The sequence below is a fragment of the Astyanax mexicanus genome, chromosome 20, assembly GCF_023375975.1.
Source record: "Astyanax mexicanus isolate ESR-SI-001 chromosome 20, AstMex3_surface, whole genome shotgun sequence".
Lineage (NCBI taxonomy): Eukaryota > Metazoa > Chordata > Actinopteri > Characiformes > Acestrorhamphidae > Astyanax > Astyanax mexicanus.
Genome location: NC_064427.1, coordinates 39,601,246 through 39,724,274, shown reverse-complemented (window position 1 = coordinate 39,724,274; position 123,029 = coordinate 39,601,246). Strand labels below are relative to the sequence as shown.

General features: G+C 38.5%; 5 protein-coding genes across 8 annotated transcripts; 3 read left to right on the top strand and 2 right to left on the bottom strand.

Moving 5' to 3' along the window:
• Positions 1-3,055: 3,055 nt before the first annotated feature.
• Positions 3,056-17,021, top strand: pom121 (POM121 transmembrane nucleoporin). The gene is made up of 13 exons (XM_022681491.2): positions 3,056-3,681; positions 4,859-5,068; positions 5,274-5,438; positions 6,013-6,093; positions 6,283-6,457; positions 7,386-7,477; positions 7,616-7,695; positions 8,094-8,215; positions 8,385-8,484; positions 9,407-9,790; positions 11,619-13,181; positions 13,504-13,596; positions 13,805-17,021. Exons 1-13 carry the CDS (start codon positions 3,125-3,127, stop codon positions 13,900-13,902), a joined length of 3,720 nt encoding a protein of 1,239 aa, XP_022537212.2. The 5' UTR covers positions 3,056-3,124; the 3' UTR covers positions 13,903-17,021.
• Positions 17,022-18,222: 1,201 nt separating this feature from the next.
• nsun5 (NOP2/Sun RNA methyltransferase 5) lies at positions 18,223-26,080 on the bottom strand. Of its 3 annotated transcripts, none has more exons than XM_049468612.1 (10): positions 25,846-26,080; positions 22,945-23,064; positions 22,652-22,823; positions 20,908-21,016; positions 20,649-20,787; positions 20,033-20,148; positions 19,715-19,914; positions 18,873-19,074; positions 18,574-18,732; positions 18,223-18,475 (listed from the first exon to the last, which is right to left on the bottom strand). In XM_049468612.1, the coding sequence occupies exons 1-10, from the start codon at positions 25,936-25,938 to the stop codon at positions 18,301-18,303; spliced, it is 1,485 nt and encodes a 494-aa protein (XP_049324569.1). In that variant the 5' UTR covers positions 25,939-26,080; the 3' UTR covers positions 18,223-18,300. The 3 variants fall into 3 exon arrangements, with proteins under 3 accessions (XP_049324569.1, XP_049324570.1, XP_049324571.1); XM_049468613.1 differs by having other exon boundaries at positions 19,715-19,893; XM_049468614.1 differs by lacking the exon at positions 25,846-26,080 and adding an exon at positions 24,171-24,262.
• Positions 24,758-54,308, top strand: ripk4 (receptor-interacting serine-threonine kinase 4). 2 transcript variants are annotated; one of them, XM_022681492.2, is made up of 10 exons: positions 24,758-25,266; positions 28,208-28,283; positions 30,445-30,673; positions 39,861-40,152; positions 42,849-42,997; positions 43,244-43,293; positions 45,645-45,803; positions 47,450-47,559; positions 50,047-50,290; positions 50,971-54,308. In XM_022681492.2, the coding sequence occupies exons 2-10, from the start codon at positions 28,268-28,270 to the stop codon at positions 52,227-52,229; spliced, it is 2,508 nt and encodes an 835-aa protein (XP_022537213.2). In that variant the 5' UTR covers positions 24,758-25,266; positions 28,208-28,267; the 3' UTR covers positions 52,230-54,308. The 2 variants fall into 2 exon arrangements, with proteins under 2 accessions (XP_022537213.2, XP_022537215.2); XM_022681494.2 differs by lacking the exon at positions 24,758-25,266 and having other exon boundaries at positions 30,164-30,673.
• A 1,601-nt stretch (positions 54,309-55,909) lies between these two features.
• LOC111195094 (uncharacterized) lies at positions 55,910-59,931 on the bottom strand. Its single transcript, XM_022681490.2, has 2 exons — positions 59,786-59,931; positions 55,910-58,253 (listed from the first exon to the last, which is right to left on the bottom strand). Exon 2 carries the CDS (start codon positions 58,244-58,246, stop codon positions 56,045-56,047), a length of 2,202 nt encoding a protein of 733 aa, XP_022537211.2. The 5' UTR covers positions 58,247-58,253; positions 59,786-59,931; the 3' UTR covers positions 55,910-56,044.
• A 10,678-nt stretch (positions 59,932-70,609) lies between these two features.
• c20h21orf91 (chromosome 20 C21orf91 homolog) lies at positions 70,610-122,523 on the top strand. The gene is made up of 5 exons (XM_022681489.2): positions 70,610-70,758; positions 74,078-74,209; positions 109,202-109,684; positions 113,960-114,022; positions 118,046-122,523. The coding sequence occupies exons 2-5, from the start codon at positions 74,083-74,085 to the stop codon at positions 118,210-118,212; spliced, it is 840 nt and encodes a 279-aa protein (XP_022537210.1). The 5' UTR covers positions 70,610-70,758; positions 74,078-74,082; the 3' UTR covers positions 118,213-122,523.
• The last annotated feature ends 506 nt before the right edge of the window (positions 122,524-123,029 follow it).

The following is a 123,029-nucleotide window of genomic DNA, read 5'->3' as shown; positions in this document are numbered from 1 at the left end:
AACCTCCACCGGACTGTTGTCAAAGGCTGGTTGGGTTCATAGGTTCATACCAGTAGCACCAGCATCCAACTCCACCAGTTTTGTAGTTCAGCAACTTTGCCATTACAGTTGCTGTTGGACAATATAGCCAAAATGTTAATCAAAATATATTTCTTAATTGGGAGTGACAATTTGCACCCGGGTACAAGTAGCATTTGCAACACAGGAAGGCTAAATTTTACCACTTAATTCAAAACTTTAAAGTACAGTATACCTTAATGACTGGGAACATCTTATATAGCTAAGTACTGAGTTAGAGCCCAGGATTTACACATTAATGCGGTAGCTAAGCAATGTCAAGCCTCTGTTATTCTGTGAACTTTAGAATAAAGATTTATCATATGGGAAAATAAGTTATTAGATTTTAAAATTGTCATTATCAAACAAATCTAATATTTAGATGTAAGTGTGTAAAAGAGAGATTCTAGTTGCTAAATTGTGAAAACAAAATTACAAAACATGGAACAACTGCTTTTTACATTGACTTCCATAGAAATATTTTAGTAATAGTACACACTTTTACTTAGACCTGGGTGCAATTAGTACACACTAAGATTCAGTGTGATCTCCTTAGAATATATATAAGATCACACTGAATCTCGATGTAGTAATGTACAATGACAATAAATTTGTTCACATATATTTGATTTGATATTGTAATATATCTGTACGTAACTCTGGTCTTCCGTTATTAATGTCAGAACACCAGCATTTAGATACCAGCATAACAGCCCTCGGGGGACCAGTTTTAGAAAAGTCTGTCCTACCTCAGATACAGCCTAGGGATGCACTGCAAAATATCTAATGTCACTTCTTAAAAGCCTCATATTTCAGAGAATTCATTTGAAGGAGAAAATGAGAGAAAACATCAGCTTTAAAGCATTTTGGTTGGCCGCATGCAAAAGTGTTTAAAAAAATGTTTTTCATTGAAAAAGACTTTGATACAGAATTCCTCATATGGACACGTAACTGATTAAAGATGTCCAACTGAAAAGGCCTGTGGCTTTAACAGGTCTATAACCTTCAAAACGTGACACATTGTGACACCATGGTGATTGATTATTCCAAAATCACCCATCACAGTAATTATTTCCTTGTCATTAATATTAAAGAAAAAAACATTGTATATATATATATATATATATATATATATATATATATATATATATATATATTGAATATATATGTACTGTGGAGTACAAAGTTTAGATTAAATATTTTTTTTGTTATAATCCATTGTGATTATGAGAACCTGAACCCCTGACTGAGAACCCCGCCAGCTCCGCCCCATCAAGCTGTCAGATTTTCATCAACAGGTCCTGCTTTATTGGAAACTCTTGTATAAACATAATTTCACACCACATAATTCTCCTGTCTGGAACAACAGATATATTTTGTTGAACAGAAAATCAGTTTTTTTATGAGAACCTGTTTTCGAAAGGAATTTGGGCCATATCACACTTTATGGATGACAATGGGGATATGTTATCCTTCAAAGACTTTTGTTTGAAATTTAATGTTGTTTTTGATGGGAAGAGTTACAACAAATTGATAAATGCTTTCCCAGCTGTTCTTAAATCTATGGTTAAAGAAGATGTGTGTCACTCCAAAACCTCTCCTGCTCTGAGTCAACTCTATATAGAAGATACAGACTTTAATAGTGAAAAGATGACTAACAGGTTCATTCGGAGAGTGTTACAGAAAGAGTTGTATCCTGGTCAGGTTAAGCGGCAATATATTGTTAATGACTATGGTCTTGATATAATCTATAAAATTAGAACTAAATATATTTCTTTTCCTCTTCCTCCTAAAGTAAAGGAAGTCCATTTTAAAATTCTAAATGACATTTATCCGACTAAGTATTTTATAAAGTCTAGATTTAAATTAGAGACTGATGGATGCATATTCTGCAGTGATGAAGAGGAGGATTTAGATCATCTTTTTTTTCAGTGTCACGTCATCCAAGATTTCTGGTGCAGTTTGTGGGATAGGCTCCACGATCAAGGATTTGATTTGCCAGCTTTGAATTAAAAAATAATCAAATTTGGAAGTTATTCTCAGAACCCCAAGACAGAATTTTTGATAAATAATTTAATTTTATTGGGAAAGTTTTTCATTCATAAATGTAGATTTTTTAAAACTAACCCTAATGTATACCATTTTAAAAATTACCTTAAGAATTTTTTGAAGTCTCTTAATTTAGTTAAAAACAAGTCTGCTGAAAAACTTTGTTTTTTAATTAAAAATGTGATCTGATGTAAATCTCTAAATATATATATATTTTTTATTTTATTTTTTATTTTATTTTATTTATTTATTTATTTATTTATTTTTGTACACGTTACTCAACTCGGTGATGCTGATGCCTTGTATTACTATTGGTGCCTTGTTTTTGTTTGTAAGTTGATATTGTAAAATAAAGGAAAAAAAAAAAAAAAAAAAAAAACCCCGCCAGCTCCGCTTCCACCATCACGACCGGCTCACGGTGCATGCTGGGGAATAAAGGCGACAATACTGATTCAGTTAATCGAATCGATTCTTTTGAACTATTCGTTTAAATAAAAAAAAGATTCAATGATTCATATATTAAATATATTCGTATATCTCTATTGTGTTCTTACTGTGTAGAAAAGAGAAAGTTAAAAATTAATAATAATAAAGTTATTCTTTTTCCATCATCAACACCAACATGTTATACAACCAAAACTACCATTGTACTAGTATCCAAGTCTTTTATACTAAGAACAAGACATTGGTCACCCTGTAACATGACTCAGATGTATCAGAGGTGTTATGTAGACGTTAAGTGTATAGCCAAATGTTGTGAAAGGTGTAAAAGTATTTAAAAACATGTGAGAATCTGTTGTATTGTTTTAAGGTTTATTTGTTTTATATTAAATGGGCTTCAGTCTGTAAACAAAACGTGTTATTTCTATTATTTACTGTCTGTCTAATGAAGAAACCTGAATCGGTTCTTTTCATCGATTCAGTAGAGCCGATTCACTCATAGGAACCCGTACGAGTCGGACTTCGCTACTGGAGAACGGAATTATGGGATACAATCCGTCAGCGGCGCGCTGCCGCCATGTCTCCTGAAGATAAGCGGCGGCTAGCTTTCACCTCAGCTGCGCTGCTCGCGGTCGCTCTGTTTCTCCTGGTCCTGAGCTACATACCGACATATCTGTATATACTGCTGTTTTTCGTTGGTTTTTGTGGTGTTGGATATTATAAAGCGGAGGAGTTCCGCCTCTTCGACAGACTGGGCCTCAATCCCCGCCGTGGCCTGAGTGTGCCGCCGGCTCTGCTGCGCTGCTTGCCCGGCGGGTCTCTGCGGGGAGCGCCGGCGAGCGTCCGGAACAAGAACCGCGCCAACAAAGGTGATGCGAGGAACTCGCTAGCGGCTTCTGTGGAGCGGCACTTCGTCGGGAGCTCAGTCCAGCGGAGAGAAGCGTTCAGTGACACCGCGTTCAGCCCGCGGGACTTACTCATGGGGAGCTACCTCGCTAAGCCAGAAAGTCCCCACGGCGCGGGGAGGCCTGTCGGACCCTCCGGGCTCCAGGCGCACCCCGGGGAGCAGCTCCGGGAGAGGCTGGTCCGGCCGAACCACGGAGTCCCCACTCCGAACCGGCGGCTCTCTTTCGGGTAACGTTAACTTTTCTAACTTACTGCCGCCCATGTGCTCTCTCTCTCCCTTAACTTAACACCCCGACCGCCTCCCAGAACTTTATACTGTTTGTTGTAATGAAGATGTATTTTGGGGTAAAAAAAACCAGGCGAGTCTGACTGTAGGGATTTAATTCTCAGTCTTTGAATGCGGAGAGTTTCCATGTGTTTTCCCTCCAAGATTTGAAAATGTGGGAGTTCCTTCTGGCAGACGGAGCAGCTTTCTGACACACAGCGCTAGCTAACGTTCACCACCAGCTGCTAACTTCTAACCTGGAGCTGCTTAAACCTTTAATAACCACTTAAAGTAGTTTTATACCACTATCACCATATTTCAGACATACTGTATTAGAATAATCACAGTTTGTAATTACAGTCAGAGACCTAGAGGACACACCTGGATACCCTGATTTTAATACACGTTCATTTATTGGTTGCATTATGTTACATCGTTTAAGGTTGATGATGGGGGGGGGGGGGGGGGGGGGTAAACTTTTAGGTAAACTTAAAACAACGTTTACCTAACGTTAAAATTCTAACATTGAATTAAGGTTCATTTTTAAATGCTTTGAGTCGATGAGAATGTTACAATTGCACTGCTTTAAGGCAAAAGGTGCTTACGAAAATCATAATTTATTATAATATTAAGTCATTATTATTTTTATAGTATTATTAGTATGTAACAAATGTTGTTGTTATGATTATTTTTTTATTGTCCCTTTTTACACTAAAAGATCACAGTTATAATACTATGCCAAGTTTAGTATAAAGAATGCACTAGAGATTTAAAGGTGAAGGTTGATTCAGCATACTTTTGCTATCTGAATTGCCTGTGAACTTCCTTGCTGTTTGATGACAGGGAAATTTACTGTAGGCGTAACTGAAGACCTTATACCACAAATCCCTGGTGAGCTGAAAATCTGTAGAAAGTGCTTTAAAGCGTCAAATTCAATTTTCTGATGTTTTTAAAAAGTAATTTTCTAAGCATTGGTACATCTAAGTCTGCTGTACATCTGTTTATCATTTTTTTTAGATTTATATTGGCTTGGCCTGACTAATAAAGAAAAAATCATGTTTTAAAATCTGCTTGCTTATGTCTGTGCAGCTTTTCAGTTTACTGTTTTTAATAATGTCTTTTGTCATGTTGTGCCATCAGAGACCCAGTAGGTACCACAGGGAGGTTTACTATCACCCCCCAGAGACATTACCCACTGCAGCAGACAGGGACATCTTCAGTAGGTGTGCTGCCTCCAGCGCAGTGGGATGGGTTCCGCAAGAAGAACGTCCTCACACAGCGCAACACTCCGACACACAGTCCGGTAACAGTGAAAATCGCCAGACCAGACAGTGCATCCCGGTCAACATTGTATGTACCAGTATTTCTTTACAATTCTTATTACTGTAAATAAATAATAACTTCAAATCAGTAAAGTTATTAGAGAGTTTTTCATTCATATCTTCTTCTTTTTTAGAATTGAATGTAAAGTGCATGTAAAAAAAAAAAGCCTGCTCCTGGCATCACCACTCAACTTTTTTTTCTGAACCTTGTGTAATATGTCTTGTGTCTATAGTTTTGACCAGCTAAATTCCCCTGGTGCACTAACGTCCCCTGGGTTCGGAGTTCAAGCTGACCCCTGCTCCAGAGAGACTGTGCTGAATGTGCTCAGAGAGAGCCGTAAACGTGATGTTGATGATGAAGACAAAAGCCATGCAACTGGGCAGAAGAGCAAAAGGAGGTATTAACCACCTTAATATTGCACATTGTCTCTCTTAGCAGGGACGGTCCCACTAACATTAAATAAGCTGGTTGGTTGACTTTGTTTAAAAACAGTGATTTGTATTTTAGTTCTGTTTGTCTTAGTGAAGTTAATTTAAAATTTTACTGTTTGAATATGAGTAATAATTAAAAGTTTGTTTCTCTTTAGAAGGGTTTAGGATAGTTTATTCCAGTAAATTTTCGTTACAGTATATTTATCAAAAATAGTTATTGTGACTGGTTTAAACTAGATAAAATAGATGATTTACCATTTTTGAAGAGCTTTATAGAGTTTATTAACATTCAAATAAGTATATCAACAACTGAGTCACGTACTAAGTGAAAATGTTAATTATAAAGCTTACAATAAAAGCTTGATTAAATACTTTAAATACCTGAAATTTTCATACAACCAAATTACTGTTCACTTACTGTGTCTTTGACAATGTAGTGATATATTGTTTTCTATTTTGTTTGTTTGTTTGTTTTTTCCTCGTAAATGACATCATGTACATATAAATGTTCTTAATGTTGGAAATATTTTTTCTTATCAGGCGTCATGACAGCAGTGGAAGTTCACAGTCAGCATTTGAGACGTTACTAGCAAACGGTGCACCATCACAGCTTGTGCCAAAGTAGGTTACATTTACTATGCACAGATATTTCCTTGTCAGCTGTTTTGTTATTCAAACTCGTTTGAAATTCACTGTTAAATGTAAACAGCCCTTAGACAGTGCAGAGTCTGTCATTATAGACTGAAGTGTAAAATATATGTATTGGCTTTTTATTACAACAAGTCTAAGCTTGTCTGCTCTCCTTCTTAGACCTGGCAGTTTAAAGAGAGGCATGAATACCTCTGTGTTGGAAGAGTCCACAATGAAGAGGTCACGTACATCCTCCATAAGCTCAGTGAGTGGTGCACCTACTTCTTTTGGCGTGCCAGGATCTGTCCGCAACCCCATTCGCAGTTCCTACAGCTCTTCTCAAGGCTACCCACAGGTAATTCTTCTCCTTGCTATACAGCATCTGTTCTGCATGGTTTGTGGTAATTACAACCTTTGCCTTTACTGTTCATTCAGTGAAGCATAGTGTAGCATGTGTGTACATAATGTTGTTTAATTAGCTAGTTATATACAGTGAAAAAAAGGTAAAATTTGAACCTTTGAATTTCATGGCTTTCTGAATAATCGACATGAAATGTGATCTGCTCTTCATTCAAGTGTATTCAAGGATATTGACCAATATAAAGTGCCTAAAATAATAACACCCAAATAATTAAGTTGTGTCTGCATTAAGAACAACTATAAACACCTCATAGTGCTGGGGGAAAAATTATCTGAACCCTTGTGTTAATGAGCTCAAAAAAGCTTATTAGTCAATTAATATACCTGGAGTCTTGCTAGTTTTGAAGTGTGTAATAGAGCTACTTTGACCGATAAAATCGACTCAAACTTTCTGAGTTTGCTTCACACAAGAATGTGACACACGTAAGTGAGCCATGCCAGGACATAAAAAGCTTTCAGAGGATCTGCGATATAAAAAATTGTTGATTTACATGTAGCTGAAAAGGATTAAAAATGACCCCAAGATTACAACGAAGTCTCATCAATGAGGTAAAGAAACAACCCTGAGAGAAAGACCATTTGAAGGTGTCTTGGGTATACAGGCTAATGTGTTCATGAGTCTGCAGTCTGTAAAGCTTTGAACAAGCAGTGCCTATAGCAGGACACCACAAAGGAAGTTACTTGCTAAAAAAGCATTGGTGCACACCAAGTTTGTGAAGGAGCACATCAACACTCCACAGTGGTACTGGCAGAATGTTTTGTGGATAGATAATAACAAGATTAATATACTGCTGCACTAAATCTTGCATAAAAGGCACCGCACATCACAATGAAAACACGATGAAAAATTTTGTTCTCTACAGCGGAGAGCAGCGTCTAGCTTGAGTTTGTCTCCTCTCACAAGCCCTGCATCATCACGGTGTCAGACTCCTGAGAGAGCAGCTAAGAAACCCAGGTTTGTTTGCACTGTGTTACACATTGTTAATAAAATGTCATCTTAAATGTGACCAAAAACACAGCACACATTAAATTTTCTCTCTTTATTTATACTTCAAATCTGCTTGTGAATATAATTGGTTCTTATGTTGTTTAGGGAAGAGGATATCACTTCCCCAAGTTCTGCTTCATCAATGAAGTCTGATAAAACAGCCACGGACATTGTTCCTGGCTCAGGTGAGGTTATACCGTGTAATAGTTATATATATGGTATGTTTTCTACTGGTGTAACATTTTGGAAATTGTTTAAATAGTTTAAAGCAAGGAACACTACAGACCAAATGATTTAACTTAGTATGGTGAGCCTTTGGTTTGTCAAATGGGCTTAATGATGTGAAGACATATATTTTTTTATTTTTTTTAAGTGTTCTTGGTGTTTTGAACATGCTGTTAGATGATGTTCAACATGATGTCTCATTGAATAATGAAGCTTGGTGTTGAGAATTTCTGTGTAATTTGGGAGTTTTAAAGCTTGTGCTCTCTAGCTAACATAGACACTAGCTATTTTATCAGTTACATAATAAGTGAGTCTGCTGATCAGAGTTGTAAAAATGCATTCGTCTTGCTATCATTAGGAAAACGCAGCCCTGCTCCTGAGGCCACTGTTTCAACAATATCAGATTCTGGAGGAAGCAGTGGCAAACGCAAGCGCAAAATCCAGCTGGTATCTACACGAAGGGGAGACCAGATCTCTATGGTAGGTGATGCATAAACTGAAAAAATAGCTCCTACAACTCAACATTTAACTATGAGTGTTTAAATCATGCTAATACTGGGTGAACATCTTTCCTTTCTGCTGCCTTTCCTTCTAATAAAAGTGTACGTTACTTCAAAGTAATACAATTAAATGTTCCCTTCCTCTCAAGCCCCCTCCCCCTGAGTTGGGCTACACAGTCACTGTGAAAGACCTGGACATGGAGAAGAAAGCTGCTCTCAGCCAGATCCAGAAAGTTCTTGAGGAACCTGGTGAGTGTATATATTTTAGAGTTGATTTTACTAAAAAGAAGATCGCAAGTGAACCAGAATTATGGAGTATTACATGTTAAATCATTTACAGGGGGTTCTGTGGTTGATTATTTATTCGCTGTCTTTGTTGTTAAGCTTGCTCATTAGGGGTGTGACGAGACACTAATATCACCAGACGAGACGAGACACGATACTGGGTTCACGAGAACGAGACGAGATTTAAAAAATAAGATTTTAAAGAAAACGTCAAAAATGAAAAATGAAGAAAACTAGAGTTTTATTTGACAAAATAATATAACGCAAACTTAACAGACTGGTTTCTCTCACACATTGATTCTATAAGTAATAGAAATAAGAATAAGTATAAAAAATAAAACTTTTCTAGGTCTTATATAGTGCAAACAATAAGTGCAAACCACAACCAGTCATATTAAGACTATGGTTTGTGTTTTTTTCTCCTAAATCTCTTGTAATTTAACTATGCAGAACCATAACCAGTCATATTAAGACTATGCTTGAAGTGAAACAGAGACAGAACATGTTTTTAAATACAGTACAGAGCTAAGGGATTAGTACAGCTGTCTATGAAACAGTCAGGTGTAGGATTTACTTACAGTATTTATATATGGTTTGTGTCTTGTTGGTCACTCTGTTACCGTTTATTGTTTCCACTGGAGCCAAAATGCAGCCAGATATACAACTTAAAAGTAGCAGAAGCATCTTCTATACAAATACCTGAATTTTCCTCCAGATCCCCCTTAAAAAGTCCACGCTAAACTGTTTTTTTCCCTGCGAGACAGATTTAAGCTTGACGAGAAATATCGTCACATTTTAATCTCGCGAGATCTCGTGCCACGAGGTCTCGTCACACCCCTATTGCTCATAATCGTTGTTTTTTTTTTCCCCTCCTCTCTCCCCTCAGAGCCAGAGAAACCTGCACCTGCCTCGGCTCCAGGCCCTGTTCCTACTCCCTCTATCAGCCTGTTCTCCCAGGTAGCTCCAGCCTCTTCAACTGCAGCCAATCCTGGTGTGAGTGCTCCCTCTGTGGCACCTCTCTCTGCTCCTGCAACCTCCACCACCATCTCTGCCCCAGCTCCAACTCCCACCATTGACCTCACTGTGGCTCCAGCCAGCACAGCCAGTCCTGCAGCAACTCTTATTTCTGCCGCCGCTGCTGCTGCCACCACCACCACCAGCAGCACCCTAGCAGCCCCAGCCATGAGCCAGGCTAACCCCCTACTGGAGTCCCTAAAGAACATGAGAAACAACTCCCAGCTCCCCTCTCCCCTGGCGGCTACACCTGCAGGTACGCTGGTACAACTTACCTAAGGTCGTAATGTTAAGAATATAAATGAGAACGTGCTGATCCACATAAAATGTTTTTGGGTGAATTAATTAAAATGTAACTAACTTTATTTGTGGACTGAAAGGCTTTTGGCTTAAAAGGTAAGTTAAGTTTACAGTTTGCATTTGTATTGTCAATGTTTGGACCATGTTAAGGATGCAAATGTGAGCAGGATGCATTGTTAATTGAATTACTGAAACTACGTACAATGGTCAAATATGCAAATTGTACAGATGTAACACAAGTGTTAAAAAGGCTCTACAAAGACTCCTCCCCAATAGCCGAATGTTCACAAATGGAACAGTGTAATGATGCCACCAGGAAAAGTCCAGTCTGAATTATAAATTTAAGGATGCTGAATCTTCTGGATTTGTTTACTGCCATTTATTTCCATTTTTTTGTTAATCGGATGCTAACATCTTTTTTTTTTTTTTTAGGTGGTTTGCAATGCAGTTGCAAATACACTTCAAACTTGTACAGTTTCTCAATGCTTACTTTTGGCATTCAAATTGTATTTAATAAACAAACCACCACATACAGATTAAGAGTGATAGACTTTTGAGAGGGGTATCCAGTTACTGATATTAATTCTAGAAATTAGTTTACATTAGTAGTAGGGGTGTAAAGGTACATGTATCCTTTGTGAACCATCTCGGTGTGGTACGTGCAAGCACACGCAGAATACACAGTACAAAGGTAGCATAGGAGACTTGTGGAACCAATTAACGTAACTTGGAAAGTGTAGCTGTAGCACTGTTGCTATTAGCAACTCGCTGCTGACTTATCCTGCACTGAGAAGTTAAGCTCTGACTGGAAGCTGGAGCACACAAGCAGAGAGCTTCTCTCTCTCTCTCGCTCTTTCTTTCGCTTGTGCACCCTGTCTGTCTCTCTCTCTCTCTTGTGTGGTGTATATTTCTCTTGCTGTGTATCTCGCTCTCTCTGTCTCACTCTCTTTCTCCATCCAAAAGATGGAGTCTCTCATAATGACAGTAGGAGAGAACCCTGGTTTCAAGCATTTAATAAAAGTGCTCGAGCTCTGTGTCAAGTCAAGTAGTTTTTACAACATTACATTCCAAAAAACTAAATATGTTTATAATTAAGTTCTATTGTTATAATTAAGTTAATAGGGCGCCAAGTGGTCCAGCGGTCTAAAGCGCTGCCACTATGAGCAGGAGGTCGCAGGTTCGAACCCCCACTCATGCAGCTTTACCATCAAGCTGCCGGCGCTCAGAGGGAGCAAAATTGGCCCTGCTCCCTCCGGGTGGGTAGATGGCGCTCTCTCCCCACATCACTCCTATGGTGATGTCTGCAGCACAGGGCGTCTGTGAGCTGATGTATCAGAACCGAGTCGCTGCGCTTTCCTCCGAGCGTTAGCGCTGTAATGCTGCTCGGTAATGCTGCATCAGCAGCAGCTCGAAAAGAAGCGGTGTCTGACTTCACATGTATCAGAGGAAGCATGTGTTAGTCTTCACCCTCCTGGTGTGTTGGGGCATCACTAGTGATAGGGGGAGTCCTGATGAGTGGGTTGGGTAATTGGCTGTGTAAATTGGGGAGAAAATGGGAAAAATTAGAAATAAAATTATTAAAATAATGAAGTTAAAAAAGGTGAGTCTATACAGAATGCCCAGTCTGTTTTCCACCAACCTTAGCGAAAATGTACCAAAAACAAACCGGTTGAATGAAGAAATGCAGGATAATGTAACCTCAATGCAAAATATTTTATTCTAGCAAAATTTTATATAGTTGACTGAAATACATAATCATTTCTTATTTGTCACTCTGTTCATAGCTCCAGCAACACCTGTGATGGCAAAGACTCCTGCCTCGCTTGCCCAGACTGGTCCAGGATCTGGAGTCTTGAAGTCAGAGCCTGCTCTTGCCCCTCCACAGCCCTCTGTCTCAACTTCTCTTGCGCCAGCTACCCACTCAGCAAGCTCCACACCCTCTGCCTTTGCCCAGATCCTGGCCCAGCCACTGCACCCCACATCTATCACCTTTACTCCTCCATCTGGGAGCACCCTCTTCAGCCTTAAGCCTCAGACAGCCCCTGCATCTGCTGCACCTACACCCACAGCATCAATTACACCTACAGTGGCTGTAAGCAGTGCAGCTAACCCTGCACCATCTGGGTTTAAGCCTATTTTTGGAGCCGCAACCACTGCGCCAGCCACAGCGGCAGAAGTCAAACCCACGCAACCTGTTTTTAAACCTATTTTTGGCAGTGCAACTGAAGGTGGTCTAAGTGCGTTTGGTCAGCCAACTACTACAACACTCTCCTCTGCACCTGCATCTCAGAGCTCCACATTACTTTTCGGGAGCTTGACCAACACCCAGCCGGCAGCTGCCTCAGTTGCCTCGTCCACACCCGCCACCCAGACTTCCAGCAATTCTCTGTTTGGAAGCTGGCCCTCTGCTTCTGCTGCTCCTGCTCCAGCTCCTGCTGTAAACAGCACCTTTCAGTTTGGAGCACAGGCAGCAGCAACACCTTCCTCAGGACTTGGTGCCGCCGCCACCACCACCAGTAGCAGCGGCAGCGCTAACACATTTCAGTTTGGTGCTGTAAAACCCACACAGACTGCTCCCGCAGCAGCTACTCAGAGCACATTCATGTTTGGTCAGACTCCTGCTGCCCAAAACTCCACCACAACCACATTTGGAGGGTTTGGCCTGACTAACAACACAGCCACAACAACAGCCAGTGCCCCTACGACCCAGGCCACTTTTGGTAGCTCCACGTTCAGCACATCCACATCCTTCCCCAACGCAACCACTCAGGCACCTGCTGCAGCAAAGCCTTTCACGTTCGGTGCTGGGAGTGGAGCAAGTGCGGCAGCAGCCCCATTCCCATTTGGAGCACCTGCTAGCACAGCAGCCCCTTCCTTTGGGCCTCAGAGTCAAACTACATTTGGCAGCACCACGGCAGCACCTACTTTTGGGACTCAGAGTCAGCCTACGTTTGGCGGCACCACAGCAGCTCCTAGTTTCGGGACTCAGAGTCAGCCTACATTTGGCAGCACCACAGCAGCTCCTAGTTTCGGGACTACAACTCAACCTACGTTTGGCAACGCCTCATCTGGCTTCTCTTTTGCAAACACCACCACCCCATCAGTGGCTCCAGCCTTTGGGGCCACCACACAGACTGCTGCCCCTGTTCCAGCTCCTACCTTTACATTCGGAGCAGCCTCAGCCACCCCACAGAACAATGCCCAAAGTGCTCCTGCCCCAGCAGCTTCTGGAGGGTTCAATTTTACCGCGTCGCTGTCCGGAGCACAGTTTGCAACACCTGCGCCCGCAGCTCAGACTCAAGGTTTCCCATTCGGGAATAACAATGCGGATAACAAGCTCACTTTTGGTAAGTACATGTAAACTCTTGACTCTGCATACGTCTGCGTGTGCGTGCACATGCATATAGTCACAGTTACTTTTGTATACGTTTTTAGTTTAGCAGTATTATCATTTGGGTCTAGTAGTTATTTACATTATTTCAAAGTTGAATCAATAGACATCAACTATAATGACATATATATATATATATGTATATTGACTTTGATATGAAGTTGCCCTTTTAAAGATGCAAGGTTGTTACTTGACAAAGTGAATTAATGGTAGTAGATGGTGGTGATGAATTTTCTCTTGCTCTTTTGATAACTAAATGATAAACACTCTTTGTACAGGAACATCCACCCCTGCATTTGGCAATTCAAGCACGCCTATCCCATTCGGCAGTCCGGGCACTCCTGTACCGGGATTTACTGCCTCGCCTTTTAGTAAGTATTGTAAAGCTGATTTTTCTTTATTATTATTTATTTAGTTGTTGTTTTTGTTTTAATTAGTGTGCTGTTTTTGATTTGTGCACTAGACCAAAACACAGAAATTCTGATCAATAAGTAGAAACAATATTTTTTATGTTTTGGTATGTCTACTGGGATATTTAAAAGTTCGTATTTTTTTAACAAGCTTGTTTGTCTTTTACAGACACTCCCTCTGCCACCTTCTCGATTGGTGCGGGCTCCAAGCCCAGTGGGTCACGGCAGAGGCTGCAGGCACGTAGGCAGCACGTGAGGAAGAAGTAACACTGACCAGAGGTCTGTCATTCAACCTCATAATGTTCATTAGGCCAAATGCAACGCTCCTCACGACTATCCCAGCTGCTGCTGCTGCTACGACCACCATTGCTGCCGCCAACGAGACGTTATCAGGCTTTCCACAGGACACATCTGACCAAACTCAACTGTAGAGTGCTGTAGTCAGTTAGGGCTGGTCAGATGTTAAAAGAGAACAACTGGCGATCCTATTCCTGGACCAGAGCAGGAGAGATTGAACTACCCAGATCTTCCTGTGTGGAGTCAGACAAATAAGTGACGTGAGGCGAGTTTGGACAAACGTTAAACGTACTTGACAAATTAAAAACCTAGACGTAAGCGTGAATGTGACGTCCAGGCCAAAAGAAACTGAATCTGGTTTTGACTCACATTTTTGTTTGTTTTCAGGGTTTTTGTGTTAGTTTGGGTTTTTTGTTTTAAAAAAGCTAGCTGGCCATTTAACCTACATTTTATGTGATCAGATCCATGTTACATTAAACGCAGTGAATCCTATTTTTTAACTTCTGCTATAAGTAATCCAACTTTCAGCAGTGCAACAGTACTTTTTATGTTTTTGATCTTTGACTGAAATGCTTGTTTGGGTTGTCTATGTTGAACTTCTACATGACGTTCTCGAAGGTAACCAACCTGCTGTTTATGTTGGAACGACTGAAAGATGTTCTTCTTTACCTGAATGCACTGAGTTGCAAAATAAAGTTTTCATTGCTTTATCTGACAAATCCCTTTAAACAAAAAAAAAACAACTGATTGGATTACTTATGTTATGCAGGGTAGATCCTGCTTGTGCTCACTTGTCATGTACATTAAAATTGATATGTTTAAACCAAAGCAGATGATTTAGTGAAAAAAAAAAACCCTCTTTGTTTATTGGCCATTTGACTACCTCTCCTGTTTTGAGCACCTAATTCCAGTAAATGTTACATACCTCTCCATTAAATCAAGCTTTGATTTGGGCTTAAAGATCCTGTGCTGTGTGATTGGAGGTTTTTAATTGTTTAGAATTAAATTAATTGTGTAAAATTTATATTCTGAAAGCATTGATAGATCAAGCCTTATTTGGGGTAAAAATGTCTTTCTTTGGACGTTATTATTATTATTTTTTTTTAAAGCTTCTTCTTCCTTTACGTTCAGTTCTAATACCTTACTTATAGTTCAGCTGTGGCCACAATAAACCTGATGGGCTGTTTTAGGAGCACAGGTTGATTACAATCTCTGATCTGTTTTATCTGTTCACTTCATTATTTCACAATCATGTCTGGATCAGGCATAATTCACTCAAAGCATTTCCTAAGGTGATCTGAGACTCACTTAAGCCCTGCTATTGCAGAGTAGATGCATTCATCTCTAAAAGCTGCATTCAGCAACTAAAACTCCTCCCAGTATATACAACTAAAACACCTGTAATGGGCTGGTTGCTGTTAAGTAAGATCAGGGGTTAACAGTGTCTTTATTCTGGCAATGCCATAATATTTATTGTGGCTGGCCATGGGCTACAGGTTCAGGGAATCTGACAAAAAAGGAAGCATAATTCAGCTGTTATTTAAATCAACAAGTGGTGATCTGTTAAGAGTATTGCTTTGAGCTCACTGTGGCTTTAGAAAGCCTTCTCCTGCTTTTTCAACTAGTATGGCCTTTAGATGCAGGTTCAACTCAGCACACTAGTTCATTGCATCCCTTTTGTTTTCTCATTTTTATTGTTTTATTTCTTGTGTGTGCCTTAGTGCATCTGAATGCAGATTGTGTGCTGTGAATGATGTCAGATCTGTTTAATCTGTAATGGGTGTACTTGAAAGTTAAACAAAAAAGGCTCAAATAGAAGATAATTGACAACAAGCAATATGAGGGCCTGTTTGCCAGACCATGAGTAAGCCTAAGCCTAGACTACATGGTAATTCATCATGAGCATTGCAGCATTGCAATTTATTCTAAGAGGAGATCAACTTGTATTCCATGTAGGGGGAATCTTGCCCATATAATATTCACTTCTGTTTGACTACTTCTGTTTGGCTAAATACTGATCTCAGGGGTTCGGTCCATTTTAATAATGGTCTCTGAATTTCTTCAGAGCTTGACTGAGTGAGTGACAGCAAAAATTTTATAACCACGTGGTTTGGAAGGTGTATGAAAATGGTAGACATGATGCCAAAAGTGCTACAGAAATTAAGTATATGAAACCACAAGGAGGGCTGCTTTCTCTATTTATTAATGACATACATTTTCTAATTTCAGTTAAATTCATGAGAAATGTTTTATTTGAAATCCAAATTTGAGAGCAGTATTTTGCTTTAGACTTTATTTTGCATGCACTCTCTATTTAAGACTTAGCTATGTACCTATGTATGCTGAAATATTATGTTCTGCTAATGTTATGGTATTCAATACTACTGTCATTCATTCCTTCAGGATGGTCAAAGTTCAGAGAGCTGAATTGATGTGAGCAGTCTTGAGTTGGCCACCTGAGCCCCTTACAAAAATAGTCCCACAGTCTTATCCAAGATACAACTCTCAGGTGTATTTTCAGTGTTTTAGTTTAGTTCCTTTGTTTTATATTCAGCTAAACCCATTTAGATTTTGCTTTTCCTCACAGAGCACATTTTAGGATGCACAGAATTGGAAGCACAAAACCCCCACCCCATACATTTCATCTTACCTAGGTAAAATCCCACGTTAACTTACTGTACCCATTGTGTTGTCCCATGAGTGTGGTCCCCTTAGTGTGGTATTTTTTTTTTGTGTGAGTCTTAACTTGCTGCAGTTTGTAAATAAGATAAGTGAAGTTTCTGTGTGATTGGTATAGCAGCAGGGGACCAGGCTTTTCATTGTTATGGAGCCCTACCAAATAAACTGAACGTATTGGACACATAGACTGTTGAATAAATATGATGTATGTTGAGAGCTGGATTTCTCAAGCTGTGAGTGTCTGGGAGCTGTTTTGTGCATTATGATTGTTTTTTTTTTCTGGATGTTTTGCTGTAAGTGTTTTCTGATGGCAAGTTTGCTGGAGTGTGTATTAAGACTGTTTTTATGAAAGAGTACGAGTGTGTATGGCCGGAGCAGCGTATTAGAATAAACCCTGTGTCTGCTCAGTGTTCTGGTGGTATGTGCTGATTTATAATTTTTAAAAAGTGGAGTTTAATGTTAATTTGCTGAACTGAGTAAGAGAGCTGTGTATAGTTAATAGTGCTGAATATTATATATATATATATATATATATATATATATATATATATATATAACAGTATGTTAACCAAAGGCACCCCTGGTCAAAATGTGCTACTGTAAATAGCCAAGTAAGTAAAAGACAACTTAAATTACATGTCTTTTACAGTTATATAACAAGGAAAAAGCCACACAAATGTCTAGGCACCCTGCACAATCAGTACATAATTCTACTTTTTTTTTTTAAGTATTATAGCTTTTAAGATATTTTTCCAGCCAGTTAAGAGTCATTCTGTTTTAGCCCATTCTTCTTTGTTGAAGTTTTCCAGTTCTAAAAATGCATGGCCTCATATTGAGTTCAGCCAACTCTGAGGGCCATGACAAATTTTGATTTGGAGGGGGTTTGATTTTGTTTGTGTTTTTATAGTCCTAAAATATGCTAATGAAATAAAATGCCTACCTTTTAGAAGATGCATCATAAATCTATGCAGAGTGCTGGATAAGGACATTTTGTCTACCCTTTTCTTAAAGGTATTAAGGAGAAAATGTACAGTTCAGATGATGCACATGTACTAATGCCTTCATACAGAAATTTACAACTTTGCTTGTTCCAACAGTATCAATGTATTTTCAAAGTTTATTCTGTCATTTGTTAGAGTAACTGTCAATGGATGGGTTTCTACTACATTAAGTATTGGTGTTAGGATTTAATTGAATTCCGTGACGAGAGCATTAGTGAGGTCAGGATGTTGGATTATCACCACACCACCTCATCCCAAACTCAAACCTTAATGCTGGGGTGCTTTATAACCTTTAAGCCCATTGTCTGTTCTTGCATGCTGCATGGTTCCAGCAGATCCATGTTTATCTGCTCAGTAGAGTCCTATTCTAGTCTATTAGCAGTGCTGTGCAAGTGTGCATTTGCACATGTGTATCAGCAATGGGTGCAATTTAAAATAGCTGAATGCATTCTTTAGAAGGGGTGTCCATTATGTGCATTAACAATTGTAGATTTAGTCTACATGAAGACACTAAATCTGATCCTCTAAAATGAAAGCAACATTCCCTTTTTTTTTTGCTCCGTCTGTACGCTGGTAGATGGCAGCTAAACACAAACTTAAAGGAAACATGCATTGTCCAACATGGCTTTATGTGACTTAAAACACATCATACTGCACAATAATCTGTATTTCAAAAATTCCAAGAATTTTAATTTTCTTGTTTTTTGTGTTTCTTTCTGTTTCTCTTCTTTTTCTTTGTTGTAGATTGCTGTGGTTGTTCCTCAGGTATCTCACTGCTGTCTTGCTGTGCTTGATCCTCCACATCCTCCACCTCCTCATCACCACCACCAGGTTCACCCATGTCCAAATCCATGGATGATGTCCTGTGACAAAACTTCATATTAATCAAACAGATAATTTAAACAAAGAAAACACCAAAAGTACAGGCCACCGCTTCATTGCATATGTTTGTGTGACTTACATGGAGACGTGGATGCTTTCACCACTGCATGGAGTGGTCTGCCTTTCCAGCATTGCTACAAAGAACCCGTGAGTGAGGGTTTCTTTAGTGCTGGCTCGCAGACACTGGGTCAGAGGACCGTGACCCCTCTCAGGCCACTCAGGAAACAGATGCACTAATCTGCAGGAGAAGACGTGACAAAGTTGGAGTGATGTACAAGATTATGAAGGTGAAGATGAGGTTTATACTAAAACTATTATATCAGCAGGATATTACACATTTGTGTAAAATGGTTTAGTAAGAGGATTTGAGATCTTTACCTGAAACCAGGGTTTTTCTGAAGGCATGCAGACACGACCTCCTCGTTCTCTGTGGAGTGTATAGAGCAGGTAGAGTAGACAACACGCTGGAGCTGAGGAAACTGCAGAGCATGGTCTAGACAGCGCAGCTGAAATGCGGCCAACGCCTGAAGACGTTCACTATCCTGCTCCTCTGAGCTTCCATCAGGCAGACACACCATTCCTTTGGGGATCATGGATGTATTAGTACTAGGGGTGTGCCATATCGCATCATAAGCAATAATATCGCCAACATTTTTGAATATCGTGAACGATATTATACCTTAAAAATATTGTGCCATATCACCCACCCCTAATTATCACAGGGTACTACTTTTTTTACTGTTTTTTTTTTTTGCGCAAAGGAAAAAATTATACTGTTCTCATTTCCCATTATATATCTACTAGAGACTAGAGATTATATCTGTCCAGTATCATTTATTTTACTTTAATCCTGGATACATGGAGATATATGGAATGCATTATTATTAGTATGAGTATCATGACATTCTGGATCATTGACTCCTGTTACAAATCTGATAAAATTCTTGTATTTTTTAATATCTCAGGTAGGGGTGTGACATAAATCGTATGCAATAATAAAATAAACTTTTAATTTTGTTGCAGTATTGTATTCTTGAAAAAAAAAAAACGTCAATTTATATCGCCAAGAGTATCGTTATCGCGAAAATACTATGAAATATTGTGATATTATTTTAGGGCTGTATTGCCCACCCCTAATTAGTACATGAATTATTACCCAACAACAGAAACAATATTCTGTACTAATTATCAATAATTATTATAAATGTCTGAACCATTACCTGATCCGCTGCATGACGGATCGAGAAGAACATGCTTCACCTCCTTGTACTCTGGGGAAAGTGGATCAACCTTGAGGAAATCCTGATTGGCCAGCTTGTGACATGTGACTCCAGCACGCAGGAGAAGTGTGCTCATGGTGGACAGACGCTTGACGTCAAGGTCGAAGGCAAACAGCTTTCTGAATAGATACAGTAAAAAGCTTTATTGATCATGAATATGAATATATATATATATATATATATATATATATATATATATATATATATATATCAGAATTGTACCAAAATAGCATATGTACAGAGACCACACAGCTGTACCCTTTGTTTTTCATGATGGCTGCCAGGTGGCTGGTTTTGTTTCCAGGAGCAGCACAAGCATCAATTACATTGCCTCCGACTGGGGGATCCAGGAGATATGCAGGTAGACAGCTGGCCTACACAAATAAAACAAAAAAAGGGCCTCTCAAAATTTAAGTCCAGTCTTCCAACTCAAAAAGAGACTTCAGTCTGTGAAACTGAACACAAATATTACTGATGTCTGGCGTTATATAATTTAAACAAACAAGAAACCCAGTAGTTAGGTTTTTATTTATATTGCAATTAGCGATGTTAACGTTAAAGCGTGAACGCACGTGATTAAATGCAATTAATTTTGCTGCTCCATGCTGTTTACACGTGCAGTATGTGCAGCGTTCACTGTTCACATATGCACTGCATGTTCCATTAAAAAAACACTGTTCTGTGTTAATAATGCTAGTGCTATATTTACTTAACTTAACCACATAATATTGTTGCGATTAATTAAATAATTTTTTAATCGACTGTAAGTACTAATTATTATTAATTTCAGAAATGAGATTAAAACTATATGAAGGACAATCCTTTCCCACTTGATGTCCACATCATAAAGAGATTGCATGTGAAAGTCTCTCACTTTGTCCTGTAGAATAATGTGGCCTGCTTTATACAGGTAATGATCATGGAAATCCATTTTTGCAGGAAATACCAGAAGCTCTCTGAGGTGCACATCACCCATGAACGCCTTCCCAGACAGATGACATAAATCCTCAATCCTGAAGGAATACAAGAGCAATGGTCAAAATTACAGTGAAAAGACTATTCATTCTGTATTTAGCTCAATACTAAAGTAATAGTTTTGTCATAAGAAATATGTGAAGAACGCCTGGACTAACCGGCTTGCTCTGCCTTGATATGAAAACCCCTCTCTCTTCAGGTAGTCAATGACATCCTCCACAGTAGTTTTCAGCATATTTACACGAACATAACGTGGAATTCCCCGGGCTGTGGAAGAACAGCATGCACTCATTTTTCAGCATTCAGTATGTGAAGATCAAGTCATGGTAGCAATACAAAACTCCAACTAAAGACGGAGCAGTGTTCCTTTTTACAAAAAAATCGAAACACTTATCAGTGCCAGAGCTATTTTCCTTACCCTGGCCATAAAGGTTTTTTTTTTTTTTATTAACCTCAAAATATGATCCTCAATTGCAACATCAATAAAACATGAACATGTGCCATATCTGATATTTACCACACATGAATCATAAAACGATTGCACAGAATCAGACTAGATGTGGGGGCAACTACACTGAACAAAATATAAATGCAACGCTTGTTTTTGCTCCCATGTATGCTGAGGTTCTTTGTAATCTTCTATTATTAGTAGTAGTAGTATTGTAGGTATTGTTAGTAGTAGGTCTGTTCATGTACATATTCAGCAGAAACACATTAAATGGATTGAACTAATATATACACACACTGAACAAAAATAGAAACGCAAAACGTTTGGTTTTGCTTCCATTTTTAGTGAGCTAAACTCAAAGATCTAAGGCAATTCCTATGTATACAAAAGGCTTTTCTCGAAATTGTTCTTCACAATTGGGTCTAAATTTGTGTTAGTGAGCCCTACTTCTTTGTTGAAATAATCCATCCACCAGTCACATGTGTGGTACATCAAAATGCTAATTAGACAGTGATTATTACACAGGTGTGCCTTGTTAGACTGGTTACAACAACTTGAGTGGCAAATGCTCACTTTTAATGACGTCTGGCACAATAGAGAGGTGATCTCTTTAGGGATTAATCCTGTTTTTCACTGTACAGGGCAGATGGCAGACTGCATGTATAGTGTCCTCCGGGTGAGTGGTTTTGCTGATGTGAGTCGAGTGGCCCATGGTGGCGGTGGGGTTATGGTATGGACAAAGAACACAGCGCACAGCATACTCACCGGCCATGTCACCCATTGAGCATGTTTGGGATGCTCTGGGTCGGCATATATGACAGCAGGTTCCAGTTCCTGACATTATCCAGCAATTTTGCACAGCCATTAAAAAGGCGTGGACCAATATTCCAAAGGACACAATCAACAACCTGATAAACTCTATGTGAAGGAGATGTGTTGCACAGCAAGAGGCAAATAGTGGTCACACCAGATACTGACTGGCTTCTGAACCACACCAGATTCTCACAGTACTGTAAAACTGCACATTTTAGAGTGACCTTTTATTGTGATCAGTCCAAGGCACACCTGTGTAATAATCACTGTGTCTAATCAGCATCTTGATGCATCACTCCTGTGACCAGTGGATGGTTCATCTAGGCAAAGGAGAAGGGTTCACTAACACAGATTTACACCCAATCCTGACCAAAATTTGAGAGAAAAAGGCCTTTTGTTTACATAGGAAAAGTCTTAATCTTTGAGTTTAGCTCATGAAAAATGGGACAAAACCAAAACCTCAGCAACAGTCATAAAAGACCCCCTCCCATCAACGACCAGTTCAATCAACTAATGTGATTAGTGTGCATGTCTACACCAATGTATGTCTACACTGTCTGTAGAATGAGGGCCACAAATAAATTCCAAGTTTATGCCGTGTCAATGATCAAATAAAGACTGCTGAATTCAAGATGACGAACCCTTGGCATCTTGCACACCGGGAGGAAGCAGGTCTTCATTTCTGCTCACTTTCTGCTTAACCTTCATTCGAGCCAAAGCTGCCTGAAGTCTGGAGCGATGCTTCATCATCATGGCCTTCCAAGCCCCTCCACATTTAACCCCTTGACCGAAAAGCAAATCATAGACCATCACCTAAAAGCGTGAGCAAGAGGTCAGAAATAGAATGATTTTGAACAGTGGAAGAAATGTAAAAATGTCTATACCTTACAGGCAAGTTTAAGAACTCTACCTGAGGAGGGTGTTGAGAGCTTACCTTTGCTAAATTGAGTTTGAGTTTGGTCTCCTTCAGAAATTTGGTACTCTCAATAATTTCTTGAAGCACAGATGAATACTTCTGAGTCTCGCACACCAGAGCAAAAAGCTGTTTAATATTCTGAAAGAGAACCAACATTAATGAAGAAAAGCATTTTCCTGCTTCAGTAATACTACACTAGGGTATTTAAACACATCAAGCAATTAGATTAGCCACTAGCTGCAATAAATATGCTGATGTACATTTTCCATTTGTACATTTTAAAACCACAGCATGGCATGATGACCGAACAACTGTAAAGTTCTTCTTGAGTAAAGAAAAGAGGTTCTGTTTTTGTAGATGGAAGTATGCTTTCTTACACATTACTAAAGTAAAAAAAAAAGTGCTTGGATGAGATAAACAGATAGATTGGTGCATTTTGGCCTCTTTGAGTTGCAGTAGTATTAATATGATAAGCATTGCTTGACAAATAACTTATGAACATCAGCATTTCTTACATAACATCTGATCTGAGGAGACTCGAAATGCAGGTTCTCACTTGTCACCTTGGTACACATTTCACCTAATAGAATTCTGAGTTCAGAGGTGATTTATAAGTCCCGTTTTATTTAATTTTTTTTTTTGTTAATTTTGTGGTGGTCTCCAGTATTAATAAAGACCCTGTGAGCCAGTTTTTGTTAAATAATAAAAAAAAAAGTAAGCAATTACTCCGGTGCTCCCGTTTCAGGCTGTTTTAGTTTGGTGGAAGAGTGGGTGGGGAAGAAGGACAGGATTTCGGCTCCTACTCATGAATATTCATGACATGCAAACACTCGCCTCTGATTGGCTAACAGCACTCGTTTTTCTGTCTTTTTTCTTTGATTGGCTAATGCTGGCAATGGGGTAGAAGAACATTTTCAAGTGCAGCATGCATATTAAACTCTGAGTGCTAATGTATTTTAATGTATGTATTTTAAAAAGAGTAAGCACTAACCAAACAGTTTACACCTTTAATAAATACAAATTTAATTAGATACTATACAGTTACAAATATGCCTTAACTAAATTAGTTAAACAACGTTAACGTTAAATAGTTACTGGTTAACTAGCTATTTACTGGTTAACTAGCTATTTACTGGTTAGTTACTACTGATGTGAAACTTTAAAAAATACTGAAGAGACATAAACTATTGTAGCTAAAGTAAAAAAAACATATAGATAACGTTACATATAGCAAGTTAGCTTACCTAGCGTTATCAGTTTACCTCAGGACGCTGGTCGCGTGAACCTGACCCTAACTAGCTCGGGTAACGTTCGTTAAATTTAGCTAGTTAGCAGCTAATAGGTTAGCTAACTTACGAAGTTTAAACACTGTAAAAGTTCATTAAAAATGTGTTAATTTGCCATAAATTAATGTCAGGATAGGTAGCTATATTGGCTTTGTAACAACTTAAAAATTAACTTTGTATATAAGGAATTGCAATAAGGTGAATTCTCTCATATAAACTTATGGACAATTTTGAAGGCTGTTGGTTTTGGTAACGTTACAGAGGGGAGATTAGGTTCCGCTATATTAGTATAGTAACAGTTATTTGTATAATATTTGGTCGATGACTGCATTAGGACTGCATTAGGGGAAGGCTCGGCTGCTGCTGCAGAGAGCAAGACCGTTAGTAACCACTAAAACTGAGCTAAAATAACCTAAACTAACAGATAACGGCTAACATTGGAAATTTAGCCTTGTAATCTTATTACAATTCCTTATATACAAAGTTAATTTTTAAGTTGTTACAGAACCAATATAGCTACATATCATGCCTGAATTTATGGCAAATTAACACATTTTAATGACCTTTAACCGTGTTTAAACTTCGTAAGTTAGCTAACCTATTAGCTGCTAACTAGCTAAATTTAACTAACGTTACCCGAGCTAGTTAGGGTCAAGTTCACGGGACTAGCGTCCTGAGGTAAACTGATAACGCTAGGTAAACTAACTTGCTATATGTAAGTTAACCTTATCTATACTTTTTTTTTTTACTTTAGCTACAATAGTTAATGTCTCTTGAATATTTTTTTTTTTTAAGTTTCACATCAATAGTAACTAATTAACTGAAAATTAGCAGTGAACCAGTAACGTTAGCTAGTTAACCAGTAACGTTACCTACTTAACGTTAACGTTGGTTAACTAATTTAGTTAACTAAAGCTAGTTTTGTAAATTTTAGCTAGTAAGTTACATTTTATAAATCAGTTCCAGATGGATTTCACACTTTTATTTCGGAGGTCTTGCACATTTGAGGATGAAGAAAGAAGCTGGAGAAGACTAAAGGGGCATGTCTGATCAGGTAACTAACGTTAAGCCACTGTATCCTGGGTTAGTTAGTTAGTTAAGATAGCTAGTTAGGTGAGTTTTAGGTGGGCATGGGATTTGAGTGGGTTGGTAGCTGTGTTTATACTGGGACCCAGTTGGGCTTCCTAAATATTTCCTGGTCCTATCACTGACATTAGCTAGCTTTGCTGTCTGGGTATCTACTGTCTGTAGCTGTGCACATGTAGGATTAAAGTCACTGCTTGACTTAAGTAACATTAACTGTTGTTATTGTGTTGAAAGTTGGTGGATGTCATATTAGACATGTAACTTAACTCATATTAATAACAAATATGTACCATCTTCATGTGCCAGCTTCACCAAATAACGTTATAGACATTTTAACTTATTTGCGTATTTTGATGGTTTAAAAATATGATTTAACCTGTAAACTTCATAGTTAGCTAGTAAACACTCGGGCCGTTTATTATTAGTCGATTCTTAGAGCAGCTCTTGTGAGAGAGACTATTCATGTGCTATTTTGGTTCCGACTCGCTCTAAAGTTCAAACAGTTTAAAGTTTTTTTTTACGTGTGTGTGCGTGTGTGGATCACTACCTGGAATTTACTGTCGTAAACCAACGTTTTCACAGCTCCCTTCTTCTGTTCCACTTTATCCAGGATCTCCGCAGCCTTTGTATAAAGAGCCATGCTGTCCTACTGTCCGCTTCACGTCAATTTCAGTACAACCGCTGATAATATTCTTAAGTTATAAACACAGATCACACCCGCTCGGTTCCCTCATGAGCGCGCCATGCTGCCCTCACTGCAGCCAGTCATTTTTCAGCATCGTCACCGCCACGCTTTACGGCAAAGCAATTCCACAGACTCGCCTGTAGAGGGCGACACGCACACACACACACACGCATTCGTCTTTTTGTGATTTTCCCATTTTCAGCATCACTGTAGCTAATTAGTGCTAACAGTGGGCACCCCATAGACACCATATACACCCCATTAAAACAAAACGGCATAAAACAGCAGCACACATTTCACTCTTTTTGCAATAAAACATTTGTTATTTTTTATACACACCTTTCAAACACAATTTATATTCTGTCATTATGCTATATTATGTCAATCCTAGCATTAATTCCTGGTGTTCTGTCGAATTGTCCTACCTTGTCGAACCGTGCTGCCCTAATGTAACCTTATATTTAACTGTAAAAATACAAAAGAAACGCTATTTTAGGGCATGTACCCAGTGAAATTCCAGTAGATGTACGTTATTAAATTTGGATTGCGTAAATCATTGTATCATGGCAAAGTTATGGTAAATATAGCTCATTACAAACTGATTTTGTATTTATTTATAATAATAATTGTAATTATTAGTTTCCATTTATAGTTTTGTGCAATGACAGTGCGTCCAGGTTGTTTAATGCAAATAAACCCCCCTAAAACAGATACATTTTAAGTAAAAAACACAAGAAATAATTAAATTGTGTAGGTCAGCGCATGCGCAGTACCTTTGGGAAGCATGTATCGATGGGTAGGACAATTTGACAGAACACCGGTGTGACGATAACGATGTAAACAATATAAAAGCCACATAAAACTGCCAGGAACGCCCACACCAGAACTATGGGTCTAAGAACTTCTAAATAATGTATTACAGACTCATGTAATGTAAGGTTTTCTTCCTTTTTATGATTTCTTACATTGTACATTTATTTTTGAAGACATTAAAGATATACTGGTGTTTTAATCTCAGTATCTTTATGAGGGAGTGTCACCTGGAATAGTTTTCTCAAAGAGTCTTAAAGGAAGGAGTTCCTGGAGGTGCTGAACAATAGTTGCTGCTTTTTCTTCATGCTGTGAATCTCCAGCTCATTCCAAATCGCCACTCTCAGTTGGTCAGGTTTAGATCAGAGGATTGTAGAGGACAAACACATTTTAATTTACTACATAATTACATGTGTTTCTTAATTGTTTTCATGTCCTGAATATTAATCTACAGTGTAGAAAATAAAATAAATAGAGGGGAAAAAATCTGAATAAGAAGGTGTGTCCAAACTTTTGACTGGTACTGTTTGTTACTATAGAATTATTGTCCAGCCATCTCTGAGGAACTGTTTTTCTTTGTTTGGTTCCTACAATATACTAAATACATTATTTAAACGAAACATAACAGCTGTTTGGACAAAAAGTGATAATAAATGACAAAAATTTAATAATTAACCATTTGCAGAAAACCTGTATTATTGAATTTAACTGATTCTAGATATTAACTAATTGTTACAAATGAATGTTTTAGTTGCATTTTCAACAAAATCACAACAAATATACACTGGATATAAAAGTTAATGAAAGTGAATTATTAGCCATGTATGTTTATTTTGTGGTATAAAAAGGAATAGGCATATAAATTCATTTTGCATGTGCAGTTTGAATAAATATGAAAGAAAAAATGACAGTTGTTTTGCTGTTTCACAGACTGCCCACATACTTCATAAATATATCAGAGCAAATCAATTATTGTTTGTCTTCATAATATTTCTAACACTTAAAGGACGACATTAAATTGTGGAGAGGGCATTAAACTTAACTCTATCTAAAATGAGAAACCTGGCAGTATTAACCTGTAACCACACACTATGCTATAAGATAAATACAGATTGTTTTTTATACAGTCTGTTCTCTCTCTGCTGATGTACTCAAAAAGAAGCTGAGCTGAGACGCATCACAGATACCAGTTCTGTTCAAATGTCTGACCATTTGCAGTGTGGATGCCCTTTTTCTCATCATTTACACATGAAAGCAAAGCTGTCAGCTTCTGATGTAGGCTTATCTTTGCCAGTAAATGTTTTAAATCATTCGCACTTCATCTTAGCAATGGTGAAAACTAGCACTTCAGATGGACTTGCAAACGACCAGGTCCACGCCCTTTAAGTCTTTTTTATTTGTGTTTCTGGACAAGGTGATGTTACATTGGGTGGATGGTCTATTGGTGCCATTTGATTTCTACTGAAAACAACTGATGTGGATACTACCAGGTAACTTGATGCTCTTGGCTAGTGCCTTATACATAAAACTGACCTACTAGCATTAACCAAAATGTTTATTTTAGACTATATTGTTTGTCGATTTTTAGTTTACTACATAATTTAAACGGACAAACTCTACTTTACACTGTGCCAAAATTTCTTGATGAACGGACCAATAGAAACTCTTCAAAATGACCTGAAATTAACTCTTTTTACATTGACTTTCATTGAAAGTTTAGAAGGTTTTTTCTCTCTCCTGTAAAGTTGCTGTTTTGGAGATAAGTGTTTTCCATTGGACAGTGATGATATCCATATGATTTGGAATATATGTCATGTTTATTGACTGAGATACCTGGCACACCTTTGGCCAGATAGGAAGGGTATATTGATTCTAGAGAACCCCTGCTGTGTGACATACTTATCTTGATGTTTTATTTTAAATCTAATCATTTTTCATCTTAGAGTCTTAGAGTTAAAAATAACAAACATATCTTGCTGCAGATCATGAGAAATTATGTTTGGAAATGAATACCAAAAACTTACAAAGAAGCATCAGGACTATACATGCAGTATTGATGGAAGCTAACTTGTGAGTTACTGTGTGTCATCAAGAAAAATTGATCTTTCCTTTGACAAGGTTGTACAAAAATGTCTGTAGCATAATTTAAAAGGCCCATAAAGATGTTATAAAGATGGCCCAGTTGCTGCTGAAACTTCCTTATTAGGACCCTTATTGCAATTACCCCACAGTGTCTGCAGAGTGTTAAAACATCTTTAAAGGTCTCAAATTGGTTTAGCTAATAAAAAGGCTTTAATTTGTCTCAAATGTCTTAAATCCATTTCCTAAAAGTCTTACCAGTTCCCCTGATAATAAATAAAATTTTGTTTTTATAGTCACACAAAGAATATCGCGATTTACTGATTTAACAACAGACTGAAATAAATGGAACTAACTGCATTACTTATGGCTCAGAGTGGTAGTATTTTAAATTATGTTAATTTCTTGCATATAGCTAATGGAGAGGTTACTGTTGGAAAACTCACATTTTGTACTAAACATTATTTTTAGGTACAAACACTTATATTTTAGGTTAATTTATGTTTGTTTGAAATACTGATTTGTCAGACAAAATTGCAAATCACAAGCATACTCTGAAATCAGTACATTATTATTGGTATTGTGTTTCCTTTTTTAAATTTAATTATATATAAAACAACATGTTATTTTATATATTAAAACTCTGGCTACTCAGTAATGCTACATTCGCAGCAGAAAAGAGGCGGTGGCTCTCTGACTTCACATGTATCGGAGGAGGCATGTGCTAGTCTTTACCCTCCTGGTGTTGGGGCATCACTAGAGATAGGGGAGTGCAGCTAAGTGGGTGGGGTAATCAGCTTAGCAGAATTAGATAAAAAAGGCTTACAATTATTTTTTATATACCAGTACAGTGCCCCAGAAGGTATAGCACTGTCTTCCTCAAATTTCACACTTAGAGTTCTCACCTACAACATTAGGACATTCCTGAAAAGCATTCAGAACAGTTAACCTGAGCCAGTTCTTTATATTTCTGCAGACCAGAGTTACCTCACACTACAGGTAATGAGCAGGGACTGGTGTAAACTCAGGCATGAATGGGTTAGTGTGTCTCTGAGATGAATCCACACATTCCACACTGGGGTCATTTTGCCTGGATCACATAACAAGACATTGTTGGGTAATGTTGGCAAACATTCCCCAGCTGCCCCCTCCGGGACGCAGAGATATATGCACCAGTGTAATAACCACTTCTTATAAAGGTGCTGGGCTATTAGGTGTACTCCGTTAAGCTTGGATGACAGTTTGTAACACATAATACATATTGTATTATGCTTTTTGTTGTTTTTTGCAGAAATCAAAGAGCCATGCTTTAGGCACTGGATAAACGTTAGCAGGGAAATGGTCACAGTAAACACAGATCAGCCAGCGTGTAGTCTTCTCACAGCCTTTCCCAGTCTTACTTCACTCACACTGGCAGGCCCAGGAAGTGATGTCATGGGCTAAAGCCCCACCCTCCCTCTACCTGAACAGAGGGAAGGGCCAGACACACACAAGCTGTCTGAACAGAAAGGAAAAAACAAGGAAGAGCACAGGTGTGTGACTTTCTTTTTTGCCTTTATGTGAATCGCAAAGGACGAAGAAGGAGCCCAAACAGGAGTCTTTATCTGGCAGCTTTTAAGATGGATGTTCAAGAGAGCTCCCCAGGGGTCATGGGGTCGCTGAGAACGTTTGACTCTTCTGAGTTCGGGAGCTGGGAGAAGATTGGATCTGGCGGATTCGGACAAGTGTACAAAGTACGGCATATGCAGTGGAAAACATGGCTGGCCATAAAGTGTCCTCCCAGCCTTCATGTGGACGACAAGTGAGTGGCTCTTTCTAATGGCTTTTAGAACTGAGTTTAAGCTCTTTTTTGTATGGACTGAGTGTATTTTGATTTTGTGTGGATGTGTTTGTGTAACAAAGAAAGCAGAAAGCAGGGAGGGCTGACGTGTGTAATAACCTCAGCTTTCTGAAGGGCAAGTGGAGTTTGCTTTATTGATATGGAGGCCATATGTGGGTCTGGTTCTTACGTTCTTACGTTCTCAAGGGCACAGACTGGTGTTTTGTTGAGTGTTTATTGATTTTGATTCTCAAATTGATGAGTTAGTTTGATGAATTAGAGTGTGTGTAGCTACATGAGAGACTGAGACAACTTTATAACTTAAAAAATTCAGTAGTAACTTATAATAAAGTTTACATTTATATATATTGCAATAATTCAAAAGTAAGTAACAGGCAACTAACTGCAAAATGTTTCATAACTAAATACCCCCAACTTTAAATGTTGGAAACGCTAACTTATGTAAGTGACTGTTACATACAAAACAACAAAAAATGGCACCTTTTTCAGACATTTGCTCAGCAGTTGGGAAATTACTTCCCAACCCCCTTTTCATGTAGTAGATTCAATGATATTGTATTGCCTAGAGGCATGATTATGCACCCCCACCTTACAAACACACACACACACACACACACACACACACACAAAAGCATACACATCCACAACCCCTTTATTTCAGTGCTGCTGTTTTTTCCACCTCAGTAATCTTACACTGTTCTTACACAGCACATAGGAATGTATCCAGCTTGTATATTTACCAGTTATGCATGTCATGGTTGTTTTGCATTAAGGCCAAGTTTAAATATTTAACTGAAAAAGTTAAATAATAAATTTTTAATGTGGCCATTTTCTGCCACATACTACAATATAATTTTAAAGAGCGTGAGACTGTGTGTGTTTCTGTGTGCTCAGCTGTGTCGGAAGTCTGATCTGAGTCTTATTCATCCAGGTCTTGTTAATTCATGTAATTTGTTTGCGTCTGTGTCTGTGCCTTCGTCTCCTCTTCACTGTGTCCCCAGGTCTGTGGTGTTTTGATAATAGGGTTTAAAAAAACTATACTAACTTTACTAACTAAACTAGACAAGAATTTAATTTGTTTTTTGGCACATTCTTGTCATTATACATTGTCTGTGAAACGTTTCTGACACCAAATATCGCAACAGTGGAGAAGGTCATGATAATATTCTTATTAAAGGAAGACGAAAGAGCCAGTTGTGTAAACGGCTGTAAGTGGCTTAAATTATGTAAGAAGTTATATTGCGATTTTCTTTGTCTGTCAGTTGTTGTGTTTCCTGTGAACTGTTATCTGCTCTGCTCTATGATTTCCAGTGGTACTGCTTCATTCCATCCGTTTCCATAAGCTTTAAAAAAACATACACATATGTGAATTAAATAAATGTAGAGTATGAATAGAAGTCTCCATCCCTATCTTTATCTGTACTCATATTAAAAGAGCATAAATGATCCATAAGGTACTCTTTGAGGCATTTTGGTTTAAATTTAAATATTTGTCACTATAAGCATAAATCTCTCATTGTTATAATTCAGTTTGTTTTAGATGTTTTAACTCTTTGCATCACATAATTTGATTTTACTTTTTTGATATGATTTACCTTTTTTATAATAATGCAACTATTTATATGCTAGTGAAATATACATAGTAAAAACAATAGAGCATTATTTTGGCTTGAAAATGGGTTATCATAAATGTCACTAAAATCTTTCTTTAAATACCAGGATAAAAAAGTCTAAAATACATGTATTTTTTCACTCCCAGATCTAGTTTCAGCAGAGTGCTGTATGTCAGTCTTGATCCAACATAGCAGTAAGTGTTAGCGTAAATAATCCAAACAAAGACTTGCTCAAGTTGCCTGTAGATATGACGTCATTTAATTACTTAGCACTATTTCATCAAATACCGTCACTTGCAGTAATTTTATATAGCCCATGATTACAAATTAAGGTGAATGTGAAGTTCTCATGACCGTTTTATGGTAGAAAAGAATAGGGCCCTTTTCTGCAACGCCTAGCTTCAGTGTATGCTGCTGTGATTTTACTTTTATTTTATTTTTTTGTTGGGGGGTGGTTTGTGGTGGTTATTGTCTTATTCATTACTTTCATATGTGAAACTGTGTGGGATAACATGTAAAACACACAGACCCATACCTAGCATCTTATTATTAGAAGAATATCCAAATATTAGCAATGTTATTTGCTCATGAATGGGCCAGACCAGAGACACAAATGGAAGTCTTCGTCATGCTCATTATGATATCTGCAGCAAACACAACAGTATTGGGGGAAAGCCCTCTAACAATAGCCAAAAAAAAAAAAAAAAACTGGCAGAATCCTGTTTAAAAAAAAAATCAACAAAAATAAGTAGCCTAATAAATAACATGAAATCAAATAAATATCTACTCCACATGTAAGAAGAATAAGATAAGCAATTTCAATAAATATTTTCCAAAACTGGAGCAAAAGTGGCTGATTCATGTATTGGGCATTTCTAATTGCGCTTCCATAGGCCTCAGAATAATTGGGTATATTGATAACTATCAGGTAGATGTGTGTGTCACAGTTTTACGGTCAAGAGGTGTGCTTTATTTTATCTGCAGCTACATAAACTGAGAGGGTTAAACATCTTATCAAGCCCAGGCTGACTACACGTCTCAGAACTTAGTAGTAAAGAGTACTAAAGAGATTCATTGTCTGCGTGAGATACAGATCAGGAGGGCTGCATGTCTGACATTAGTTGTCCTGAAGACGTGCTGCCATCGTCTTGTCACACGCAGTAAAAAAACATAAGCGGCACAAAGATGTCTACATAGGTCTACATGGAGGAATGTCAGCCCTGCAATGAAAGTCTGTTAACAGTATAGGCCTAAACAGGCCATCAATTGATGACCTCTGCATGCTGCTCTAATCAGTCCCCTCTCCATATAAACAAGCTGTAAACTCAAAAGCGGGCTTTGTCCTCCGTGGCTCTACCTGTTTGGGGTTTGTGCAGACAATGTCGAGTCGAGGAACCGGTTGCACCAGACCAGGGCTCTTTTTTTCCTCTTTAAGGGAATCTTTTGTCTGTCTGTAATGGATTGTAGAAAGAGATTAACAAGTGCAGTACACCTTTCCCTTTCCTATTCACTCTGTCCCCATTTTTTGTCTCCTTCACTCCCTATTTGTCAGCTCTAAAAGATTCACGCTGCCATATCAGGTATCCTTTGTAAATGATTTAAGTAGGGGGTTTAAGGTGCATTTAGGATCCAGGGGTGAATAGTGTGAACACAGATCTACAGTACTGGAGAATGTATTAGACTAGGAGTTTTTAACATCACCAATAAAGTGCTGATACATTTCTCCCCAAAATATTCAATTTTCTATTTAAATAAAATTGTATTTGTTTAAATTGTTAGTTGTATATGATGTGTTTATACACTGTATGGACAATAATAGTATTGGGGTGAAACTCTTAATTGTTAAAATCAGCCTTTAGGTTTAAGTACGTTGAAAGTGACCCTTATTGTCAATGTAGCAAAGATTTATAATAATAATAATAATAATAAAAAACAAAAACGATGCATTTACCCGTATTTATTTAATTCGAAAAAAAAAATAATAGAGAAACATATGCAAGTTAAAAACCGTTTCAAAGAAAGCAAAATTAAGAGTAACTAATATAAGATGATTAAAGTAATAATGGAAAAAAGTCAAATAAGAAGTAAAATAAAAAATATGCCTAAAACGTTTTAAATAAAGTTATAAATGTAAAAAAAAAACAATGAATGTAAGATCAGACAAGAATATAAAAGCTAAACTATTGACTAAAATAATATGATTCTAATCAAAATAATAAGAGTTAATAATAATAAGTGTTGATTTAATAATACAAAAATAAACAAGCAAAAAAGTTTTAAAAGCAATGAAACAAAAACTGAAAATAAGTTTGTCTCTCTTTTCAGTTAAAAATAAACGTAGCTCACAAAACTCAAACTGCTGCTAATGTTAATAGGATAGAACTCACAATAAGTCTGTTGAAGAAATCTGTTGAAGTAAGTGTTTAGGAACCACAGCAAGACTCACCTAAACACTGAGATAAACCGGATCAATAGAAATGCTTCAAGATTACTTGACACAGGGGTGAAAAATAAGAAAGTAAAAGTACTGCATTACTGTACTGAAACACATAAAAATGTCTGTATTGTCTGTATGTAGTTCTAAATGTCGAAAATATTTAAGTTTATGTAAAAGACAAACAGTGCTCAGTTTCAGTAGTGTAATCTAATTGAAATGTAAGTCATTACTAATCATATTCACTAATCGTAAATCTGATTACTTATATGAAAACCTTTCAAGCCTCTTTATTCAGTGGGATGAATTGCATTACATTACATTACATTACATTACATTTGGCAGACGCTTTTGTCCAAAGTGACTTACAATAGTCAAGTACAAAAATAATAGAAGTTAAAGGTAAAACATAGAGGAGTGAAGGAGGGGAAGAAGGAAATGAGGTTAGAAGTAGTTAGTTAGTTAGAGGTGTTAGGAGAGTAAGTGCTCTTTGAAGAGCTCTGTCTTCAGGAGTTTATTAAAGATAGTGAGAGATTCTCCTGATCTGGTAGTGGAAGGTAGTTAGTTAGAGGTGTTAGGAGAGTAAGAGCTCTTTGAAGAGCTCTGTCTTCAGGAGTTTATTAAAGATAGTGAGAGATTCTCCTGATCTGGTAGTAGAAGGTAGTTAGTTAGAGGTGTTAGGAGAGTAAGAGCTCTTTGAAGAGCACAGTCTTCAGGAGTTTATTAAAGATAGCAAGAGATTCTCCTGATCTGGTAGTAGAAGGTAGTTAGTTAGAGGTGTTAGGAGAGTAAGTGCTCTTTGAAGAGCTCTGTCTTCAGGAGTTTATTAAAGATAGTGAGAGATTCTCCTGATCTGGTAGTGGAAGGTAGTTTGTTAGAGGTGTTAGGAGAGTAAGTGCTCTTTGAAGAGCTCTGTCTTCAGGAGTTTATTAAAGATAGTGAGAGATTCTCCTGATCTGGTAGTAGAAGGTAGTTTGTTCCACCATTTGCACTGGAATTGCACTGGCTCACTTGTTTAAAAAAGTAGAGTATTACTTTCCCCATCTGTTGTTAAATCTAGCCGAGGGTGTGCTGCCAGACCACCAAGGAGCTGTATCAAACAATATTTAATACTAAAGAGCTGTTGTTGAGCTGATACATAGGCCTGATAAAATCACGGTCCACTGTTATCCTTAAAGTATTTTAAGTACTGAGCATTTACACTTGCATACTAAAAGTGATGAGATAGCAGAATTTAAATTGATTGTGTTGATTAAGTGTTATAAAATGTCTGAAAACTAATGACTAGAACTAAAGAAGTGACAAGGGACTCCACACCCACATTCAGTGCATTAGACCCCACATATATATCCCACAGGTCAGTGCAGCATTTTTAGCATTTTTTTTTCATGGAATCATGGAACATCATGGAACATGATGTCCGTCATGTGTCCCATGACGTTTGTATCAGAGCTGAAAATAAGAAAAGCAATCCACCATTATAATACTATTTCAACCAGTAGTTAAAATCTGTTGAGTACCATTTAAACAATTGGTTCTTTTGAGCTGAATATAAAAATTGCAGGATTTTCTTACTTTTTGTGGTGCTTGCAATCCATAAATAATTAAATACATTTTGTATGACATTCGCAGTACCGTTATTTGCTCTTGGTGTTGTTGTGTACATTGTTCAGTCAATAAAATCTTCCCATTACAAAATTTACTTGTAAGAATTACTTTTACTTTTTTTTTTTTAACTTTAAGTACATTTAAAGTGTGTACTTTCATACTTTTCTATGAGTAAAGAAAGTAAAACATACTTCATACAAAACTTTCTAGAGTATTTTCCTTCTCCTATAAATAAAAAAAACATCATATTACTTTTTTCCAAGTAGCAATGATATACGTCTTTATTGGTGAATTCACAGAACAGTCAGTTCTCGAACTTGATGCATTAAAAACATAAAATGGCAAATATTAGCCACTTTGACAAGGGCTGTACTGTGAAGGCTAGATAAATGGGACAGAATCTCATCTCATTTAAAACATCAGGCAGTTCTTATTGTTTTTTTTTTTCTGGAATGCAGTGGTCAGTACCTACCAAAAGTGGTCCAGGAAAGGACAACAAGTGAACCGACAACAAGGTTGTAGGAATCTAAGGCTCATAAAGACAATCATTGCAACTTACAGGCCTTGAAGTATCTGCTTCTAACGGCTGTTTTGTCAGAGGTTTTGTAAAGTTCATGACTTCAATGCAATCAAAACAGTTGTGCAGGGACAAGTGGGACCTACTCCGTATTAGGCTGCTGCTAATGGTAATAGCTAGAACTCGCAATAAGTCAGTTAAAGAACTGACCACTTATACTAAAATGTTACAGCAGCATTATATAGAATTTCCCCTTAAATAGCAGATCAATTTGATGCTGCACTTACCTGTAATGAGAGGATATTCTCAATATTGTTGGCTGACACGCTTTTAACTGCACTACGTAACTTTGGTGAACCATGCAGGACACTGTTAATCTGCATCTCTCACCTTGTAAAAATTTCACATGTTCCCTGATGGGGCTGTCACAAGCAAAAAATGACCAATTCTTGCATTATATGTTGTTTGAAGTATAGAGTTAATGTTATGAAAGCTTTTCACTTTTAAAAACCTATAACACTCAAGCTACCAAACTAAAGGGTATAGCACTTAAACTACTTAAACTTTCTTTTAACCCACAGAAAGAAAGCTAACAGCTTTGGTATGAATAATTTAAGCACTGTAAATACATGTAAGCGCACATAGAAAAAGAAAAAAAAGAAACGCCCAAATAAACCCGATTGTGATTTGGCTCATTATAATGGTGACTCACAATTTCCGTAACAGGAAGCGGTGTACTCTGAATTTGTTTGTTTTTCTTTGTAATGTCACATGTCTGTACCTGGTCCAGAAGCCATATCTGTATGTGATCTGTGTGTTATTATTTTCTAAAATGGCCGCAGTAGAATATGAATGTGTGCTGTGTACACGAGCAGTAGCCTGATGGATATGTGGGAAAAGGTTCCTGATTGGACAGACTGTGTAAAGACTGTGTAAAGATCACTGAAGTCCTCATTTGTAATTGACTTTGTTATCAGTGTGAAATTCAGTGCACTGAGCAGAGACTTATTATTGTGGGCTTTTTTTTCCCAAATTAAATTTTTGTGTTAAAATGTGCTTCTGTTTTGAGACGCCTCTCTTCAGCTCATGATTCAACGTTTGAGCATTTTCATGAACATAACACTGATAAAGGCCATCATGCAAAGTGTACTGCAGGTGGACTGGGAAACAAAATACCCATTCATGCCGCTTTGCTCAGAGCTATATTTAAGTCCTGCCCTGGAATGCTATTAAAAACTGGGTTATAATGTCAACCATGAGAGTATTTGTATTTAATGTGCATGAATTTTTGTGCTGTTGTTTACTGATTTACCACCTTTAGCTCTGGCATGTCTGGTATTCTAATTATGTGTTTTTTTTCCCATGTATGGTTTATGGGTTAGCTGTATGGTATGTTTCCCATGTTAAGTTACTTTCCACTGTCAAGTCAAACTACTCATGTTTTTGTGCAGCACAAAATAATATAAGTTTAACTTTAAATGAAATCACAGGGTACACTCAATTATTGAATACCGCAATTGTCTTCAACTTTTTATGTTTACAGTCCTGATAGCAAACAATTAGTTTGTTGAGCGATCACATTTCCATTTGAATGATGAGGAGTATTGCATCATGTTTTGCAATAGTAATGTAAGCATTTGGCCATTCTTATCAAATAGTGCAGTACATCAAAAACAGTGCAAACAATCAACACCCAGTTAGCGATAATGGTTTTGTAAAAAGCCAGATTTAATAATGATTTTTCTTTTTGTAATTTGAAAAATCGAAAGTGGAACATGGAAGAAAAACGCATTTAACCGTAAGTTTTATTAAACTATCAAAATAGCTATAAAAGCTGAACAAATCTTAAGATAAATACACAGAAATGCATGCCAAAATTGATAGGACATGGGATTGTGAGGTGTTATCTTGTGAATGAGGTTGAAGACTGGCCAGCATGCTCATGGTACGTCAACATTAATTATCAGAATTAAAGTGAGGCTTAATAGTGGGGGCAGATGGACAAGACTGTCAGTTTCTGAAATTGTGTGGGCATGTATTAAGTGGAATGGCCATATTTTGAGTTTCAAAAAAGCATTGGCAGTGTCTGTAAAAAAGGAAATAAGGTAGTTAAATATCTCTGAAAGTGCGTAACTATATTAATGAACATTTAATAAATCAACATTTATAAGTAAAAAAGTAAAAAAGCAAAAAATCATTTTAATATCTTCTTTTACATAACATATTTAATGTCATGCCAAAGTGAAACAACTTTTAAAATGTAAAATGTAGACCAATAGTGGCAGTGGGAAGGAACAATGGAAAATGTTTAAAGCTGTATAAACTGTTTACACAATTTTTCGTAAAGTAAGAACAAACCAGACATTTTAGACAATTTATAAATCCTGGCTGGACACAAGTGGGGGGCTGGGGGGGCAACTGCCCATTTGGTACCTCCATGTTTGAAAAAGCGTCACTAGTTCCCTCTAAAGTGGCAAAAAAGATACAAAGTGCACTTTTGGCTGCCCTTCTTGTTTGGGTATTAAGATTGAATGTCTAATAGTGCCCATCCTACTAGTAAATTATGGTATGCTGCCTAGATTGAGACATTTGATAATGTGACTTAATAAGTGCTCACCTGTGAGCCTTCCAGTAGAAAAGGCTGCTGTTATGAAAAGTTTATTTTTACACCCCCACCCTTTAAACAGCTTGGGTTTGCCCTGGAAAAAGAGGATATGTGTGGGAAGATGAGGGCATATGATCACCCTATGTTAAAGATAATAAGTGGAATCTGTCTTTGCACAAATAAAATTAAACATTACATTGGCAGTTTAATTTCCCGCTGAGTAAGTATAAGTAAAAATCATCCAAAATAATGTGCACAAAAAGGTAAAAATAACAGTCTAGATATGTGGTAAAATGTATCTTGTGGTTTAACACACACTTATTCTAGAATTTAAAACACACGTTTTAAGTTTTTCTGTTTCCTGTTCTCAGAGAGCGTGCTGAGCTCCTGGAGGAGGCCAATAAGATGGAGGCAGCAAAGTTCCGCTACATCCTTCCTGTGTACGGCATCTGCAGCGACCCGCAGGGCCTGGTGATGGAGTACATGGAGACAGGGTCTCTGGAGGCTCTGCTGGCTGCTGAGCCACTGCCGTGGGAATTACGCTTCCGCATCATCCATGAAACTGCAGTGGGCATGAACTTCCTGCACTGCATGAACCCACCTCTGCTGCACCTGGACCTGAAACCTGCCAATATTCTGCTGGATGCCCACTATCATGTCAAGGTGTGTGTGGTACATCATATCTTCCATATCTAGATAAATCTAGAGCTTATCTTTTAAGATTTTATAGAATTCTGTGAAGTATTTCAGAAATAAATCTTCTGAATAGTGTCCACAAAAGCGAGGTGAGATTTCTTCAAATTCTTCAAATCTTCTAGTATTTCAATGCCTTTAGTATTTTAACAGCAATGTGTTGCTGTTTGGTTGTACACACCACTTGTGGGTGGGGGGTGATTTAAGCTTTTCCCATGAAAAAATTTGCAAGACCATTCCATCCTGGAAAAACGTTGGAGTTCAAGCCACGGGGGAATGAAAATGCCGTCTTTTTTCTACAGGCCTTACCTTTTCCATGAAGTCCCCTGGGGGCAGAAATGCTTTCCCAGACTTTATCCCGCCCGTGCCCGTCCTTCTCTGCGGATGAGTAAGCGTGGGATGGGAGGATGGGTGGGAAAGCATTTCCCTGGATTGAAAAGGTTGGATGTAAATACGTGGCGCGGGCCTGTCTCAACAGGCTGGTGCTAAGCAGCCTTAATGCATGGCAGGCACACACCTGCACACGTCCTCACACACTCAGACACAGGGCCTTCCCTACGCATGGGGGAGGCCTGAGGGCATGGCAGCATACAACCCGCCCTCTTAGGAACGGTGGCATGCCTTAAGCCCAGTATACAAAATAACGCCTCTCACTTTAGTGACATTGCGCTGGAGGATTAATGAGGCTCTAGTGGGCTTTTTGGGTGGAGGTGAAGATTAGGGGAAGGGGGAACGAAAAGGTTACAGTTTGTTTTGGTCATAAATGCACCTTGCAATGAGGCCTGTAATGGTAAGATGTATGGTGTAAGTTTAACATATATGCAGGTATAGTTACAGGTCTGTACCATGGTCTTTAGACTATATCTCTGTTATCTTTAATGCCGTTCTAGAACAGATCTTAATTTGTATTTAAACATTTATATCCTATTTACTAGGGGTGTGACGAGACACTAATATTACCAGACGAGACGAGACATGATACTGGGTTCACGAGAACGAGACGAGACGAGACGAGATTTAAAAATAAAATTTTAAAGAAAACGTCAAAAATGAAAAATGAGTTTTATTTGACAAAATCATATAACGCAAACTTAACAGACTGGTTTCACTCACACATTGATTTTTATAAGAAATAGAAATAAGAATAAAAAATAAAAATAAAACTTTTCTTGGTCTTCTATAGTGCAAACAATAAGTGCAAACCACAACCAGTCACAGGCGAGGATGTTCTATTGATGAACCATATTCTAGGCCATTAAAAAGAACATTTACTAACACCTATATTTTCAGTAACAGCACTCATTTTAGTAACTTTGTATCAGAGGATTAATGAGGCTGTAGTGTTTGGGTGGAGGTGGAGATTAAGGGCAGAGGGAAGGGAGAGGCCCAAATGGATTCTGGTCACGAAAGTGCCTTACAAAATATATGTGTCAGTCTATGGGCTAAGGTCACGCACAAGGAACTTTGGTAACACTTTACTTGGATGGTCCATTGTATGGCCTTGTTGATGCTCAACTGACATTCAACTAACACTGAATTGAATGTCCATTCAATTTAACATAACCCTATTTTGAATGTAAATGATTCAAAATAGAACCTAACCCTACACCTAACTCTAACCTTAATCCTTAATCAACCCTTAAATCTAACCCTACACCTAACCCTAACCTTAACCCTTAATCAACCCTAAAATCTAACCCTACACCTAACCCTAACCTTAACCCTTAATCAACCCTAAAATCTAACCCTACACCTAACCCTACCCTTAACCCTTAATCAACCCTAAAATCTAACCCTACACCTAAGCCTTACCCTAACCTTAATCCTTAATCAACCCTTAAATCTAACCCTACACCTAACCCTAACCTTAACCCTTAATCAACCCTAAAATCTAACCCTACACCTAACCCTAACCTTAACCCTTAATCAACCCTTAAATCTAACCCTACACCTAACCCTAACCTTAACCCTTAATCAACCCTTAAATCTAACCCTACACCTAACCCTAACCTTAACCCTTAATCAACCCTTAAATCTAACCCTACACCTAACCCTAACCTTAACCCTTAATCAACCCTTAAATCTAACCCTACACCTAACCCTAACCTTAACCCTTAATCAACCCTTAAATCTAACCCTACACCTAACCCTAACCTTAACCCTTAATCAGCCATAAAATCTAACCCTACACCTAACCCTAACCTTAACCCTTAATCAACCATAAAATCTAACCTTACACCTAAGCCTTACCCTAACCTTAACCCTTAATCAACCCTAAAATCAAACCCTATACCTAACCTTAACCCTTAATCAACCCTAAAATCTAACCCTACACCTAACCCTAACCTTAACCCTTAATCAACCCTAAAATCTAACCCTACACCTAACCCTAACCCTAACCTAAACTTAAAATCTAACCCTAAACCCAATCCTAAAATATTAAGATAAGAGTTTGGATGAGAGTTGAATGTAGGGTTATATTCAATAGAGAATCATTTACTCTCACCTTTTAGTTTATTTGCATTTAAAAGACATGCAGTTAAATGTCAGTTGAATGTTAGTTGAATGTCAGTTGAGCATCAAAGAGGCCATCAAATGGACCATCCAAGTAAAGTGTTACCGGAACTTTAAACTCACATCCTTTTATTGTCTGTTTTTCTTTTTAGATCTCAGACTTCGGCCTGGCCAGGTGGAACGGCTTTGCTCGAAATGATGACATCAGCCGCGACGGGTTCTGCGGCACTATCGCCTACCTCCCTCCTGAGAGGATCATTGAGAAGGACCGAGTCTCTGACACCAAGCACGACGTGTACAGGTCAGCCAGTATTGCTAAGTCATAGTTTGCTTTAATCTTAGCCTTAGTTGCCTTAGTCAGCTTGTGTATAATATAGTTGTGATTATACCTAGCAGACTGTGTAGACATTACGATTTTGATCACAACCGGCATGTGCTTCCTCTACAGTCCACTTCTAATCAAACATAAGTGTAAGATAATCCTGCTCTTATTAGATTCAGTAATGTCATATTAACCTTTGGCCTGTCTTTGTTTGTTTTTATGAAGCTTTTCGATCGTTATCTGGGGAATTCTCACACAGAAGAAGCCGTATCAAGGTAAGATTCCGTGCAGTCATTCTGTTCCTCAGATGTCACATCCTTGTGCTCCATGTACTGGAGATGAACTGATTATCATGTTCATCTTTGCATCTAAGAGATATTTACAAGAGCATGTTCACACCAGTCACATTTCAAATGTAGTTTTTAATCTTAAAGGATAAAAAATTACCCACTACTTTAGCAACCCCTAAATGACCTCTAGATGATTAGTTATTTTTTCTTTTTGATTTTTTTTAAACATTGCATTTTTTCATTCAGTACTTCCATTGATTATAATAGATTAGTATATTTTTGGGCCATATGACAAGGGGAGGAGTATTCTTAACAGTACAGTATCAATCTGGACTCAAGAAAACTACATTTAAAACTGGGTTTACTGGCCTAAAAGCAGACAAGATTTAAGATTAAAGATTTTTATGGTCACGTCACAGAGTACAGGTGTATATGTGAGTGAAAAACTTGGGTGCAGATTCCCACCAATGTGCAGAGAATAATATTTACAAGAAGAATAATAAAATAAAATATAATATAAAATAAGAGCTTTACAGTGTAAACACTATACACAGTACACTTACACTATAGATGCTATGTAGATATGCAGACACTTGAGACAAGTGAACCGAGCAAATGTAATACTAATTTGAGGTTGTATTGCCCAGAGCTGCCATACCTTTGTTTCTCCTATTTAACATTGACACCCTTACTGTAAAAAGTAAAACACAAATAGTATAATATTGTTGCCTAATTGATGTCTCTATTATGTTACATATATTTACAAATTTCAGCTTTTATTTAGTAATATAAGTTTAGTATTTGACTAAGCCTAAAAATCTTGTCAAATTTACAGTGAAAAACTGGCAGCTGTGGTTGCCATTTCTTCACCGTAAAAAATACAGTGATCTTGTATATGGCTTCACGGTAAGGTATATTAACACTTGTAAAACAACAGTTTGAAAATGTACTAATAAAGAGGAGTTACTGTTAAAATAACGGTGAAAGTGTATATAGGCTCATGGTATAGCTGTATAATTCACAATGTAGCCCTGTTGCTTTTTAAGTGAAAAATGATCCATTCCACAGCATTTATTGTCCAATTTTATGGCAAATTTTTGTGGTTGTCCAATAACTTTGAGTCACGCTGTAAACAACATACAGTTTTAAACAGCATTATCTTTTTCAAAAGCGCTTCATTAACTGCTCACTTACAGCACAGAGATGAGCTTGGAGAGTGAAATCACTTATATACACATAATGTAAAACCCAGGCAGGTGGATAAAACCGCTATGAAACTACATCATGGTGATGTCTCTGAACTAAACATCTAATTAACATAGCCACGCCCCATAGACAGCTGCGTTACATCCCATTCAGGCCCTGCTTTTCACAATGTAATATACTTTTTTCACAAGAATATACTGTAAACAAAACGGTTTATCAATATGAAATTTACTGTTGACAAGAATTAAACTGTAATATCTTATACATTTGCAACTGTTTATTTTACTGTGAAATACTGGCAGCATTTTCTTTCACATGTTAAAACAATTAAAATTAACAATTTTCACAGTTTTTTAATCTATGGTAATTCAATGTTTATTCTACAACAATAAGCTTCTTCTTGCTTTACGGTTTATTTCTGTTGCCATTTCACAGTTTTTCACTGTAATTTTCACGGACATTTTTTACAGTGTACGTCATAACTGTATTTAAAAGTTAGAAAAAATAATGTGTGGCTGGTTGTTTGGTTCACAGTTTCCAGGGTGGTTCTCACACTTGAGATATAGCACTAACAGTTAAGGTACTTCATTAGAACAGAATGGAAAGTCTCCTTACAAAAAAGAACATGCAACTGAAGCTTTCTGAAGATTGACCATTGTGACTAGAACCAATAAACAAGCAGGTTGTCTGTTTATAGTAAATCAAATATACACACTGGCCTTTGTAACAGTGCATGCTGAAATAGCTGCAGTTGAAAAACAGCGGTCTGTGTTTGTTCTGTGCTGCTGGTTGGCACAGGAGAGTTGTGTGAGAACAAAAGTCTCCTGGAGAGAAAGTGATCATTTTTTCCAGTGTTGATGCAAGGACTTAAAGAACATAGTAACATAAAGAACATTTCTAACCCTCCAGAAATCTTCCTTTTCATAGCTTCCTTTGTTCACTTTTTTCTGTGACTAGCTTCATCACATGTATGAACTTTCTCCCCACGCAGGGCAGATCAACTGTCTTGTAAACTGAAACCCTTGCAACTTTCCCATCACCAACACTTCTCTGCTAGCACTTTGTTTTAAAGCAAGTCCCAGCAGTGATCTAAAAGCTCTCTCCCTTGTTTACTGTGCTGTGCTCCATAGGGGAGAACAACATTCTGCACATCATGGTGAAGGTGGTTAAGGGAGTGCGTCCGGAGCTGAGCACCGTGCCCCGCAGTCGACCTCAGGCATGCTCTGGTTTCATGGCCCTCATGCAGAAGTGCTGGAGTGCCTCTCCAGATGAGCGGCCCAGCTTTCAGGGTGAATATATCTCACATCAGTCACACTAATCTTACTGCATGCTGTACGTTTCACAAGGGAGGAGTTTGCATTGCCAAAACGATTCAGAACTTCAGATTCAAACACGGGTTTTATTTGTTTAGCCAAAAATTAAATGTACAAGATCTTCTTCTTACCCAAAGTCTAAGCCCAATCAAAACATGTTGGATGTTTGCAGTTTGACCCTTTTTTAGTTAAAAGCTAGAGTAAAACGTTGGTAACAAGCACGGACCGTTTTCATGTTTTCATTGATATATGCAATTTTTCATTAAAACTATTAGTAAGAACAAAAAAGTACGTTTTTTGGGGGGAAAAAGTAAACAGCCCCGTAAGACGGCACAAAAGCTCTATTGGAACATAACCAGTCATCAAGTTATGCCACTGAACAGTTTGTAAATGGGGAAAATAATGCATGATGTAAATCTGAAACCATTTTGTAGCCATGCACTCTGGAGTCCTGTAGAATCAAAGGAAAAGGGAAACAGAAAATGTTTTAACTGTATTTCTTTGCTCTGTTATCACAAATAAATTAATTAAGTAGTATAATACAGGACAAATCCTGCATCTAACAACTGGGGTTATACATAGGGCTCAGCCAGGATCTACTACTCACTCAACTAACAACAATAGCAAAACCACCACAATCTGATACTGGCTCGACAAGGATCCAGAAGCACAGCCTAACACTATGTTCATGGAAACAGAATCCCTCCTTAATCTAAGCTCACTTCCTTTAACTATGGCAGCAACACACTAACCACAGCACCCTACCTAAGAACAATCAGACACAATAAATGACATCATAAGTTGCGTGAGCAGAACACAGCAACCACAACCATCTGATACCGGCTCGACAAGAATCCAGAAGCATAGCGAACTATGTTCATGGTCCGTACCTCAACTGCCAAGTACTCAGACGTCTACAAAAACTCATGAGACAAATTATTACAAGAACAACAGCACCACACCAATCCCCTTCATCCAAACTCTAAACACCAACTCTCAGGGGTCATCAGGTAGGCACCTTCCTTCGTCAGTGTTTCGCTCAATTAGGCCCACGACACCTCCAGAAGGCTCAACAGTGAAGTCTGGCGTCCCAGACCCACCCCCCTCCAAGCCTGCTGTTGAAGCACAAACTCATTCCCTTCCCCACGTAGCCTCAGCCCTTCTGAACCACAACCACTGACTAGATCTTTCAGCTACATCTGACAACTCCTTCACTACTGTCCTACTGTGAAAAGTTGAGAAACATTGACATTGAAGTTGACACGCCGGCATGTTAATTTAACACAGATGGTTAAAGTAAAAAAAAAATACAAAATGTGTTTTTTATATACACAATTAATATAAAAAGAAAAAATGTCTGTATTTAGACATTGATACTATACTAATTGGCACCTATTGATACTGAATCGATTATTCATTCTAACAAGTAATGAAAGCTTGTACAAACCACTTAGCACCAGTCTAACATATCAGTCTACATATTAAGTTGTTATTCCACTGCTGTGTTAACATAATTTTTGGAAAGAGTGTGTTTATTTTCTGTGAACTTCCTTTAACACAGATTGAGATTCTGATTGCTGTTTTTATGAAGTATGTGAAACATTTCTTCCTGTTTCCCACAGAGATCACATCCGAGGCTGAGGAGCTGTGCTCTAAACCCCACGATGAGTCCAGAGTGTCAGTGTCTGAACCAGATTGTTCTCCCTGCACGGCTCCACCAGCCTCTGAACAGGTAATGCTGATACACTGGGACACAAGATCCACTCCACTGTCTGTTAGAAGCCTGAGACACTAGAAGCTACAATCCTTCTCCTATTTCTGAACCATCCATTTTTTGTCGTTTTTGTTCTTTGACAGTTCCCCGTCCTCGTTTTTTATTTATTTAGCCATGTCTCGTTCATTCGTCTCATATTTCCTCCCTTTCGCACATTCCTGTCGTCCATATCTTGCTAACCTTGAGCACATAAGGTACTTTGAAACTAGCAGAGGTGGAAAGTAACGAATTACATTTACTCAAGTTACTGTAATTAAGTAGATTTTATGAGTAATTTGTCATTTTTAAGGTAGTTTTTAAAATAGGTAATGTTACTTTTACTCAAGTACATTTTGATACAAGTAATTAACTTTGCTACATTGGAAAACTCATACTTACTGAGTAAAAAATAAAATGCTGGAAAAAAAAACAATTGTCTGAATAAAAAAACTATAAAACTATAAAACTACAGTTTATAGTCACCTATATAACCATAACTTTTTAACAGTAAAGAAAAAAATGGATGATAGAAACCGATACCACTTGTTCTTGAAAATGTTTTATGGGGGGTCTGAACAAATACTGCCTGAAAGATCCAAATTATTATGTGGAATAATAGTTCATTAAAAACAATTTAATTTATGATTTGTTTTTACTTTTTTACATCAAATAATTAAAAGTAACTATGTAACTTTTACTCAAAGTACATTTTAAATTGAGTACTTTTTTACTTTTACTCGAGTAGATTTTTAGATGGGTATTTTTACTTTTACTTGAGTAGAATTTTAGCAAAGTAAAGATACTTTTACTTGAGTAGAATTTTTCAGTAATTTTTTTCACGTCTGGAAACTAGCTTCCATTGTGCAATACTATGTAAACCTTAGAACCTGCATAATTATTTAGACATGACTGATTGATTGTTTGTCACAATGGAGCTCAGTTATTGGGTAACTGTATGGCATTAGTTGTGCTCTTGAAACACGAACCACAAATGTTCAGTCCAGGTGATGACATCCTGTTAGGGTTAGGGAATGCAACTGTGCAAGATTGTTTGTGCAGATATTTCCTGTATGAGGAGAATGCATTGTGTTAAGAGTGCAGGCTTCACTAGCTGTTGACTAACTATACAAAATAAACATTCCTGGAATACATAGAAAAACACAAGCAAAATATTATCAAATGTTCTGTATAGGGGTGGGCGATATGGCTCTAAAATAATATCACGATATTTCAGGGTATTTTTGCGATAACGATATACTTGGCGATATAGGAAAACTAAAATAATTCATTCATTTCAGGAGTATAGTATAATAGTATAATAGTATAATCATAATGTGGCAAAATAAATAATATAGCATAAAATAATATAATGCAGCAAATAATATTGCAGAATATTTAGTGCATGCATATAAACTGCAAACTAAAACAATTATACAATAAATACACCTAAAGCTTCACAGTAAATAATAGACTACTTTTAAGACAGAACAGCCCTATTATCACGATATGGATTTTTAATATCATGATATTTCTGTGTCACGATATATTGTATACGATATAATATTGCCCACCCCTAGTTCTGTACAACATCTCAACTCCAAACGTTCAAATAACTGGAAACATATACTTCTGGCAAAGATCTTAATTGAAATAGATTCCCCCAGAAAAACAACCACTACATAATCTTTTATTAGACACCAGTGCTCTGCAGACATCCTGGCAATAATAAAGCTGACAGTGTCTTAAAAGCAAAACTGCCATAAACAAACTCTGAGCAAACAGTATATGTATATATATTATAGATACAAAACAGGTTGAAAGAAGAATGAAATATAACCAAGACAACAATAAACTTTATGGAATCAACTGTGCTATTGGGGGGGGGGGGGGGGGGGGTCGTTGAATGGTGGAACTGGAACACAAAAGACTGTATGGTTCTGGAAAAATAATGGGACATCAACTTGGAAAAGAAAGGAAAAATAATACTGTTAGTCGCATCAACCCTAAAAAATATATATTTTAAATGCTGTTACTAGAATGGTTATTTAAGAGTTTTCGAATTAAATGAAATTGAAACTTTAAGTACATTGTCACATAGATTAGTAATTCACTGTAAATAAAAATATTAAACAAATGAATAAATAAATAATGGAATGAATGTTAATAGTTTTCCCCCACCATCAAAGATACATCTGAAGAAAGTGGATTTCCTGAACTTAAACTCAGAAAGTCTCTTTGTAGAGACTGTTGTGGCATGACTGTATGAACAGAATAGGCATATTTACTACAGTTATAGCAATGGTTTAGCCTTACTTGTTTCATAAAGCAGAATGTGATTTGGGAGAATCATGTGACCATGCCAACTGCTCTGACAGTGCCTGTAGATAAGCACCATTTTTTTACCTTCATTGTAGTTGATGAAACCTAAATGCATCCTAACAATGTGTTTTCCTTTATGCTTCTCAGCCTAAGGAGCAGAAGCCTGTAAGGCCGAAGTCAGCCATGTTGCCAGAGAAAGACTGCAGCCTCTCTGAGCTGCTGAGCCAGATCGACTCCGGCATCTCCCGCAGCTTTGACCAGGTTAAGGAGGACTGTCTGGAGAGCAAGGACAACACCAGCAAGAGACTGTCGGGTATTTCCTCTGTGGACTCTGCCTTCTCCTCCCAGGGCTCCATCACACTCTCCTTTGAGAGAGAAAACTCTAGTAATGGTAAGACAGGATCCAGTCTCAGACTCATTTTAACTGCACTAGAGCCACAAAATCTAGGTTAAAGTAAGAGTTTAGAAAAGTAATTTAATGAATCATATGCAGTTGTGGTCTGGTGGACTTTAGTTCAGTATTGATTCAAACCAAACTAGTCTTAAATAAAAATGAATATGAAAGGTCGCCGAGTGGTCCAGAGGTATAAAGCGCTGCCACTATGAGCGGGAGGTCGCAGGTTCGAATCCCCACTCATGCAGCTTTATCATCAAGCTGCCGGCGCTCAGAGGGAGCACAATTGGCCCTGCTCCCTCCGGGTGGGTACAGTAGATGGCGCTCTCTCCCCACATCACTCCTAGGGTGATGTCTGCAGCACAGGGCATCTGTGAGCTGATGTACCGGAACCGAGCATCAGCAGCAGCTCGAAAAGAAGCGGTGGCTGTCTTCACATGTATCAGAGGAAGCATGTGTTAGTCTTCGCCCTCCTGGTGTGTTGGGACATCACTAGTCCTGATGAGTGGGTTGGGTAATTGGCAGTGTAAATTGGGGAGAAAATGAAAAAAATGAATATGAAATATTTGGTGGCCTAAAAGGACATACGTTCCTGTGTATATTTATGTATTCTTGAGGTACTGCCTTTTGTTTTTTCCAGACTAATTTTTGTGGGTGTTTTTTTTTTTTCTGCACAGAATCAAGTGAACTGCAGAAGAAAAAGCTATGTGATGCCATCCGGACAGAGGACACTGCCAAACTGATGAAGATCCTTCAGCCACAGGACGTCGACCTGCTCCTAGATGGGGGTGGCAGCCTGCTCCACTATGCTGTGAGCCTGGCCAATGAGGAAGCAGTGAAGTTCCTGCTGCTGAACAACTGCAGTGCAAATCTTCCCGATTCTCGTGGATCCACACCCCTCCACTTGGCTGTTGAGAAGCGTCTGAAAAGTGTGGCTGAGATCCTTCTGGGACGCAAGAGCACAAATGTGAACGCTAAGGACGAGGACCAGTACACGCCTCTGCACTTTGCTGCACAGAACGGGGACGAGGCGCTTACTCGGCTCCTCCTCGACCGTGCCGCCACCATGAACGAAGCGGATGCCCAGGGGCGCACACCCATTCACGTGGCTTGCCACCACGGTCGGGAGAACGTGGTGCGTGTTCTGCTGAGTCGTGGTGCTGATGCGCATGCCAGAGGCAAAGACGAGTGGACAGCTCTACATCTAGCTGCATGGCAGGGACACCTTGGCATTGTTAAGCTGCTGGTTAAGCAGGCTGGCGTCAACGTGGATGGGCAAACAGTGGACGGGCGAGCTCCTCTGCACCTCGCCTCGCAGAGGGGACAGTACAGGGTGGCACGTGTTCTAGTGGATCTGGGGGCAGACGTGAGCATTACGTCCGCTTGCCTGAGCACACCGCTTCATGTGGCCGCTGAGACCGGTCACACCAGCACATCCAGATTGCTTCTCAAACACGGCGCTGATATCCAGTCCCGCACGGCCCAGGGCCTCACGCCTCTGCACCTAGCTGCCTGGAAGGGTCACCAGGCCACCGTTAGGATGCTTCTAGAGGAGGGCGCAAACCCACACGACACTGAGCACCTCCTACGCACACCTTGCCACCTTGCTGCAGAGGGAGGACACTGCCAGGTCATGGAGGAGCTTCTGCAGAGATGGCCAGAGGCAGTGGCCACGCCGGATGAAAGCGGATTAACACCGCTGCACCTAGCCGTTCGTGGTGGATACAGGGATGCCATCTGCCTCCTGCTGAGCCACGGTGCTGACAGCGCTCTACCAACGCCCAGAGGCTCTGTGTCTGAGCCACCCACACCCACAGAGAACCTTACCACTCAGATATCTGGTACTCTACGCAGGAAAGTGGTCATCCTGAAACTCGCTGAGCAGGAGCCAAGCCAGGACTCCACAGAATCAATGTGTGCAGTTGCTCACTGCTGAGATAAAATGGGACAGCAACCTAATAGACTGTAGAGTGATTTCCCTCTTGAGGACTTTCTTTTTTAACCTTTGACACTTTATCAAAGAGCAGCATTTTTAAACCTAAATGATGTTAACAGTACATAAGCCTTACATGAACATAAATGCATGATGTCAGTTCACCTCAACAAGTGTTTTGACAACTTGGAATAGCTGAAATAGCTCTGTTGTCATGAAAGGCTTATGTAGACGTCACATGTAAAGGGAAGTATAGCAACAGACAAGTTGTCTTGTACTCCTGATGTGCCTTTTTAAAGTCAACTGTCATGGCGGTAACTCTTATCCTCTTTACTGATTCTCGCTGTGGTTTATCCTCTATTGCCGTAAGCTGGGCTGTGCATTTACAGGGAGTTGGCCAGGCATTGCATTTGCATCCTTGTGTTCTGAATGTTTCTGGCCCCAGTCACTGTCATAAGAAAACCTCCTATCTATGAAGTGACAACTTTTTGACAAGAAGTAAATCTGAGTATTCCAGTCGTTTTGACCTTTTTTCATCAATTGTAGGACCAGCCCATTGACTTAAAGGGGTCTTTCTGTTCTTTCTATTAACCACTTAGAAAAAAGGCAATTCAGATCATTTCTGTTGGTCTATTCATCGCGAAATGAAAATATACAACTACAAATATATATATAACAACTGATGGTTTCTAAATATTGTACAGATTTTCTTGTGATATATGATGTATTATGTCATTATTGCTCATTATAGACTAAAAGAAAGAAGAGGGATTTCATGCTGTTTCTGATGTCTGTATATAATGTAATTAATAATATATGGTTGCGGTCATTACAATGTAGTTACCTCTCAGATTTCCATGGACTTTGAGCTCTGAAAGACTATTCCAGCAGTAATGAACGTATTTCTGAATGGGAAAGGGCCATGTATATAACTGTACATAGAAACATTAGAAAATACACTTATTATTGCTTTAACTTCCTCATTCATTATTTTGCTTCTTTTTACATGTATATGTTTGTCCTTTTTTATTTTTATTTTTTTTGCCATATGTCATTTATTTTCCTATTTGTGGCTTATCTCTGTTGTTGCTTACCAGATCAGACCTGTAATTCATGTAGCCTCCAGGCAAACTTCTCCTACGTTTTTCTACTTTATGCTTGAGTGCATTTTTATAGGAACAAGCAGACTGTGCATTGCACAAAAAAAATGCAATCTTAAAATCCTAAACGTGTTTGCTCCATTGTGTTAGCTCCTACACCATTACCCCTATACTTTATATTCTTATATCTTTGCAGTATTTCCAGGCTTTTCCAAATCCTAAGGCTAATTATACTATTTAAAGAAGCTTTGGTGTGTTATGACAGACAGGAGCGTGTGTAGAACCACTTGGCTCACACCATGGGAACAGGGCCTGGGGGGGATCACAGGTGCTGTATGGATAGGGAGTAAAGGGGGGTGGGGGGCATGGGGGCGGAGGGGCGGTGACTGTACACTGTGAATACCCTCATGTCAGGGCTGTTGGCCAATTCCTGTGACCACCTTATCTTTTCATCACTCTGTAAAACCACAGAGCCGTGCCTTACTGACGCCACATGAAGCACAGCTTTCACAACCCCCCAATTTGAGACGCTTGGAATGGAACTGCCAGCTCCTTAATTGCTAGGTATTTACATTCCCTGTTTGCGGAGAACCACTGAATTGACTGGTAAGCTCTGTGTGATGAGAGGCTTAGTGTAAATGTGTAGTGTATGATTGTGTGTGTGTGTGTGTGTGTGTGTGTGTGTGTATGATTCAGTGAGAGTGTATCGAGGTAAAGACATCTCTGCATATGTGTTTTTTGTAGCGCTGGTTAATTCTCTGCTACATGATCCAGCTCTGTACTCGTAGTTCTCAAGTAGCATTAAGCACATCGTAGTCCTTGTGTTTGACCCTCCTGCAGCATTGCTTTTACATTCATTTGCTATTAGGTCATCTTGTTTTTTTTTTTGTATGCAGAGTTCTTTCTATGTACCTATAGTGTTTGCACAGTTTCACTTTTGTATTTGATGGAAAATTAAAGTTCATCATGTGCCTTAAATGAATAGCTGTCTATGTTTTTCTTTCACAAATTAAACTATGGAAATGGGAAAAAATGAATAAAATAAAAAGTTACATTAATATATCCATAAAAGGTCATAATTTGATTTAAAATGTCTAAACGCATCTCCCAAAAAATTCCATAGACAGTTAATATCATTTTGGTTTTATTTTCATGCATTGCATTTCACAATTCCCAAGTTTGATATGCAAGTTAGCATACTGATATAACATTGGCATCATTTATGGCTCCATTCTTGAGCTAAAGGAACATTTTCAGGAACATTCATTCCTCTTTTTAGCTAATAGAAATTTTGCATTGGACCCTATTTTTAGCATACAAACCATTTAATTTTAGTTTGTGCAAAACTGTTGAGACCTGACCCACACTACAGGATAATCAGGCTGATTTTAAGGCTGATTTGCTTTTTTTGACAATTGTCTCCCAATCTCAGGGGGATTGTAATCAATAATCTTCCCAGATTATTCTATTTATAGTGTGTGGTGTCTATAACCCAGTCTCTAGTACTCAGATCTTCTCCCAGAACATTTAGGTCTCCCCGATAGTGAATTGTAAATATTAAATTATTTATATATATATATATATATATATATATATATATATATATATATATATATATATATATATATATATATAATATATATATATATTCAGTATCCTGTAGTGTAGTCGCACCTGGTATTTAAAATAAGTGATTTATAAGTGAATAGTGTATATACATAGATGTGTATATAACAATAGGTTCATGACTTCAACTTATGTGAGAAATCTGTGAAAATGTCTTTATATGTGGTTCTTCCATGTTTTTAATGTTGGATAAGATTTAAAACATCCTGTACTGATGGCCAGGCATAATTTATGTTTGTTTAAAATATTGGTTTGTCAGAAAATACAGGAATCACACGCTTACCATACGCTTACATGTCTTTAACCTTAATATTTCTTTTTTGTGCTTTTTGTCATTTTGTTCTTGCAAAAGTGCTCTTAAAGCCATGGGAATACATTTTATATATATTTTTTTTTAAATACTAAACTGACATGTAGGTGTTATGTGAAATAGGGTAAAACATTCCACAAAAATGATTAAAATGCAATATTCTGATCTCTCTGTGAACTGTACAGGCGTTATCATACTATTCTAATAAACATCTTTTTACTTAGAATTTTGACATCATTTCAATCGACTAAATAATTAAATCAATATTTGGAAAGCATGCTAATTAACTCACTAAGATGTTTGCTTAGCATTAGCTCACCAGCTGTCCGGTTCCAGTTGCTCAGACTCGAAGAAAGGGCGGAGCTAGTCTTGTGAATAGTTAAAGTGTTTTACTGACGTCAGCCTGACACGTTTAAGACCCGCCCATTCTACATATAGGCGAGAGATACTGGTGAAATACAGCAGATATTTAACCTTGGAAAATATTCATAAGAAATACTTCGTACATTGACACAGAGGGACCAGAGGATTAAGATAAACCCAAATTAGAGTGAAAACTCAGCAAAAATTAATGTCCCCTTACTCTGTATATCATATTATCTCCACTGGCTGAACAAAATTACATTAATTATCACATCAATAACCTGTGAACATGAACTTGACTTTATTTCGATATCAAATATATAATGCAATATGATAAACAGCTATCACAGAAATGTACGGCTATCACAGAACTATTTACAGGTCTATAAATCTTTAGTCTCAGGGGGATAATCTCTCCCTTATATCTGCATTGGCTCAGATTCTTCTACAGGAGGCTGGGAAATCTTACATAAGCTCATGGTGTCTTTTAGGGGTGTGACCTCAGGATGCTTTAGGTCCTTTAGTGTGCCTGACTCATTGTTATGGTTCTGAAGGTCTGGGTTAGTAGTTTTAGCTGCTTCTGTTGTAGGAACAATACCATCGCAGAACTCTGCTCGCTCCTGGAGCTGCTCAGTACAGTCTGCATGGTCTGAGAAGTGATCTTGAGTCATTGTGTGGTGAACTGTCATTGACCCTGTTTCAGCACAGGCTTCTCCAAACTCTGGCTTTACAGAAAGCTGAGAAATGTCTGATGTTTCAGCCTCAGGCTCACACTGAAAGAGCTCTGTGGTATCATCCAGGGCTGTGACCTCAGGACATGTTGGTTCCAGTGAGTCTGACCAAATGTTAAGGTCCTTAAAGTCAGTTTGAGCATGGCACGGTTGATCATACTGAGTAGTAATTGCTTCTGTTGTAGAAACAGGGCCATCGCAGAACTCTGCTCGCTCCTGGAAGTGCTCAGTACCATCCACCAGGTCTGCATGGTCTGAGAAGTGATCTTGAGTCATTGTTTGGTGAACTCTCATTGACTCTGTGTCAGCACAGGCTTCTCCAAGTTCTACTTCTACAGGTGGCTGAGAAATCATTGATATTTCAGTCTCAGGCTCACATTTAAAGAACTCTGTGGTATCTTCCAGTGAGTCTGACCAAAGGTTAAGGTCCTTAAAGTCAGTTGTAGCAAGGCATGGTTGATTATAATGAGTAGAATCTGCTTCTGTTGTAGAAATAAGACCATCGCAGAACTGTGCTCTCTCTGGAAAGTGCTCTTTATAGTCCATCGAGTCCTCAAATCCCATTGATCCTGGTTCTGGACAGGCTTCTGCAAACTCTGCCTTTGCAGGAGGCAGATAAGTCTCTAATATTTCAGCCTCAGGATCACATTGCAAGAACATCATGGAATTCCCTAGGGATGTAACCTCAGGAAACATTGGGTCCACTGAGATCGACCAATTGTTAAGGTCCTCAAAGTCTGTGTTAGTAGGACACAGTGGATCATAATGATTAGAAGCTGCTTCTGTTGTTAAAACAAGACCATCACTGCACTCGACTCGACTGGCCACTCTGTCTACACTGTCTGAGTGATGATCTTGAGTTGCCCAGGGGTGAAATCCCATTGATCGTAAGTCCACACTGGCTTCTTCAAACTCTGCTTCTACAGGAGGCTGATAAGTCTCATTCTCACACTGGAAGAAACTTGTATTGTCTTCCAGGGATGCGACCTCAGGAAATGTTGGGTACGCTGAGCCTGACCAATTGTTAAAAGTTAAATTGTTGTGAAAGTCAGGGTTAGCTTGGCACATAGAATTGAGTAAATTCATGGTTGGTGGTGCTTCAGATGCAGCAGAAACAGGGCCATCACAGAACTCTGCTCTCTCTGGGAAGTGCTCAGTACAGGCCTCCGGGTATACGTGCTGTGAGGAGTGATTTTCTATGTCCAGGGGGTGAAACCTGTGAAATCTCATTGACCCTGTGTCTGCACAGGCATCTCCAAACTCTACAGGTTCTACAGGACGCTGATGAATCTCTGATATGTCCTCAGGGGATGTGACCTCAGGCAATGAGGGATGTGGGACAGGGAAAACTAATCTTCTATCACCAAACCTCTGAAGATCATGGTAAGTAAGGTGAGCAGGAACCTGTGCCCTGGTGGAAAGGTTGTATGCGAGATCCAGTCCACCGGTGTGAATTACAGCAAGATGTGGTACCTCTACAAACGATGGAACCATAGAGACATCATCGTTAATTCCCTGGTCTGAGGCAAAGTTCGGCTGATGTAATGTCTGATAATGAAAGCTGGTTGCATCAACAACTTCATGGCTTGTTTCCAGTGATGTCTGGTATCCATAGTAAGGGTATGCAGGGTGATATACCATTCCCTGGGAATTGTAGAACCACTGTGACATGAACTGACCATAATGATGAAGGCCCCCAAATGGCAACCAGCTAGGGGCACTGTGGAGATAGTCAGTGCAGCATATCTGGTAGGGCATCTGGTGAGCATGAGGCTCCACCATAAACGTGTTGGAATATTGAGCAGCACTGTAATGCCATCCTCCCTGTAGCTGTTCTTCTACATTCAGCCTCTGAGTCAGAAAGTTGTCTGGCATGTTTGTGGAATTCATCTTTCATCTAGCGAGAGAACAGCAGAAGGCAGAATAGAAAAGAAAAGAAGAGAAAGTTTGAAGTGAAGTTTGATTGTAGGTTTACTATCGAGTTTGAAATGAAAGAAAATCGAAAATTAGAGAATATAAGATATATATAATTAATATAAGATGTCTTTTGTATTGTATTGTTTTGTTTTGTTTTGTTTTTTCATACAAACACTGTGTAACAATATTTGTTTATTTTTAAAAAATGTACTCCAAATATACACATTATTACAAATATAGACAAAATGTATCCTTCATTTTAAAGAGGTTTTTATAAATGTAATACAGATTTATTTACAGTGTGGGTATATTTAAGCATTTCAATAATTCATTTAGGTATTTTCATAAAAAAAACAATCAAGCTATTTATGCTATTTAAATATGTAAAAAAAAAAGGTCCCTGTTCAACTTGTCATCTTGGGATAACCTTTAACATCACAACTTCCATACTGTTTCTTTTTCAAAGGACTAAAGACAAATAATTACTGCATGTTCAGTAATTACTATTAGTATTAATTGTACCTAATATTTCTCATAGTAAATCTATATGAAGAGTCAATTTACAAAAACAGATACAAGTAATTAAGCTGAAAAATCGTATAAATAATAAATAATAAAAAAAATCACAGGACAAAGGTATTCTGGTAATGTCTCAGTCCTGTCACAGGAGCATTTTTTAAATGTATATTGTCACTGTCCAATGAAAAACAAGTATCTCCAAAACAGCAACTTTACAGGAGAGAGAAAAATACCTTCTAAACTTTCAGTGAAAGTCAATGTAAAAAGAGTTAATTTCAGGTCATTTTGAAGGTCATTTTTTATTTCTATTGGTCCGTTCATCAATAAATTTTGAGACTGTAAGCAACAGTTTGTCTGTTCAAATTATGTGGTAAAAATCAAACATTAAGATACTTGTTTTTCATTGGACAGCGACCATATGTTGTTTCTGAAATACATGAACTTACAACACGAAAAATACTATTATTATAATGTTAAGACCACAATATGCCACAATGATGCCATGCTATCACAATAAAATAATGAGTTCTTATGGCCTTTGATGTTTCTTTAAAAAGCCATGAACTTTTGATAATTAGGAAATGATAAATATAAATATCATTAAAAAATAAAATAATCTCAACATACTATCCCCCTCACACTAACAGACTAACCTTACAAGCTAATTGAACACTATGGACTATTTGTAAGTGAGCAATGTCCATATAGTCGCTATGCAAAAAAAACATATATCTCTATTTTGACTGATTAATTTCACTACATCATTTGAAATTATAAGCAGTCCTGCACATTATGTGAAAATTCGTAATGACTCGGCCAATAGAAATGCTCCAACATGACCTGGATTAAATCTTTTAAGATACATTTACTTCCACAAAAAGCTAAGAAAGCTTTTCCTTGTCCTGTGAGCTTATTATTATTTTAGAGATTTTCTCAGGAGAGCCATGATTCATTGTGTGATAAATCAATAACAGAATTTTATTACTGGCCTACCTGATCCGTTAGCTGTTAACAGCACATCCTCTTCAGAAAGATAGTTGTCTGGAAGGAGCGATGCAGCGAACAGGCCTTTCTCCAGGTGTGAACAATAAGCATCGGATTTAAATCACAACACCTGTAAACATCCGTTATCATGGAAACCATACCCTCTCCTGACTACACACAATTCCTTATGATAAGATACTCAGCAGATACTCTGCATCAGTATCTGTCTGATACTGGCCAAAATCAATAGATTAAATATCAGAAAAAAAAAGTATAATCTGATATGATCCAGTCACTTCATTATTTAATTATATTTACACTTCATATCATTATATAAATCATTTTTTTAATCCTTTTTTCCCACATTTTATTACTTTCTCTGCTCTCAACACACCTGATTCAACTAATCATCTCCTATAAAGCCCTGTTAGAGGTGCAGGGGGTGTTTTAAAGCAGGTAGGCCATTAAAAATGCAGTACAGGGTGCCTCCATAACAAGGTTTAAGAATCAAGGACGCAAATACTGAACCCCAGAACTCCAGCCTGCATGTGTTCAGGCCTACATGTCAGTATCTGATACCAATATACTCATATATTTACAGTTGCTGTATGTTAGTTGCTCTATGTTAGTATTAGACGTTGTAGGCTATTGTGTTAAATCTTCGCAGCAAATTAGCCAGTGTTAAATCAACATTGTTAGTGTTAAATTAACACACTCACACATTAATTCTATTATGTCAAATTACTGTTCCTGGGACAATATTATTATTACATGTCTTTTGTGTTCGCAGCATAGCTGTTTAAATTAATGTGAATTAACACATTATTACAAATACAGAGGAATGTTAGCCATCAGTGTAAAGTTGTTTTTGTACATTTTATACAGTTTTCTTTGATGTGGGGGTGGATTTTTGCCATTCTTGCAGTGCTGCCTAGTTAAGCTGAATGATTATTTTTGTCATGCCTGGCGCTAAAATCGTTCCTACCTCTCACACACTCAGCTCTGCCTGCGATCTGCAGCCTCCGGACTACATTGCCCAGAATGCACCACACACTGACATTACAGCCAATCCCGATCGCATGGCACTTCCAGGAAGCAGATCACCTGAGTCTTATACTTTAAAAAAGGGCTAATTTGCTCTTAGTCTTTCCTGGGTATTGATGGTTTATCCTCATACAAGACGTTTTTCCATCTCTCGTTTTGTTCTTGCTTAGTATTACCGCCCTTGATTTTTACCTGCCTTCTGATATTGCCTTGCCTTGTGTTTGACCTCTGGACTGTTTATCAACCCTGGTATGTTTTCTCTTTCTTGCTGCTGTTTATGTCCAAGAGCTGCTCCATCATGACACTTTTAAATGGTTGAATAAAACACTTCAAAATATATTTTTAGAAGATTTGCAAATGTTATTTAATCATTTTAGCATTTCAATTATTAAATTTGCTGTTTTCATAAAAATATCAAGCTATTTTTACATATTATTTCCTGTTCACCCTGTTATTTTGGGATAAGTTAGGAAAGTTAACTTTCAGTAACACCACAACACAGAGAATATGATGAAGTCTCATAAATATGATGAGTAGTCAAAATAAACTTTGGAAAGTTTTCAGAGTCAAAAATTGACAGTATTCCTATAATAATAATAATAAGTATTCTGTCCCTCGCTGAGATCATTCAAGAACATTCATTTCCACTCTCAATACCAGTTTGAGGACTAAAACAGAAAGCAGAAATAAAAAAATAAGTTTCCATAAAAAAAGGTGATGCAGTGAGTTAATTAGCAAACATCTCAACTGATGTAATACTGATTAAGCTTGTTTGTACTGTACATTCTCTGTTACCAATCTAGGGTGACAATGCAGGTCTATTTTTTAACTTCCTTCCTGATACACACTGTTCACACACCCTGCACTTCTTCAGGTGTGTGTGTGTGTGTGTGTGTTCATCTATGACTCACTCAGACTTACTGAACTACACTAACAGAGCCGGTGAGTTGTCTGTTTGAAGTGATGCATGCGGCTCCAGTGTCATCTCTATCACCCCTTCCGAATTGCGACATCTGTGTGCTGTGTAGATCTCTATCATACTCCAAGAGCCGCCTTGGGGGAGGACTATTTAAGATTGAGCACTTAGTGCTGGCTGAATCATCTCCTTATTTTAAAAAAATAAGCTTTCAATCAGCACTAAGTGCTCAAACTTAAATAATAAAAAAATATTTACAGTGGCCTGTATGTAAAGAGTTTGATTAGAATTAATTAACATTTTATTTCTATTAGTGGGCGGTGTGGTGTAACGTATAACACCACTACCTGCCAGTGAATAACCACACAGTGGGTTCAGTTTCCAATCAGGGTGACAGGCCATGGCCAATAAGAGTCCTTGGGAGTCCTTGACTCCAAACAATACCCTGGGCCACCTTTGTAACCCAAGAAAACCTTTTAATTTGATCTGGATAAAAGAATAAAATAAATTCCATAAATGTAAATGTTTTTTTTAATGCATGCATTTCTTATAAATAGAATTGGGTGGATTTTAAATGGTCTCAATTAAGTAAGACTTTAAATGAAAAGAGCTTCAACAAATCTCTTTTTATTCATTAAGAAGATATGCAAACTCTATAAAGGTTTCTAAACATACCACACTTTACCCTTCATATGTTATATATATGGTATATATATACATATATATATATACATATATATGTATATATATATGACCCCAATGACCCCACCCATCCCTCACACGAACTGTTCTCCCTCCTGCCTTCGGGAAGAAGGTACCGCAGCATCCGGTCCAGCACGACCAGATTCTGCAACAGCTTCTACCCCCAAGCCATCAGACTCCTTAACTGCAGAGACTGAACTGATGGTTTTTCTGTACATGCACACACACTCTTACCCCACTTACCCCAGAAAATGGAAAGCACTAAAAACCCTACTACCTCACTGGACTCTATTGCACACTGTGTAATAGAGTAATTACTACCTCACTGGTCTTTTTTGCACACTGCATAATTTGCACACTGTCTTGTTATTTATTATTCTTTGTCTGTATTGTGTTGTATTGTCTGTCTGCACTTTTGTACTGTTGCACTATTGTTCTGTCTACACTGTGTTTATGTGCACCATGGTCCCTGGAGGAACGTTGTTTCGTTTCACTGTGTACTCTGTATATAGCTGAAATGACAACAAAAACCACTTTGACTTTGACTTTGACTAGTGAAGTTATAAGGGGTGTTCAGCTCCGTTTTTTTTTTTTTTTACAACAGGGCATTCAATAATACTTATTTAAGTAATAATCAATAATACCAAGAATCAAAAACTCAGATTATGTACAATTTAAAGCTTTTTAATACACTGAATCCTTAAACCTTTCAATGGGCTCCTCTAAGCAGCGGACTGGAAATAATACTTACAAGGCAAACACTATAAGAAGATCCAAAAACCTTTTCAAACAGCCGCTCATATAATTTCTCTAATGGATAATTCGAAAGGAAAAAGTCAATAGACCTTGTAATGCATGTCTAACACTGTATTCACACTCAGTTTCAAATGCTTCAATGTGGTTTAGAGAAAAAAGGACGCAAAATGTAGTGAAAAAACACCTCTCTAACTGTGGTGGATCATTCACATCTTGCAGACAGTGGCAGAGAGAACATTTCACTGGTAGGGAAGAATGGGTTTAGTTAAATACTGTATATTTTGAAAGCAAACATTAGACCTTCTTAGAAAATGCAGGATACAAGATTAATAGGAATTAATAGGTGACATACTGTGAAATAATGATCCTAAACACATCTTATATTCAACATTCTACTACTACAACACTAGACAAGTGCTGAAAGCTGAAGGTGAGCCATGGCCTTCATAGTTCCCCATCCTAAACATCATTATAAATCTATAAATAGACCTCAGAAGAGCAGTGTGCGCACTGAGCATTTATGAAACTGTAAAATATGAAAAACATATTTATTAAGATTTAAAGGAAATATGTCCTATTTACATTCATACTTTTTGGAAATCATGCTTTTACTTAGCATCACACGGACAGCTGTGAAAATACATGAATATGAATTAATTTTTTGGTACATAAACCAGTACAAACATCAGACAAGGATAAAAAAAAAAAAACACGATACAACAAAACAAACAGGTAATATCCTATACTCGTAATATTGAGAGACACAGCAGCGCAGGAGATAATGCGAGTGCTGTGATCCTCGCTCTGAACACACAGCACGTGACCTCAGACAATGCTTCAGTGTTTGTAAGTGTGTGTCACTGGCTCCATCATATCAGCTTTACAAGACAAAGACAAACCAAAGACCTGGAGTCTGTTCATCTGTTCTTTAAAACCGGCAGAACATGTCTTACAGCCTGTGAGATGCTGTCTTAGTGCACAGAAACAGGCCAAGACACGTGCACACACACACGCACACACACACACACACACACACATCACTTAACAGTAGATGAGACTGTGCTTAAGGTGTGATGTGAGTGTCTGTGATTTATGACCAGTTAGGAAGAACACACACACACACACACACACACACACACACACACACATGAATGTGTTCTGTTGACCTCATGGAAAGTTAATCATTGACAGACTCTACAAACAGTAAGATGTGGACAAGCTGCCCTTGCCCTTGCTACCTATTTCCTACCTCAGTCTATGAAACACTCTATAGTATTTATAACCTCCTGAGACCCGGACTTTAGCTTGGTGTGCATTTTTAATTTCTTCAATCTATTCAGGAGTACTTAACAAGTATAAAACATATAGAAACTTAAATTTCTCTTTGTATAGAAAGCATTTTTGCAAAAAAAAAAACCAAAAACTGTCATTTGGGATCAGAAGGACCCAATTAGTCTACAGAAAGTTAATAACCTAGTTTCAAACCTAAAAATCTATGATATTTTTTACCTGGCTGTAGAAACTTTTGCCTGGGATTCTCGCCATCTTGTTTTTAATCGGTAAAGCAGTAAAATGTTACATGTGACCACTAAATAGTACTGGCAGTGTCTCCATATAAGGCTAAAGGGGCAACGTTTAAAAAACAAATTAAGAATAATGGTGCAGAGAAGCAGAAATGGAATGTCCTCATATGAGGACGCTGGGTCTCAAGAGTATATATATATATATATAGTCTATAGCCTGATGCAATTAAACTTGTTGGGCCTCTTCCCTGAGCAAAAATGAAACATAGACTTTGACTAAATGACAAAGTTCATGGTGACGCACTCCTGGTCTTGGAATTTGTATGATTCAGGAATGACAAACCAACAAGTATATCAGTAAAACACTTACAATTTGGGTCAAGAACACTTCGATTAATAAGAATTTGTCACTTAGGCCTCATGGACACTCGTAGCACACAGCTCCACTATACATTCCTGTAACTGTAAGCCTGTGGGTGTGATAGACTGCCAGGCTCTAGTACATGCAGGTGTTTTGTCCAAGCAGTTTTGCCGTGTGAAAGAGGAAACATGATCAGACTTGAAGAACATTCCTTCAGTTCTGATGAATAAGTCATTAGGTAGTAAACCTTTTTCTGGCGCCATCCTGTGGAGAGTTGCTGCAGTGTACATTAAGCGTTTAAGGGCCATTTCACCGAAATTTCACAGAAAATTACAAGTATAAATGTGCACACTAAATAACTTTAAAATATAATTCATTATTAGGCATTGTGTCTTTTACATTGACCTAAGATATGTAATAAAAAAACTACTTAGAAGACTAAATAAATAGCATTTGATACCTGTCTCCACTCTCTAACTATAAACTTAAGCATGAAATATAATTATTAAAATCTTTCAGAGACGTCCAAATAATATATAATATTATTTATTTACTTAAAAATATTTTTTCATAATAAATCCATAATATTTAAGTTAAAATACACATTTTAGTTGTGTCCCTGCGTTTCACATTCCTGTTACCGTAACACATTACCCCAGACATTCTACAAGTCACACCTACAACAGGAAGTGACATCAGTTGGTTCTTCTGAAGACCATGGGATGACCAGAATTAAATTCCCTCATTTGTTTTTCTGTATATTTGATCTTATTGTAACGATGACTGAGGAGCTTCATCTTAATGCCCTGTCCTGTTACCCAAATTAATTCTTAGATCTTATTTATTTTCTTTATTAAAATGAATTTTAGGAAAATCACTAGAATGTGCACAGTGTCCTCATGCTATTAGCATAACTGCCATTTAGCTATTTTTCATGTTTTTGGTAATTATATGCTAAAAATATATATATATATATGTTACTCAAAACTTAAAAAGAAACAGGAACGAGTGCCAGTAACAGGAGTGATTTTTTTTGTCATTAATATCAGTTATTTGAACATGCAGTCAACCATTTCTTTGTGACATAAACTTTTTTGAGAGAAAATCTAAAGTTGAATTGCTTTTAAACATGCTTTTTAAATGTCACATGAGTTTTGTAACCATATTAGGCTTAGAAACCTTGTAAAAAATAAAGCCTGTTAAGTAAAGTTTGACAAGTACATGTTTTAAATAGTTAAATTCATGTGTAATTAAAGAGTTCAGAGTTGAAAATAATAGATCAAGTTTAAGTTGGAAGAGGCTTGTTACAACAAGCAAATGGCACCCATTTAGTGGAATGGCCCTTATATGTTTAAAAAAGACTAACATCTAACTTTTACATACTCAGAATCTCTATCCTTCACAGTTTTCAATTACAACAGCAAGGAAAAAGAAAACAGTGCCGCAAATAAATTAGGGGAAGATGAGTTTGTTTAAAAATGTCAGTTCTAAAATTCTAAATTATTTATTATTTGAAGAAATGAAAAAAGAACACGTGATGTCTCACACACCAATTAACACATACCTAGGGGAAATTTACATAAGCCCGTTTATCTGTGTATTTTGGGAGGTGGGAGGAGACATACAGCATATTAACTGTTGTCAGATATCAAAGCATATTAAATTCTGAACTAATAAACTAAATTAACCCAACTACTTCTGAGTATACGACTTTTTTCAACCAGTTATTATGGACAATATGAACATTTTAAGCTCTTGAGACCCAGCATCCTCATATGTGGACATTCCATTTCTGCTTCTCTGCACCGTTATTGTTAATTTTTATTTTTAACGTTGACCCTTTAGCCCTATATGGAGACACTGCCAGTACTATTTAGTGGTCACATGAAAACATTATACTACTTAACTGACTAAAAACAGGATGGCGAGTGTTACGGAGGGAGATGTTTATATTTTTCTTTGTTGCCTTCCCTTTTCTAAGCTACCTCACTCTTGCGCTCTGCAGTTCTGCAGGTTACCTGTGAGAGGGAGGAGCTGATTAATTGATCCTGGTCCTGCGTCACAATAAAGCGCTGGCCGATGTGGAGTGCAGCGCGACACCCGACCCATTCAACCACCACGCCGCCCAGACCAAACCACCTGTCGTACTATTCTGATTGTTTGTGCTGTCGTGAGTCAAAACGGAGCTGTTTAGATAACTAAAATATGTAACTTAACTTTGTTATACTACTTCTGTAAATACACTTCAAATAATACTAAAAGCCAAGGTAGCACTGTAGGGGATAAGGCCTGTTTCTTTGGGAGGGGGTTTCTTTTCTCCTGTGTTTTGTTAGTTAGGGAGGGAGGGAAGATTTATGTATTTTTATTTCCTTTCTTTTTTTTGTTAGGTAAGTGAGCTCTAAATTTCTAAGTTAGTTTTGTTTGTTTGTTATTTTAGGCATTTCTTATCCCTGACGTAAATGCTACTGAGTATTATAAATAAATCATTTTGGCTTGTATCTTTGTGGTTGGTATCATCTTTGGTCTGGGCTAAAAATGCGTGAGCGGGTGTCGTCCTAGCATATGTTACTGGTCTGGCTTTCCAGGCCGTAACAGCGAGAATCCCAGGCAAAAGGTTATTTAGCCAGGTAAAAAATATCATAGATTTTTAAGTTTGAAACTAGGTTATTTACTTTCTGTAGAATGAAAAAACGTATTTTTTTTTAGACTAATTGGGTCCTTCTGATCCCAAATGGCAAGTTTTTTTTTTTTTTTTTTTTTTTTTTTTTTTTGCAAAAATGCTTCCTATACAAAGAGAAAGTTAAGTTTCTATATATTTTTTTACATTTGTTAGTTACTCCTGAATAGATAGAAGAAATTAAAAATGCACACCAAGCTAAAGTCTCAGGGTCTCAGGAGGTTAAACAGACATGATTTCACTAAAGAGCAGTTACACTGTCTCTCCAGAAGGTGGCGCTTCAGCTCTATTAATCCTGTATTTAACTGATTATAATGCGGTCAGACCTCAGTTTTCCTGGTTTGGGCAATTTTTAAAGAAATTTGTTTACTGTGAGAGTGAATTAACCATTACATTTCAGCTGATTAGATTGAGTATGTTATTTTTGAATATGTATTATAATAATAATTAAAATATAATATAAAATAAACAGACTAAGTGCACTTCAGTTTCCTGGTGGTAAAGTTAGCTGTAGCTGCTAGTGATACTCCAAATCAGGTGAAAAGTCCTTAGAGAGAGGAAGAAAAGAAAATGAGGGTGTCTTACTGCCGGGAGGACCTCTACCACGAAAACTGGCACAAGATTAAAGCTGCTGTATATAAATAACTGTGATAAAGGCAGATATTAGACTCTCCACATACAAAATAACACCTAATATGAAAATAATAAAAATAAAAAAAATTGATGATTGACATTTTTCTTATTTATATATTATTGCATTTTATTATTTATTTTATTATTATTTCATTTATTGGGTTTATAATAATAATTATTATTATAATTATAATAATAATAATTATTATTATTATTATTATTATTATTATTGTAAGATATTATACCTTTATTGTCGCACAGTGTACAACAAAATTTAGCAGCAATCCTTAAGGTACTTAAACATACAATAAATAACATGAACAACATGAACAAAAAACTACATACACATATTTAAGAGGCAGTGGGATGTGTATATATGTTGTACTTTAAGTTTAACAAAGATTATTACACAAGTTGAATATCTTCAGAGATTTACTAAAATAAATATGTAAAAAAAATGTAAAAAGTGGGCATTGTGCTGAAAGTCTCAGGGATTTGTGTAGTTCACTTATGAAAAAAAAACAAAACACTGATAACCAGACAGAACAATGCACACTTTTACATTCTCACTTTTGCACTATTAGTCTATTTGTACATATTTAAAATGATAAAAAAAACAGGTGGAGGTGTGAAGAAAAGGCTCTCATACACCTTGTACAATCACATGTACTATTAAGTTTAATATATAAAGAGGAAACCATGCTCCTCTAATCAGACAACTTAATTGTATGGATGGTTTTTGTGTTTAGGTGAATCAGCCTGTCTGTGGAAAGGTAATGACGCAATGGGTTCTCTGGAGAAGTTCCCCACTGGAATTCCCCAATCAGGAAAACTCATGCCCTGTCATGTAAACAGGATAATACTGTTTTTATATTCATCACTGAGGGACATATATATATATAATGTGATTAACATTATTAACAGTATATGCGAGGAATATGAAATATTGGACCTGTTATTCTGGCAAAAGCAATGTGATAAACTACCCTCACGTTTAAGAGCACTGGACTGGTGTGGACTGTACCATGTGACTGAAACTAAAACATGCGCAAGAAATGCATTCTAACACAACGTTAAATTACGTTATATTTTCATTTAACATAACTTAATAATAATATAAGCGTTTATAAAACTGAAAACTGACAGAAACATGGATTGGGTCATCAAGTTTCTATTATTATTATGTTTTATACTATTATTAAATATCACACACGTGTATTTATTTCTCAATGTTTTTGTTATATAGATACATGTTTTAATATGTGTATCTCTCTGAATATAATATAACTAATAAAATATATAATAAACAATATAATATAATATAATGTAATAATAAAAATATATACTTTTATAAAATAAAGTACAGCGTGTGCTGGTGTTTTTGGTCTATAAATGCCTTAATGGTGCAGGACCAGCATATTTATCTGATGTTCTTCAGCAGTATGAGCCGAGCAGAACTCTCAGATCATCAGGAACTGTTTTTTATTTCCAATTGTTTGTTGTTCTATTACATATTTTTTATTTTACTTATCTTTGTTTTAAGATAAGATAAGATAAGGTAAGATCAGATAAGATAATCCTTTATTAATCCCAAACTGGGGAAATTTACAATACAGCAGTACAGAGGAAAGGACAGAGAAACAGGTCAGGAAAAAAATATAAAAGGAAGGAAATATATAAAAGATACGTAAATAATTATATATAGTAAAGAAAAAAAAAAAAAAATATATATATATATATATATATATATATATATATATATATATATATATATATATATATATATATATATATACATCTAGTGCATAGAGATATGATTATGGTAGGGTGTGTGACCAGTATTATTGCACAAATAGTAGTAGTGAATAAAAAAATATATAAAATAAATAGTAGAGAAAAAAGTGAGAAAATGGTGATAAGGGGATCACACTACATGTAGTGAGATTGTGAGAATATTGCACACGGTAGGCATTACAGCTATGTTGAGTAGTATGTAAGTTAGTATGAAGTACTGAGATAATGCTTTATTCTTATTTTAGTTTTTATTTCCATTTTTACTGTTATTCTTTTACATGTTTTTTTATTTGACTTCTCTGTGTATTTTCTAATTTGTAAATCACTTTAAAATGGAAGGTGCTTTATAAATAAACTTGCCTTGTCTTTTGTTGGTGGTTCGCTCCCCCCCCCCGCGTCAGTGTGAGAATGGTTCGCTCCGAGAGGAAGACTTGTAGCTGCTGCTGCTTCTCAATAACAATACTGTCGCCCGACCAGAAGCGCAGGAGCGGGGCTTCACTGAGAGCGTGGTCCCGAAAACACACTCACCGCTTCTCTAATCCTGCATCCTGAACTGCGCTGACAGCGGAGAAGAAGGTAATGGTCGTTTATCGTGATTTCCCCCGCGGTGTGTTTGGGGGATAGTGGTGTTTTGGACGTGTTTTTGACGCTAAGCTAACGTTACAGAGATAACGGTCACGAACCAGAAACTCTCCCCGTGTGGGTGAGTGAGAGGCGCTCTCTGCTAACGAGCAGATGATATAAGAACACCAGCTTTTAACCATTTAACCCAGGTATTATTATCAGTTTAAATATAGTGTACAGATAATAATGATTCAGGTTTATATCGCCTGGTGGTCAGTTGCGGCTGTTTGTTAGTTGGAGGGCTACATTTCCAGTTACAGGTCATAAAAGGATCGTTTCGTGTTAGCTAACGAACTAGTTGTAGCTAGCATTGTCCTTCAGAGGTAAGTTAGGTAAGGTTAGCCTGTGCTAAATAAACCTAAATACACACCAGAGATAACTACCATTAATACTTCAGAAAATTGTAGCAGTAAACACTAAATTACAGACCCATACAGTGCTGTTTTTACTAGTGTCTCATTTCAGATATCAGCTGTGCTATTTAACTATTAATATCAGATCTAAGTTAACTGTTATACAGCTCTGGAAAAAAATAAGAGACCATTTTTAGTTTCGGAATCAGTTTCTCTGATTTTATAGCTATTTATAGGTTTATGTTTGAATAAAATGAACGTTGTTGTTTTATTCTATAAACTACAAACAACATTTCTCCCAAATTTCTAATAAAAATATTCTCATTTAGAGCATTTATTTGCAGAAAATTGCTTATTTGTAGAAATGGCTGAATGGACAAAAAGAAAGTTGCAGAGCGTTCAGACCTTAAATCATGTAAAGAAAAATAACAAAAACAAGTTCATGTTTATAAAGTTGTAAGAAAACAGAAATCAATATTTGGTGGAATAACCCTGGTTGGTTTTAATCACAGTTTTTTTTTCATGCATCTTGGCATCATGTTCTCCTCCACCAGTCTTAGACACTGCTTTTGGATAACTTTATGCTGCTTTACTCCTGGTGTAAAAATTCAAGCAGCTCCGTTTGGTGGTTTGATGGTTTGTGATCATCCGTCTTCCTCTTGATTATATTCCAGAGGTTTTTAATTTAGTAAAATCAAAGAAACTCATCATTTTTTAGCTGTCTGTGGTCTCCTTTTTTCAGAGCTGTATCTTTAATGTAAGTTTGACTGGTTATACTGTATGATAGCATTAATTTACTAGTGTACACTACATTACAAATATCTTAGATTAGACATTGTAGATGTAGCAATGATCAGTATCTGAAACTGTGTTTTTTTTTTGCTGGTAAATTGTAATTCTAGATAAGAGTGAACATCCATTTAAATCAAGTGTATCATATGACTAATGTGTTAAAGTTAATGTCTAGATCTGTAGATCTTAAACTATTACTAGTAAACATTTTATATCTGATGGCTGAAATGAGAGCTGCTAGTAAAAAACTTAGAACTGAAATGTCTCGGCATGTATACTCTACCATGTACTTGTCAGGGTAAGTTAATAATGGCTGTCTCTAAGTGGGGACTAGGGGTGGGCGATATGGCTCTAAAATAATATCACGATATTTCAGGGTATTTTTTGTGATAACGATATACTTGGCGAAATATAGGAAAACTAAAATAATTCATTCATTTCAGGAATATAGTATAATAGTATAACAGTATAATCATAATGTTGCAAAATAAATAATATAACATAAAATAATATAATGCAGCAAAAAATATTGCAGAATATTTAGTGCATGCATATAAACTAAATCAATTATACAATAAATACACCTAAAGCTTCACAGTAAATAATAGACTACTTTTAAGACAGAACAGCCCTATTATCACAATATGGATTTTTAATATCATGATATTTCTGTCACGATATAATATTGCCCACCCCTAGTGGGGACTTAAGTAAAGGTTCAAACAGAGTGCTTCTTAGAGCTTCTTAGTCTTTCTTGTTTGAGTCATGTCTGTTTTAAACCCATCAGCTATATATTTGTAATCGTATAAGATAAAAAGTTGAAACTTAATTTTTATTAATGGTTATTTATACATTTCTTCACATTGACGATAAGAGGATATTAATTATAAGGGAATATTGTTTTTGTTCATGCCAAAGAGCCGGAACACTTCCTTATCGTTGTTATCTCTTTGGGGTTGAGATTTTGTTGTGTGCCAAAGTTGAAGACCGCAGTACTGCTAAACCAAAATGGTTTTAACACTTCTCATCTAATCTGAGGTTTAAACAGGCCTTCAGTAGTCTCTAGCCAGTGCTATAGAATATGCTTTTATGTAGGCACTATTTGTGTTCAGTATTGTACTGTATTCTAGCAATATGTGATTTTGATTGTGCTATAACAACCTTTGTGTGTTTGGTTGTTTGTATATTTAAATCCAGAGCTAATCAGACATCCCCTGAATCCCTGACAGGATTTTTTTATGCATGTTGTGCATGAGTGTAAGTAATTTGTCTTTAAAAACAAAAAGACCTTGCCAGCTATGTCAGGGTTCTGAGAGTTCTTTACAAAAGGGCTTTTGTTAAAGTGAAAGTAAACAGCATGTCCTGTTGTGCTGTGGAAATGTTCTCTCTTGTATCTTGATAACCTCAGTAATAATATACTGGAGAGGAGTAAATGTGGTGGTGATTTATAGCAGTAGACAAAACCTTCTCTGCAGGGTAGGATTTTGTTTTTTTCTGCAGTTTTATATTTAAGTTGTGCTCAAACTCCTACAAAAAGAGTAGGTTTAGCAAGATTCTAATTAGGGGTGGGCGATATGGCTCTAAAATAATATCACGATATTTCATGGTATTTTCACGATAACGATACTTTTGGCGATATGACAAAACACTGAAGTAGAAAAATTATTTAGAATTTTATTATTGCATGCAATATGATAGGGCTAATTGAGATATTTAAAATAATACTTTTATCAGATTTGTAACAGAAGTCAATGATCCAGAATGTCATGATACTAATAATGCACTCAAAATATCTCCATATATCCAGGATTAAAGTAAAATAAATGATACTAAACAGATATAATCTGTCTCTAGTAGATATATAATGGGAAATGAGAAATGAGTGTGAATTTTTATTTTGCTAAAAATGGCTAAAAAGTAGTACTTTGATGTGCTAATAAGGGGTGGGTGATATGGCACGATATTTCAGGGTATGATATCGTTTACGATATTCAAAATTTTTGGCGATATTATCACATACGATACGATATGGCACACCTCTGATTCTAATGTATTTCAGACACAAGAACAACAGTATATGAATAAAGCAAACTAAGAAGAGTTTTTTTTTTGTTTGTTTTGTACAGGTGCAATGGATGAAGAGGAGCATTTTGTTAACATAGACCTGAATGATGACAACATCTGCAGCATCTGTAAGCTGGAGACAGACACTGGAACATTATCTTTCTGTCATGTCTGTTTCGAGCTGAGCATAGAGGGTGAGTTACTGCTTTTGGCATTGAAACTAAACAGTTGAGACCTGGGAGAAGCGGGAAAATGGTTCTTTTTGATGTAGCCGTCATATACCTTAGCTCAGATAATTGCACCCTTTATTGATGGTTCCAAAAAAAGCCCTCTGCTTTTTTCAATCCCCTCTTTTCATTGATCACTGAGCCTGCTTTTCCCTGCAGTACGTGCCACTCGACAAGCAGCGCAGGTCTCTCAAGTGCCACTTCTGCATTTAATGAATTACTGGCTTATTAGAATAACAGATGCATTGAACACCGGATTTGGGACACAGTTTTCTCTTTGTCTCTCCTTTATGAGCACTTTTGTGGCATGGTGTAGTTGGACAGGAAATTGATCCCATTTGATACATTATGTTTCTGTTTAAGGACTAGTGCTTAATTTAGCAGATTTATTTAACAGGCAATGGATGGGTTTGTGGATTGGAAAACTGTATTTCAACTGATATAGTTGAATAATGAGGGTTTGTATGTAAATATCATAATGTAAAAACATTGCCAATTGTAGTATTAATGCACTGCCCAGTTTCAGAGAATTTGGCACTTTAATATTACTATTGTATTTAGTTATTTTTTCTGTGGCTGTTCCAGTATGCCAGGAATACTGAGCATGCCTATTATAGCATTGAGTCTGTTAAATATGGTAAAATGTGTGACTCCAAGTTTCTACATGAGACAGACCTTGTATTAAAGTGTGTGTGTGTGTGTGTGTGTGTGTGTGTGTACCAGTGTCTGCGCAGGAAAAACTTAAAAGCGGTGTTAAAAATATCAAAACCAGTAAGTGGACATGTGTGTTAGGTTAACTCTAACCCTAGGAGACTGGCTTTAGAGTATCTTCGGCTAGCTCCACACACACACACACACACACACACACACACACACACAGAAAGGACGATGCTCTTAATACTGTGCTAAAAACAGTTATGCTATGCTTTGCTATACCTCATGGCTTTGGTGAGCCATCGTGGTTGTTATAATCAGCCAATCAGAGCAGAGCTCCTCAGATTATTTATGAGCCCACCATAAAAAAGTGAGTGTTTTGTTTTAGTCAAAATCACAGTCTTGTAAATGGTAGTGTAAAACCAAATCTGAGCATTTTTCACTCCAACCAAAGTCACCTGCCTTCTATATGGAGAACAGTTATAAATAGTGAGTATATACTTTGTATGTCTTTTCAGCTGATAAAATTAGTATTTACTTTGAGTTTAATTTATTGTTTGCTCAAAGGTTCTGTATATGTAACTTTTACATGTTGTATTCGGTTGATTGTTCATCAGGTTTTGGGTAACATTGTCCTGTATTCTTTCATTTGTTGTTTTTTTCATGCTTAAGCAACAGTCCATAATATTTAGGTGAGAATGTGTAATTGAACCAAGCATGCAAAAAAAAAAGTACTTTTAAACATACTTTGAGGTACGGTCTCCTTTCAGAGTGGATTAATCTGGTGATTTTAAGGACTCTGTCCTGCTTTTCTTAGTATTAATTCTGTCTTTCTTTGGTCTAATGATGCATGAATGAGCAGATTAAGAATGATTTTACTGTTCTGATATCTCTGTTAGCCCTAACTTTTGTATCAGTTCCATTAGCAGTGCCACAATTTCTCAGGTAAGCAGTTAAAAAAAGAAAACAACATGTGAAAACTTACCAAACACACTGTTTTTAGAATGCATATATTTGGCTTTGTGAAATGGATTTAAGAACTGCTACCTTAACTTGCCATTTAGAATAAAATCAGGAAATGAAAATGGATTGAATCACTTAAACTTTACAGAACTAGATTTATAAAGGTGATCTTTTAAAATAAAATCCTGGTGGCTGAACAATGCATGGCTTGAATGCAGGAGTCTACTTAAATCAGTAATCACATCTCATCAAAGGATAATTATAACATGAAATTGTGGAACTAGGCATATGGTAATGATGACAGATGACTTTTAGTCTATTGGTCATTTCACAATTTTTAACCTTTCACTGTATTTGTTCTGTCACTACGTTCTCACAGTGCAGTCACAAGTGCAGTCATTAAATGACACAAACCCACAAAGAGAAGTTGCTCAATACTTAGAATTTTGTTTCACAAAAGTTATTTTTTAAAGCGTGACGTAGAGAGTTTTTTCTTTTTGTACAGAGCTGCTGGAAATATAACCTAATTTGGTCATGTTTTTGGTCATTATCTTTACTTGCCTTTTATTTGACAGCTTCAACCTAGAAAAGCCTTGGTCCAAGTCTGTAAGAACGAATGATGGTTGGGATTTAGCTTTTTCCTTTTACAAATCACTGAATATGACTACAAGGACAGCTGAGGCTTTATCTTAGATCCACATTTTTACTCCGTGGCGCTTTGTGATTATTAGCCTTGGCTGCTGTTAGAAATGAAAGAAACATGGGAGATTTTCTGAACAGATCAAAGGAAAGTCACAGTTTAATTTTGATTGATATTTTTCATTATGAAATGGAGACAACAGTTGTTTTATCATAATCATCATTAGTTTAATTATATAGGGCTTTTCCTATACTCAAGGACACTTTTTAAACCTAGAACATAAACATAAAACCTAAGGCAACACATTTCAAAACAAAGGCTGTCATTGTGAGACGCGGGCAGACAGAGACACTCGAGTGCAGACAGTTTGAAGCAAGTCTAAGAATGACTGTGTTGTCTGATATTCTGCTTTAACAAATGGTTCTTAGTTTAGATCAGGGATGTCCAAACTTTTTTTGTTGGGGACCAGAAGGAGAAATATATTTGAAATCACGGGCCACAGACTCTGTAATAAAACAAATAATGAAATATACCACTTTAAATAATACATTTTCAACTGCGCACCCTTTCCGTTTTTAGAATCTTTGGCCCGTTTTTCTGCGCTACATCTGAGCACTCTCTCCGTTTTTAGAATCTTTGGCCCGTTTTTCTGTGCTACAACTGAGCACTCTGTCCGCTTTTAGACTCTTTGGCCCGTTTTTCTGCGCTATAACTGAGCACTCTCTCCGCTTTTAGACTCTTTGGCGCGTTTTTCTGCGCTATAACTGCGCACTCTCTCCACTTTTAGACTCTTTAGCCCGTTTTTCTGCACTACAACTGCGCATTCTCTCCGCTTTTCGACTCTTTGGTCCTTATCTGAAACCTAGCGTTCAAACTTTGAATCTCACATTATAAAAACTTGCTTAACAGCGGGCCAACTTTCATTCCATTTCTAAAATACCTTCTGGGCCGCTTCAAAAAAGGAAACGGGTCACAGTTTGGACACCTCTGGCTTAGATTCTGGACCCCACACTGAGTATGTTGTGTTTTTCCTCATCTCACACACCTTTTGTTAAGTATTGTCACACCAAGGCAGAGAGAACTGAAGGCTGAGCAAACGCCGGTCACAAAGCGAGGGTCGTAAAGTCATGGTTGGGTGAGTTTGGTGTAAAAGAATTTGGCAGGTCTTCACTGAGCCCTGACCTCCACCCTAAACGACTTCTTAGAATCGAACTAGAATAGACATCGTGAGCTAAACCCACTCATCTAACATCAGTGTGTGGCCTCACAAATACTCCCATAGACACTTACCAAAATGGTTTAAAAGCCTTAGTAGTAGAGTGGCAGCTTAAAAGAGTAAGAATAACATTTTTACTTGGTAGTATATGGTCCCAAAAGTGATTGCAATAAATTGTATTATTGTCATTGTAAGACAATTAGACCAATGATATAAGGAGTATATAATGGAATAATAAAGCAATTACAACATTTTAAGAGCAATGCACTTTTAATAATGAAAAATGTGCGAGTTCTTAAATATCCTTAATAAATAAAACATAAAAAAATAATACCACCTTTTATAGTATCAGCTTTAAGCTTTATCAGCATTAATTCACACCTGTATATGTATATATATATATATATATATATATATATATATATATAAAACCTAATTCTAATGAATGCTTGCATGTTTGTGTGTCTCAACTTTTGTCCATATAGTGTATTTAGCTCACAAATTATAATTGCAAGCGGTTCACTAGGTACAAAAAACATGTAAAAATCAGCTCATTCTCTCTTTTCAATTGTTAAAAATTTGATCAAAAATTACACCAGTATTTAACAATTTTAAGATTTTACGTATATAATAATAATAATATACATTAGTTCTTACAGATATTCTTATTAGTTCTTAGTTGGAATAGCCTCATACATTATTCTAATGCATATTACCAGTGAAAAAAAATCTATCTTTTTTTATGTGAATAAGATCACAATTTTAGGACTGTCAAAATGAAGCAAAACAATGGAAAATACATGTTGCTTTTTATGAGTGTAAACCCTCAAGATGGCAAAATCTGATCTGAGCAAAACATCTGCTTTAATGAATGAACAAGGTGTGTAGTGTGAACATATCATTAGTTATCAAGCCCCTCATTTACCGGGTCAGCTGTGCTTAAGTAGAAAGAAGACAAATGTGTACTGGGACTGGGAGCCACTGGGGCACATGCCCAGAGTCCAGAGCTGTAGCCTGTAAGCAGCCCACATGAACTGGCATAACCAATTCCAGTTAACTGCCTCTGCAGTATAGCTGTGGTATTTAGGTGACGGGATTTTATTCAAACTAGTGTTTACTATTTAATTCCTGATCTAGATCCATGAACTAGCTTCCCTTGTGTTTTAGAGCAAGTTTTATAAAGCTGCACTCTGCATAATCAGCATCCCTATTAGGGTTTCCTAGCATTTGATCAATAATGCAGGATATCTGGGTCAGACTGTTATTGTCAGCACACGCTTTGTGGGTTTGGTTACGGATTGTGAGCCTGTCAGTTTTCTTTCTACTGAGCTTGAAGAAGCCTCTGTGGATATGTGTGACTCTCTTGTAGGGGTGTCACGATCTCGATATTTTATCGAAATCGAATCGAAATGAGGTCACGATCTCGAGTATCGAAGTCAAAAAGAGGATCGACGATCCCTCCCGCGCGCGCTGCGCAAATAGCGCAGCGCGCTACGCAAATGGCGCGGCACCAACACAGCGCATCCTATTCATTTAAATAGAGATAGCCACTGCATGAGCGCAGTCGGCGGGAGTGTGATCACTGTTTTTATCTGTCCAACGGGGGAGGGGGGGCGGGGGTTGGGCGCGCAGGTTTTGTATCTGTATCTAACGGAGGGGTGGGTGCGCGCAGGTGAGAGCGTGTGAACTCGCTGAAATGCGTGTGTCAGTGTGACTTGAGAACACTGACTATAGATCACAGTGAGGTGGATTAAAAATCTTAAACTTATAATTGACTACACCTGTTGCTTTCCATTGAATTAAAAAAACATCTTTCTCTCAGATAAAGTAAACACAAGCGTGTTTCTGACTAAAATAAAAGCTTTTCAGGAGAGATATAAGTTATGTGTAAATATTTATAAGACAATACCCACATCACTTATCTAACCAGCCTGTACTGATTTCTGCCCCCCAATAATGCTTTCAATAACCTCTTGTAACCCCTGGGAGCCAGGGGTTACACTCTAATAGCCTTTAATAGTCTTCAGTAGCCTTTAAAAGACTTACCTGGCGGCCGTGGTGTGTCCACTAAACTCCGTAGTTATAAACATCCTGAGGTTAGCAGCGCGCTAACTGACGTGTTTATAATGTAATCCGAGCAGTGCCTCCGTGTCGGCTGTTCTAACCTGCTGCTGTTAGCTGCTTGGGCTGAAAGATGAACTGTAGTGAGCTGTATTATCCGGTTAGTGGGGTTAAAACCTTTATTTGTTTACAGAAACAGTAAAAACGGACTGGCTGAGCTCTGTAGCCCGTGGCTGGGCTGTACTGAAGTAGTGACTGAGTGAAGAGAGCGGGGCTTGTGCTGCTGCTGCTAGTGGTTGGATGAAGAACTGCAGCTTCATGTAATGAGCAGTTTCACCAGCCATCCACACACAGCTCTGATAAACTGCTTGTTTTAATAGTGCACACTGTTGCTACCAAAAAAAGTCACTAGATGGCATTACCATATATATCTTAATAAATAATAATAATAATATTTATAATATTTATAATAATAATAATAATAATAATAAATATATTATTTAAATTTTATGAGGCATAAAATAATAACAAGAAAAAAAAACAAGAAAATCGAGAATCGAATCGAATCGTGACCCTCAAATCGAAAATGAAATCGAATCGAGGATTTAGAGAATCGTGACACCCCTACTCTCTTGGTGTGTGTAGTCTTATGTAATAGAGTGTGACTGATTAGACACGGTCAGGGGAACTTGTGTCTCAGCAGCTGTAATGAAGAAAAGCGTTTCTTGTTTGTCTGGATATTCTGATCTGTAATAAACTGTTTTACAGGCATGTAATATGTTGCTGCAGAGGTCTGTGCTTTATTGTGTTCTGCCTAATTATAGTAAAAAAAGATGTGATTGAATGATATTTTTATCAGTGCATCTTTTTTTTCCTTTTTTGTCATGCACCCATAAGGTTTTATTAATTGCATTCTTCAGTTTAGCTGCTTCAGTAACAGCAAAAGACGGACTAAAGCCCCTTCGGACGAGATTAGTTGTACATGAGAAGGTGGAGTAAAGCAATTATTACTAGGGGTGGGTATCATCACTGATTTCCCAGTTCGATTCGATTCCGATTCACAAGGTCTCGATTCGATTTTCAAATCGATTTTCGATTCGATTCGATTCTCGATTCAACATCGATTAATTTAGGGAAATTTCAGTTACCATAAAAATTGTAGTTTGAATATGAAATGTAATTATACAAGGAACACTCAAATTTCATTATTAAAATATTAGTTTATATTATGAACACTCAACACAAGTTACATTCTTTTTTAAATATAATTTAATGTATCCATCACATTATAACAATAAACATGTAATGTAAACATATATTTGGCTGTGCATAGCTGCAATATCAGAAAAGGCCTTGAAAGATTTTAATGGCCTGTTAAAGTGCAAATTACCGTTTTTTGTAACAAAACATTAAACATGCACATTATGTTTACAGTATTCATTACTGCTCATTACTGCTCTCTTACATCTTAGAGATTTTTCTGCAGCTCCTTGTTGCACAGTTTACACACAGCTTTGCTTTTATCCAGCTCTTCCCTACCGCCATAGCTTCTGAATCCAAAATGCAACCACACGTCTGCCTTCAGGTTCTTGGGCGCCTGCACTCCTGCTTCAGCCATGCTTAACTGATCACCCCAGCCAGAGCGCGCTGCTCGGAAAAAAAGGATGGTCTCGCGAGATCTACGCGAGACGTTAAAGCTACGCATACACGGGGAAAAGGGGCTAGTTATAAAGATCGATCTCGGGTTTATATAAATCGATATCGGATCATTCAAATGAGGATCGATTTAAATCGAATAATCGATTTTTTTAACACACCCCTAATTATTACCATGTCAGTTATTTTTACAATCTGTGCCCCGCCTAATCAGTAAAGATTGCACTGCTCCAGGTTATATTTTTCCTGTGTGAATCCATATCTATATGTAGGTAAATAAAGATTTTTTTTTTTTTTGCATTTATTTTTTTTGCATTTTTTTCTTGCGAATATGAGGGACCTTTAGTTTTGTCTTGCATGGTATGGGTTGTTCAAATTTTAGTTTTTTCTTTTTTGTGATGCTGAGATTTTTCCAATTATCAAAAAACTTTAATATCAGACAAAGATAACCTGAGTAACTATAAACACTTTTTAACTTTTTAATTTATTAAAGGAAAAAAAAAACTATTTAAAACCAACCTAGCCCTAAACCTAGTAACTTGGTTGCAATCAAGCTTTACAGATTACTACCAGTGAGTCTTTCACATCCCTGTGGAGGAATTTTGGCCCACTCTTTTTTACAAAATTGTTTTAATTCAGCACACTGGAGGGTTTTCGGCCATAAACGGCCCATTTAAATCATGCCACAGCATCTCAAAAAGACTAGGCCACTCCAAAACCTTCATTTTGTTTTTAAGCCATTTAGAGGTGGACTTGATTGTGTACTTTGGATCATTGTTCTGCTGCAGAACCCAATGATACCTGAGCTTGAGGTCACAAACAGATGGCTGGACGTTGTTCTTCGGGATTGTCTGGTAAACAGTAGAATTCCTGGTTCTATAAATTACAGCAAGTTGTTCAGGTCCTGAAACAGCAAAGCAGCTCCAGACCATCACACTACCCCCACTATGTCTTTTTTGCCTTGGAATTCTCCCATGAATGCCATTTTTGCCAAGTCTCTTTCTTACTATTGATTCATTAACGCTGACCTTAACTGAGGCGAGTTCAGTTCTTTAAATCTTGTTCTGGGTTTTTTTGTGACCTCATGGATGAGTTGTCCATGCCCTTTTGCAATAATTTCGGTTGGCCAGCCACTCCTGGGAAGGTTCACCAGTGTTCCATGTTTTCTCTATTTGTGAATAATAGCTCTCACTGTGGTCTGCTGGAGTCCCAAAGCCTTAGAAATGACTGATAGATGTCGATGACTTTTTGTTTTCTCATCTGTTTTTAATTTCGTCAGCATGCAGCATAATGTTGCTTTATGTTTTTAGACCTTTCCAAAAATCTGAAAGAGTTTATAGAGCCATATATGACACATGTATTTTTTGGAGGTAAAGGAACTATGAAAGTAGAGTAGCCACTCTGTTCTCCACCATTTAAACTGATGCTGTGCAAATCATATGTTACAGGCATCCTGTAGTTAAATTACACTACTCCACCTCCCAGTGTAAAATAGTGCTTAATTCCTTTCTTTGTTCACGTCTATTAGGTTGAAAATTGCTTACACAACAAATGAAAACAAAGTAACCCCGTGCTTTACATCCACTGATTACTCAGTCCTTATTAATAGAGCTCTTTAATGAAGTCTCTGCGCCAGACTTTATGAAGAACAATGGGGGATGTGAGCGTGTCTGATTGTGCCCAGGATGGCGAGCAGCACTGGGCAGGACGGACAAATTAGTAACCGTGAATATTCATGCCCACCATGTGCTGCAGCCACTGCATATTTAACTAGAAAAGAGAGACGGAAGCGAGGCGGTGAATGAGAGTCTGGACCGAGAGAGAAAGCGAGAAAAACAAAGAGCAGACGAGAAGAGAAGGGAGGAGGTACTGAGTGAAGTGATGAAAAGAACGATGAAAGAAAAATGCTGTGGTCTGACCTACAAGAAGCCTTAGCGAGTAAACACAGCCTCTCAGACCACAGGCTTTGTGCTGTGTACATGTGCAAACGGCCACACGTCTCGACACAAGAGCCATTCGCCACCATTGGCCTGAGGAGAGGACAGAACATGTCAGACCTTATGCTTCTTACCAGCATTACATCACACTGTACCATTCACAGCAACAGGGTTCAGCTGGAAGCCACAGCCCTCCCTCCCCCTCGGCAGAACTTGTTCCTTATTCACTTTAGTCTGCTGCAGAACAATTCCACCAGTACCTTTTAATACTTTGCAGTAGCGTCAGTATAGCAGTAGCTTTCATCATCTTAATAATTACTAGGGGTGTCACGATTTCGATATTTCATCTAAATCGATGGAAATTATGTCATGGTCTGGAGCCTCGAAGTCAAAAAGAGGATGGACGATCCCTCCCTCTAAACTACACAAACGGTGCAGCACACTGTAGCGACGCCGCGGACATTGTGACTGCTCAAAGAGCAGCTCTTTCTCCAGAGAATGTGGACATTCTCATCTTCTTAAAGAAAAACTTAAAGAAAATATAAAAATAACAGTTGTTTTGTCTAGCCTCAAATATGTTAATAGTTTTGGTACGTTAAGGAGCATCTTTCTCTCAGATAAAGTTAATAATATATCTTTATTAAAGAAAAAAACTTCTCATTCTCAGGGACCGAAAAAGTCTTAAAGTCTTATTTTTCATGTTTAACTGTTATAGTAGGATAGAGTTCAGTTTGTTAAGGCTCTAATTGTTCTATTATTTTGTACATGACTGTTCCTGTATTTTTGTATTATTTATTTTGTTATGTTGCACATTGCTGTTTTAATAGTGCACACTGCTGCTACCAAAAAAAGCCACTAGGTGGCATTACATATATATCTTAATTAAATTATTTAAATTTGATCATTAGTGCCTAATGTGGTCTATTACAGATCACTTGTATCACTTTGCATCACTTATATCAAGCCCACCTTTTGAAATAAGATATTGTAAATTTGATGAATCAAACCAATGACTGACCATAGACTAATCTAAAACTGGCATAGGCCTCTCTGCTGTAAAAAAAAAAAAAGAAAAAAGAAAATCAAGAATCAAATCAAATCGTGACCCTAAAATCGGAAATAAAATCGAATCGAGGATTTAGAGAATCGTGACACCCCTAATGATTACAGTATTATTACTTTTAGTACCTTTCAGGGTTTTTTCCTGCGCTTTCTTCTTTCAACTTGGTTTAACCTGTGGGTGGGGCATCAGGGGTACAGTGCACACACAGTCTGTTTAAGCCTGTTCATCTACAAAACGCACACACACACACACACACACACACACACCTGCTCACTCCACTGCCCTAGATAAACACACAACTGTGCTCGTATGAGGATTTGTTTCTTTGACGTTCTTCCCCTTACAGTTTCATTTCCTCGCATTCAGCAGTGCCCTCCCCAGGCTCGTTATTTGTCTTGCGAATGAGCGCTGCTGTGTTCTGAAGCGTAAACACAAGGTCGGTCGGTGGTTTCCAGAACATTACTTAAAAACACACACTCTGCTTCAGAGAGTTCTGTGTTCAGACCTCTGCTATTGTGTGTACAGTGTTTGTGTTTTGTCCAGGGATGTCAGTAGCTGAAATAATAGGGGCTATTTTTACCGTTAAGGGCTGATGTGGTTGCAGTTCCGTTCTTTGTCTCTTTCCTTTTCCAGCTGTGACGTTCCATATCCCATTAAAGAGCTGGAGAGAGCAGTGAAGTCTTATTATTCAGCATGTGGTCACTATAAATAGCATTGTTTTTTACAAGTAAGCAATGATTTGCTGAGTTCTATCATGCTAACAGTTAGTGAATTCATAATTATCTGTTTATGTTTATTGATTGTTTAATATGACTTTTACCATGACTAATAGAAGCTTAAAAACACTTCACTGATCAGTAGCATATTTATATGTGGTTCCTCCTGCATATGAACATGGATGTGTTTTCTACTGACAGTTTTATCCATATGCCACCGGTCACAATCATCATCATCATTAGAGCTGGGCAATATATTGATATTTGATCATATTGAGAATTATTTCACTATGTTCACTATGTCAGATTAAGAAGTTATCTTCGTTTTGTGTCATTCTTGGGGGACTGGCAACACTACACATTAGTCACCGACCAATCATCCGCGTCCTCGCGTGAGTTCATAGGTCATGGCACGGGAGAAGCATAGAATCTGATAATCATGCTACAGAAGCGCTTTGCGTGGAAGTGCTTTTGTGCTGAAGAAACTAAAAAAAGAGAGAAAAGCGACTGTGGGCTCATTTTTTTGGGTGACGCAAATGGACGTTACATGCTTTGTGTACTCCAGAGAGAACTTGAGATATAGTAAAGATGGAGCTACTTAAGTTTCAGTGCCTGTAAACAGAATATCTCATGGATGAAGTAGATTAAAAGATGATTATTAGATTACTGTATTTTTCGGACTATAAGGCGCACCGTATTATAAGGCGCACAATGAGTGAACGGTCTATTTTTAGTGTTAGTCCATACACAAGGCGCACTGGATTATAAGGCGCACTAAATGAAACTTTATTTATATCAGTAACAATAACTCTGAGCAATAAATCCTTCACAATATCTGTGAAAAATAACAACATCTCTGAGCAATAAATCAACAAGCACAGCAAGTACGTATTACTCCGCGAGGCTCCTGACAACGGTAGCCGCAACGCTCCGACAGACCATAATATTATGTTGAAGCACAGCAAGTACCGCATTACTCCGCGAGGCTTCTGACTATAATAGCGTGTTGTGCCGAATTCGGTGAATAAAACGGTTTTAAAACAGAGATAAAGATTGGATAAGTTTCATTTCTGGATGAAGTGATTTCCAGCGCTGTTTGGATATAACTGTGGATTACAGGAGACTGGATTGATGGATTCTCTTTAGTCTGGACGCGTTTTGAAGGTAGGACCTGTGGCTGAGCGCGGGTGTGTGTTCGGGGGGTGGCGGCAGTGACCGGAGGTTACCCCAGGACAAAAGGAGAGCCTTTTATTACTGGAAACATGCGCTCTGACGCAGCTCTAATTCATGAAACATACATCCTACAGTAAAATCACAGTTCTGGAATCCGGAGAGCCAGACGGTTCGAATGGTGTATGACATGACCGCATTCGATGAAATATGGACGAACGATAAACGCAAATATGAGAGTTATGAATTATTAAAATCATAACCAAGGCATATTTCGCCCTAAATGTTTATTTTCTGAAAGGATATTCCGCTAAATAGGCTAAATAGCTCAAAAGCAGAGATTCTAAGCTTTAAAATGGTATATTGGATGTCTATATTGAACCTGTAACTGTTCATAACTATTCAGAAACACAGCCAGTTATGAAATATTAAATATTTCTGGCCCGCCGGTGGGCCAGCGCGTGTTAAGAGGTTAACTTTACTTAGAAGTGGGCGCTAAAAAGAAACAGTTTGTGCTATTACCCCAGAACGGGTGGAAAGGAAAGTTTACCGGCACCTTGTTCTGGCCACGGAGCTACAGTGGAAACTAGCTACCCTGAACCACAGCCGAGAGGCAGTACGGCAGTTAAAGGTAACCGCGCGCTAGCCCAAGAGGGGGATCTTTTTCTGGCGTGGGTGAGGAATTCTGCACAACAGAGCGCCGTGTACCACATAAAATCGATGTCAGTAAACACAAGCAAAATCCATACACAAGGCGCACTGCATTATAAGGCGCAATGACGATTTTTGGGAAAAAATAAGTATTTTAAGTGCGCCTTATAGCCCGAAAAATACGGTATTCTTCTGTTTCTCTGTTTCATGAAAGTTAATTTTAATACGTTTTAAGAATCTTCCACTGCTGATGCATCATTTTCTGCATGTTAAAATATTATGATTAATTGTGTGTTGTGAAAATGTCTTTTAATGTAATATAATATTTTTCCTATTTAGTCCAAGTCTCGTAGTACATGATTACGTCAATCAGAGACAGATGATTTTATACTGTTCATAACGACATCAGAATTATATTGTAAGGAACACAATGAAGGAATATATTTTGATATAATTTTTTGCCATATCACCACCCTAGTTACCACCAACTTCTCTGTCCACTGTGAGTGGTAATGCCTTGTATAACCCATTTCCAGTACACATGTGATACTGTAGATTGAGGATTGTTAAATGTCTGGAAATTTCAGAAATTGAATGGCCCATCCATCTGGCACCCAATCGCATAGTCTTGCCATGAACACATTGGTGCTTAACTTTACTCACCAGATAATACCTTACAATTTATACAGGTATGTATGTTCCCAAACCATCCAACTGTTGGCTGATGGAAACTACTGCTACTTTCACACACAGCTGAAAGCTTTTTATTCAAGTTGTTTGTTTCTCGTTAAATTGCATGACAGTTCAAAGCAACAAAATTGAATTGCTGTGTCACTTAAGGTGGAATGGAAAAAGCCAATGTCAGCCTTGTTGCTTGTTGTTTATATAAAGGTATATATATATATTTATTTTCCTTCGCAATTGTGGCAAATATTTCTGATCTTTATAATCTGCATCTCACATTTACTAAGCACTTGCACTCAAGTAGCCACAGCTTTCTGTTGTCTCAGTCTCTGCTGAGGCACACGCTGCAAACATGCTAACATGCTAACATTTAAGAATGTATGAATCTAACCTGCCTTATGTAGAAGGTCTAGGGGTTTGGTGGCGTTGGGCCTGATAACAAACATTTGTCATTAAAATGGCACAACCTGTACAAGTATTGATGCTGAATATGTCACATCACTTCACTGAATGTTCTAATGGTAGCTTTTATCATGATGATACACCATGTCACACAGTGGTCTCAAATTGATTTAATAAACATGACCAGGAGTTCGGTGTTCTTCAGTCTACAGGACACTGTTGACCTAGGCCTTAAATCTTATGTAGGGTGTAAAGGAATATTCTTAATAGTTTGCAGACAGTGGTTTGTTTTGCATTGAGTTTTAATCCTGACTGCTCGATCACAGTGTTGTACTCTGTCTTTGGATCCCACTGTTCTGATTGCATGAAAAGTAAACTTTGCTTTTGCTCTGATTTTATGCATGTGATTGATTGTATGTTATTCATACTATGACGGTTTTACTGAAATTAGATTTTTATTTTTTTTTTTGCAATGCATCTTGCTTATATTATCACAATATATTTATATTACAATACATCGAACTGTAACTCCCTTATTGTGATAAACATTGCATTGCCAATGGTTCTGGTCAATGCACAGCCCTTACATCCTGTGGACATGTGTGTTTTGTGTAGCATGAATATAATTGATTTTATGATCATTATTGGTAATTGATGATTGCTGCCCTGAAGGAATAAAAGAGAGACAGAGAGAGTGAGACATCACAGTCGTGCTCTCTCATCCTCTTACATAATAGCAGAGGAATGTGTGCTTGTGCACTAGAGCATCAGGCTCAGCCGCAGAGAAATTCTGCATAATGGAACATTCCAGAGACCTCGAGCTCTACAACAGTGCTGGACCCATGTTTGTGCACGTATATCTGTGTCTGTGTGTGTGTGTCTCCCTATGTCTGTGTGTGTCTCCTTGTTTCTGTGTGTGTCTCCCTGTGTGTGTGTGGGTGTCTCCCTGTGTCTGTGTGTGTCTCCCTGTATTTGTGTGTGTGTGTGTGTCTCCCTGTGTGTGTCTCCCTGTGTCTGTGTGTGTCTCCTTGTTTCTGTGTGTCTCCCTGTGTGTGTCTCCCTGTGTGTGTAGGTCTCCCAGTGTCTGTCGGTGTGTGTCTCCTTGTGTCTGTGTGTGTGTGTGTCCCTGTGTCTGTGTGTGTGTGTGTCTCCTTGTGTCTGTGTGTGTGTGTGTGTCTCCCTGTGTCTCCCTGTGTCTTCCTGTGTCTCCTTGTTTCTGTGTGTCTCCCTGTGTGTGTCTCCCTGTGTGTGTCTCCCTGTGTGTGTAGGTCTCCCAGTGTCTGTCGGTGTGTGTCTCCTTGTGTCTGTGTGTGTGTGTGTCCCTGTGTCTGTGTGTGTGTGTGTGTGTCCCTGTGTCTGTGTGTGTGTGTGTGTGTCCCTGTGTCTGTGTGTGTGTGTCTCCTTGTGTCTGTGTGTGTGTGTGTGTGTGTCTCCCTGTGTCTCCCTGTGTCTTCCTGTGTCTCCCTGTGTCTGTGCGTGTGTCTCCCTGTGTCTGTGCGTGTGTCTCCCTGTGTGTGTCTCCCTGTGTCTGTGCGTGTGTCTCCCTGTGTCTGTGCGTGTGTCTCCCTGTGTCTGTGTGTGTCTCCCTGTGTCTGTGTGTGTGTGTCTCTGTGTCTGTGCGTGTGTCTCTGTGTCTGTGCGTGTGTCTCTGTGTCTGTGCGTGTGTCTCCGTGTCTGTGCGTGTGTCTCCCTGTGTCTGTGCGTGTGTGTCTCCGTGTCTGTGGGTGTGTGTCTCCGTGTCTGTGCGTGTGTCTCCCTGTGACTGTGCGTGTGTCTCCCTGTGACTGTGCGTGTGTCTCCCTGTGACTGTGCGTGTGTCTCCCTGTGTTTTTTTTAGTGTGTCTCCCTGTGTTTTTTTAGTGTGTCTCCCTGTGTCTGTGCGTGTGTCTCCCTGTGTCTGTGCGTGTGTCTCCCTGTGTGTGTCTCCCTGTGTCTGTGCGTGTGTCTCCCTGTGTCTGTGCGTGTGTCTCCCTGTGTCTGTGTGTGTGTCTCCCTGTGTCTGTGTGTGTGTGTCTCTGTGTCTGTGCGTGTGTCTCCGTGTCTGTGCGTGTGTCTCCGTGTCTGTGCGTGTGTCTCCGTGTCTGTGCGTGTGTCTCCCTGTGTCTGTGCGTGTGTCTCCCTGTGTCTGTGCGTGTGTGTCTCCGTGTCTGTGCGTGTGTCTCCCTGTGACTGTGCGTGTGTCTCCCTGTGACTGTGCGTGTGTCTCCCTGTGTGTGTGAGTGTGTGTCTCCCTGTGTCTGCGTGTGTGTCTCCCTGTGTCTGCGTGTGTGTCTCCCTGTGTCTGCGTGTGTGTCTCCCTGTGTCTGTGTGTGTGTCTCCCTGTGTCTTCCTGTGTCTCCCTGTGTGTCTGTGCGTGTCTCCCTGTGTCTGTGTGTGTGTCTCCCTGTGTCTGTGTGTCTCCCTGTGTGTGTCTCCCTGTGTCTGTGCGTGTCTCCCTGTGTGTGTCTCCCTGTGTCTGTGCGTGTCTCCCTGTGTCTGTGCGTGTCTCCCTGTGTCTGTGTGTGTGTGTGTGTGTGTGTGTGTGTGTCTGTGCGTGTATCTCCCTGTGTCTGTGCGTATCTCCCTGTGTCTGTGTGTGTGTCTCCCTGTGTCTGTGTGTGTGTGTCTCCCTGTGTCTGTGCGTGTATCTCCCTGTGTCTGTGCGTGTATCTCCCTGTGTCTGTCGGTGTGTGTCTCCTTGTGTCTGTGTGTGTGTGTGTCCCTGTGTCTGTGTGTGTGTGTGTCTCCTTGTGTCTGTGTGTGTGTGTGTGTCTCCCTGTGTCTCCCTGTGTCTTCCTGTGTCTCCTTGTTTCTGTGTGTCTCCCTGTGTGTGTCTCCCTGTGTGTGTCTCCCTGTGTGTGTAGGTCTCCCAGTGTCTGTCGGTGTGTGTCTCCTTGTGTCTGTGTGTGTGTGTGTCCCTGTGTCTGTGTGTGTGTGTGTGTGTCCCTGTGTCTGTGTGTGTGTGTGTGTCCCTGTGTCTGTGTGTGTGTGTCTCCTTGTGTCTGTGTGTGTGTGTGTGTGTGTCTCCCTGTGTCTCCCTGTGTCTTCCTGTGTCTCCCTGTGTCTGTGCGTGTGTCTCCCTGTGTCTGTGCGTGTGTCTCCCTGTGTGTGTCTCCCTGTGTCTGTGCGTGTGTCTCCCTGTGTCTGTGCGTGTGTCTCCCTGTGTCTGTGCGTGTGTCTCCCTGTGTCTGTGTGTGTGTCTCCCTGTGTCTGTGTGTGTGTCTCTGTGTCTGTGCGTGTGTCTCTGTGTCTGTGCGTGTGTCTCTGTGTCTGTGCGTGTGTCTCCGTGTCTGTGCGTGTGTCTCCCTGTGTCTGTGCGTGTGTGTCTCCGTGTCTGTGGGTGTGTGTCTCCCTGTGACTGTGCGTGTGTCTCCCTGTGACTGTGCGTGTGTCTCCCTGTGACTGTGCGTGTGTCTCCCTGTGACTGTGCGTGTGTCTCCCTGTGTCTGTGTGTGTGTGTCTCCCTGTGTTTTTTTTAGTGTGTCTCCCTGTGTTTTTTTAGTGTGTCTCCCTGTGTCTGTGCGTGTGTCTCCCTGTGTGTGTCTCCCTGTGTCTGTGCGTGTGTCTCCCTGTGTCTGTGCGTGTGTCTCCCTGTGTCTGTGCGTGTGTCTCCCTGTGACTGTGCGTGTGTCTCCCTGTGTCTGTGTGTGTGTGTCTCCCTGTGTTTTTTTTAGTGTGTCTCCCTGTGTTTTTTTAGTGTGTCTCCCTGTGTCTGTGCGTGTGTCTCCCTGTGTCTGTGCGTGTGTCTCCCTGTGTGTGTCTCCCTGTGTCTGTGCGTGTGTCTCCCTGTGTCTGTGCGTGTGTCTCCCTGTGTCTGTGCGTGTGTCTCCCTGTGTCTGTGCGTGTGTCTCCCTGTGTCTGTGCGTGTGTCTCCCTGTGTCTGTGCGTGTGTCTCCCTGTGTCTGTGTGTGTGTCTCCCTGTGTCTGTGTGTGTGTGTCTCTGTGTCTGTGCGTGTGTCTCCGTGTCTGTGCGTGTGTCTCCGTGTCTGTGCGTGTGTCTCCGTGTCTGTGCGTGTGTCTCCCTGTGTCTGTGCGTGTGTGTCTCCGTGTCTGTGCGTGTGTCTCCCTGTGACTGTGCGTGTGTCTCCCTGTGACTGTGCGTGTGTCTCCCTGTGACTGTGCGTGTGTCTCCCTGTGTGTGAGTGTGTGTCTCCCTGTGTCTGCGTGTGTGTCTCCCTGTGTCTGCGTGTGTGTCTCCCTGTGTCTGTGTGTGTGTCTCCCTGTGTCTTCCTGTGTCTCCCTGTGTGTCTGTGCGTGTCTCCCTGTGTCTGTGTGTGTGTCTCCCTGTGTCTGTGTGTCTCCCTGTGTGTGTCTCCCTGTGTCTGTGCGTGTCTCCCTGTGTGTGTCTCCCTGTGTCTGTGCGTGTCTCCCTGTGTCTGTGCGTGTCTCCCTGTGTCTGTGTGTCTGTGTGTGTGTGTGTGTGTGTGTGTGTGTGTGTCTGTGCGTGTATCTCCCTGTGTCTGTGCGTATCTCCCTGTGTCTGTGTGTGTGTCTCCCTGTGTCTGTGTGTGTGTCTCCCTGTGTCTGTGCGTGTATCTCCCTGTGTCTGTGCGTGTATCTCCCTGTGTCTGTGTGTATCTCCCTGTGTCTGTGTGTGTGTGTCTCCCTGTGTCTGTGTGTCTGTGTGTCTCCCTGTGTCTGTGTGTCTGTGTGTGTGTGTGTGTGTGTGTGTGTGTGTGTCTGTGCGTGTATCTCCCTGTGTCTGTGCGTATCTCCCTGTGTCTGTGTGTGTGTCTCCCTGTGTCTGTGCGTGTATCTCCCTGTGTCTGTGTGTATCTCCCTGTGTCTGTGTGTGTGTGTCTCCCTGTGTGTGTGTGTATCTGTGTAAGTGTGATCATTGTGCTGTGAAGCATTGTAGCATGAACTCTTCACCCTGCAGGTGTAAAGCTGTCTGATTATCTCTGAGCTGAAGCCATGGGAATTCTCACTAGATGCTGCACAGTAATGGAAATTCTAGTCTTTGCTGAGTGTGCGTTCTCAGCCATGCAGATGTGTGTGTCAAAGACTGTTGTCTAAAATATCCTTTTATTTCAATAATGGCTTTAGCTGGACCAAACTGAGTGGTTATTTTTAGCTTTAATTGCAGCTTTTGAAGTGAATTTCCTTCAAAAGAGGAAACATATATTTCACTGGGATCCATTTTCTCTGCCCATAATATGGTGTGTCAGATTCATTAATTGCCTTGCAGTCAGTGTGAGGTTGAAACCCTGCTGAATTACTTTCAGACTGTTATCCGAAGAGTCGCTGTGTGCAAAGCCTGTGCTCATTTTTTATTGCCGTTTTTCAGCAAATCAGCATTCTAGTCTAATATTTAATGCCTATTACACGTAGAATGGTGTACTCCACAAGGTCACTGACATCCGTCTTTAGCATTTTTTTAGCATAGCATTTGTTTTTGAAATCGGTAAACGGAGATTTCGTATAACTGTTGTATTGGAAGGAAATCCACTCGGCTGCTGTTACAGCAAAGCATAAGTGTTTACATTAGAGCTGCTGCATTAGATCTTATCCAGAGACATGCAATAACTTTGTGAATAAAGGCAAACTGAAACTCCATTATCTGCATGTAGCAACAGAGGGAGCTCTTTATGTTGCAGACTGTGATCACATGATGTAACGAAGCTGGAGGTAGAGTGAGGCAGAGTAAGTTGGATTGATGCAGTCTGATAATCAAGATAATCAAGAATATTATTTAGCGTATCATCCTAATTTTTGTTGCCATACACATGTTTTACACAGGTTTTATTTATTGGGCATGTTGTTTGTATCTCTGGGGCTTAAAGAACACCTATCAACTGCACATTTAATCACAGAGAGTGTAAATAGCCCTGTTTAGAGATGCATTAATACCAATACTGATATCAGGTATTTGGCCGATACCAGGCTCGCAAATGAGGTTCTGATACCAGTATCTGATTCCATGCACCAAACAGACAGCTCTTGTTTCCAGCAAATTCATCACTCAAGTCTGAATTATATATATTTAGTCCCAGATTCACAGCACAGGAGATGTGCATGCATGGGTATACATACTATACACTTAGTTTGGAAAAAAAAAAGTTATTTATGCATCTCTATTTATTTAAGTGCTGCCTGTTTTGAATATGAATCACCAAGATATTATTTTTAAATTGCGTATTAAGGATCACCTACAAATGACAAACAATTTTGTCTGTGTCAAAAAAATCACAGAAATATTGTGCATTGTGAAAAACTCTTTAAATATCATGTCATTATAATATATTGCCCAGCCCAATCCATTTGTACACCACAGACAAAATTGACCTGTCCAGTTCATGCCATTCTGAGGCTATCTAATTGTGTGAGGATGGTAATCCCTTGAATAATACATTAAGTAGAAAATATTAGTAGTACTAGTAATAATAATAGTCATAATAATAGTTTCCTTATTATTGGTGACTGTGAAATTGTTTTAAAGAATAGCTAAACATATTTCTTGAAATACAATGTTAAAAGCCTATTTTCAATTCATTTTCTACACAATGTATCATTAAAAAGCTGTAGAGATTGTACAGGTTAGCTTTTAGCTTTCCCCCAATTGCTTCCCCAAGCTTCTGCTTTTGTAAATCTTTTCATTAAAACGTAGCTGGTGCTTTACCTTTTAGTAGGTGTTTAGCTCCAGTTTAGTAGTCAGCTGAGGACGTCTAGATTGTTTTTAATGAAGCGGATGATGCAGTGAAGAGAGGGTAACAGATGGTTGGCTGGTGTTAGCTTTTAGTGTAGCATGAATACTTATTTGCCCTGCTCAGCTTTTGCGTTTTTGCATGCTGAGTTGAGTTCACCTTCTGTGACCCTGGCACAGAAAAAGAGCTGCTGTGACGAGACTGTGTTCCAAAGCCTGGGATGCAGACTTGATAGTTGCGCTAAGTCTTACACTAATTATCTTAGTATTGGTCTCACAACTGGAGCAGTGTAATAAGGTTGCATGATGATGTTATCAAAAAGGTTTGCATTCCTCTTAAACACTCAAACATAAACTTCAACCTAAACTGCTTACTGTGGTATAAAAATAACTAAGTTAAATGCATTCTGGCTTTGTCACGCAGTACATTTAAACTACACATTTTTAATGTTTTCTCTAGGATGTTTTTCAGCAGTGGTGGCAGGTGCACACCTCTCCTGTGGACTTGATATGGCTGTCAAAATGTTGCATGTTGAATAAATAACCTGCATGTATCAAAAACTCCTGCACATGCCTCTATTATTATTATTATTATGAAAAGTTTTGCCATAGTGCATCCGGTGTGCAAATGGCTTTCAGTTACACTGCAAATCATCTTTTTTTTTTTTTTCTGATTTTTCCCCGTTTTCTCCCAATTTGGATATCCAATTGTCCCACCCCTTTGTGCGTCCCCTTCACCGGTGGCGCCCATGACCCTTGAAGGATGCGGACGAGCACACGCCTCCTCCGACACGTGTGAAGTCAATCACCCCTTTTTTCGAGCTGCTGCGGATGAATCACTGCCTGAGCAGCATCACAGCGCGCTCGGAGGAAAGCACAGCGGCCAGGTTCCGATACATCCACTCACAGACGCCTCGTGCCGCCCAGCTCCACCTTAAGTGTGATGGGGAGAGAGCGCCATCTACCCACCCCAGAGGGAGCAGAGCCAATTGTGCTCCCTCTGAGCACCGGCAGCTTGATGGCAAAGCTGCATGAGCGGGGGTTCGAACCTGCGACCTCCTGCTCATAGTGGCAGCGCTTTAGACCGCTGGACCACTCGGCGCCTGCAAATCATCTTTTCAGCCATGGTCATGTATTTATTTATTTTTTCTTGTAAAATAATTTTATTTATTTGTTTATTTTTTTTAACTGTAGCCATGTTAGGCCAATTCTTTAAGAAATGCGTCAGTCCGAATATTTATGAGGTCTGTTATCTTGTTTTTCCATCACTGAAGTTCTCAATTCACTGCTGCTGTCAATTTCGTTCTCCTCGTGGACTTTACTGTTTGGCATGAAGTTGCATGAATTCCAATCTGCCCATTCATACACACACATTGCTGTTGATCAGATTTGTATCAGATTTTAATACCAATCAGATTCAATATGGGTTTTTTTTTTTTTGCTGTTTGCACAGCTACACAAGAAGACACACCTGTATCACATATGATGTAAAAAATCGGATTTGGGCCTGCTGTGTGAACATAGCCTTAGATCTGATTTGAATCAGATTATTGAGTTGAGTGTGTTTATAAACACTTTGAATTAATTCTGAGAGAACTAAGACTAGTCAGATTGGTGAAAGATGCTCTCTAACAGAGGCAAGAAACTGGGCACAGATTTTTTAAGTGTTTTAAATCCTAATCCTTATTTTCAGCAGAGGGGCTTTTATCCGTGTCCTGTAAACCCCCTGCAGATGAGTGATTTTTGCAGATGAGTGATTCGGATATTCTAAAGACCTTCATCCTAGACTACACACAGCAGTGTTTGTTTATAGCATTGAGTCACGTGAGCTTAAGTAAGGGGGGTCTGGTCTATATGCTCTCGTTGTTTATCTGAGCAGCTGTTGACTGCGTTCCACTTTTAGCAGGGAACTGCTGTTTTAGGGCACAGGCGATGACCTCTGTCCCCGTTTTACATGTGCGCACTCCGACTCGCACAGAGGGCCTCATCCAGTTTCACAGAACTGTGTCAAGGATCCAGTGTCCTTACCTCTAATTCTGGACACTTTAGGCAGAGCTGACAAACATGGACCGATTCCCCAGATGTGAACCACACAGGGTTAATCTTCTTACGGAATAAAATGCATCTCTAATATTCCCTCAGCAGAATTACGAGTAATTCTCCATTGCTGAGCATCAAAAATTAGTGCACATTGGGTTATAGAGGAAACTCATAAGGCTGTGTCTAGTCCTCGTCAGTAGGGATGGGCAATATTATATCGTATACAATATATCGTGACACAGAAATATCATGATATTAAAAATCCATATTGTGATAATAGGGCTGTTCTGTCTTAAAAGTAGTCTATTATTTACTGTGAAGCTTTAGGTGTATTTATTGTATAATTGTTTTAGTTTGCAGTTTATATTTATGCACTAAATATTCTGCAGTATTATTTGCTGCATTATATTATTTTATGCTATATTATTTATTTTGCCACATTATGATTATTCTGTTATACTATTATACTATATTCCTGAAATGAATTAATTATTTTAGTTTTCCTATATCGCCAAGTATATCGTTATCGCAAAAATACCCTGAAATATCGTGGAATTATTTTAGAGCCATATCGCCCACCCCTACTGGTCAGTTAGTTCAAATAATTTTTTTAAGTTACTGTTTTATTGGTGTTTTTAATATAAGATAATCAAGATACTTAAGAACATCTTTACATATAAAACCTGACAGGGGAAGTACATAGGCTTTGGTTTCTGTCAGAAACCTGTAAAAACAAAGGATGTAGCAATGATTTTCATATTTCACACTTTTCTATACCTTACCTTAACTCTAATGGTTATTTTAACACCTTGTTCAATATAAAAGCTGCTTGTAATGTTTAAGGGAGCTGCTTGATACTCTTTAAAAAAAGCTAAATCAAACTGTCATTTTTTTATATTAGTTTCATTGAAGTTTTGTTGTGCTAGCACAGTTTTGACTTCTTTTAGCTTAATTCTAAAAGAGAAAATTTGTCAATTTTTGATCGCTCTAAATTGTGCTGTTTATTTGGCCCATCTAAATCAAATCAAATCAAATTTATTTGTATAGCGCTTTTTACAACAGGTGTTGGCACAAAGCAGCTTTACAGAAACATGATTACAGGACAAAGAATCAGGCAAAACATTACACATAGAAAATACAGAATACAGAACCCCCAGTGAGCGCGGAGGCAAGGAAAAACTCCCTCAGAGCTGCAGGAGGAGGAAGAAACCTTGGGAGGACCAAGACTCACATTAAAGGGGGGACCATCCTACCACTGGTCAGACGGCTTTTAAATAGAAATTTAAAAAGTCTTTTATACATCCATATAGGTTTTATGTACTCAGGAGTGTAATAGCGCCACTAATGGCTTGGATGTAATCTGTAGTGGAGAGTAAGATGGTCGATGAGCAGCTGATCTGTGGTGGTGGTGGAGAAGAGCTGACTTCAGAAACTTCCATCAGTCTGGCCGGACAGGAGACGCGAGAGCCTGAGGGTCCAACATCGGTATCGGGTCAGACAGGTGGGCAGTCAGTAACTCGGAGGAAAGCAGAGAGATGGAATTAGTTTTGACTGGATTTATGTAAAACTGAGAATATTAAAACATTATCAGAGTGTGGCAAATGACTCCGGCAGAACTGAATAAAACAGCCTAACTAAAGGCAGAGAGCCAGAAGGTAACATAGACATGGAGGCACCCTGAAACACCAGCATCCACCCACTCCACCGTCCACAAACCTGAGTGACCGTGTGCAGTGGGAGAACAACAGCACCAGCATCTCAGTTTACCACAATTTCCTCTGTCCATGAACCCCTGGATCTGCAGCCTTATCTAAAGGGAAAAACATTAATTACCAAAAGCTAAACTAAACAAGTAAGTTTTCAGTCTAGACTTAAAGATTGAGACTGTGTCTGAGTCCCGAACATATTCGGGGAGATTATTCCAGAGTTGAGGCGCTTTATAAGAGAAAGCTCTTCCTCCTGCAGAGCTCCTCTGAATTTTAGGAACTACTAATAAACCAGCACCCTGAGATCTGAGTAATCGCGGTGGTTCATAACAGGAGATGAGGTCTTGTAAATACTCAGGAGCGAGTCCGTGTAGGGCTTTATACGTTAACAGGAGAATTTTATAGTCTATGCGGAATTTGACTGGAAGCCAGTGCAGTGCTGATAGTACTGGACTAATATGGTCAAATTTTCTCGTTTTAGTAAGGACCCTGGCTGCAGCATTTTCTACAACTACAAAAACTAAATAGACTAATACAAAACCTAAAAAAATAGAAATCGTGCGTGGCGCCGAGTGGTCCAGCAGTCTAAAGCTCTGACACTGTGTGCAGAAGGTCGCAGGTTTGAATCCCGCTCATGCAGCTTTACCATCAAGCTGCCGGAGCTCAGAGGGAGCACAATTGGCCCTGCTCCCTCCGGGTGGGTACAGTAGATGGGGCTCTCTCCCCACATCACTCCTAGGGTGATGTCTGCAGCACAGGGCGTCTGTGAGCTGATGTATCAGAACCGAGTCGCTGCGCTTTCCTCCGAGCGTTAGCGCTGTGATGCTGCTCGGTAATGCTACAGCATCAGCAGCAGCTCGAAAAGAAGCGGTGGCTGACTTCACATGTATCAGAGGAAGCATGTGTTAGTCTTCACCCTCCTGGTGTGTTGGAGCATCACTAGTGATAGGGGGAGTCCTAGTGAGTGGGTTGGGTAATTGGCTGTGCTAAATTGGGGAGAAATTTGTCAATTGGGAAAAATGAGAAAAAAATAGAAATCATGATTAAGAATTGCTCATATTTTTAAAGAATAATGAGATTTGATTTGTTTTATTGAATAATTTATTTATTTGTACACCCAGCCCAACCCCCAACTACGGAGCACACATGGTTAATCTTCTTACAGAACAAAATTTATCCCTGATATTTTCACGGCAGTATTACAGATGAATGTCTGTTTCTATGTGTCAAAAAATGATATATGAGTGTATAAAGAAAACTCATATGGCTATATCGTTTCTGAGCAGCTGAACTGTCCCTCTTTATCAGTACCACAGCAAATCGTTGATATGGATAGTCTTTGAAGCTACTTTAGAGCAAATGGAAAGATTAGTAACGTATTAAAGAAATGTCTGATTACAGCTTTCACATCTATAAGAAGTCCCTTGAATGAAGGCACGAATTAAAAGGCAGCCAGCGTATGCTAAATCACATATGACAAGATTACTGTTACCATGACGGTGACCTTTCACCCCTCTTCCTCTCCGAGCTTAATCTCAAGCACTTTTCCAATTAAAGATGAGGATTACACCATCTCATCCTGTCCATCTCTCTTTCTGGCCTGGCCTCCTTTCAAATATATTTACTCAACCAACTTATCTCAGGAACACTGTGTCCCCAAACATCATCCTAACAGTGGGCAGTCTAGCAATATATTATGGATATCATGAGAAAGGACACTGCAATATAGTCCTCAAACAACATGGCCCAGCTGCATGTTTCATTAAAAAGATAACATAATTAATCCTGTATCACAACCCCAAATCAGAAATGTAAACTTGGCATAGTGTAAAACATGGAAAATGCATTTCATAAATGGATTTTATCGTTTATTTTAATAGCAGACGGTTTGAGCCGTGAGTATTTTATGTTTTGGATAAACTGTATTTGTAACTATTATTTCATGTCTGCAACAACAATAAAAAAAAAAATAATAATAATTTTTATTTATTTATTTAGTGATCTCACAATCCAGTTTACACCCAAGAGCTGTTATTAAAATAGATATATAGATAAAATAAGATAAGAAAATAAAAGAAAAGAATACAATAAAATAGAATATACAAAATAGATAAAGATAAATACACACACATAAAAATAATAAAAATAAATAGGAACAGTAGACAGGTAGCAGCAACATGAAGTCCAGAGTGCAAGTTTTGCTATAGCAGCATGATAATGTGAATTAGAGCAGTAAAGATAGTATTGGTACTGCTTCTGACATGGTAACATAAGGCTTTTTTTTTGTAAGCATTTTCTATACTGTCCCAATCTTGGTTGTAGAACATATTGTGTTGTGTGTAAAGAAAAGGAAATGCAAATATTATATGATATTATATATGATATTGTTATATAGACCCCCACAACGCCATCCACACCATGCAATAGTTCATTGTGGTGTGATTGGCACAAGTTTAATTTACTCCTCAGTCTTCATGCTTGTCAGTCAGGACGTGATTGTAAACAATGTTCTTGTCATGAGGATTGTCCTGGAATCTTGCCTAGTGTTGTTGTGGAGTGTGTTGTCTGTCAAAGTCAAAGTGGTTTTTATTGTCATTTCAGCTATATACAGAGTACACAGTGAAACGAAACAACGTTCCTCCAGGGACCATGGTGCACATAAACACAGTGTAGACAGAACAATAGTGCAACAGTACAAAAAGTGCAGACAGACAATACAACACAATACAGACAAAGAATAATAAATAACAAGACAGTGTGCAAATTATGCAGTGTGCAAAAAAGACCAGTGAGGTAGTAATTACCTCTATTACACAGTGTGCAATAGAGTCCAGTGAGGTAGTAGGGTTTTTAGTGCTTTCCATTTTCTGGGGTAAGTGGGGTAAGAGTGACAGTGGTGTATGTACAGAAAAACCATCAGTTCAGTCTCTGCAGTTGAGGAGTCTGATGGATCGGGGGTAGAAGCTGTTGCAGAATCTGGTCGTGCTGGACCGGATGCTGCGGTACCTTCTTCCCGAAGGCAGGAGGGAGTGAAGTGGTTTGGCTGACTGTAAGCAGCAGTGGTGGTGGTGGTGCTGGTGGTGTTGCATCAGCCAGCCAGTATCAAGGGCTGAGTCTTGATTGGTGGTTTAGAAATGTCCTGAGAGGTGTGTGTGTGTGAGTGTGTGTGTGTGAGTGTGTGTGTGTGAGCGTGTGTGTGTGAGCGTGTGTGTGTGGGCGTGTGTGTGTGGGCGTGTGTGTGTGGGCGTGTGTGTGTGGGCGTGTGTGTGTGGGCGTGTGTGTGTGAGCGTGTGTGTGTGGGCGTGTGTGTGTGGGCGTGTGTGTGTGAGCGTGTGTGTGTGAGCGTGTGTGTGTGAGCGTGTGTGTGTGAGCGTGTGTGTGTGAGCGTGTGTGTGTGGGCGTGTGTGTGTGGGCGTGTGTGTGTGGGCGTGTGTGTGTGGGCGTGTGTGTGTGGGCGTGTGTGTGTGAGCGTGTGTGTGTGAGCGTGTGTGTGTGAGCGTGTGTGTGTGAGCGTGTGTGTGTGGGCGTGTGTGTGTGGGCGTGTGTGTGTGGGCGTGTGTGTGTGGGCGTGTGTGTGTGGGCGTGTGTGTGTGGGCGTGTGTGTGTGAGCGCGTGTGTGTGAGCTGCACAATATATTGTTTGATCACAAAATTAAGGCTTAAAATGGATTTCGGATATAAAGGCAACTTACTTCACTAGATTTTTGAGTTTTGAGGCTCAACTTAAACTTTTAGGTTTTGAAGAAAACCACCACTAGATGTGCCAACTAAAAATCAATCAGATGGTAGTGGTTGCTGTGTTCTGCTCACGCAACTTATAATGTCATTTATTGTGTGATTGTTCTTAGGTAGGGTGCTGTGGTTAGTGTGCTGTTGCCATAGTTAAAGGAAGTGAGCTTAGATTAAGGAGGGATTCTGTTTGTTCATTGGTTATTTTTCGGTAGGTCTGGATACTTGGCAGTTGAGGCAATGGACCATGAACATAGTGTTAGGCTGTGCTTCTGGATCCTTGTCGAGCCAGTATCAGATTGTGGTGGTTTTGGCTATTGTTGTTAGTTGAGTGAGTAGTAGATCCTGGCTGAGCTCTATGTATAACCCCAGTTGTTAGATGCAGGATTTGTCCTGTATTTTACTACTACAATCAGTTTAGACAATTCATTTTTCATATGTAGAAAAACTTTAAAAATTAGGTCTCACCTACTTTAAAAAATAATTTTATGTTTTTAGTTAGCCTAATTTAAGTATTGTAAGTTGTGCTCAGTGTCCTTTAGGTTTGGCTAAAAACAATATACTGTGTCAATGACAACTGAGAAGTGTGAGTTTGTGACTATTACATATCTGTCTTATTATTTGTCATATAAGCTTTTAATAATGCAAATTTGATCAGCTTGACCTTGCCATATAGCACACACTCATCCTTCAACACTGAAGCCAGGCAGTTAAACATATAAAACATATATAAATCCCAAGAGAAGGCAGCAGCCTCTGGAGAATTACTGCACACTGATAGTGAGTTAGAGGTAGGAAGACATTCCCAATATGTAAATAGTGTGACTCAGGTAAAAACAACTGAAGAATTGTTCTGAACTGAGCATGTGCAGAGTAGTTGGTTTGGCCTCAAGTAGGGTTTGACTACAGTTTGTAAATTTTGCCAACACCGATTTTTTTTTTTATAACTTTTAACAAGACATTTAATAATGTTAGTTGAGGCAGTTAGTTTGCTGTAGTGTAGTTTATGGTGCAAATTAATGCATTTTATTTAGCTGACTTATAAATCATATTAGGAAGCTCAATTTTAAGTACAGTACAGTATTTTAAGCCAAAAATATTGGAGAAATACTTGCTTATTTCTAGTCCTTTCAAGTCCGAAGGTGAACATGGTAAGAGATTATTATAAAGAGAGAAAAAAAAATGAGCAAATGAGTCATTTCTATATATGAGGCTGAGGAAGACGAGAGGATCTTTCAACAAGACTAGGCAAAAAAACATGCTGCACACTTTACAAAAAGAGAGGGAACGATAATGATCATGTACCATCATGTAGCTCTGGTACTCCACACCACACAGTCCTCCACCAAAATGATCTCAAGCCAGCGGTGGTCCTATACTCAGAAACGGTGATGTCCAGTCCAGGGTCTCTCTTTAAAATGTGGTTCTCAGTGATTCTCTACTATTGCATAACAAGTGGTTCACTGTAAGCATGTGGTGGAATCCTGTACAACACCTAGTACTATTCCCAGGAACTTACCAGGAAGACTGATAGAAACTGATAGTTACCTGGAAGTATAGTGACTTCTTGAGTACAGCCCACAAACTGAGTATTTCTGTGACTATATAGTATAACAATTGTGTGTTTCACTTTTGTTTTGTAATTGAAAGTATTATAGGAGTGCATTTTTTGCATGATTCCTAAAAGAAGCCCAGGACTGGCATTTGATGCATGTGATGCATTTGTTTAGTTTTTGTTTTTAATTTAAATGTTGTTAATCAAGGCCTTCACATTGGAACGTGTGTATCCTAGTAAAGTCTGATTTAAGGACTGCATATGTGAAGGACATGACTATTAAAAATATTCCACTGATGTTCCAGGCTTTGAGTGTGAAAAGGGTAAAGGAGTGAAAGCATGGTCAATTATTTATTTAATGAAATGCCTCAGAGCTCAGAATGAATGTTCTGTTCCATGTTACTCATGCACTGTTCTGAACTGTTCAAGTATGAACATAGTGTAGGAAAAAAACACACTTTTACACACGTTTTACAAGGAAATGTCTCACACACACATGCTTCACTCACTTGCTGACTTACTTATTCTGTTTGTGCAGACTGTCTGAAGACTGCATGTATGTACTTGTTCTGAAAAGTAAGATTAGTTTCCCGCATTTTGGCTGACTCAAGCAGTGGATGCAGGTTTCTACATGTTGTTTAGAAAAAAGAGAAAGTGAGTCTTAAGGTCGTCAGTGAATGTTGATGAGTCAGTCATTGCACCTGGGCTCTTTTTGACTTCGAGGCTCGAGACCATGATATAATTTCCATCGATTTCGATGAAATATCGAAATCGTGACACCCATACTATATAGCGCCACAGGAGTATAATGGCTGCTGGCTAAATGGATGTCCTCTTTTTGGGAAAGTCTTGTGGGTAAACAATAGGGGTGTCACGATCTCGATATTTTATCGAAATCGAATCGAAATGAGGTCACGATCTCGAGTATCGAAGTCAAAAAGAGGATCGACGATCCCTCCCGCGCGCGCTACGCAAATAGCGCAGCGCGCTACGCAAATGGCGCGGCACCAACACAGCGCATCCTATTCATTTAAATAGAGATAGCCACTGCATGAGCGCAGTCGGCGGGAGTGTGATCACTGTTTTTATCTGTCCAACGGGGGAGGGGGGGGGCGAGGGGAGGGCGCGCAGGTTTTGTATCTGTATCTAACGGAGGGGTGGGTGCGCGCAGGTGAGAGCGTGTGAACTCGCTGAAATGCGTGTGTCAGTGTGACTTGAGAACACTGACTATAGATCACAGTGAGGTGGATTAAAAATCTTAAACTTATAATTGACTACACCTGTTGCTTTCCATTGAATTAAAAAAACATCTTTCTCTCAGATAAAGTAAACACAAGCGTGTTTCTGACTAAAATAAAAGCTTTTCAGGAGAGATATAAGTTATGTGTAAATATTTATAAGACAATACCCACATCACTTATCTAACCAGCCTGTACTGATTTCTGCCCCCCAATAATGCTTTCAATAACCTCTTGTAACCCCTGGGAGCCAGGGGTTACACTCTAATAGCCTTTAATAGTCTTCAGTAGCCTTTAAAAGACTTACCTGGCGGCCGTGTCCACTAAACTCCGTAGTTATAAACATCCTGAGGTTAGCAGCGCGCTAACTGACCTGTTTCTAATGTAATCCGAGCAGTGACTGCGTGTCGGCTGTTCTAACCTGCTGCTGTTAGCTGCTTGGGCTGAAAGATGAACTGTAGTGAGCTGTATTATCCGGTTAGTGGGGTTAAAACCTTTATTTGTTTACAGAAACAGTAAAAACGGACTGGCTGAGCTCTGTAGCCCGTGGCTGGGCTGTACTGAAGTAGTGACTGAGTGAAGAGAGCGGGGCTTGTGCTGCTGCAGCTCCGACTAGTGGTTGGATGAAGAACTGCAGCTTCATGTAATGAGCAGTTTCACCAGCCATCCACACACAGCTCTGATAAACTGCTTGTTTTAATAGTGCACACTGTTGCTACCAAAAAAAGTCACTAGATGGCATTACCATATATATCTTAATAAATAATAATAATAATATTTATAATATTTATAATAATAATAATAATAATAATAATAATAATAAATATATTATTTAAATTTTATGAGGCATAAAATAATAACAAGAAAAAAAAACAAGAAAATCGAGAATCGAATCGAATCGTGACCCTCAAATCGAAAATGAAATCGAATCGAGGATTTAGAGAATCGTGACACCCCTAGTAAACAAGATAAAACGTTATGCCTTTTTCAGCTCTCATTGTTTTATATTTCTGCATGTTGGCCTTTTGAGGAGCAGTGTAGCTGTAGGTGTGAAGCTGTAAGCTTTAAGTCTTTTAGGTGTTTTCTTGTTTTTCTCTGTTGTAAATTGAAGCATAGCAATATATGTTGAAGCCTACTATTTAGTGAAACTGACACAGGTAAACTGCACTGTCTCTTCGTTCTTAGTATTATTATTTTTTTCTTCTTTTCTTTTTTCTAGTTCAGTCTGTCTTGTCCTACTTCAGATCAAGGTTAGTTTTGTCTCAGGTGGAGGGTTTTTTTCTCTACAGAGAAAAAACGTAGAAAAACAGGAAGCACTGCAGAGCTTTGCTGTTGATCCAGTCTTTAATGGTATGATGTTCTTAGAGCACGACTTCTCACGACTCTGATCCAAGATTAGTTGCGTAGACTCTCTAATAACAGTTAGTGTTTTACAGGGGAAGCTTGTCCTTGATCAGTGTGAAAGGGAAGCTTCTGCCTTGCATCATATATTTGGTTGAACCTCGTGTTGTTGCTCAATTTTTCACTCGCTCTTCAACTTCCTCTTTTCAGTAGCACGCTGAGCTTTGAAGTGCTTAAGAGTCGAACAGCTTGTCCTCTTCCAAAAATAAAACGTTGTTCCACAGTGAGGTATTCTCCTTTCCCATTGATGCACTGAACCCCATTTCTGCTTAAAATGACTTGGAAGAAGTTTGAAATATCTCATAAATTAAAGAGTAGACTTTATTTTAATGTGTTTTGTATATTCTCTCAGATGTTCTGTTTATTTCAACCTCTTACCCAAATCTGAAGGTTTTTTTTTCCTTCTGAAACATCTTTTTATCTTGCAGTCACCACACACATACAACTGTTCACATACAGGCACAAACACACACCCTCCAAGTGTGCAGAGGAAATTCGCAAACCTACTGGCACACCCAATGAGTTTCAAACGAAAGATAATCAAGAGATTAGTTTTAAACTAGGGTAAATATTGGTACATTGATCTGCTGATATGCACAATCACTCGACATGACCATTCCCACCCACTGCGCTGCCCACTGTGAGTTGTAATGCCTTCAGTCCTCGCTAAAACACACTGCCTTGCCATGAGCACACGTACACACATCCATAGTTGATGCTAAATAATCAATTTTCATGTTGTTATCCAGTGTTTCCTCTAGGATCCCCCCACCATGGTAGTGTTGTTGAGCAGTGTGCCTCATACAGACAGTTCTAAATACTGTCTTTAAGTCACGTGTGATTTACTGTGGCTTTTCTGTGCTAGTTGTATTACTTTAATTTAAGGTAGTATTGTCAAATTGCTGCATAGCAAGCTTAGGAATCAAAAGAGTCGTTGCCTTACATTGTGTTACATTACATTGTGAATTAGGACTACGATAATAAGTTGACATAATGAGCAATGTCTATTTACCACCAAACAGTGTTGAGGACAGAAATACAATGGGAAGGTTATGGGCTTGCTGACTCACTCTGTTTATAAACAAAATATTTTCATTAATCTATAAATCTTAAGTTTTACATTCAAGTTCTATCAGTAATTATTTAATTTGCTTAGAGAACTTATGTTAAGGAAGAGGCTGGACAACAGAGTGACACTCACTGATGTGCAGACTTGAGCAGGTGATATAAAATGGGCATTGGTACAGTAGCCAAGCCCACAGGATGCAGTAATGGAGGGAAATAGCAGAAATAAAAAAGAGATTATCGTTAGATTGTTAGTCGAAAATAACAGCCTTATTGTGAATGTTGTTTTTTTTTTCTCTTTTCTCTTTCTCTTTTGTTGCACTTCCTTTATCCTCCCGTATCCATTTTTGTTATGAACTCCTGAAAATTTTCAAGCAGCAATTATTTTGCAGCAACTTGCAGAATTAAGGTGTGTGTGTGTGTGTGTGTGTGTGCGTGTGAAATGTATATATGATTTGAAATTTTCGGTCCACTGCTGTAGCTACTAATCTTGGTTTATAGGTTTACAGGAATTGGAGCAGTGCCGTATTTATTACTGTCTGCCTATAGTATTTGACCTGTGTTTTTCAGGTGTGTGTGTGTGTGTGTACGCAGCTGAATGGACAGCTAGGCTTTTCCCTGCTTGAAAGGCTAATCCTTTGACAGCTAAGCTGCTTTTGCCTGACCATCAGAATACACCAATCTGCCCCGCTGTTCTGCTCCAAATCTCTCTTGCTCTCGAAAAATAAAAGACATAAAAAAACAAGCTGTTTCCAGCACAATAGGTTAATGGCTAAATCATTTTTCTGCTGTCCTAGAATTTCTGTCATTATAGCAGTTCAGGCATATACAGTAATGCAAACTATACAGTAGATTCAGTATATTTGATTAATTTGAAGTTTAGCCAAGAAACATTTTCACACTTGATAAGTGTATGTTAATGTGTACTGTATTTTCACACTAAAAGGCAAGCTGGATTATAAGGCGCATTATTTTTAAAGTCAAACGAGCACTGAATGTTAATCTACACAGATTTCTCTTCTGAAAACTGTTTATTTGGGTGAGTACAGAACTGCTTCTGTTTATCTCCAGTGCTACACTAAAAAACCCTGAGTGTTCCAGTAAGCCAAGGCGATATTAGCAAATTGTTTTAACACAGTAAACACACAGGCTACAGTCCCATATACTTATCTCTGAACGGCAAAAGAGCTAACAAGTGCTTAGCGGGTAATGCTAATGCTGTTCCAGCTGTGCTAACCAAGGTTTGGAGCAGACTAAAGGGCAGTAATACTCTCCTCTAAACTGCGAAAGAGCTAGTGCTTAGTGCAGCTAGCAGCTAATGCTAATGCTGCTCCAGCAGTGCTAACCGAGGTTAGGAGCAGACTACAGGCCGATAATACTCACCTCTAAACTGCGAAAGAGCTAGTGCTTAGTGCAGTTAGCAGCTAATGCTAATGTTGCTCCAGCAGTGCTTACCGAGGTTAGGAGCAGGCTACAGGCCGATAATGCTCTCCTCTAAACAGTGCAAGAGTTAGCGCTTAGCGTAGGTAGCAGCTAATGTTAATACTGCTCCAGTCTCGAGTCTCAGCGCTGGAGAACTAAACTATAGAACTAAACCGTGACTCTGTACTTCAGCGCAGTGGTGTTACTGCTCCTTACAACCTGACTGCTAAAATTTATACACAATTTGCAGCAGATTATAAGGCGCACTGACTATTTTTGGAACAATTCAAGGATTTTAAGTGCGCCATACAGTGTGAAAAATACGGTAGTTGTTAAAATCTGTGTGTATGTGTGTATTTATTGTTCCAGGCATTTCCACTGCCACTCTTTTGCACTCCACATCCTTGCGAGGGCACAGGGACTGCTTTGAAAAGTACCACCTCATCGCCAATCAGAAGCTGTCCCACAGCAAGGCCTCCCGTAGCACTTACGAGGGTGTAAAGCGAGCCCTAAGCCAAAGGATCAGCCGCATAGTGCAGTACGCCCAGAACAGAGACCCCAATTCCCTTGAAGCACCCGGACGATGGGGCTCCAAACACCAGCTTCTGTGCTACAGCCAGCAGGGCGACAGGAAGGTAGTGGCTCAGTCAGATGCACAGGTGCCCCGCTACGCCCCCCGCTGGACAGAGATGCCGTCTGGAGGCGAGGTGGATGAGCTGGGCCTGCTGCAGGACTCTGGACAGGGACTGTGGAGGAGTGAACAGAAGCACACACTGCAGCAGCAGCAGGGAGCAGGAGAGCAGAGGGAGCCGACGAGGTCGAGACGGCACGCTGGGCACAGCCGAGAGGAACGTGAGTACTGGTGAAATATGATGAGCACACTAATGCACTTTTGCATATAAGGGTCAATGATGTGGCAGAAATATAATGTGATATTTGAAGACTTTTTCATGATCATGGTTACAATAGTTAATTTAATTGGTGAAGATGCAACGTAACTACATGTGTTTTGACTTCTGTTTCAGTGCAGACAGTATGAACCCAAGATATTTAATGTTCTATCTCATCCGTTTTTGTTTGTTCCTGCATTTCAGGCCTACAAAAAATTGCTTTGGGGCAGTTTAGAGCTAAGTAAGATAAAGGCGTTTTCACACCTGTAGTTGGTTTCTCTGGTCAGGATCAGTTGTTGAGTTTATTTATTTAGAGCATTTTCTCCCTCTGTTTAGTTTGGTTTCATACACAATCTTAAACGCACCACTCAAGCACATTGTCTCCTCTGATTGGTCAGAGGTGTCTGGCAGGATAGCAAGAAAGTAAATATAGCGAGAAGAATCTGTGTTCCAGCGTGTATATCTGTGCAGTGTGAAGCTGCTTTAACACAGAAACACTGCGCTTTCAAACAGTGTTTTTAATAGCACACGCAGTGCAGATGTACACATAGTAAACATAGTAAGCAAAATTGTGCGGCTGTTAGTTGTGAACGCAGCACAGACCACACGTGTAAACAGCATGGAGCAGAGACAGGGTTTGTTTATAGCGTTATCTGGCTAATATATCAGATTAAACTGCGCCTTATCAGCAGTTTAGCTCAAATAAATGGACAATATTTAATATCTGGGTCCTCCTCTAGCTGGTCTCGGTCTGGTAGTTTTGATCTGCACCCGAGTGTGATACACTGTTTTTACCCCTGCTCAATCGAACCACACTAAAGGAACAAGCGTACCAGAGTTATTCAGACCAAATATTCAGACCAAATAGTGCTGGTGTGAAAACGCTTTAAGATAAATCTCTGAATAATCAGGAGATTTAAAACAAGTGACTGTAACCATGATTTGCTGCAAAAGCAGTATCCAGGAAAACCTGAGTCTTTAAGGAGTGAAGATGGGCAGAGGATCGGAGTTTGTTAACAGTTGTCTGAGAATCTTATTTAAATGTTTAAAAACAACAAATAGCAGACCATCTAGAACAGGGGTCACTAATAAGCGGATCCCTGTCAGGGTCCGGACCCAAATGTTGTCTACTGAGAACTACTGAGAAGTATTTAATTGTATACATGCTTTGCGGCGCAGTAAACTCACAGACCAATCACGTGTAGTGGAAGATCACCAAACGCTTTCCTCTGCCAATCAGATCCGTGCAGACGCGGTAAGGAAAAAATAAATAAATAAACACACCGATCCTCACGCAGGATCAAACCTGTGTTGTCAGGGTCGCTGTCCCGCTGCTTGTAAAAAAAACCTTTATAAGGAGATAGGGAGCCCGAGAATGGGCTGAAAAACGAGAACAGGCGGAAACTAAAGTCACGCTGAGCAGGACAAAGAGGCAGGTGAGGAATATAAACTAAATCTGACCAGAGAGGTATTTTATTATTATTATTATTATTAATATTATTATTATTAATATATATATTTATAAATATATATTTTGTCTAACTGTGGACCATACTGAATTCTCATTAAATACCCCTGATCTAGAAGATAGGGTCTGCCTTGTTAATGCAAAAGAGTATGTTAATGTCTTTAAGACTACATCTATTTAAGGGAAGTCCATGCATACTTCAAGAAGGCAGCACAAAACCACATGATGCACACATTACAAACGCATTGCTGCTGAGATGATACAGACACTGGACATGACCTGTCCCTATTAAAGAATGTGTGGAGAATTCTGAAACTATCATCCAATACTTAAGGCAGGGGTGTCCAAACTACAGCCTGCTGGCCATTTGAGGCCCGTTTCCGTTTTTGGAGCGGCCCGCGAGGTATTTTAGAAATAGAATGAAAGTGTGCCCGCTGTTAAGCAGGTTTTTATAATGTGAGATTCAAAGTTTGAACGCTAGGTGTCAGAAACGGGCCAAAGAGTCTAAAAGCAGAGAGAGTGCGCATTTCTAGCACAGAAAAACGGGCCAAAGAGTCTAAAAGCGGAGAGAGTGCACATTTCTAGCGCAAAAAAACGGGCCAAAGAGTCTAAAAGCGGAGAGAGTGCGCATTTCTAGCGCAAAAAAACGGGCCAAAGAGTCTAAAAGCAGAGAGGGTGCGCATTTCTAGCGCAGAAAAACGGGCCAAAGAGTCTAAAAGTTGCCGTAATTAAGGAGTTTAATATTAAGAGACATCATGAAATTAAACATCAATTTGAAAAATCTTAGTTTACACAAAACTGTCAAAGATAAAGATATTAAGTCAAGTAAAATGGTGTGTAAATGAAAGTAATCAGGAAAAAGTATTATTTAAAGTGGTATATTTCATTATTTGTTTTATTACAGAGTCTGTGGCCCGTGACTTCAAATATATTTCTCCTTCTGGCCCCCAACAAAAAAAGTTTGGACACCCCTGACTTAAGGCGTTTTTGCAGAAAGAATGGGACATATCAGTTTATAGATCTGAAACACTTCAGCACTTGGTATGCTCTGGTCCAAAATGTCTTTTAACTGTTGTAAGAAGAAAGTGCAAATTGGTACGGTTTTTACCATCCTATCTTTTTGGTGTTGAAGGACTGAAATACAGGAATGGATGTATATTAATCAATGAAATAAAGTTGAGTAGACAAAACATTAAATATCTTGGCTTTTTACTGTCTGCGATGAAAATGAAGTCAAAGTAACAAAAAAAAAACTTTTGATAATTTGTTTTCCCCATTTCCCAACATGCCTCAAAGTTGTTTTTTTTTATTTGGGGTTGTAATCCAACATGATAAATCATGCCTTTTGTGATGAATCATACAGATGGCCAAGCCTTCTAGTGACTGTTCCATGGCTGCTGTGTTATTTGCCGTGATAATATGTCTTCAGAATTAGGGGTGGGCAATATTATATCGTATACAATATATTGTGACACAGAAATATCATGATATTAAAAATCCATATCGTGATAATAGGGCTGTTCTGTCTTAAAAGTAGTCTATTATTCACTGTGAAGCTTTAGGTGTATTTATTGTATAATTGTTTTAGTTTGCAGTTTATATGCATGCACTAAATATTCTGCAATATTATTTGCTGCATTATATTATTTTATGCTATATTATTTATTTTGCCACACTATGATTATTCTGTTATACTATTATACTATATTCCTGAAATGAATGAATTATTTTAGTTTTCCTATATCGCCAAGTATATCGTTATCACAAAAATACCCTGAAATATCGTGATATTATTTTAGAGCCATATCGCCCACCCCTATTCAGAATTGCATACTGTAACCTTTAAATATCAAAAACATGTCTTTCTATTGCCCACCTCTTTTTTTTTTTTACACATCAAGTATTATTTAGTTGTCAGTAAGTTTACTAAATCATTGACAACACGTCCTGTGATCGACAACAGTGTAGTTTGTGTAAATTAAAAAAAAAAAAACATTCTCTATATATGGACAGATTACAAGACACTGCAGCCAGTGTGAGGAGAGTTTGGCTCGTATTATTTGGCTGCACCATGAAAAAGCGGTTGTGCTGTGCAAACAGCTTTTATAGCTGGAGTTTCCTGGATGGGACTAAAAAAGGAGTAGTGTTTTATTATGTTGATTGATACAAGTCGATAGAAATTACACGCACATGTAGCCCTGTTGGACTGATTTTCACTGCAGTTTTAATTTGCCCAGCAGCTGGAAAGTAGTTCTATTCTTTCTTTTTTTTAGTACCTACAGTAGTTGTGAGAAAATGCCTCGGCTGCAGAGAGAGAGAGAGAGAGAGACAGAAGTTGTGATTGACATTTTGTGGCCCTTATCAGTAATTGTGTGTCTCATAGTCACCAATAAAGCAGAAGATCAGTGTGATCTCAAAGCTGTGCTTTCCCTCTAGCTACATTTCTATCTGGATATTTTCTACAGTTCTTATCTGTCCATCCTTTCATGCTTTACCTTTTTTCAGTATTTTTTCTGCCCTCCTCCTCCTCATTCCTTTCATCTCTAAAGAAAAGCTGTGCTGATATAAAAGAGATAGTCAGTCTCCTCACCAAGGTCTTGTAGGCCTTTGAAATCCGGTAATGGTGAAAAGAATCCGTCTCAAGGCCTAAATCTGAGTCATGTTTTTTTGTTCTAAAAATGATTGTAAGAGCAACAATGAACAACAATGAAGACAGATAATTATTTTTTTATTCTCTCCTCAAATCTTGTGTCTTTTCTTTCCATGCAGTTCTGAAAATGAGTGTTGAAGAGCTCCATCAGCTGAATTCGCAACTGCTGTTACAGATTCAAAGTAAGTATTTGTATTTAGAGATTGTACAGTACGGTACTGAAACTGTTCTAATATTTGTGTGTAAAAGTTACTGTGTAGTGCAGAGTGCAGTTGTTTTGGTGAATATAGATTTGATTTGTGGGGGGTTCAAACACAGTGGCCAATGTCATGCAGCCAATTCCCATAACAGGTTTCACTCGGAAACAGGCACACACATAAGTATTGCCAGCATTGCTGTAGAAGCTGAAGGAGTTGGAGGTCAACCTGCAGTGCTCAGACCATACGCTGCATACTGCATCAACTCTGACTGCATGGCATTCATCTCAGAGCCAAGCCTCTTCTTAAGCTGATGTACAATAAAGCGAGCATGGATTACTGGTACCATGAACCTGTGGTCTAACGAGATCAAGATAAACTCAAATGTTGTCCTGCATGTGTGGCAGCACCCTGGTGAGGAGTACCAAGGAAACTGTCCCTTGCTTACAGTCAAGCATAGTGGTGGTAGCATCATTAGCTAGCATTACATGAGTGCTGCCAATGCTAAGAAGTGAAATCAAACATGCAAAGTTTGATAAAAAGCAGTTGATAAAAAGAAGTTGATAAAAAAAAGTTATATTAGTTTATTAGTAAATATATACTGCTTTACAAGCTGTTTACTGAGTACTTTAAGTTATATCCAGGTTTAATTTCTAGTTAATTTAGTTTTGATGAATTTAGTTTCATCAAAAAAAAACTCAATATATGTCAAGACTGTTCTATGATACTTCCTGGGATCTGTGTTACTGAATAGGATAAAATAGTCCTAAATAAGTAAATATCAGGAATTATGGATTTATTGTAGGTTTACCCTATGCATTTCATGAAGCAGTAACTTTAAGTTGAATGGGGGGGGGGGGGGGGGGCAATTTTAATTCTGCATTCACAATAGCATGCATTTCCTATGAAAAAGCATGATTTGTAGCCACGATAAGCAACGGGCAAAAGAGCGACAAGCAGCAGAGTTGAGATTTTCTCAACTTTATGCAAGAGATTATGGCATTCTACACTGTTTGGCTGAACAAATTCTTCGAACCAATCACAGACACAGGGGTCCTAGGTCTGCAGCGTCTGCTCTGTGAACTTTTGGTTCCTGGGGGATAGCAGAGAAGATTATAAATGCTGATTTAGCTCTTTCAGTTTTATATTATCTATTTTTGCACAAATACAGGGCGATTTAAAGAAAATTAAAGATTGGTAGAAAGTAGTGGATAGCTCCATAGATAGAGTGCTAGCATGCTGACAGGCTATGCAGATACATGCCCACTCGTGACAGCGCTAACAGTCTTAAACACACTCACAATAGACAAACGTGGGGAGACGCAAGCCGACCAGTGTGAACGCAGGGTTAGGAAGTTTCATTAAAAATATTGATATTTGACAACATTTGCATTGTTAACCTGGGACAGTGGGACAATAATAACAATAATAACAAGGATAACCCGGGACATAAACAGTGGGAAACATTTTTGGCTGGATTCATTATAAAACACAGGAAAATAATTGCCAAACTATTTGTGGTAAACTCCTAAGTTCTTAGCTAACTGTTTTTTTTAACTGTTTTTAAAATAGTGTATAATTATCTGTATGTTTAAGGTGAAATCCATTACTTCTAGTGTGACCTCATTCCTAGCTCTGACTTCAGTGGTAAATGTAATGCAGCATAATACAGTGGTGTTGCGTAATGTCAGCAGCGCACTGAACAAACCATAACAACAAACACTTCAGCTGCTCTTTCTGCTCATTCACCCAGTTATCTGATAAACCAATCAAGTCACAGCAGTGCTCTGCAAGCATATATTGCTCAGCAACTTCTGATAATCTTTAAATCAACCAGCAGCATGAGGGCAAACATGTGATATCTGTGATTTCATGTGTGGAATGATTGGTGGTACCAAAAGAGTTGTTTTGATTGTTTCTGGAACTGATAATCTTCTGGAAGGTTCAGTAGTACAGTCTCTAGATTTTATCCAGAATGGTGTAATAAAGAAAACCTGACAGTTAGCAGCAGTTCAGCAGACAGAAACGCCTGTGTGGTCAGAGAGCTCAGTGGAGGCTGACTACAGTGTGGGCTGTTTTGGCTCTATAGCTAGCAAACTGAGGCAGTTTTCAGCTTTTACAGACTGTTTAAAGTTGATAGCTACCAGTCAGAGGGTAATTACACATGAAGTCAGTAGGAAAGAAAAGCCGTTTTCCATTGATTCTGCAGTATATTTCTGGTGTTCTGCTCTCTGCTCTTAAATGCTTAGCTTTGCTGGTGTTTTGGCCAAACTGACATCCATCAATGCACTCTGCATAATTTCTGAGAATGGATTAAAAAATAAAATGTGAATAATTGTTTTTTAAAAAAAAAATAGATATGGGCTTGGGCTAGGCAATTCGATATCGAAATGCTTTGCTAAAAACGTTTCAATAAGGGTGATATTTTTCAGTGTACATTCATAAACGACATCCATTACATACTGATTACATCATTACAAACTCATTACAGGGCAAATTTATTTTTCAGAAGTTTGTAGGCACAGACATTTGTTGTGGGCGTTCTACACAGTTTTTCTCTGGCTATTGTTCATATTAAAATCATAATTATACTGTGTTGGCTGGAATTAAGAAATTTATTGCATATCGTCCACCCATAACTTGGGCTATTGGTCTGTGATTGGACCAATAATAATTCCATTTGACCAATGTGAGTGGAATAGATGTCATTAGTAAGTGACAATAAACCTGGCTTTTCTAAGAGCATTTTCACAGTTTGCTCTTGTCTGAATCAGTTAACAGTTTTTTTTTTTTTCCTTATAATCGGGTTTAGCCCTGTCCGAGCGGGATTGGTTTCTCAGGAGGTCCTGGGGTAATTTTCTCTTTTATGGGTGTTTTTATCCTCTTTGATTTTATTTCCGTCCGGAATGACTGTGTGTGTGTGTTTCTCAGACGTTCTCTGAGAAAATTACAGGCTGAATTATCTACTGTTTTTCTCTGAACTCCGTGCTCCTCCAGTAATTTTAGTCCCGTCCGGACGCACATCTCTGAGTTTTGTCTCCTCACCTTTACTAAAATAGATATTTGTCCACTGCCGCACACCGTAATTACACTTTGGGCGTGCCACGGTTTCCACGGAGATCCACGTTAAAAACGCAGCAGCGAGTGGAAATGGAGGAGCTACTGAACGTGATGATGTCATGTGACTAAGAAAGCCAAAAACTCACTGGTCCTCCTGTTTTTTCAGTTGTAGTGCGGATGCAGGAGTTTTCTCACAGAGTGAAAGTGTGAAATATTATCCTGTCCAGATAGGGCTTTTGTTTTCACACTGTAAAATACAAATTCACCAAAATTACAACCAAACATGTGAGAACATTCTCTCCTCTTATTGGTCAAATCTGTTTGTGGCAGGAGCAAGAAAGTAAACACAGGAAGGTTCTGTGTTTTGGACTAGTGCATATTTCTATGCAGTTTAGATAGATAGATAGATAGATAGATAGATAGATAGATAGATAGATAGATAGATAGATAGAGACAGACAGACAGACAGACAGACTTTCTGTCTTTCTTTCTGTCTTTCTTTCTTTCTGTCTTTCTTTCTTTCTGTCTTTCTTTCTTTCTGTCTTTCTTTCTTTCTGTCTTTCTTTCTTTCTGTCTTTCTTTCTGTCTTTCTTTCTTGATCCCCGAGGGGAAATTCTAGACATCCAGCAGCAGACACAAAGTTACAAAATAAAATATATAAAAGATAAAGATGCATATAAATACAATCAAATAAAAAAAATAACATGGAGCACAGGAATAAATGGCATATTGGTAGTAATTATCTGGCCAGTATACTATAGGGTAAACTATACCTGCAGAGCTGTTTAGCTCAAACTTAAACACAAGTTTAAGTAACTCACACTGTGCAAAACTGCAACACTTACACACACCACTCACACTGTTGTGGCACAATGTGGTACATTTTGCTGTGTTATATTTTGCGTGCTCACCTATGTGTATTTTTCTTTATTCTTTTCTCTTTTTCAGAGGTCTTTGAAGAGCTTTCTGTAGTCGTGCAAGAGAAAGACTCCTTGTCGTCTCAGCTTCACGTGCGCCACATTGCTATCGAGCAGCTGTTTAAGAACTGCGCCAAGCTCCCCTGGCTCCAGATCGGCCGTGCGGGAGTCAGAGCCAGCAATGCCCCGGTGGAGTGAAGAGGCAGGACTTTACTCAAGAGGCTCAGACCTCCCTCCAGGCCAAGAGGAGCAGAAACAGCAGCAGCAGCAGCAGCCTGGAGTGGAGAATTTCAACTCAACTCTAGTGGATTACAAGACTACACACAGTCACAGCAGTGGCATGCTTTTCACTGTGTGTGTGTGTGTGTGTGTGTGTGTGTGTGTGTCTCTGGTTTTAAAAGGACAGGAGTCGAGTGATGCGTTCAACATTGGAAGTACTTTGAAAAAAAAAACACTCTTTAAAGGCGGTCCTGTGGTTACTATGCAGATTGAGGTCTTCAATTTTTTGTAAGGAATATTTTGTAGTTTTTTTTTTACAATCATGGCCTCATCATCAGTATATATATATATATATGTTGTATTATGTTGTGGTTTGTATCATGTTTAGTCGCTGTTTTATTTATTGCTCTATTGATTTATTTGTTTTTTGTTTAGTTCATGTGCATCTCTTCCGAGTTCTGCCAGCTTAGGTGGGCTTTTTTTGGGGGGAGTTTGCTGTGCTTGATGGACAGAGTCTGTTCCAGTTCTCACTACCCAGCAGAGCGTGCTGATTGGCCCTGGTGTTGCTGTGGTAACTGTTGCTTAGTTAAAAGTGGTGTGTGTATTTTTTCCCCTCACTTGGTTGGTGATCACGGCAGTGGAACTTCTTAATGAGAGCTGAGCAGATTGTGGCGTCTGCTTTACTACGAGACGCTTCGTTCTGTAGCAGACGACACAAACATTTCACCAAAAAAAAAACCCCAAAAAACTTTTGGCCTTTGTTTTTGAACCTTGAAGTGAAACAGATTTAGTTTTGCTTATCTTGGGAGTGAACTTACAGGCGACTCAAGGTGCTCTTTTTTTTTCTTTTTTTTTTAAACAAGTGTCTCTATTAATGTTGTAACTTGACTTTTATTTTTTTCCATCTGAAAATGAGAGTTTGCGTGTGTGGGTTCTCTTAGGCTACTTTCCCACAGCAGGTAAAAATGGCCCAAATCAAATAATCCTATGTGACACAGATGTCTTATTTATATATATAAACCAAAAAGATAAAAAACAAAACTCATAAAAACAGATAAATGAAACCAAGGACACCAGGCTGGAATATATTCTAGGTAATAAACCCAGCTGTTAGCCACTAGAACTCCCTTATGCTAACTGCTCTTTCTTGCCTGCATATCAATTTAGGAGCGTGAACTGTTCAGATAAATGTAGAATATAATTCACATTAAAAACATCTGATTTGGTGAGAAAAATAAAATTTGGGTCACTCTTTAACAGCTGTGTGAATGCTTAGGTAGACCCTTATAAGCTAGGAGGGAATTATGTGTACTAGGGGTGGGCGATATGTCTCTAAAATAATATCACGATATTTCAGGGTATGTTTGCGATAACGATATACTTGGTGATATAGGAAAACTAAAATAATTCATTCATTTCAGGAATATAGTATAATAGTATAACAGAATAATCATAATGTGGCAAAATAAATAATATAGCATAAAATAATATAATGCATCAAATAATATTGCAGAATATTTAGTGCATGCATATAAACTGCAAACTAAAACTTATATTACATTATAAATACACCTAAAGCTTCACAGTAAATAATAGACTACTTTTAAGACAGAACAGCCCTATTATCACCATATGGATTTTTACTATCATGATATTTCTGTGTCACGATATATTGTATACGATATAATATTGCCCACCCCTAATGTGTACTCAGATTCAGATGATAAGAAAAGCTCCCCAGATAATCAAAGACGAGCTCTGAAGAAGGAAAGGTCACTGCTTGACATTTTTATAGGGACTTTAATAGGGGTGTCACGATCTCGATATTTTATCGAAATCGAATCGAAATGAGGTCACGATCTCGAGTATCGAAGTCAAAAAGAGGATCGACGATCCCTCCCGCGCGCGCTACGCAAATAGCGCAGCGCGCTACGCAAATGGCGCGGCACCAACACAGCGCATCCTATTCATTTAAATAGAGATAGCCACTGCATGAGCGCAGTCGGCGGGAGTGTGATCACTGTTTTTATCTGTCCAACGGGGGAGGGGGGGGCGAGGGGAGGGCGCGCAGGTTTTGTATCTGTATCTAACGGAGGGGTGGGTGCGCGCAGGTGAGAGCGTGTGAACTCGCTGAAATGCGTGTGTCAGTGTGACTTGAGAACACTGACTATAGATCACAGTGAGGTGGATTAAAAATCTTAAACTTATAATTGACTACACCTGTTGCTTTCCATTGAATTAAAAAAACATCTTTCTCTCAGATAAAGTAAACACAAGCGTGTTTCTGACTAAAATAAAAGCTTTTCAGGAGAGATATAAGTTATGTGTAAATATTTATAAGACAATACCCACATCACTTATCTAACCAGCCTGTACTGATTTCTGCCCCCCAATAATGCTTTCAATAACCTCTTGTAACCCCTGGGAGCCAGGGGTTACACTCTAATAGCCTTTAATAGTCTTCAGTAGCCTTTAAAAGACTTACCTGGCGGCCGTGTCCACTAAACTCCGTAGTTATAAACATCCTGAGGTTAGCAGCGCGCTAACTGACCTGTTTCTAATGTAATCCGAGCAGTGACTGCGTGTCGGCTGTTCTAACCTGCTGCTGTTAGCTGCTTGGGCTGAAAGATGAACTGTAGTGAGCTGTATTATCCGGTTAGTGGGGTTAAAACCTTTATTTGTTTACAGAAACAGTAAAAACGGACTGGCTGAGCTCTGTAGCCCGTGGCTGGGCTGTACTGAAGTAGTGACTGAGTGAAGAGAGCGGGGCTTGTGCTGCTGCAGCTCCGACTAGTGGTTGGATGAAGAACTGCAGCTTCATGTAATGAGCAGTTTCACCAGCCATCCACACACAGCTCTGATAAACTGCTTGTTTTAATAGTGCACACTGTTGCTACCAAAAAAAGTCACTAGATGGCATTACCATATATATCTTAATAAATAATAATAATAATATTTATAATATTTATAATAATAATAATAATAATAATAATAATAATAATAAATATATTATTTAAATTTTATGAGGCATAAAATAATAACAAGAAAAAAAAACAAGAAAATCGAGAATCGAATCGAATCGTGACCCTCAAATCGAAAATGAAATCGAATCGAGGATTTAGAGAATCGTGACACCCCTAGACTTTAAGCACCTTAAAAAGAGCCTAACCAAAGCCTATGTTGCTGCAAAGGTGACAGAATTCAGTATTTATTTATTTATTTCCTGAATTATAAGTTGCTTGTTACAAGTAATAGGAAAGATCATATGTAATGCTACCATAAACTGTGCTTCTATTTCATCCATTTGCATTTCAATTCACATTTCTTTTCATGTTTTTAAACTTTTTTTTTTTTTTAAGCTTTGTTGCGGTTCATGTTATGCTTTGCTTAAAATATGTTTTTTTTTGTTGTTGTTGTTTTCCAGTGTTTTAATGTTTTGTTAAAATTTGAGTTTCATACATTTAGTGTTTTTTCTCCCATGTAAAGATGCAAAGATATGAGGCCGGAGCTCCATCTGGTGGAGGTCTAAAGAATTTATTCACTGTAGGTTTAATCGACTTCCTTTCAGTGAAGGTTTACGTTAAATCCCTACTGAGAGTAAAACCATAGAACTTTCAAATATGTATGATATCAGAATTATTTTAGAAATGAATTAGAAAATTGCTTATTCTAAATTGTTTCTCTTTATAAGAGGTACAAATAATACTTGACCCTTCTGGGGTTTGTATGGAAATGTTGTTTTGAATTTATTTCATGTTTAATGTGTTGTTGCATGTATGTTGTTCTGTATGCTGTAAGTCAGACTGCAATACTCATCACGTTGTTGGATGAACTGTCCTGATTTAAGAACTCTTTAAGGGCCCTGAACCCATTTTAAGACATTACTTTAAAGCCCTGTGTTTTAATTGGCATTGTGTAATGATTTATTTTAATCAGTATCTGGGCTACAGTGCTACGCCTAGACCACCAACACATAGACTGTTATTTTGTGAGCGTTTATATTATGTTTCAGTGATTTGAGTAAAGTTGAAGTGGGATTTTGCTCAGTGTGTCTAGCAAAATGTATGCCTTTGTGAATTTAGTTATGCATTTTTCACCAGGTTTAGATTTCGTGCTTTTTGTATTTTTTCCCCTTTGGTTTATCAACTGTTTTCCTTTTTTATAGGGTTGTATTTGTGTTTTTCCTCTCCAACAGCTAATGCAATAATGTGTGTTTGTGGAGTGTCCTGAGTGATGATTTGTATTTTTTCTTTGAAGTCAGTGAATAAATATAAAAAATATTTTCCTAGACATACTTTTACCTTGAGTGTCCATGTTTGCCATCTGTACCCTTTTAAAATGGACAGTTTTGAAGATCACAATTTGCATAGGTTACTGCAAAAAAATAACAAAAAAATTAAATAAAAAACTAGTGCAACCATAAGCATATTGGGATCTATAGGTATTTGGGATTGGGTTGAAATGCTGGAACATATTCCAGTCAAATTCTGTAAGAAACCTACCTGAACAAGGACGTTTGACGAAGCTGCGTAATGGTTGCAATTTTAAAATAACAGAATTTAAAATATAGAGAATATTGTGTCACTTATACTTATAAAGTATAAACAGTATACACCTAAGATATTTCACATTTCTAGTTAATAAATGAAATTTAATTTGTTTATATACATTAATTTGTGCATTTCTGGTGGCCTGAAACACATTGCAAAGAACTTGGGTCAGTAAAGCATTTATCACTTTTGCCATTCCTTCTCAGAACACTATGGTTCTGATACTAAGGGATAAAATGTTTTAGG

Excerpts from the sequence above, each read along its gene's own strand:
- LOC111195094 (XM_022681490.2), bottom strand. The coding sequence starts at position 58,246 with ATGAATTCCACAAACATGCCAGACAACTTTCTGACTCAGAGGCTGAAT.
- nsun5 (XM_049468612.1), bottom strand. The coding sequence starts at position 25,938 with ATGGCTCTTTATACAAAGGCTGCGGAGATCCTGGATAAAGTGGAACAG. Across the intron at positions 20,788-20,907 it reads TATCAAGGCAGAGCAAGCCG|GATTGAGGATTTATGTCATC; the intron begins GTTAGTCCAGGC and ends GTATTCCTTCAG. Across the intron at positions 19,075-19,714 it reads TCCGTCATGCAGCGGATCAG|GAATGGTGTGTCTGCCTGAT; the intron begins GTAATGGTTCAG and ends TGATCCCCAAAG.
- ripk4 (XM_022681492.2), top strand. Across the intron at positions 42,998-43,243 it reads ACCAAGCACGACGTGTACAG|CTTTTCGATCGTTATCTGGG; the intron begins GTCAGCCAGTAT and ends GTTTTTATGAAG. Across the intron at positions 47,560-50,046 it reads CTCCACCAGCCTCTGAACAG|CCTAAGGAGCAGAAGCCTGT; the intron begins GTAATGCTGATA and ends TATGCTTCTCAG.
- pom121 (XM_022681491.2), top strand. The coding sequence starts at position 3,125 with ATGTCTCCTGAAGATAAGCGGCGGCTAGCTTTCACCTCAGCTGCGCTG. Across the intron at positions 7,696-8,093 it reads GGACATTGTTCCTGGCTCAG|GAAAACGCAGCCCTGCTCCT; the intron begins GTGAGGTTATAC and ends TGCTATCATTAG. Across the intron at positions 13,597-13,804 it reads ATTTACTGCCTCGCCTTTTA|ACACTCCCTCTGCCACCTTC; the intron begins GTAAGTATTGTA and ends TGTCTTTTACAG.
- c20h21orf91 (XM_022681489.2), top strand. The coding sequence starts at position 74,083 with ATGGATGAAGAGGAGCATTTTGTTAACATAGACCTGAATGATGACAAC. Across the intron at positions 74,210-109,201 it reads TTTCGAGCTGAGCATAGAGG|GCATTTCCACTGCCACTCTT; the intron begins GTGAGTTACTGC and ends TTATTGTTCCAG. Across the intron at positions 109,685-113,959 it reads TGGGCACAGCCGAGAGGAAC|TTCTGAAAATGAGTGTTGAA; the intron begins GTGAGTACTGGT and ends CTTTCCATGCAG.